A 116974-nucleotide genomic window follows, 5' to 3' on the forward strand; every position below is an offset into this window, starting at 1 on the left:
AACCACATAATTATTTGTTTGAGTTATACCATATAGTCGTTATCCAAAATTATATGATCGTCTGATGTTCCGTTAAAATCATCATAATCATTACAATGACTATTATTATCATTACTATTATCGTCAATCTTATTGATGCTATTATAGTATTCGTAATTTTTAGCTATATTACTATAATTAATACCATTAGTACAACTGTCAGAAGCTTTATTACGAGCATCACTTTCACTACTTGATTCATCCACCCATTACTCGAAAGGTAGATGTCTGTCATTACGAGTCTCGTCACAGAAATTTTGATCATCATTAGCAATACCTTTTTCAACAATAGAATCGATTTTTTCAAGCCAATTTTTGTTATCATTATTAGATGCAGCTTATAATTTTTGCGTATGCATAAGCGATTTTAATAATTCACCCCCAGATACATTAGAACCCCTTGGTGGTGTAGCTAATAAATAACTACACAGTAAGCGAAAAACGACCAAGAAGAATTGGGTCCAGATGGTCGTTACAACCACAAGCAGACCTCATGATTCCAAAGAATTTCTGTAAGAAAAAAAACAGCTTAAAAATATTAAGTTGACAGTGCACTGTCACCAATTTAATATAGTGGAAACCTAAAACATGCAAACCTTCTCAATAAGACAATTTATAGATAAATTGAGAAAAATATAGATAGCCCGAACTGGGAATCGAACCCAGACCATGTCGGTATCGTGCCGAGTGCTCTACCAGTTGAGCTATCCGGCACTATACTATATTCCGTTCAATTTGATCTATAACTTAATGAGCCACACCGTCCATCGTACGGTATTACACCAAGTGACAGCAATATTAATATTAATGATCATAATGTTATAACAATAGTAATTATTACTATGGGAATGGTAGCAATGATTTTTCTTACTGCAAAGATATTTACCAAAAAGAAAAAATAATCATTAAATAAATTTTTAAATCTCACCTCGTGAGCATCTTGATTCAGGGGTGATGTCATAAGGTAATTATAATTACACTTATCATAGAAAAAGTCTGATAACTCTACAGTAGTTCCAAGTGTAACTTTAAATCCAGTTAACGTACTAGTCGTAATAGAAAAATGAAAATTTTCTTCTATTTCATCAAATACATCATCTTCATTACTAATAATGAGTCATTAGACTTCTTTTTATTATTATTTTTTTCCTTTGTTTTTTTTTTTATTTGCTTTTTTCCCAATTACGAAGAAATTTGTCAAAGTGAATTGTGGCCTATCAATTAAATAAATGAATTATTAATTTATTAAAAAAAAACATTTTTATTGATTTATAACAACGAAGAAAAAAAAATGAGTTTTGTTATGTAAATAGTGAATTCCAGATTGCATATTAAAGCATATGACTGGAATAAAAAAGTCCCGATTTAAATAATGATTTAATGCATAAATTTTTGTATGAGTACGTGTATAATATATGAGGCATAAAGTATAATAACATGCATTAGGATCCAGGTTAATGATCGTGACATACATATTTTTTATTGTTACTTACACTTAATTCACTGTAGTTTTGTAATTTTTTTATTACGATTCAGCCTTAGTATTTTGATAACAGTCATTTTTGTATAATGACATTGCTACTCTTAACTGACGCGTGAATAACTACAAATTAAATATTACGTTACATTACTTTAAAATTTTTAAGCTGAAAGTTAATTAATACTATTGATCATGTAAAATATAAATAAAATAATATAAGATAACAATGTCAAATATATCTGTATTACAAGCAACACACTTATTTTTTTAAATCCCTCAGGCTTTAAATGGTGAGGAGATAATTTAAAACCTATCTTGAGATTCATTTTACCATAAGCTTCAAGCTTCAGGAGCGCTTGCCAATGGAGCATTTTGACAATACCATCAGGGGTCTACAAATTTTTTACTTATAGTACGTGGTTATACCGTTTACACATTTTGTTCTTACCCAAAATGAAGGAAATTTATTTATTCCATTTCGCAGGTTTTTCAATAAATGACACGTCTGACGCAAACCACAGCCGTCTCGTAGAATCGTAAGGATGCTCAAAGCTAAATTTCATATCTTCTATTCCAAACAGTTTCCAAGCCCCTCAATTCCATTGTGCTGCATCAGTAATTACACAGTCTACATAAAAACCAGCTTTCTCAAGGTGTCATGTACACTCAATAGTTAACTTGCGCAGTATATCACTCGTAACAGAATTTTTACTCAAGAAACTCCCAACAAATTGAACCCAATCGCCTTGAAATGGCTGAAACATGAATACAAAAGCATGATCGGCTCTTGTATTTATAAGATGTCGTGGATTGAAAGCTCACAAATCGACAAATCCATCCAATTTCATCGTTCAAGAATTTAATTTAACTCCTTGACTTGATGAAGGCTACTTCATCAATAAGAAGTGAATCTGTCGAAAAAATGTAATAAATTAAATATTGCTTATAAGAATTAATGAAAAAGTTATAAAACGTAGAAGCAAGTATAGAAAAATACTCAAAAATGATCAGAATAGCAAAAGGAATATGTGGAAAAGCTGCAACAAAGTTACGAATTAATGACTACGAGTACTTATAAAATGTTAATGTTTAAGCTGAAACTCGGTAAAAAAGTTAGATCATAACACCCCTATTAGAATATATTTCTATACGTAAAGCTTTATAACCGAGGTTGTCAAAAATAGCTTTAGGAAAGCCAAATGCACTGTCAAGTTTTTGTACATGAGAATTCAACGTATCCTTGGAAGGAAGTGGTAAAATTTGTCTTTCTCTGAGACGATCATACACCGCGACACTTTAAATACGCGTTATCAAGCATTCATGTATCCACTTGATATCGTATCATCTCTGCTTTGAATTCTTGACTTTGGCTGAATTAAAGCAAGCTTGAACGGCTTTCTGTTGAATTTCGAGTAGATCAGCTATTGCTTTTTTAATAACTTCAGCCTCAATAGCAGCACATTTAAATTTTTGTACATCAATTAATTGAGAAAGTTCAATGTTCTTCACATAAAATATAAGTCAAAAAACATGAATATCATGAAAATATTTAAACGGGCAATAACTTCATTTATTACCTTTCACGGCAAGCGTGTAGATTTTCTTCTTTGCAAAATTAATTGACGTTTCAAATTATTGTATTCCAACTTCAAGTTTTTCGTACATTTATTTCCACGAGTCTGTAGTTGGCATCTAAGAATTCGAAAATAACGACATCGGATAGTACGGGAAGACGTCCATTGGGCAGATTCCAATTGGAAAAGTAACCGATAGGATATATCCCAATAACCCAGATCCCTAATATCTGAATTACCAATTACTAATAATCCTTACAAAATTTCAACAAAATTACCACTCTTCAATGATTAAATAAGCTTAATAATCTTTTTGAGTTATTTACTGTAAGGTAAAAAATTATTATTATTATTATTATTATTTATTTGTATAAAAATTTATTCGTTTCATAGTTTAATAACTAAATTGTTTGAATAATTTTTCAATCATTTTAGTTAATAATTAAATTAATCAACGAAAAAATTGTTTATTATTTTTTAGAAATAATGCAGTAACTCCAATCACACAGCTTTTAATGACGTTACATTTTTGTGCTACTGGGAATTACCTTATAACTATAGGTGACTTCATCGGAATTACTAAAAGTTGTGCTTACAGAATAATACACAGTCTTCTTCATAGTATTGCTTCTTTGCGTCAGGAATTCATTCATTTTCCATCGACTCCAGATGAGATACTTCAAAATCAAGTTGAGTTTTATCAAACTGCTAGATTTATAAGAGTTTTTGGCTGTATTGATTGTAAACATGTGAAAATTGAATCATTTGGTGGTGGTGATGCAGAAATTTACAGAAATAGAAAAGGAAGTTTCTCCATTAGTGTTCAAGTAATATGTAACGCACGACTAGAAATCATTGATATTGTTGCAAGGTGGCCAGGTTCAACTCATGATTCTACTATTTTTAACAACTCAAGAATCCACTCTTTTTGAAAATAATAGTTTTGGAAGTGCATTACTTCTAGGGGATTCTGGTTATCCTAATCTCTCTTTTCTATTGACACCACTCCAAGATCCGCAAAGTCCAGCTGAACAACTTTATAACGAATCTCAAATTCGAACAAGAAATTTGATTGAACGTACATTTGGGGTTTGGTCAAGACAGTTTGCCCTGCTTCAAGGGACTAGATTTCGGAAAGTCGAGAAAACTTTAACTAGTATTATTGCCACTGCTGTTTTATACAATATTGCACGAAGAGAGAAACCGCCACCAGACACTGTCATTACTGTTGAAGAATACCGTAGAATTCCAGAAGTTGAAAATCCTGTGATTGGAGACGCTAATCTTAGAGCATTATTAGTAAATCAATACTATGAAAAGTAAGTAACTGACTAGATTGATAACAGTATTGTCAAAATTAAATAAACAAATTTTTAATTTTGCAGTTTGATTGTAAGAAATTAACAACAACAAAAAATATGATATATGATAAATAAACAGATGAGAGTAAATATTATTAAAGAAACCGCAACCGATAATATATATTCCACTAACAATTGCTGTTTATTACACACAATTAATTACTCTTAATGATTTATTATACTAAATTATAGTTAATTAGTATTAACAAAAAAAACATCTAAGGTAAAAGATATAGTACCCGATCACTCCATGTATTTGTAGATCTATATTTAATAAAATTTAGTAAATACATATATACAAATACAAATACATGAGTGATTGGATACTGGGTATCTTAACTTAATTATTACAATATATTATTGTTTATATTAATACTGTTAATTAAAAACGTTAATTATAATTTTACATTTTTCTTTTTCATTTTTCCTTTTTTTAACTAATGTCCAGTAATCCAAAAAATGGTCCAATGCGCCCAATCAGGAACATCGCCGAATCTATCATATTGTAATTTAAAATCCATAAATATGTCACACAAATGAATAATTCGATCCGCAACGTCCTCGATAGGTATCAGTGGATTCTTAAAGACAAGTTTACCTGAAATGCGCCTAAAATAAAATTTTTTTTTGTTAATTAAAATGAGATTTATCTTAGTATTATTATTTTGATTATCTTTACAATAATTGATAGTAATCGATGTCAGCAATATCATCCCAATCATCAGTTTTATACAGCTCTTCCGACAGAATAAATCTTTCCCGAAGGATTTTCCAGTCAATCTCTGCAGTAACTGTTCAGAAAAACATAAAAAAATTATTTTATTATAAATATTATTAATATACATAATTTAATAATTAAATTCATGATTTTATACTTACATCGATCCATTTTTTCTCTTTTGATAAATTGAGGAGTTGAACACCAATAAACAAAACACAGTTAAAAATTTATAACTTTTTCATTTATTTTATTTAATCCAATTTTCTTTTTTTTTTTTTCATTAACAAATTACAATCGACTCCTTAATACTTCACCTAATATAAGTCTAATTTAAAAAAAAAAATGGAAGCTTCAGAAATAAAGACACCCAGAATGAGTAATGACCAAAAGATTTTCTTAATTAAATTAATTGACGAAAAAAAAAAAATTATTGAATGTAAAACAACCGATAAAATTACCACAAAAGACAAGCAATCAGCCTGGAACCAAATTGCTAACAAATACAAAGAAACACATCCGTACCAATCTCCAGAAAACATACAAACATTTTGGAAAAACATAAAAACGCAAGCAAAATAATATTCAAGTAATTTTAAAAAAGAAAGTATGGGTACTGGTAAATTGAATTTTTTTCTCTTTTACTATCTTCTATGATAATTCAAAATCATACATTAATTTTTTTTAATCATAAAAGGTGAAGGGAAAATGACAGTTGAAAAAAATGCTGTGTTGGAGGCGGTTCTGGCTGTTATTCATCAGGTCACTGTTCAGGGTCTGCATAATCAGTACGATAATGATGTTAGTTCTACAGTTGGTGAAATTTTGGATTCTGATGACGATGACAATGGATCTGACGACGATTCAATTTTTAAGTATTTGATAAAAAACAACGAGGTTCAAGATTGGAAAAAAAAATAATCCATCAAACTTAAAATCTACGATTAGTGCTCCATTAAAGATGAACAAGGACAGACCTAGTTTTAAATCGATACTGTCAAAAAAAGACTCTCAAGGGCAAAGTAAAATCTCGCCGAAAGATGAACTTGCGGTTATTTTAAAGGAACAAGCTATTGAAAAACACAAGTATGAAATAGAGCTGCTAGAACTGAAAATTCAAAAAGAAACTTTATTAATTAAAAAAATTGAAGAAGAAGACTTTTGCACAGACGATTATAATTAATATTTTGTTTAAGTTCATTTATTTATATTTTGTTAAATAATTTATTTTACAGTGATTATATAATATCTCGTTAAATCTTTTTCTTGTCATTTGAACTAAAATATATATATAAGTTAAAAGACTTAATACCCGATCAGGGAACTAGTTCTCAATCATGAACTTATATATCTATATTCAATTAAATTTAAGAAATATAGATATACAAATATATGAGTGATCAGGTACTATGTCCTTGATCGGGTACCGGGTATCTCAGATAATAAAATAAATTATTAAATATTACTTTGTAAAAAAATAGTAGTTTCTGTAAAAAAAATCTGGGCTTCGGTTGACCCTGCGGGCCAGCCCCAAAACTTCCCGCTCTTTTCGACCTCAAAGAGCTCGAAAACATTAGTGTAGATATATTTTCGAGCTCTTCGAGCTCAAAAATGCTATCACATGCAACTGTTTCTTTTACGATCTTTTCAAGCGCTAACAAGTTACCTGTTATGCTGAAGTTTGAAAATTTAAGAATCGAAAATCATCAATGAAGCGGTTTTTAAAATTTAGTTCCTGATTATGTCCAGTAAAATAAGTGTATTGAGGCAGAAATCAATGTCGGAGATCAAAATCAAGATTTAAGTAAGTTTTGACTCATGTAAGAAACAATAAAATATGAAATATCCGATAAAAATATTAAAAACTACGTTTTATCGATTTTTTTGTTAATAATATGATTTAAACTAAAAACCAAGTTCGATGACATTATTTGATCAAAAGAAACCAAAAAAAAGATGAGATGGTATGATATCAGGCACATTTTAGTACGTTATATTATGATTTATCCGGAAAAAATAACATAAAATGTTATTTTTTTAGCTTTTCAACGCCGATATCTTTTGAACTAATCAATAGATTTTGATAGTTGACGTGGCAATCGGCGCGTTTTATTGAATTCTAGAGCTGATTAGATTTTGAAGTTGATCGTATAAGTCGTTTTTGAGAAATCAATAAAAAACTAAAAAAAAAAATTTTTTTTTTTCGTAATTCGCAAATATTTTCGAGTCTATTCTATCAAATAATCTGAAATTTTCAGGAAAGTTGATGGCCAACGAGTTCTTTCGATTGCTACCTCAACCATCCAAATCGATTCATTAGTTCAAAAGTTACGAAGAGTTTACATACATACACACACACACACAAACACACACATACACACACACACACTCGGACATCATTCTGAAAATAGTCAGAATAGCTTTCTAGGACCTCAAAACGTCGACATCCGATGAAAACTCGATTTTCGAAAATCGGGGTGAAAACAATAACTTCCCGAAATTTATGAAAATCGTCGATTTTCTTAGCGGTAAGTTAAAAATGATTTGTAAACCCTTGAGATTTCATAATGCTTGATGGTAAAATTTTTTATGAACCAAGTATTATTTTGTAGTAAATATTCTGGCGGTGTTAGTATTTTTGATGAATGTGGGCGTAGCATTATTTTTATTGTATTTAAATTAATCCAGCAGTATTCTCTAAAATTTAAATAATTAGTACTGTTACGTTTTGGGAAATTACCCAAAATTAATTAAAAATCAAAATAATTTTTAGTTATTTAATTTTATCCAGGTTTGGCCTCGTTAGAGTGTCTATAGACCCCTGGTGGGCCGTGGTCGTCGATTATTTTATTAATTATTAATTTAATTTGATTTTCGCGATTTTAAAATATGTTCGCGATCTGTTCTCCATATTATTTATGAAGATGCAGGATTTGAGGAATTCTGGACAGCCGGTGGCAGTGTCCAGGACTGGATAAATTATTGGGCAGCCGGTATCAGCGCCCAATATTTAATTGATGATTTTTGGATTATTGGGCTGCCGGTAGCAGCGCCCAAAATAACCATGGAGTCGTAGGGTATTGGGCTGCCTAATGGCAGCCCAAAATAAGGTTGGATTAATTTAGGATTAATTGTAATTTATTAAGGCTAGAGAGCAGAGGTTCGAGCTCCATGAGCTCTCTCGAAGGACTGACTATTTCGTCATTATAAAAATATAATAAAGCCAACAGAGTTGACAAAATGTTGACACTGCATCTCAGGTTCCCTGTGAGAGAATCGTCGTAGCCCGGGTCTCATGTATCGTCATCTGTTTTGCCTACCCGCGAGCCACGGCGACTCTCTTATCATAACCGATTTCCGTTTCATTGTACAAAATTATTTAATTAAAAATAACTAATTTAATTTAATCAATAAAATATTACGGGAACGTAACAGTACTTTTATAATTTGCTAATATTATTAGTTTTAATTCTATATGGATGTGCTACTTGTAGTTATTAAAAAAACGGTAATATGTTTTAATTTAAATAAAAATGTAAAGACAGCAATACTCGAAACTTGTGGAGTTTGGAAATTTTTTATTCCTCTTCTACTCACAAACGGAGTCCAATTGAACTGTTGTGATTTTCTGACAGCGTATTATTAAGATTCTCAACGCAGTAGTAGTAGGATTTCGACCACCAGCCTCACCATCTGGTTTCTCAAATTTTACTTTTTACCTTTGGACAATTTATAGAGAATAAATCTCATTAAGTACTTACTCGAAATTTTAACGACGTGATCACTTGATAAAAATTACTTATTTACTTGATAGTCACCCACTTTTAATTCAATATTTTTACGAGACGATCCCTTATAATTTAATTTTAATCATTTTCATTAATATTAATTTGTTATTAAACATAACGGAATTCGTGTATTTATTCTTAACTATATTGATTCATTATTAAAATCTTTTTCAACTACTTACACTTTTTTTTTTTTAATTAAGGATATTATATTTAAAACACACTTAAACATATATTTTCAAAATTAAATATACACATTCAGAATATATATTTACGGGCTACTTCACTTCATTAGTTACTTATTTTCTTATTTTGGCAGTTCTTTAAACTCGGCTTAAATAAATAACTCGATTTGAAAAACTGGCCCTTAATGTTCAGAGAAACAATCAAACTATTGATTAATAAGAAAATTAGAGGCATATTTTGTAAAATAAATAAACAATTAGCAACCAAAGGGAACAAAAATATTCTTCACTTTTACCAATTTTAAATATTTGAATGAATTATTACTAGCACCAACATTTATTAGTGACTTCACTGAAAAAAAATTTGTTATCTTAACAAAAGTCAAGATTACGCAGTTACTTGTTAAGATAACAAATCCATCTTGATCAACACAACGAAGTAAAATTTGTTATGGTAAGTAAAGTGAAGTTGCCGTTATAAAAAACGGCATGCGTTGAGCTAAATATTGAATTAGGTTTTATAAAGCTTTCTTGACTCGAGAAAATTTTACTTCACCTAAAATACTATCACGTCACGATATATTCTCTTGGGTCAAGAAAATCACTTCTTCAAGGCGCCTGCTTTTAACTATACTTAGACATATTAGTATACTTTTCAGAATAAATAGCGTGTAATATTTTAGCCATAATTTACACACATTTTATGTCCAAAATCCCAAACTCGTGATGAATTCTTGATGATATTGTTCACCTAATTAAAGCACAAAATTCTGTGCGTATTCAAAAAATTTATCCTCAACGCATATCATTTGTTACAACGGCAACTTCACTTTACTTACCACAACAAATGTCTTCGTTGCGTTAACCAAGATAGTTTTGCTATCGTAACAAATAGCTGTGTAATCTTGATTTTTGTTATTATAGCAAATTTTTTTTTCAGTGTTACTTAACTTAAAATTTAAGTAATTTCATTGATGAAAATAAAATAATGTAGACGATAAAATTGTTTAAAAAGTATTTGGAAAAACCCAAAGTGCACACCTCAAACGCTCATGCAACATTTTGAGTAGTAAATTTACTTTTATTAATTACCCGATGAAAAAAGTTTTCGTCTAATTATATATGATTATATATGATCATATATATAATCATATATAATTATATATAGTCATACATGAAACTATACATAATTATGGTTCCATGCGTTTTGAGCACCTGACAAAATATCTCCGGACAAAATATCCCTATGACAAAATATCTCTTGACATAATATATTCAAAACAAAATATCGTCAAGACTAATCATTTCCTGACATTATAACTCTAATATAAATATACTGAAAGAATAAATTTTTGAAATGAAATACAGATTGATGAAATTATTGAATAACACAAAACTTTATTAAACACTAATGACTTCAATTATCAAAAAAATTCAAATAATTACTGATAAACCATTTCAAATGATATTATGAATTTGTTTACTATCTACTTAATGACAATATATCTATATAATAATAGCAATTTGCCATTTTAAACATTATATGTTACATTATATCAAAATAAATAATTACTTTAATTTTATATTATTAAACTACCTATTTAAGTTTCATATTTTGATTTTAAATATTTCACGTATTATTGCATTAAATTATTGAACAATATTACTTTTTGATCTATTTCGTTACTTTGTTTCTTAATTTAAATATATAAAAAAATATATTATTTGGGAAGACGTCTATTGGACAGGTTCCAATTGGAAAAGTAACCGATAGGACATATTCCAATAACTCAGATCCCTATTACCTGAATTACCAATTACTAATAATCCCGATGATCCAAATTTTCAATCACCTAAAATCCCGATCACCAGTAATTTCAATTATCAATACTACCAATTACCCAAATTTCCAATAATCCTAAATTTCGATAGCTTAATTTTTCGTTAACCAGAAACATTGATGACAAGACATTCCGATTGGACAGGTTTCGTAAGCTCAAAATCAATTTCTTTGTTATACAACAAAGGTTAACGAAAAATTAAGCTATCGAAATTTTGGATTATTGGAAATTTGGGTGATTGGTAGTAGTGGTAATTGAAATTACTGGTGATCGGGATTTTAGGTGATTGAAAATTTGGGTCATCGGGATTATTAGTAATTGGTAATTCAGGTAATAGGGATCTGAGTTATTGGAATATGTCCTATCGGTTACTTTTCCAATTGGAACCTGTCCAATAGACGTCTTCCCTATTATTTAAACCAATACTATAAGATTCATAGATTACGAAATATTGTCTTTAATTTCAACTTTTGAATGCAATAATTTTAGCTATATTTTTCAAATAACTTAATTTATCATTTGAATCATAGTTTTGCAATCGTTTATATATTATCGTTTTTACTATATTATGCAATCGTTTGTCATAATCACGATAAGCTTTTCGCTTATTAGAAATATCTAATCCGCTATCAATTTGTGCAATTAATTGTTCAGTTTTGGACTGCTCATCTTTTAAACAATTTACAAATAATCCAATAGAAGCATTACATTTAGCAACACGAGTATTAAATCCATTGTGCCATCCTTCTGTTGGATTATTTGACCTCAAAAGATTATCAAGAACAGCCTGATAACAATTCCACATTCCAATTTCAAATTTGGGTTTATTTCTTTTTCGTCTATTATAACACGGCTGGCCAATCCAAACTGACTCAAAATATTTGATCAACTCTTCGAGAACATCACTGTTACGATCATAAAAATCACTCGAAATGATCATTTCGTAACCAGCGACAACATCCTCTGGTGAAATGAATGCCAATGCCGTAAGTAATTTTATGTTGGCCGCAAAGTTGACATCAGTATTGTACTGTCTTTGAAGTCCATATAATTGAATATGACGCCAAAGGCATTGATTATAATGAAAATTACAACCAGATATATGAATATCAGGGTATGTTATTTTTAAAGCGTCACGAACTGCCTCTTCGAAGTCTATCATAATAAGTTTAGGTGCAAAACTTGGTATGCTTTCCTTCAATACTTTTAAAAATTTGAAATAAGTACTCTTGGATTTATCAGGTGATAACATATAAACCAGTGGCACAGATTTGCTATTTTTAAATCCATGAATAGTATATAATTGATAAAAAATCTTGGGTATAGTCTTGAAGGTCCCATCACTTAACCATTGTTGACAATTTGATAAGAAATTAAAATTTTTGACTGTCGTGAATACTAAGAATCTTTTTTTACCATCGTTACTATCGTGTAAAAGAAATAATTTATTATTGTATGTTGTTCTTAATTCTTTAGACAATTTTAGATCATCTCGAGATTCTACGCGAGGTTCCTGCGGATTTTCTTTAACTCGAATTCGGTTAATAGTTTGAGACAGTGATGTAGACTTTGGTAATACGGCGGCAACGGGTAATAACACACCACGTAAAGAATTAGATATAATAGTAGCAGGTTTTGTGCCAGATTTTTTAGCTTTTTTCACTATTCTTGCTTTCACTATTTTAGATTTTACTAGAACAATATTTCCACGGTGCTCATGGATCGGTATCACCAACTATATTCCCTAAAAAAAAAAAAATAAAAGATTAAAACTAATAAAATAGAAATATACAATTTTTAAATATAAATCGACACAAAATAGCCAGATTAACAATAATTACCCATTAAAAAATAAATTAAATCATTGAATAATAATTTACCTGTTTTTTCATTAGTATCCGTATGGATCAGAACATTACATTTAGAATCAGACGCACAACTCCATGAAATATTACTCTTATTTACTTTTTTTTTTGTGTATAACATCCCTTCATGTAGTAATAAGGGTTTACCTTTTTGGAATAATACAAATGACAGTGGCATGATACCAAATAATTTAATAATGATTGATTTATTAATAATGGTGAAAAAATTCGTACGCACATGTATTACAAATTAAGATTTCAAGTTAATGATAAAATAAAATGGCTGAACGTAATACACATAAAAGTTTACTAGATAACGTAGTTCTCTCTAATAAATATTTCAATAATTAGCCACTAGGCGGCATTTCACGAAAATTTTATCGCCAAAATTCAAATAACTATACAATTATATAAATAAATAAATAATAATAATAATAATAATAATAATAATAATAATAATAATAATAATAATAATAATAATAATAATAATAATAATAATAATAATAAATAAATACTTACAAATATATATTGAGGAAGTAATTCACTAAATTTGAATACAATTCAATCTAGGCGTTACATGTTTGTCACTTGTAACATAAAATCTAAAATTTTTATGGTTAAAAAAGTAATCATCAGTTCATTTTTGTTTAAATTTATCCTTCCGGGATATTTCATTTTATAGTTATAATGTCAGGAAATAATTAGTCTTGATGATATTTTGTCTTGAATATATTATGTCGAGGGATATTTTGTCCGGAGATATTTTGTCGGGGATATTTTGTCAGGTGCTCAAAACGCCTGATACCATAATTATTTATGATTATACATAGAATTATATATAATTATGTATAAGTCTACACGGAAACAAATAATTGACAATAATTGTAGTTCAACTTCTAATTATTTATGTTATCTTCAATAACTAATGTCGTTTCAATCAGTAAAATTATGATTTTAATGTTTAAACTGCTACAATTGACAGTTAATTGTTGAAACATACTGCTTGACTATTAAAAATTAGTACTTGAACCTTAAAAAACTACACGACATTTGTCAAAAAAATGCACTTATTATTAATTTCTTAAGTTCTACTCCATAATATTTACTAGTATTCGGTCTAGGTGTGCTGTTGATGAGAATGTGAGTATTATTTACTAAAATTTTTTTCCGTGTCTACACTGATCATACCTGGCTATTATAACCCCATTATATAATTATTATAATTATATATAAGTCTATGTGATCAGATCTGATTATATATGAGTCTATATATAATTAAATATGATCATACCTGGCTATTACAACTCCATATATAATCATATAAAAGTTTATATATAATTAAATATGATCATACCTGGCTGTTACAACTCCATGTATAATCATATAAAAGTCTATATATAATCAGATCTGATTATATTTGTCTTTATATAATTAGATCTGATCAGGCTTGCATGGTCAGATGTTATCAAAATTTTTTCTTACAAAAAAAAACAAATATATAATGATGTATAACTATACACATGTACATATAATTATTTCTATACAAAGGTTAATTAACCTTTTTTTTTCTATCGAAATGTTACGTCCCAGCCTGTTCATCAGATGTCTCTGACTATTTTTAAATACTAATTATTAAGAGACCGATCTGAGACCTTACTAATTAATTAAGATGTATATTGATAAATTAGCAAGTTGCATAATTAATAAGTTACTCTATATTATAGGATATAATATAATATAATAATATAGCATAACATAATATAAAATGATAGAACATAAAATAATATGATATTATTTATAATATTTGAAACATATTGATAAAGTTATTTTTCTCTTAATATTTGTTATGTATAAATAAACGCTGATGCCTCGAGTAAATCCTCGAGACGTGCAGCTGCACAAACATCTATTTTGTTCTAAGATAACTTTTGTTCATAGATAAGTGACTCATTTGTTAATAACAAAAACGGAGAAAGCGTGAGAACGGAGAATGGATCATTTGAGAATATTGCTTATCACGATCCACCCCTCTATATCGAACGATGCGCGGGCCTGATGCTCAAGCGCCTCGTATTGATAAGAGACTTACTCTAGTTTTTCTCGGTCTAGAGAAGTCAGTCTGAAATATAGAATCATAGAGAGCAGTCAGGCTCAATACTAAACACTCAACTTCTTTCTCACCCTTTCGAAGTTATTGTTAGACGAACTTTAACAATTTATAAATTGATTCAATTGTATATTTTCACATTATTGAAATTATTCTTTTACAATTGAATAAATCGGATTGAGATATAAAATAATAACCAGTTTATTTCAACCACCAAATGGTGGCTGTTCAACCCAAACTTAAATATTATTTATGATTATATGTAAGTTTTCATTACCTCCAATTCAAATCGACCGCTCAACTACGCCAGCGACAAAACATCTACCAGGACGTAACAGAAAGATTAACCCGCTACCCGTTGACCTAAGAGATTGACTTGAAAAGTAAGTAATAATAAGTAAGTAAAAGTAAGTAATTAAACTTCAAGTAACAAAAATCTTACACGTGATAGATTCTTGGTCGACAAAATTTTATATTTAATTTATTAACTATTGCTTATAGTTATATGAAATTATATATAATTATAATTAAGATTTTAAATGTAATCCCATATATCAGGCTGGATCAGACATGAACAGATATGATCAGGCCTGAGCGTATTTAACGCTTCAGACATGAAAAGATATGAACAGACATTAACAGGCATGAACAGGCATGGACACGTATGATCAGGCCTGAGCGTATTCAACGCTTCAGACATGAACAGACATGGACAGGTATGATCAGGCCTGATCATGTCTAATTTTAGGCCTGATCATACAAGAACAGGTATGGTCAGGTCTGATCATTCTTTCCCGGGCAATTTTGAGTACAGAAAGTTTACAGGTTGAGAAATTTAATAACTAATAAATACAATAATATAATTATTTTGTAGTTGTCAAACGATTCTTTAATTTATTAAAACTTCTTAAAATTATCTTGAAACCTTGACGAATCTAATATTACGGTAGGTCTACGGTAGTATTACGGTAGGTTTACCGTAACTTACGGTATCTCTAACGTAACACTACCGTAAGCTACGGTACAAGTACCGTAAGTTACGGTATCTCTACCCTAACACTACCTCACGAGTCTAATATTACGGTAGGTTTACCGTAACTTACGGTATCTATACCCTAACACTACCTCATTTATCATCAATTATCCACATGCATCCTCATATAGGTCCGGACTCAAAAAATAAATTATTCCCAGGACTTTTTATGGCTTTTCCTACTACAGGACATTATAATGAACAAAAAACGTTATTATTATGATGGGTCATTCCCATCAGGAGCAAAGTTACGGGCTACTCTTCATAGAAAAACATGGAAAGTGTCATCCTCACCCATGTTCCCTCATCCTCATACGGCTCTAGATTCGAAAAACAAATTATTCCCAGGGCTTTTTATGGCTTTTCCTACTACAGGACATTACAATGAACAAAAAACATTATTATTGTGATGGGTTATTCCCAACAGGAGTGAAGTTACAGGCTACTCTTGTTAAATAGCCATAGACAGTGTCATCCTCATTTATCTTACTTACTACCGTAAGTCTAACCTCTTATTTTGGGAATTGTGATTTACTTAGGATTTTATTACCCGAATCAAAAATCTATATGGCGCTATCTGTCAAACAAAGACAAAATAAATCGATAGAAATGATGTGGATATAAGGCCCTTATATTCACGCAACGTGGATCTATCAGAACTTCTTAAGTATAAACTAACTTTCCTAAAATTAATCACGTAAAGTATTTACCGTAAATCACCGTAATGCAGTAGTGTACGGTAACTAGTAGGCTGTACTGTAACTCTACTGTAATCAACAGTAAAGATATTACTCATAATGAAGAATCAGAACTTTGTTATCGATGATCGCACAAATAGGTACGGTATTTTTATCACAGTTCTACCGTTAATTTACCGTATCTTGCAGTCACGAAATGGCAGGATTGAGGCAGATTACGGTAGAATTGTGGTAAGATTACATTAGCATTATGGTAATGTTATGGCAGAACTACGGTAAAATACGATAGAACGACCGTAAATTACGGTAGAGCTACGGTAAGACTACGGTAGGATCACGGTGACTACAGGAGGGGTACGGTAAATTACCCTAGTACCGGAATATCTTTACCGTAAATCTACTGTAATATCGGGTCCGCCAGGGAACAAAAAAAATTTTCAATTAATCTGACAGTAATGATGGTTGAATTGTGAATTCTATGCAATAACGCTTACAATATTATATATATTTTAGTAAAACGAACAGTAAAAATAATAAATACGAGAACTTATTGGTATTTATGTTTAATGAATTTAAAAAAATTCAGTTAAAGTATTTTCTTATTTTCCAATAGTGAATATAATTTTTCTTGTAGCTTATGATTTTATCTACATGATATTGTAACATTCATATAAATATATAATACATATAAATTCCACAATATTATATTATTGTACCAAACAAAAAAAAATTTTTTTTTTAAATATTAATATTAATATTGAAATTTCTACCGGAATAATTGACGTAAATTATTTTTATACAAAGTATTTTTGATGAAAGTGCACATATATATCTTATGAAGGGAAAAATTTAACAAATATAGGGGACAAGTAAGGTAAAATTATTTGTGGCGCCTATATTCATACTTACCAATAGTGTTCGGCTTTACATATTAATATCACCACCACATTGTGTGTTACTAAAGTGAACGACGCCATTTTTATTGCTACAGTGACTTCGTATTTAACGTGAAACCAAACTATTTATTAATAAAAATAAATGATTTTACATTATTTTATATTATTTGGATCAAAATAACAAACATGAGATACGCATTGATACGCTGGATTGATGAAAATAAGTCTGATGTAATACCTACATCTAAAATCCCTTCGACAGCATTAAGAGAAGGAGCTCTTACCTCTTTAACTTGGATGGATAAAAAAACTAAACAATCATCCAAGCATTCCGTGCAAATTTAAAATATTGATAGAAAGTAATGTTCGATCTTATTGTTAATAATTTATAAAATCTATTAGTGAATAACCATAATTAAAGGCTATTTTAAAATATATTGGAAGTTGAAGAAAGCTATTCAAGGTACATTAGTACGTATGATTTGCATTCGATTTTTTATTAATTTCATGTAATCTTACACTATTTACAATTTCAGATATTATAGCACATAGATTCCGAATCATTCTACTCAACCATACACTACTGTAAGTCCAGGCTATTTTACTTAGTTACATGTTACTGGAAATCTAAGTTATTATAATCAACCATCCACTGCTGAATAGCTACTAGCCTTCACTACTAGCTACTCCACTACTAGCCTTCATGCCCTGGATGGTGGAGTCACACCCGATCTTCAAGTCTGGTGACGGGAAGTGTAACAGTGCGTTTCTGACTTTCGATTTAAAAATCGAGCACGAAAGTCTAATTGACCCTACGGCCATCTATTGTAACCATTGTATATTAATTAACACTCTTTAGTCACCCGGGACTATGTTAGAGGCCCCCTAGATCGAATTCTATTTGAATAGAGACGATAGTGGGGTAGTTCCACCCCATCTGAATTTTTCTATAAAAGGGCCAGCAAACACTTGCTTGAAGACTTAGGCCCTGGCTATCACCCACAAGTGACCGGTAGGGTAATGAACTGATGACGCTTGGCGAGGTCCCTACTCTACAACTAGAGCTCATTAAAATTTATATGAGCTGGCCTAACGGTAAGTCTAGTCATATTTAGTCATCAATTCCCAGTGAGGAGTTTTATTTAATTTATTGTATATCCTTGCGTTTGGTCGTCCGGCTTTGATATATCTGCAGTGATTAGTTTAAGATATTTAATTGAAGAACGTTGAATTAGCCATACAAATATATTTCAAGTCAAAATTCTACACGCGGTCATTTAGTGTAAAGTTAAAATAAAATTGAATTATACCGATAAAATTTGAGAGTGCTACCGGATCGTTACTGTTCGTTTCCTAGAATTTTCTACCACCAAAGATTGGCCCTACACCGTTGCTGCCACGTTTACTGCCTGCACTTATTAAAGGTCATTTCCCATCTACAACTACAGGGATGAAACACGCAGTAAGGTACACCGTAAGTGGAATTCCGTTTTTCCCACTCTGAAATTATACTTGGTCTCCTCCCGCGTAGAATTCATTTAATAATTAATTGCTATGAACTTCAGTCAAATTGAGGAAACTTTCATATTGTAAAATGGGTACTTGGTTAAATAAATAAAATATTTATCTGTAATAATGAAAACTAAACCTTTTACTAAATAAACCACCAGGTCATTTCTTTTTATAGTTGATAAGCGCAGATTTCAAGGGACGAGGCGAGCCCCCTCCCCCTTCCAGCTCATAAAATAAATTAATTTAAGTTAATTAAAAGTAACCTTACGCCAGGACAAGAGCTAGCCCAGCGACAGGCCGACCGGTTCTATCACTTTCAATAACTGCATATATATACATATATATATTCAGTTATCACTACATTCCTACTAAGTTGAGTTCGGATCTATTCGATTTATCCACGAGCATTCAAACAACTAACTGGCATCAACGTGAGATAAATGTCGTGTCATGCTATTTATAGGCTCTTGGTAGGCTTGATAGTCGGGCTATTAATTGAGTGAACCCTGCTAGCTAGTCGTCACATCAGCTAATTTGGCGTCTGACTACAGTAAATCGGCGCATTTTCTAACCTGTAACGGGGTAAATTCGTATTTACCGCGTTCAAGTAAATTCAAATTAAATCTATTATGCGCACTGTCGGTCATGTGACATTACCACTTCGGGTATTCCGGGTAGGTAGCGACTAGTCGTCCGGAAATGTAAATTTCACTTGCTCGACCGTCGACCCCACCTAGAGTTAAGTAGGAGAGAAAAGGACAACTATAGTCAAGAGTGAGCGAGCAATTAAAAACGGGGACCGGAACGAGAATCGGGCATTAACCATCGGGACGTCCGAATAGAGAGGTGGAGAGACAAAGTGACGAGACAACCGACGCCATAACAGACGCCGTTAATTTAATTAACCAGGTAATTAATTATTAGCTTGAGTTATTGTGGAACCAAGCGATGAAAATCTTGATTATTAATAACAAATACCAGGCAGTTAGCCGGTATTTTATATAAAAACATTACTGATTGCGTCTGATTGAACAGGTTGAAGGAGAGTAAGGAGAGAGAGAGAGAAAGAAAAAAACAGAGAGAGAGACGGAACCAAAAGTAGACCAATTACAAGGACAAAATTAATTAGAAAACCTGGACAGAGACACGACGACGAAAAGAGCTGGAGAGTTTAATTGTTGAGGTATTTATAAAATTTATTCCAGGCGGGAAGCCGGAAAATTTTATTAAATACTAGTATACGTTTAAACTCGTCGCGTCTAAAGTAAATTCTTGCGAATTAAATTAATTTCATAAAGAAAATTAATAAATTAAATTCGGGCATAATTATAAAATTTTAGTAATTAATTAACTCCAGGCAGGTAGCCGGAATTTTTCTAGAAGTTTCCAGGTGGGTCGAGTGACGCGCGCACCGGAACTGTCGAATCTAGTCATAGACGCTAGTCAATTATTAATTACTTATAAGTAAAATTTAATAAAAATAATAAAATGAATAAAATCAATTAAAATTGTCTCGGGAAAATAAGAGAGGTCCGTGGTCGAAGTCGTCGTAAAATTAATCAGGAGAATTTACGTAATTAAAGAAATTATAATTAATTAAGAAAAAGGCGTAAATAAAATAAGAATAATTATCGTGGTGATAGTAGTACCTGAAGAAACGTGTTATTAAATTACTTAGTGAAGGTTGTGATATTAAAATAAGTGATAAGAAATTGAAAGGAAATAATACTCAATAAAATAGGAAAGGAAAATCAATTAATATATTAATTAAAAATTATATAATTCTCTAAATTAATTAAATTATTAATTGCGGAAAATTAATTTAAGAAGTGTAGGTAAAATAAGTCCAGGGGGCCGAGTGAGTGAAATAAAAAAAAAAAAAAAAAAAAGAAGTTAAGGAAAAATATTAGCAATTAAGTATCGCGAAGGTTAAGCGATTTTTAATCATTGTGTGTGTGAGTGTGTGGAAATGCCAAAGGTAGTTGGCTAATTTAGTAATTAAGTGTCGCGGAGGTAAAGCGATTTTTAACCAGAGTGGGAGTGTGTGGAAACGCCAAAGATAGTTGGCTGATTATTAGATAAAATTATTTCGGGTAAATAAATAAAAGGTTATAAGGTAAATTAATGTTATAAAGGTTATAAGGTAAATTAAGGTCATAAGGTTATAAGGTTTAATGATGTTATAAAGGTTATAAGGTTTAATGTCATAAGGTTTATAAGGTTTAATGTAATAAGGTTTATATAAGAAGTTATAAGAGCTATAAAAGGTATAAAATATAAAAGTTTATATAAAAAGTAATAAGTGAAGAAATTATAAAGGTAAAATAGGTCATTGGAAAATAAAGGTTTAACTTGTTAATTGAAATAGTAAATTATTTATAAGTTATCCTTCCTCATCCTCCTCTTACAATTAAATAAAATTACACCAACCCTGATGATCTAAGATCCGGTTCTGGGAGGCCGTTATCACTTCCAGTGGCGCCCTTAAAAAGGTAATTTAAGGACGACCAGAGTAACAGCATAGCCCTGTTATAAACCAATAGCAAAATTCACTTAGACAGCCATGCTGCACACGGCACTTCTACGTGGCTACCGAGAACGAAGACACCACCACTAAATTAAATTGTATTCTTGTGTCAACCTCTACGTCACGAGCTTACTTAATGTTAATCAAAGTCCTAATATATTGTTGCAATTTGAGTGTTCTGAATTCGCTAATTAATCATAATTTTACTCATTTCGTTCGTGCACTCATTCGCTCTCCTAGGTAATTGACAACACCGCCTGAGTTGCAGATAATATTTCTATTTTATTATGCGGGATAAATCCAACCTTAGTACACACTATTCGTTAGAGTAGTTACTATTTATCGTCAAGATGCTTTGCATGTGGTAAATGTTACTTAGCGCATGGGAATTTTACAGCGTACGCAAAATATCTCAACGGCAAACGATAACTGACAGCACAAAATTTCGGGCACTAAGATAGGACTTAACTCACAATAGTCAGAAAAAAAAATATTTACTTCATGAAATCATAGACATCAATCACAATAAATCGAAAATGAAAATAACAATTTTGATACTGGATTCTTAGAAGCACAACTAAGTAATTCCGGAATCAAGTAGTCACGTGCTTGTGCGTACATTTACAAAGCTCAAATGCAAGTATAAAACACCAATACTCTGACTGTCTCACAATAGGCCGGCGCGGTAACTTAATATTCACTCAATGCTCCAATCCTGGTAACGTCACAAAATAACATAGCACAAGTTGTAAAATTAAAATAATAAACAAGCTCATTGCAAATGGTGAATAAATAGGCAAATGACAAAAAAGAACTTTAAGGGCCACATACAATAATTTCCACTTATCTTTATGCTCTTAGCTAAACGCGCTACTACGAGCTCAATAAAATTACTATGATACTTGGCTATCGAGTATACATGATGGGGTTACATGAAGTCAAAATTAAAAAAAAAAAAATTTTTTTTTGTTCTATTTTCGTAATGTACATATATTTAAGCACATACAGAGAAATTTTTTTTTCAATCCAGCGAATATTTTCGAAGTTACACACACATATGTAATGATGGTAGAGCGTTTAGAGGCCAGAGCGTGAACTGTCTATTGTGATCCATTTTATTGTATTCCGATGCATGAAGTAACAGTGTAGTAATGTTGAATCTATATGGGGCATTCCACGCCAAATCGACCACTTTTGACCCCGACCCCTTTCGATTTGGCTGAAAATTTTTTTTGCTTTCCTACCCCATTATAATTATTTTTCAGGAAAATTTAAAAATTTTTTACTCAACCCAAAAAAAGTTATGAGTTTTTCAAAAATAAGGCTTTTATTTTTTGAAATAGCTATAACTTCTTCAAAAATTGACCAATTGGGAAGTTTTGTTTTTTCAAAATTTTTGTCTTTGAATGTACTTTTCAGAAAAAGATACAAGAAAATTTAAAGATGATAAACTCTCTGAAATTTTTGGCTTTTTTGAGAAAAACCGTCATTTTCTTAAAGTTCGCCCTTTTTTATCTTTTTTTTTTAATTTCTCAAAAAAAACTTCAATTAATTCTGAAATTTTCGCCATTTATTGGCTTAAAAAAATAAATTGAAATGAAAAAAAAATCCTTCGTTCAATAACTAGATAATGTTATTTTAAAGATGTGTACACAATTCGAACTAAATCGGTCCATAACTTCTCGAGAAATCGTGTCCATCGACTTCAAACATGGAGTTTTGAGAAAAAAGCGTTTAAAATTTTAAGTTGAAATTACATGCAAAAAAAAATTTTTTTTTTTAACTTATATAGAATCATCGATTCCAACACCATAAAGCAGAGTACCCGTAGCTGCAGCAATGTCTAGCGCATCCTTTTGCTCTTGCCTGGGACGAATTCTTGCTTTACGACTCTCAATGTCAGCTTTCTTTTCGGCAATGAGTATGCGGTTCTCATCTTCTTTTTGACATACTCATGGCTGTTTCGGCCAAGTTTCAAGTCCATACCATGCATAAAAAGCAACAAAGCTGAGGCTCCTTCGTTGAATGTGCCAGCAGCGACAAATGCAGCGATCCCAACTATTGTTAACCCAGCAGGGATTGTTTTAGGAGTAATTTTCCAAACTAACTCGTTGAAACTTTCATTATTATTTTGCGTGAATCCACCAAAGCACCTCTCCAAGAGCTTCTCTTTGCTGAGGTCTTCATAAAAGGGTCTGATAGCTGACGAAACCTCACTTGTTAATAAATCATATTCATGTTTGTATGATGACAGAGTGTCAATAGCCAGCTGCTTCCGTATACCTGCGGTGCGCTACACCGATGTGGCCTGATGGGCGGAACTTCTGAAGGGTCTACCTCTTAGAATTTTACTCGGATCGATTTAAAGTTTTGAGAGAATATTTTAAACATATTGTACTATTTAATAAGACAAAAAAAAATCCATTTTTTGAAATTTTCAAACCCACCTAACCCCTTAATGAAGGTACAGCATCACTATTATATTATATGAATGTCATGTGGGTCCAATGCGCATTCATATGTCGAAAAAGCGGATGCACAGCGCATGAGTTATTAGAAGCTGCCGAAGAAGTAAAAAATCAATTATATGACCCTGAAATAGATGAGTCAATGGTAACAGGGAAAATTTGAATTTTCCGCGTTAAAATTTTATTATTCTCTCTTATAGGTTGGTCGATAAAAACCATAACTACCCCAGGGTTATCCGGGGTAGAGCGCGACTTGTCAGGAGCGGAAATCGTAGGGGCTCGTCCGTTAGTCCCACTTAGTTGTAAGTAGGAGTGACCAAATTTTCCGGAAGTTGCTGAATCCGGACGATTGGGTAAAATACTATAAGTGTCGGTCGGACAGAGACCGAGAGACAGAACCGGACTGATCGAATTAAATTAATTTTCTAGGCCTAGGCCAGAATTTAAATTTCATTACAGTACTTAGTCGTTCGTCGGGGTAATCCGCGTCTAGGCCATTAGTAAATTAATTAGTCGTAAATTTGTTAAATTAAAATTGAGCCAGACGTAGTCTAACCGGATCCAGGCCCATTAGCCGGATCCAGGGCGTCATTCTTAAATCCAGGCCACTGCCAGAATTATTGCGTCGTAGAAATTTCTAGGCCTATTGTGTGAAACACAAGCCAGAAATTTCGTGTTCTAGTCCGTGTCTCACAATTGCAGATCGTGATGGGCGTAGGTACGATATTCGTATAAAATGTAGTGAATGAAAGGGTACTTACATTGATCAAGGACCGATCCTATGACCTGGGCTCACGTGATCAAATGCTCAGTCTATTCTATTTTATATTTAATTCCCGCCCACACAATATTGTTGAAGACAAAATTGATAAAACCCAAAATGATTTCCAATTTATTATGCGACTGATCTAATTTCACAATCAAACGTCGAGCGGTAGACGTAAGATTATGTACCCCTTACTGTGAACTATCGGTCTGAGCGGCTAGACAGGTAAAAAAATAAGGGATAAAGGAAAGTGGGTTGCCGAAAAGCCTCGTGAAGCTTGTATCTCATTGTCAAAGTAAAATTGTCTGATAAATAATGTTTTTCAAATGTTTTATGTTAACGAGTATTTATTTATTAAGGACTCAATATTCTCAAAATGCAAAAGGGTTACAAATGGCAATATTTAGAATAGTAAATATAAAAGTAAATGTTTCATGCATATGGTTGCAAATACTTCAGAGTATATAAAAAATAAAAAATACTAAACAATGGTTACAATGTTAAAACTTACCCTAATCAGGTTTTGGTGAGGTGTCAGGACTGTCAGCAGTTACACAGGACACTTATTCACAACGTGTTCTCGCGGTCAATTAATGTGATTCTAATTTATCGAATTATTTATTTATTTAGTATACTTTGTTGTATCAATATCAATGTTTATGCGTTTTTAAATCTCTGTAGGTTAAGTTAAAATGGAGGTCTTCGCGCTTCTCGCGGTAAAATAATTTCAATGTATTCAAATTCTTCGCGTCTTCGCGGTAATAGAAATTTATAAAATCTTCGCGTATTTTCGCGGTAAAAGTATTTCAAAATATTATTCAAATTCTTCGCATTTCGCGGCAAAATATTATTCAAAATCTTCGCATTTATCGCGGTAAAATAATCTTTGATTTTTCACGTTTTCGTGGTATATTTCAATATAAAAATAATAAAAAATGAATGAAATTAAATGGATTAAAAATAAGATGAAGATAATCAATGCTGTAACGGTGCTAAACGGTTGATATTAGTTCACGACTTACAACGATCGAGGACCAATCGTACGATCTGGGCTCACGTGATCGGATGCTATACGCTAATATCGCGTTGATTATGCTTCTGAAGCTAGTAGAAAATAATATACCAATTATACGAGTGCTTACGACGATCAAGGACCGATCCAATGATCTGGGCTCACGTGACCGAATGCTCAATCGGGATATCAATCCTCCAGCCACGAACACCATTAAGTGTCCGGAGTTCGGTAAGGTTCAGAATTTGATTCCCAAAAGAACTGATGAGCTAAAGTCCATGGTCTTTTTATATGATCCTCACATATGAAGAGTGGTGGTAACCAGTTTCCCATATGAGAGGATTCGGACTCGCCCGAAAGTTCTAGCCCCATGCACACGTGTGATCTCTGGGAAACAGATTTTGACTATTAAGTAGGCTGAAGACCTGGCGCCACTCTGTCGCCGAGCATGCCCGTGTAGGAAACCATAAATTTGGAGATTTTCATTAGCTTTCTCTAATTTCCAAGAATCACATGCAGGTGCGCATGAGTTGGGTGATCTATAATTTTAAGATGAAAAATCAAAGAAGACTACCGCTTCTCTGCTTAGATTAGTTAAATGGGAACGGATACATAAATTTTGAAGGTACGTTAAGTAAAAATGATGAAATTTCCAGAAAGAGAAATATATAATACGCGTGGTCCATTAGTACAATACGACTTAATTGTAAAGCGTTGACAACGCTCAAGTAGGTATATTTGTCCCGTACGACTTCTGGCGTCAGTAAGTCTGCGTCATAAAAAAAAAGGTCTAAGTGCATGAGGTTTTTGGGTTTTCACGTATTGGGTGGACCGTTATGCGATCTACACTACTGATGGTCACTCTATTATGATATATAAAAAAAACTGAAGGTCTATTCGGAACGCATCGTTTTGTGTTGCCGCCTGTGTCTTACTGTTCCTGACTATGTCGTTATAGTTCTTGAGAAAAATAGTTTTCTCATGTACTTTTTCCTCCCAAGAGAAAAAATAATATATAAAAAAAAATTCTTTTATATTTTTACAACTTGTAAGGATACGAGTTAAACGTATCAGCCGTGACACGTGTAAAATTATTAATTAATTAAAATAAATAGATAAATTAATAACAATTAAAATAAAATACATTAATATGATAAATCGAAGATAAATTAATGAACAGTTAATTTAATAATCGGTAAATTGTCCAATGCCAATTTAAATACTTAATAATTAAATTAATAAATAAAATTAATTAATAATTCACTGTAAATAAAATAACGATAAGTAAAATTAAATATCGAAAAGAAAGAAGTTAAATAAATAGAGATAAAAAATGGAGGAACTTTGGGTTGAGTGAGAATCGGGTAATAGTGATGCTGATATTTACGGATAAAACTCGACTTGTTAATTATTGTGATTCCAGATTATTGTTAAAATGAAAATTAAATTAATTGTTATTGAGAAGGAGTCAATTTAAAATTAATTAATTAATAACAATCATTTTTACAAAGTTACGATTAATTATTTTATTATCAAGCGTGGCGGGAACAGCCATTTTAAACTTAGCGTGTGTGTGATATAAAGTCCAGGGGACTCGAGTGAGTGTGCGCGTGAATAGATCAAGTAGATTAGTTTTTAAATAAAATTATTGTGATAATTAATTAAGTTCGTCAGGTAAAGCGATTATAAATAAAAGTAAGATTTAAAATAATTGCCAAAAGTAGTTGGTAAATTAAATTGAATGTGTTTGTCGTCCACTTTTAGGATTTTTATGACCAAATTAAAGGCTTGCTAAAAAATTGTGACCGCTACATGCTCTATGTTTTATTCAGTGCGGATCACGTAGCTGGGGGTGCAAGACGGGAGACTGAAGAGTCTTTTGTAGAAATCCCTTTGGGACGCTTCCAGCTTGTCGATGTTCTTTTGAGTCAGACACCAGATATGAGGAAGGTAGAGTAGCATACTCCTAGACATACTATTGTACACTCTGGTTTTACCCTTCCATGAGTTTGCTTTGAGCTTAATGAGGATGTTTAGAACTGCACCAGAGGCTAATTTGCTTTTCTTGACGGCAGCAGACGCAGCTGTATCTCCCTGTAGTGAGTTAGTGAAGTATACGCTGAGGTATTCATATGACTTGACCACTTCAACTCCCTTATGAGAAGATGTCGATCCTGCCAGACCTCCCACTTGAGCTTAATGTGAGAATTTTCGTCTTTAACGTGTTGACAGTTAGGTCATTGTGATCACAGTAGAGTTCAAGCAGCTTAAGAAGTCTTCTGAGTTTGACTTGAGTGCGGGCAAATATAGAGAGATCATCAGCATATTTTAAGCAGAGTAGTGAGAACCAAGGTTGAGACCCTCAGCATCGTGATCAGAGAGAAAGGAAATCAGATAAGAGATGTCCAACACGAATAATAGTGGGCTGAGCGTTTCACCTTGTAGAACGCCAGTGGTGATATCAATCGGCTTAGACAGGTCCCTACCGATCCTGACTTGCATGCAGGTGATGTCTTAGAGAGCTTTGATGACGTTTAAGAGCTTGGGGCCGAGGCCAAGGTAAGCAAGCTTCGACCAGAGCTTATCATGTGAGACTGAGTCAAATACGCGTTTCAAGTCCACAAATAAGGTGAATGCAGCAGAGCCATGGAGCCTGACGGCAATTTGAAGTATAGCTAGTAAGTTGAAGACGTTATCTCCACAGCCTCGACCCGGACGGAAGCCTGCTTGCTCTTCAAGGATAATATTTAGGCTTTCTGCCCATTTCTGAATTCGGTCGCATAAGATTTGAGTGAAATATCTTAACTATGCAGTTCACCAGGGCGATACCTCGGTAATTGCTGGGGTTGGTAGTGTCACCTTCTTCGTGCAACATGCACATTACTATTTTAGACAAGTTGTCAGGTATGTTCCCAGTTGACAGTATTTTGTTGTGAAGCGCTAAAAGATATAAACGCCAATTCTGTGGAATCTCTTTTAAAAACTCGTAGTATATGCCGCCTGATCCGGTGGCTTTACCAGGCTTGCATTTCTTGAGGCTGATTGCAAGGTCCTCCTAGAAGATCTCGTAAATAAAAGGTATAAGTTAAAGGGTTTATAAAATAAATAAAAGTTAAAATTGTTATATTAAATAAATCTAATTTATTTATAAAATTATCCTTTCTCTTCTTTCTCTTACAATTAATATTTACACCGACCATGAACATTAAGAACCGGTTCTGGAAGACCGTTTAATACTTCCAGTGGCGCCCTTAAATAAGGACGACCAAGTTAACAGTACCTCTATTATACAATGTAAATTGGAAAAAAATCTTTTTTACTGTAAATAAACTGCTTTTGAAACTTTAATCACGTTTTTTCAAAACTATGTTTTTAATATCGGTGAGTAAGATTTCTCAGAAATGGCTGATCTGATCACTCTTAAATTTGAACGCAAGCTTTTAAGCTCTTTTTTTAGTAATTAATGAAAGGTTTTTTCTCACCGATGAATATATTTCAATTTATAAACAATTTGAGGTCTAATTTTTGGTAAAAAATCGTTTTATTTTATTATTTTTTTTTTTTTTTTTGAGAAGCCGCCATTTTGTCAAAAATTATTATTTTGGTTATTTCTTCAATTAATAACAAGATAATACATTATATGAACGAAATATTTTTGGTTGCTCCATTTTAGATGATCCAGACCAGAAATATCGTGTTCATCGCAAGACGCCTTTTTTAAAGATGAAATAATTATTTTTACAAAAAAAAAGTATTTAAATACAGTTAAGATTTACCGCAATACGTATAAAAACTTTCTTTTTAATAAATTAAAAGGTCTTCTCAAAAAAAATCCTGAAAAATCGATTTTTTAAGACTCCTGACGCATGTAACCCCTCTTAACGAACTCGATTATTCAACGAAACATAAAAACAATTTCAATAATACAAGTTAACAAGATAGGTTATTCGTTAAGTATGCAAAAAAAAAATTAACAATAAAGTACCAAAAATATAGCCTAAAACTGCAGAGCTAAAACACTCGCGACTCGCTAGCACAACATCTAAACAGAAAAGACAATCGAGTTAGCCTTATGCTCTTCTCTGTATTTAAATTAAAAATAAACAATTACTCCGGGTCCTCAGATCAACTGTAACGCAAGAAATGCTCCTCTGAACCACGCGGATAGTTTCAATAATAAATAATACGATAATGACAAACGTCTTGTCAGAACAATGGTATTCAATAAGTGAAATTTTGTATAACTTACAACTTAACAACAGAGTAGAAAACATGACAGGGAAAAAAAACTTATTTGTTGCGTAATTGAAACTATATTTAAATTCAAATATAGTTTCACTTCTGGCAGATAGAGGCAGCACCTATTGGGGCCTAGACCATTAATTTAAACTTGGACATGCGCAGTGCGGCGCATGCGCATCTACTCTTTCCTGCCTTGTGTCGAGAATTCGGCCGCCATTATCTTTCGCATATATACATCCTAGTGATAACACGTGTTTTATATAATCGTATCATTTTGCGCTTATCTCGAGTAAATAATTAAAAATAAACGGTTAATGAATTTAACCAATCATCGAGCTCCATAATTATATAATTATTTACATAATTCAGTCAAAAGAACTCAAGAAATTAATTCTTTGATACTCACGGAATTCAAGTGATCAACCACCACGTTTCTGAAGAGGTTAATTAGACGGAAACCACTACAGGTGCATTATTATTTCTTAATTAATTAATCCAAGTGCTCATAAAAATAAGACTCTATATAATAAATAATTAATTATCAACATGCTCAATATTTTAATAAAACTAAAAGTAAATTCTCGCTCGGTAGCCTCTGCAATCATGCTACCACGTGTTCAGAAAAAACGTTCAATTCAGTGCAATTTATTATAAACTCATTCAAATCAATTAAATTAAGTGATCATAAATAATATATACTCACTAACCTCATTTCTGCATGCATTGGTGCTATTAAAAAAGTAATTCAAGTGTTCAGTAATTAACTTCGCTCGGTAACCTCTGAATTCATGTTACTTATTATCATGACATTTTTGCAATTAATTCAGTGTTCAAATATATTCAAATTAATTATTTCAATTATTTACTTGAGCTCAATTTTATAATTTGCATTCCATTAATTACATATTCATGAGCTCAGACAATTGACAGTATTAATAAATTAAATCAACGATTTAATTGTGTAACCCAGTGATATTATGTGCTGTGACACATAAAAATATTGTTATATTTTTTAATATGCGTATTTTTCCAATATCCCAACCACCAATCACTCCTGACATGTATTTATTTAATTATTATTACAACATTATTAAACTCATATTCATACTCTGTTACGAAAATGATGTACAGCTTAATTTTCTTTATTAGTCTTACTATAAACATAATCACACTTTATAATATAAAACTTTTAAATGAAAGTATTACTATTTTTAATTAATCTCCAAATTTTTTATGATTTAAAATAAAGACCCCATTTTTCGAAATTTGAATCAGTGACATGTTTAGATGTCATCAGCGAAAGTGAAGGTGGCAAATTTCCATAGTTTTCTGAGTTGGTAGTAGTATTCCACACTGGATAGTTGACTTGTGAGTAATCAGTGACAAAAGGATTTTCAAAATATTCATTGATAATACCATATAAATTAGATTTTTTGGGAATAAAGTCTACGCTTTTTGATTGTTTCCTCCATGCGACTGAAAAATTTATAATTATCAAAAAAATATATATGACTTAGTGTCTTTTTACAATTCCATACAATGATAGACAAAAAGTCAATCATAAAAATACTTGAAATTTTTTATACTTTAATATAAATTATGTTACATCTCTTAAAAGTAATAAATATAACATATTTTAAAACATCTGGGCGTCGGTTGGCCCTGCGGGCCAGCCCCAAAACTTCGCGCTGTTTTCAAGCTCAAGGAGCTTGAAAATATTACTGTGAATATATTTTCGAGCTCGAAAATGCTATTACATGCGATTATTTTTTTATGATCTTTACAAGCTCTAACAAGTTATGTTTTATGCTAGAATTTGAAAAGTTAAGAACCGAAAAAATCATTAATGAAGAAGTGGCTTTTAAATTTTTATTCCCGATTATGTTCTATGAAATAAATGTATTGCGGCAGAAATCAATGTCAGCGATCAAAATCATGATTTAAATAAGTTTTGATTTAGGTCAGAGCAATGATATATTAAATAATAATCCGAGAAAAATATTAAAAACCGAGTATTTTCAATTTCTTGCTGACAATATGATTAAATCTAAAAAACAAGTTAGATGACATTATTTGATGATCGAAAGTGACTCTAAAGAGAAAGAGTTGGTATGATGTCAGACACGTTTTATTTGGCACATTGTATTTTGATCTATCCGGAAAAAATAACATTTTATGTTATTTTCTTAAGTTTCAAGCTCTGATATCTTTTGAACTAAATAACCGATTTTAAAGTTTGAGGTGGCAATCGACGCACCTCATTAAGTTCTAGAGCTGATTAAAATTTGAAATCGATTGGTCTAGCCGTTTCAAAGATATTTGGAAAAACCCGTTTTTCATCATTTCTTTCTCCCAAAATATCTCTCGAACGCATTAATCGATTGAGATGGTTGAGGTGGCAATCGACGCGTTTGATTAAGTTTTAGAGCTGACTAGATTTTGAAATTGATCGGATGATTCATTTTAAAGATAATCGAAAAAAAACAGTTTTACCATTTTTCTTTCCAATGATATCTCTCTAACGAATTAACCGATTGACATTGTTGAGGTCGAATTCGACGCGGGTTATAAAGTTCTAGAGCTAGTTAGATTTTGATGTCGATCGTTCAACTCGTTTCTAAGAGATCAATAAAAAACTAAAAAAAAAATTTCTTTTTTTCGTAATTCGCCAATATTTTCGAGTCTACTCAATCAAATGTTCTGAAATTTTCAGGAAAGTTGATGGCCAAAAAGCTCTTTCGGTTGCCACCATCCAAATCGGTTAATCAGTTAAAAAGTTATAGACCATTCACACACACACATACACACTCAAACACACACACAGACACTCGGACATCATTCTAAAAATAGTCAGAATAGCTTCCTAGGGCCTCAAAACGTCGACATCTGATGAAAATTCGATTTTTGAAAACCGGAATGAAAACAATAACTTCCCGAAATTTTTGAAAATCATCAATTTTCTTAGCGGGAAGTTGAAAAGTCGTAAAATATTTCTATTCAAATAGCTCTTGACTATATATATGCAATTATTTCTTGCCAAATTCTGAGCCAGCGAATAAAGAAAAGCTCACCTTAAACGTGGCAGCATTAAGCGTGCTTGACCTTGACTGTCGTATAAACGTAATCAACTATTTCAATCAAGTTGAATTGTTTCTACGGTTATTGTGATAACTCACATAGTATGAAGTGCACAGTAGTAAATAAAGTTACTTATCCACTCATAAGCGACGCTATTATGTATATTGCCGATAAAAATTTCCGGACCAAATTTTTGTACAGTACTAAACTAAAATTTTTCATTCGAATGAGTATTTCGACCCATAAGAAATAATTGTGTTTCAGTTCAAAAAAGGTTAATGTTTGTGTCCTTGACTTTACTTTGACACCTCTCCCCCACTTTTCTCAAATAGTTCTATGAAATCTCTGAGGCTAATATTAAATCCTGTTCTTTTGAAGACCTCTGAGGAGCCTTTCAAGCATCTTGGAAATGCATATCAAACACTATGTTGGATAAACTAATGAAGAGAATGAATTTTTCAGTTAATAACACTTTGTTTGCTAAAGGTATTTATTTTGAGGAGAAGAAAGTGTACTGACGTGAAATACGATAAACAAGGAGTTTTGATTATTTTATTCTTAGAAATTCATCTCTAACTATTGCTAGATATAATTAATGAATTCGCCTTAACAATGGGCTTGGAAGAATTCTATTAGCGATTTTTCATATTGTCTGAAAGCTTTCTGTCATCACTGTACATTATACTGAGCAAAATAAAATCGATATATTTTACTTCCCGCTATGAAAATTGAAAATTTTCCAAAAAAAGGAAGTTATTGGTTTCGGTCCGATTTTCGAAAATCGAATTTCTAACAGATCTTGACGTTTTAAGATTCTAGAAAGCTATCCTGACTAATTTCAAGATGATATCTAAGTGTATGTATGTTTATATGTACGTACGTATGTAAACATACGTACATGCATATATACATACATATAATATATAAATATCCTGTAACTTTTGAACTGCTTAACCGATATAGCTTTTTGAGGTAGCGTTTGAAGCAGCTCATTAATTCCAACAAATTTTGAGAAATTGAGCATAATCAGTACGATACGTTCAGTGATATTTCAGAAATATGATTTTTTCAATAGTATTTTTTTATGGATAACTTGTAATGAACTCGATGGATTGATTCCAAAATCTAATCAGCTGTGAAACTTGATAAGCCGCATCGAATGCAATCTTAACCATCCATATCGGTTCATTTGTTCAAGCAAAATTGTTGTCGAAAGCATTTCGAAAAAGTGTTTTTTTCTTTATTATTTTTTGTGTTTTTTTTCTGGTTATTTTTTTTTTTCATTTATCATTTTTCTATTGGACACCAAATGTGCTCTTTGGAAAACTAAAATTCCACGGATAAATCAAATCCTCGATTCCAGCGTAAGGTATTTGTACATACCCGAATGCAACAAACTTTTTTTAATGAAGACATTAGAAAAATTATATTAATAGTTACTCAATAACAATACACAACATAAAAGTTTGATAAATTCCCTGATTCCCTGGAGGGTCTAATATTACAGTAAGTTTATAGTAGTATTACGGTAGATCTATTATAACTTACGGTAAATGCACCGTAACTTGCAGTAATGTTACGGTAGCTCTGTCGTAAAATAACGGTAGTTCTATTCAGCCGTTTTTAGTTTTTTTACACTATTACTTTAGGGATTGATATTTATTGATATTTATTGCTATTTATTCATTAATATTCACTTGGAATTTTAACACTCGAATACGAAGTTTACATGATTTCATTTGCCAAAGAAAGATCAAGTGAACGTATACAACATTCACGATAAAATTATAGAAGTGACTTGCGTGATCACGACTTTTTTACGTACGAATAGACATGTCCTACAATTAATCACGTAAATTATTTACCGTAAATTACCGCAGCACGGTAGCGTTCGGTAAATGATAGGTTTACTGTAACTCTACTGTAATTAACAGTGAAGATATTACTTTTAATCAAGAACCAGAATTTTGTTATTGATGACCGCACAAATAGTTATCGCATTTTCATCGTAGTCCTACCATGAATTTACCGTATTCGTACAGTCGTAATACGGTAGGATAACATTAGTGCTACGATTGTACTGCGGTAGGACGATGGTAAGATTACGGTCAGACGGTATATTACTCGTGCCGGAATATAGGTAATTTACCGTAATCCCGCCGTAATATTGGGTCGGCCAGGGTTAGTAAATACTGTTACAAATGGAAGTGGAGTTTACATTTTTCACGGGCACATAAGACTTGCCTGATATACCCACCACACCGTTTTGGTGGGGTCTTCCAACCGGCACATTCGATTATATCTACAACTTGGCCGTGGAGATGGTTCCGACAATTGGGAGTGGAGTTTATATTTTTTACGGGCACATAAGACTTGCCTGATAAAGCTACCACACCGTTAAGGTGGGGTTTTCCTATGGGCACATTCAAAAATATCTACAACTCGGCCGCGAAGGTATTTCCGACAAATTGGAGTAGGGTCAATGCTTCCAATGGGTCAAATACATCTTTTACTGTAGTTTTAATTCATATTTTACTAAAATCTGAGGTTTAGAATAGTTACACTTCAAAATCTATTTTCGTTCAATGAACGTTCGAAACTTCAGTTACATTACTAGTATACATTCAAATATTTTCATACTAACGTACTCAAACACTTTATATCTATAGAAATATAAATAATCCTATTAAGTTTAAGTTTTATCTCTACTTTAAATTAAAGTATTTCAGAAAAGTCAACAGACCCAAATTAACTGTCGAATCATATTCATATGTAATGTTATGCCTTAAGAATTTTTGGTATCTTCTTGAATAATAACGTCATTTAAATTTTAATTTTAATAAAGTTTCACTTATTTATTGAGAAATAACACAGAAAACTTCACTTTAAATGTATTAGAAATATAATGATAGTAAATTGATTTGAATGTCTTACAACTATGATAATAATATTTCTAATAATAAAACTAAGGAATAATACTTCTATTCTATTTAAATCATAGTTATTCTCAATCAATAATTCTGTAATTAATCTTAATTCTTTCGGTCCTTCGTTTTGACTAACAACCGTCAGTCAGCGATTGCAGGTGATGCTACAACTGATATTATTACGCTCTGAGAAAGGTTAGACAATAAGTAGTCATGCGGCTGAAAGCGAGCGTAAGAACATCACTGTTAGCACTTTTAGAAGTGACCGTGAAAGTAATGTACGGAGACATAACAGTAAACACAAAATCTTAATGAAACTATTTCACGTCTATTTATTACATTGTATTGGTTCTTGTCAAGACATTGCAAGATTTTCTTTAGTCTTGGTCTCGATATTGCAATCTATAGTAGGGTGGGCTTTAGCAGGGATGTTTTTGAATTCCTTTGTTCCCAGGGGCTCGAATGCTTCCAAATGGATAAAAAAAAATGCCCTCAAAATTTAAGCTCTTAATATTAACTCTAAGATAGTCCGCATTCCAACCAAAGTTTCTCATGGAAATAACATGGGAAAAATTTCTTTCGTTCTTTAGAATTTTCTAACTCAGAGACAACTAATTCTAAAATGATGAGACATACATATTTTTATAGGACTTGGGTAGAGGGAGTGTCTGAGAGCGGATGTGTGAAAGGCTGTGCGACAAATAAAAGTGAAATTTTTAATAAAAGCGATAATGTTATTAGGACCAATTGGGTTCATTTTACGTAGGAAAACGCGAAGGCCTAATGTGATATGAAAAAATTGAGTCTAATAAGATTGGGATAAGTTTTTGCACAGTGAAAGAAAATATTTCTGGGAGGAGGTTAGGTTATTGGGGTCCAGTAATAGCTGAGGTACGCATAACAGGTAAAGTAGTTAGCTACCATGGGTAAAGTAGAAGAAACGAAAGTTACCGGACGACCGTCGGCAAGTGCGAGGGTAACAGACGCGGGAAATAATCAAAAGACAAAAATAGATAAATACGCCATCAACACGAGAAGTAACATAAAAGGTAACAAGGAGGACCCTGTAAGCACAAAAAAAGCACTCAGTATGATTATGGCGGAATTAAAAGGAATAAATGAAAAAATGGAGGAAAATAAGGAAGGAATTAAATATGAATTAAAGAAAGAGATCGATGTACTGAAGGAAAGCATTGCAGAGAGGGACTTAAAGTAGGAAAAAGAGAAAAATTTATTGTGGGAACGAATTGACCTAATGGAGGATAAAATTCAGAAAATGGAGGAAGGAGAACTACGTCATACAAATGGAAATTATAAGGAAAATGACAAGTGGAAAAAGAAAAAAGAAAAGATACTACAGCAGCAAGCAAAAATTCAGGTCGAGATAGAAAAAATGGAGCAAATGAAAATGAAACAGCTGAAACTCGAAAGAAAAAATAATGTAGTGATTAAGGGGCTTAATGAAAAAGATGGAGATCTTCAGCAAGCAGCAGAAAAGGTTATAAAGGAAAAATTCAGTGTAGAAATACAACCAAAAGACACACGGATACAGGGAAAAAACAAAAAGGTGGTTGTAGTTAAGCTAAGCAGTTGGGAAACAAAAGAAGAGATTATGAAAAAGAAAAATGTGCTAGTAGGCACTGACATATACATCGAAAATGATCTAACAAGAGAAGAAAGGGAAGTGCAATGAAAGATCAGTCAAGAAGCGAGGATCGCGAGACAAAATAATCACAGGGTAAAAGTGGGATATAGAAAAATGTGTGTAGATGGAAAATGGCACACGTGGGATGAAATAAAAAAAAGAACAGAACAGCAGGATTTTTAGTAAACAGAGCCGTAGAAGTTGCAGGTGAGAAGTTTAGCGCGGTATTTTAGAATGTTGCAGGAATAGGAAAAAAAAACGCTGACTTCTGGGAATTTTCAAGAAAATATGACGTAATCGGGCTAACCGAAACATGGGTAGAAAGTAAGGGGTGGGAAAAGTTAGAGGAAAGATTGCCAAGAGAATATAAACGGAAATGCAAAACCGCAAAGCGAGAGAAAAAGAGAGGAAGAGCAAGTGGGGGAATAATAAATGGAGTTAGGAAAGACATTGTAGCAGAGGAGAACGAAACGGAAATAAGAAGTGCGGTGAAGAACACAGTTAACATAGGTAAGGAGAAGTGGGTAATATGGACAATATACAATCAAAGTAAAGTGAAGCAGACATTAAAAAATATAAGCGAAGAAACAGGGGAAGAAAAAATCATGATCGGGGGTGACTTTAATGCAAGAACAGGAAGCAGAGGAAGCTGGTACTCTGGAATAGAAGAAGAAAACAGTATAAGAAAATCGAAAGACAAGAAATGTGATACTGAAGGCATTGCGTTGATTGAAATTGTGGAAGAAGAGGGATGGTGTATGTTCAATGGAAATACAGAAGGAGTTAAAGAAGGCAGCTTTACCTTTGTAGCAGAGACAGGGCAATCTGTTATTGACTATATTATAGTAAGTACAGAATGCATGGAACAAGTGAAGGAATTTAAAGTGATAGACAGAATGGAGTCGGATCATATGCCGGTGATGTGTAAACTAAAAAATAAAATAACAAGTAAAAACAGTAAAGAAATTATAGAAGTGGGGGAAAAAATTATTTGGGATGAAGAGAGTAAAACGAAATTTCAGCTCAAAACAATGGGAAGGATATTCAGAACAGAAACAGATATTAACAGTAATTGGAAAGAAGTAAAAGAGGCGATATGTAGTAATATGTGCAAAAAAAGTGGAAAAGGGTTATAGGAATAATTCTGCGCAAAAAGTGGTGGGACAAGGAGTGCAAAACTAGGAAAAGATTAGTTAAAAGAGAATTAGCAAAATAGAGACATGGACAAGTGGAAAAAGAAAGTTATCTAAAAGAGAGGAGAGCATTCAAAATTTTATGCAAGGAAAAAGAAAAAAAGATGAACGAGAAGGAAATGGAAGAAATAAAAAAAGCAAACACCGAAAGGAAAGTATGGGAGTACATCAATAAATATAGAAAGCAAAGATCGGAGATAAGCAAGGACATGGAGATAGAGAAATGAAGAGAACACTTCAGGAAGCTACTGAAAGGAGAACAAACAAAAACAACTGGAGACTGGAACAGAGAGAAAGAGAGAGAAAAAAATGAAGAGAAAGAGCCAGACATAACGGATGAAGAGATTAGAAAACAGATCAGAAAACTAAATAAAGGATAAGCTGCGGGAGAAGATGGTATACCCGATGAAGCATGGATATTCGTACAAGGCAACACAGAACAAGAGATATGTAATTTATTAAAAAGGGTGTGGAAAGGTGAGGGGATACCAGAGGAATGGAAAACAGGATTAATTGCACCCCTGTATAAAAACAAAGGGGATAAGGATAACGTGGAAAATTATAGGGGTATTGCTCCATTAAATACAGCGTATAAAATATACGCGATGGTGTTGAACGAGAGATTGAAAAGTGACATAGAGGAAAAAAGCATACTCCCAGAGACACAATCTGGCTTTAGGAAAGGACGAGGAACGATAGACAATATCTATATTTTGAAGCATGCACCTGAAAGAGAACTTGCAAATGAGAAAGGGAAACCCTTCACCTTCTTCATGAATTTAAAAGCAGTATTTGATAGCGTGGATAGGAAGGTATTGTGGGAAGCTATGGAAAAAAGCGGAGTAAGGCAAGGACTGACCGAGAGAGTCAAAGAACTGTACAAAGAGACTAAGAGCAAAGTAAAAGTGGGAATCATTTTATCAGAAGAAATCTGGATAAAAGAAGGAGTGAGACAGGGTTGTCCCTTGAGTGCTACACTTTTTACGGTTCTAATGGCGGATCTGGGAAAGGCGCTAAGCAAAGGACAATCAGGAGGAGTTGTGCTAGGAAAGGAAAAAATTTGGAGTCTAGAGTATGCTGATGACGTGGTACTGCTTGCAACAAGCGATGGGGAGCTGAAAGAAATGATTAAGAGGCTCGAGAAATACTTGGACAAGAAGAGATTGGTTTTAAATGAAAATAAGTCTAAGGTGATGGTGTTTAGAAATGGAGGTGGTAAGAAAAAGAAATCAAGCTGGCTCTGGAAAGGTAGAACGATAGAGGAAGTAAATGAATTTGCGTACTTAGGGTACGTTTTCAGGTGCAACGGGAAAAACAAGGCACACGTTCAAGAAAGAGTAAAAAAATCAGTAATACTGATGAAACACACTTGGAGTATAGCAGAAAGGATTTTCAAAAAAGACTACAAGAGAAGAATAAAGATGTTCGACAGTTTGGTGATAAGTATAATGGCATACGGGGCAGAGCTGTGGGGGTGGGAAGAGATGGAAAAAATGGAAAGAGCATAGAAAAAATATCTAAAATGGACGCTTGGGTTGGAAAGATGCACACCAAACTTCATCTTACTAGAAGAAACTAAACACGAAAAACTGAGAATAAGATTTGCAAAGCTAGCAGCAGATTATGAGGAAAGGAGGAATTGTGAAAGAATGTCTGATGGAAAGAACCAAAGGAAAAGGTTGTAAAAAGAATTTAGAATGTAGGAGGAAATTTCTTAACGAGTGTGGGCTGAGCCAAGAAAGAGTAGATGAAATAAAAAATGCAAGAGGGCATGTTAGTGCTGAGATAAAAGCACGAGGAATGGATGTGCAAAGACAGCTACAATGGAATAGAATAGAAAAACTAAAGTACAACCAAAGATATAAAGAAATACATACAGGAGAACTACCAGAATACCTGGAGAGAGCATATGAAGAAAACTACGTTATAATAGCAAAAGCAAGGTGTGGGACGTTAGAAGAAGCTAACAAGATGTGGAAAAGTGATAAAGAAAGGGCATGCTGGCTTTTTGGCAAGGGACAAGACCGATTAGAACACTGGTGAATAGAATGTGGTGAAGTAAAAAGAACAGCGCTATCAATTGAAGAAATATTGAGTAATGAAGGTCTGAAAGAGGCAGCTATTTGGTTAAAAGAAATAGAAAAAAAGAAACGTGATATACAGAGGAAGAACAAGGAAACGGGAAAGAAATCTGAAGATTGATAAAAGGAAGAAGCAGCAAAGCATTGTCTTCCATTGCTTTGATATTTATGTGTGTGATAAATTAAAGATAGTTAGGACAGATACCAAAAATAGGAAGTTAAAATTTAGAGAAGATCTTAAAAAGAATTTAAAATAACATTAAAAGACTATTGACTATTGATAGAAATTATGAAGTGAAAATGCATATAACAGAAAATATATAGAAAATAAATAATATAATAATATATAATATATAATAATTTAGAGAAAAAGTACGCATTGTATAAAAGTAAAGTAAAATTAATTTAAGATAATATAATGTAATAGGAAGTAAAAGAAACAAATACATGTAAGATTATATGTACCCAGTCCTATTTCTAGGCTCTAAAGCTGAAATAAATAAATATAATAATAACATATTTTTATAGCGCATTTGATGCTCTACAAAAAAGGTATCTTATGGTTTCTCGCTAAGTTCATTAGTTCAAAAGTTATTCGAGCTCAAAATTTAATTTTTATATAAATGACAATATTATTAAGTTTTTTTATGAGATATCTACTTGTGCTGTAAAATTTATGACATTTTTTTTTAAGTTATTTTATTTATGATCAATTCATGTTAATATAATTTTTAATTTCCCACTAAGAAAATTGTAAATTTTCAAAAATATCGGAAAGTTATTGTTTTCACCCTGATTTTCAAAAATCGATTTTTTATCGGATGATGACGTTTTGAGGCCCTAGGAAGCTATTCTGACTATTTTCAGAATGATGTCCGAGTGTGTGTATGTGTGCGTGCGTGTGTGTGTGTAAACTCTTTGTAACTTTTTAATTAATGAATCGATTTAGATGGTTAAGGCGGCAATCGAAAGAACTTATCAGTCGTCAACTTTTCTGAAAATTTCAGATCATTTGATCACGTTGACTCGAAAATATTGGCGAATTACGGAAAAAACAATTTTTTTTTTAGTTTCTCAGTGATTTCTCAGAAACGACTTAAATGATAGACTTCAAAATCTAATCAGCTCTAGAATTTGAAAAAACGCGTCGATTGCCATCCTAGCCATCTCAATCGCTTAATTCGTTTAGAGATACTGCGGGGGCAAGAAACGGTAAAAAACAGTTATTTGCGAATATCTTTGAGAAAACTCAACCAAACAATTCCAAAATCTAACTAGCTCTAGAACTTAGAGGAACGCATCAATTGCCGCTTCAACCATCTCAATCAGTTCATGTATTCGAGAGATATACATCGTTGGAGAAAGAAATGGTAAAAAAACGGGTTTTTCCAAATATCTTCGAAACGACTGACCTGATCGATTTCAAATTTCAATCGGCTCTAGAACTCAATGAAATGTGCCAATTGCTACCTCAAATGTTAAAAACGGTTACTTAGTTCAAAAGATATCAGCGTTGAAACGTGAAAAAAATAACATTTTATGTTATTTTTTCCGCATAAATCAAAATATAATGTACTAACAAGTGTCTGAAATCATACCAACTTTTCCTCGTTGTGGTTTCTTTCGATCATAATATAATGTCATTTTTTTTCTTTAGTTTAAATCATATTGTCAACAAAAAAATTAAAAAATTACAGTTTTTAATATTTCTCTCGGATATTGTATATATATTTTTGCTCTGACATGAGTCAAATTCTATCTAAATCTTGATTTTGATCACTGACATTGATTTCTGCCTCAATATACTTATTTTATTGAACATGGTCGGGAATTGAATTTCAATAACCGCTTCTTCATTCATGATTTTCGGTTCTTAAATTTACAAACATTAGCACAAAACGTAACTTGTTAGAGCTTGTAAAGATCATAAAAAAACAACTGCATGTAATAGCATTTTCGAGCTCAAAGAGCTCAAAAATATATTCACACTAATGTTTTCGAGCTCCTTGAGTCTACATTTTTTTTTAACTGTTATCAATACGCATGTTTTGTCGATTAAAAAATTGAAAGTTTCTCAATATTTAAAAATACTAAATTAAGGTACAGATGGAATTTGATACTATTCGAATCCTTAACATTAATTAATTTTCATATTTTCAACGATTAAATTTTTTTGAGTTTCAACATAATATTGCTTATACTCTGTAAACAACAATAAATTGCTGCTGCTCTGGATTCTTACTCAGTATACAATTGTAATCTTCAATTAGTTTAACTGCACGCTTAGCTATGTCATTAACAGCTTTCAGACTTCTTACCAATAGTAAACCCTTCTTGAAATCTCCAGTTCTACACCATTTAGACTGATTTAGGCTTAAAACACCCGTACTCATTCCAAATCGTTCCGAAACTGCACGGAAAAAAAATTCCCGGATTTTTTATGATTTAACTATTGTAATTTTCATTATATAGTATTGTAACGTTGGACTATAAAATTTAAATCATATTTTTTATAATAGACTATCGTAAATTTTGTTTTATAATTAATACTACTACAAGAAAGAAAACATCAGATACTATAGAGTAAATTATACAAGTTGTGTTAATATAAATTACAATACAACTATCGTAAAATGAATGAGTCGGTAATGTAGAATTTTTTTAAATACAAAAGTACAATTAGAAGTCAACCGAGTAAAATTTATTTTCTTAAAAAAGTAGAACTTATAATAAAAGAAAAAGAAAATTTATCATTTTGTATTTTTTTTTTTTTTAATAATTACATTGAGAAGGTGAATACAATGTCGAAATAAAAATAAAAGATGTTGAAGTAATAATAATAAAACATATATTTAATACTTTTTTAAATATATTTTTTTGGTATATAAAATTTATTAATTATTATCAATTATTCATTAATTTAACATATAAGTTATAATATCACATCAAGTTTAAAAAGTATTATGCTTGTTTCTTTTTGAATAAAAATAACTTATTTTTTTATATCCAAAATATGCACATATAGGAATTAAAAAAAATCATAGGTGCAAACTTTCGAAAATTTTTTTTTTTCATAATTTAGCATTTTTAAAAAAATCCAAAAATTATTAGGCGTCGGCTAACTTCATAAAAAAACATTAAATGTCCATAATTTGAGGTTATTGAAATGTTTTCATCGCCAAGTCGGATAAAATTATTCATTGTCGACAAATGAATAATACTCTGTAACAAAATCGGGAGAATTGAATTTATTAAAAAAAAAAAAATTCGTTTATTTATAATCATTCATCCTATGACAATAATACTACTTATTTATAAAAATAAACTTCATGTCCAGATAAATAATTTTAAAACGAACGATATACCCACAGAATATTTAGTTTAATAAAAATTGAATAGTAGACTTATACTTTCACCACCAAATTATTATATTTCTTAATTTATGTAGGTTAGTAATGAAGAAAGCACAGTTTTTTTTTTTAATTTTTTATTTATCATTGTCCGAAAAACGTCATGAAAAATAACCTCTATTTCTGCACTACAGTGTAGATAAAGATGCACTGATTCATATATATGTATAGTTGAACCACAAATAATACGAACAAAATAGATGTCATGATTTGTATATACATATATACTGTCACACAAGCTTCACATCATGGTATTGTGACAACATTTGTCTTTCATACGTAAACGCTTCAGGTGGCATATACTATACCATTTCAGAAAATTTACAATCCAACTATCGTAATCAGTGATGCCAGAACGTGTGATATTTTTACCCCCTCCTGTCATTACACTCAATGCTATTTCATCTCAGGAGGGGGTAAAAATATCGCACGTTCTGGCAGCACTGATTGTAATTTTTGTGGCTTGTATTGTAAAAACATAGAGGCAGTACTGTAAATTAAGAGGAAGACTAAAAGAATAAATATTATAATTAAATCATATTTTTTATTCATTTATTATTTACGATAGTAAGATTGTAATATTTCTTATTGAATTTTATACAACAATCTCTTAATGAAATTACGATAGTGAATAGTAAAAAACTTTTAATAACTGTAAATTTTCGTATCATTTATTTCAAAGTTACAGATAATAAAAGTATAGTCCAGGATTACGATAGTAATATTGGAATTTTTCGTCGAATTTTTTTTCCGTGTGGAATGACCTTAACGATAGGAATAAGACTATGTTCAAATTATATATAAGCCACTGATATTTTTTATTTTTTTTTTAAATAGTGATTACGTTGAAAAGTTCAAAGAAAGGTTTAGAAAATTGGGAAGCTTAAAAATTAAAAATATAAGTGTATTTCGTAACACATAGGTTTATTTTATAAATATGCTTGATAGAATTAACATTTATATATAAATTCAATTTTGAGCTCGAATAACTTTTGAACCAATGAACTTAGCGAGAAACCATAAGATACCTTTTTTGTAGAGCATCAAATGCGCTATAAAAATAGGTATGTCTCATCATTTTAGAATTAGTTGTCTCTGAGTTAGAAAATTCTAAAGAACGAAAGAAATTTTTCCCATGTTATTTCCATGAGAAACTTTGGTTGGAATGCGGACTATCTTAGAGTTAATATTAAGAGCTCAAATTTTGAGGGAATTTGTTTTTATCCATTTGGAAGCATTTGAGGCCCTGGGAGCAAAGAAATTCGAAAACATCCCTGCTAAGGACCACCCTAATCTATAGTATCGTCTTGGTCTCGTCTTAATAAGTCGAGACGAGATCAAGACAAGATCAAAATAATCTCGATCTTGAGTGCAGCCCTAACTACAATCCAGCGATAACCAGAGTTAAGCAGCACCAACGTGGAACATTAATTGGACAGGTAACCGCTTAGTAAAATAATAGGTTAACCGATCGTAATTTATTTATTTATTATTATTATTTTTTTTTTTTTCAATTTAAATTTCACCGAAATTGATTGAAAAGAATAAATCCGAATTAAATTATTTAATTAATAATTTACAAATATCCAAGGTGATAATATTTGGCTGAAAAAAGGCCGAAACAGCTTAATTTGCCTGAAATCACGCCGAAACTATAAAATTTTATTGAAAGAAGCCGACATTTGGCCAAAAAATGGCCGAAAAATTTTTATTCTTCTTAAAGAGGCCGAAATTCGGCAGATATTTGGACGACAAATGAATCGGTCGTTTTTCGGCCAGTTTTCGCCCAAATTATCCCTGGCAGTTTTGAATCACGGTGGAAACACGGTAGGTTTGTGCCATTTTACTACCGAGATTACAAGGTGTTGCCACCGTGGTTCCACTGTGTACCCAGAAAATTGAACTGGATTTCTTTTCAGGAAGGCAGGGGAAGAAACCACGTCCCCTCTTGACTAACTGTGGTATGTCGACCAATACATGAAATTGGTGCTATGGAGGGCCCATTCCAAGCCCCACTTCGACCAGAGTCTCTTTACTTTCTGAGATGGGAGGAGTGCATGGGCCCAAGTGAGGTTGGGCTCGTAGTGGATGTGGTTAGATACCACACGTAATGAGGAATTTTGATTATACCTCCGGTTAATGTCCAACTTAGTTTTGACTAAGTGTGTCGTCTGGGTAGAAAAGATGTGCAATTTTACCACCGTGTATACGAAAATATATTCACAACGGTGTTCTCGAACTCAACGAGCTTGAAAACAGCGGGACCTTTTGGGGCTGGCCGATAGACCGATTTTTTTATAAATTTTTTTCACGGAGGATATTTAGACATTTATATTGACGACGGAATAATTACGAGTTCCCTTTATATATATTCATAAAAAATAACTGTTTAAAATTATAATCTGTTAATAATTAAGAGAGGGGGGGGGGGCTGAAAATCGAATTTTTATTTCTTTCATTTTCTTATAACTACACATTTTAAGAATATTGTCTCCAAATTTGAAGTCGATCAGAGCAAAACTCTCAAAGTTATAAACTAATTGGTCTTCTTAGAAATTAGAGGCTGGAAAAATCGAAGCTGCTGCAGGAACTCTACTTTATGGAAATGGAATCGATGATTCAGTATAAGTTAAAAAAAAAAATTCTTTTTTTTTTTTTACTTTTTTAGCATCTAAAACTTTACACGCATTTTCCTCGAAACTACTTTTTCAAAGTCCGTGAGCACTGCTATTTTAAAACTACATTACCGATTCATTTCAAACTTGGTACACACTTTCTACGTATAAAAAACCTCCCCCCAACGTTGAGTTTTAGAATTTTTTTTTACATCAAGGGGGTTTCCCACCCCCAAAATGACGCAAATTTCCAGAAAAAAAGGTAGTTTTTATTTAAAATGACCACAAAAAATTGAAAAATTAAAAAAAAATAATCAGGGAACGTTGGGGGGAGGTTTTAATAATGCTTTGATTAAATTTCAATGGTTTTTTTTTCCAGATAATTTGCTGCTGAGATACACTTTTCACCGCAAATCATCTTTTTTTAAAGACGTTCTGGGAAAAGCTCCATCACCGGCTTGTTTGCAAATACTATTACCTAAAAAAGTTACTTAATGTTGTTGAATATAAACTTAATAATGTTCAAAAGGTTTTAATAATGTTGCTCAATCCATACGCCTATAAAAAATTCATGAAAAAAGCGTTTTTTTTTTTCACGATTTAGCCCATACCCCACCCCCTTAATAATGAAAAATTTTGCTCATATAAAGTTAAAGAAATCGATATTTCATTTTTGCTCGTTTATATATTTTCACTCAACCACGAAGTGTCATATAACTTACATCAATGATACAGCAAACGAAAATTTTATATTGTACCAAAATGTAAACTATTCCTATAAAAATTATGTCACTCTAACTATTTAATAATCAAATGTTTTTACTATGTCTTGTATAAAATTATAACTTAGTGAGTTACTTTAACATTTTATAGATTGAAAACATAATTTTTCTCAAAATTTTGAATTACATTTTTGGGTACCACAACTTATGTTCTATTTTGAGTTGCATGAAAATTTTTTTAAGTACCATAATTTTATTTAATAAAAAATACTATAGCCGAAAACAAGACGATTCGACTGTCGGCCACATATCGGCCATGTTTCGGCCGGTTTTCGGCCAAAGATTATTATTTGCGATAATTTTATTGAAAAAAAATATACCCTGGCAGATTAGAATCACGGTGTGGCTTGTTAATATCTTGAAGCCGTGAAAAATTGAGCTTGATCGAGGTCCATCGACACCCTAACGACGTCAACCTGGTCAATTTAAAAATATTCTGTCTAACATATAGAGAATTCAGAATGTAACGACTATATTCGTTCATGCATGATTATATATGATCAGATCGGGCCAATTTTCAGGTATGATTATATACGGAGTCATATATAATCCTACCAAAAACAGATTCTCTGTATAAAGTCGCGCCAAGTACACGTTTAAAATTTTTTAAAAGTAAAAAAAAATTATTTTTTACAAAAAAAAAAAGTCAAATCGAAAAAATACCAAGTACCTAGTATGATGCAAAATCATAACAAACATTTTCATAAAATTTAAAAATAAATTGTATAACAAAATTTCAATGTACTTGGTGTGCTTACAAAAGAGTAAAAAAAAAAAACATATTTGATTTTATTAGAAATTAATTTTGCTTGAGTACATGTAGTAACGCACACCAAGTACATTGAAATTTTGTTATACAATTTATTTTTAAATTTTATGAAAATGTTTGTTATGATTTTGCATCATACTAGGTACTTGGTATTTTTTCGATTTGCCTTTTTTTTTTTTGTAAAAAATAATTTTTTTTTTACTTTTAAAAAATTTTAAACGTGTACTTGGCGCGACTTTATGCAGAGAATCTGTTTTTGGTAGGATTTATTTTTTTTTTTTTAGTGTTATTATATTTTTCAATTTTTAGTATTATTTGACGCATAATTCATTGTTTGTCAATAATAAAGTATTAATTAGAGATCTATACATATTTTCAACGCAATTACTAAATAAAAATGATAATTTAATTAATCTGTAGATGGCACTAAATTATATATATATACACTGTAGATCCCTTATTAAAGAGTTAGTTTTTAAATATAGACATTGCGGGTAGCTAGATAGAACATAAGAAAGTTAATCACGGATTATATTTTGAAAATTTTTAAAATTATCTGATGCATTATTAATTGTTAGTCAATAATAATTACTTAATTAGAGATAATTATACGTATTTTTGAAGCAATTACTACGTAAACATACTTCAACTGATCTACATTTATATCTATACATACACATATATATAGCACTAAGTTGCCCGATTTTGGTACTGTTTAGCGGATATAACTTTATATACAACAGAACGAAATTCAAAATTTTGACGTTATTATTGACTACAAGTTGTTACCAACATTCCTAGAAAGTTGACGATAATCGACTGCCGCAACCTGACGCCAACTTTCTGAGAAAATTGAAGTTAACTTTCTGTCAACCCTGTCAACTAAGGGAATGCCAGCTGCTGGCACACATTTTCTCAGAAAATAGGCGACTAATTGCCGTCAACTTATGGAAATGCCAACAATCTTTGCGGCCAACTTGATAACAAGTTGCTGCAGTTGGTTGCCACTAGCTCGCTCCCAACTTGATTATCAGAAATCGCTTATGGCTGAAGTTGTATATCTCAGCTCCACTTACTTAACTCCTCATTATAAACCAACTCAATGTAAACCGATCTGATTTATTCTGATTGCAATCGTTTTTTGGTCGTTTGTCGATCAATGTCGGTCTATCAAAGTTGTTTGTGAGTTAATTGCTTAATTATGAAAAAGAAAATAAAAATTAGCCTTTAATTTTTTCCATTTGACCCCTCTACTTCGATATTTTATTAATTTTTCCATTTAAATCACTAGGAAATCATTTGTCGATAATTGCCGGTTAAAACAAAGAAAACAGTAATTTATTTGTAATAAAAATGTAATTAAGAAACTAGATTTGCCATTAGTAGTCTTCAATAAAAATAATATTTTTTTTTGTATAACGATAATAAATCTTCCGATTAAAAATAATTATATGTTTCCATTCGTTAAAAACCCGATTTTCAAATTTTGCTAATAAGATATTGACAGGTAGCGCCACAATGTTAGATGTACGAAATAACCCTAAAAGCAACCTTAGCTTGAAATTGATAGTAATTTGATAATTAAAATTATCGAAGTTTGCTGTCCGAATTGGCCGACAATTTAATATCAAAACTTGGAAAAAAAATTAACGGTTGATTTTTCCTTAATTTAGAGGTCACTTTTTGATTACTAGAAAAAAACACTAATAAAAGTTCCCATGAAATTTTCGTCAAATGTCTGATAACTTCGGGCTTTTCCGTTTTTGACGGTATTTTGTATACGACTTTTAAAATAAATTTGGATTCGAATTCGGATAGTAAGTTTACGTCAAATTGTTTCGCAAGTTTTATGCAAATTCTCGTCAAAAACGGAAGAGCCCGAAGTTGACGGACATTTGACGAAAATTTCGAGGAAACTTTCGCAACTTAAATTTTGCTAAGTAAACTGTACGATTAGGGAATATCCTTACAATTAGCATTGATTTTTTATAATATTACTCGATTAATATTATTGTACGAATAATTATTATTGTACGGCTAAGTAAGTAGAGCTCATTTTGGTACGTCCTAGCGAATATAACTGCAATATCAAGAAGTTTAAATATTTTAAATAGACACCCTAATACCACAGTTTGTTAAGCAAAAGTTTCCTGGGAAATTTCATCAAATGTCCGTCAACTTCGGACAATTCTGTTTTCGAGGACAATTTATATACAACTTGCTATACAACTTGACGTAAATTTACTACCCGAACTAAAACGCAAATTCATTTCGAAAGCTTACTAGAAAAATTTTTCGTCAATTTCCAGGTAAATTTTTACTCCAATTTATTGTTAATTTCACTTGAAAAATTGTAAACTATTTTTTTATATTCGAGTTGAAGACATTTTCAAGTATAAATTTGATTACCTTCTTAAATGGTAAGAATGACCATTACCGACTTTTATGTGTAGCAAAAAGTGTTACCTCGAAATTGAGCAAAAATTAACCGTAAATTTTTCTTTTTAACTTTTGTTGTTAAATTGGCGGCAAATTCGTGCAGCAAATTTTCAGTAATTTCAATGTCAAATTACTGTCAATTTCAATCTAAAATAGCTATACGGAGTTCTTCAATTTAATTTTATTTAAGCTAATTGGTAAAAAATTGACATTAGTTTGATTGAAATAGTTGTCAAGTTTTTTCTTCTACTTATGACAATTCGCATGCAACTCACAACAATTTCAAGTAAAACTAAAGTAAGATGTATGGTTTTTCTGTAGTATTTATGCAAAATCGGGGAAAATTGATTGAAATTATAATAATGAACACTGACTTCAAATAAAGAAAATTCATCTTAAATATCAAAACGGATTTATTTATGATTATGAAACGTATTTATTTATGCTCATAAAAAATTTCCGTATGAAACTATAGTAAAAAATACAGACCGAAGCACCGCTGGTGGCGCAATAATGAATCATTGCAAAAAAAAAATTTCAATGTTTTACTGCATCATGGCATTTCTTATGACTTTTTATTCTCTGGCAGTGCCCTTTTTGCATGAAAAAATTTTGAAAACGTCTAAATTGGGGGTGCTATAGTACATGCTGGCCTAATTTCAATATTTAAATTAGTTCTCATAACTAAAATGAATAAAGTTTCATAATTTTAAGACGAACAATCAATTATCTTTCGAATATAGAAAGAATTTTTTGAAAATTTACTATTTTAAAAAAGTTTATAAAAATGAGTGCTAGAATGAGCCAAAAACCACTCTGTCTACGGTATATAGTAGTACGGTAGCTCGCGCCATGACACTTCACACATATACAACTGTTTAAACGTGTACTTGGCGCGAGACCCTACCGTGTCTCCTGATTGTAGATAACTATACAAAATTACTTTTCATCGAGACTTGAGACTATTTATAGTACTATCAGCGATTAAATATGTTTGGAAATAAATAACCAAATTTCATCTAAATCATAACGATTTCGCCATAAAAGTAGTAGAAGTCTCAAATTTAGAATGAGTTTAACTTTAACCTTGAATAATTTTTGAAGAAGTGAATATATCAACAAATTATAGAACTTTTTTGCAGAGCACTCAATTTCCTACACGAATATGTAGAATCCATTTTTGTATCTTACTTTATTCAAGAGAAAAAAAAAATTTTTTAAGTGGCAAAGTTCTATGTTAGTTGGATGGAAAATGCATCGTCTTTAGAGTAAGGATTAGTATGATTATTAAGAACTTTTTTTAGTCTGATATTTTACAACTTCCCGCTAAGAAAATCGATGATTTTCAAAAAATTCAGGAAGTTATTGGTTTCACCCTGATTTTCGAAATCGGGTTTTCATCATAAGTCGTCGTTTGAAGGTGCGAAGATGCCATTCAAACATTTTCAGAGCGGTGTGTGTGTGTGTGTGTGTGTAAACCTCTCATATTTTTGTAATGAATGAACTAATTTAGATGGTTCTAAATTTCTCAAAATTTTTGCCAATAATGCAGCCTGGAAGAAATTTACAGAATTGAATGAACTTTTTACAGAAATGTAACCTCGACAGTTAGCAAGTATAGATTTCCTAACTAAAAATATCTACATGGAAAAATCTTTTGTGTGTATGAGTATAAATGTGACAATAAATTCCAGCAAATGTACCCTTAACCGTGTAATAATTTGAATAAATAAAAAAAAATGATAAACAAATGGAATTAAAAATATACAAATATTATTTTTGAGTAGTCCAATAACTACTCTATAAAATTGTCTTCAATCATAAAAGTCGTAACTTCAATAGTTTAAAAGATATAATTATTTAAAAATTCAAGTAATGCATTTTTTTATAAACAAATGCTTATAAAAATTGAACCATAATAGATATCGAGCATGTTAAAAGTTTATTATATAAATCAATAAATTGTCTAAATGATCGTCTTGAATGTCTAAGACCGTATCATCAGTAGTTTAAAAGTTATAACAATTTATAAGTTGATAAAATAGTTGACTGCTTCAACTTTGATGGGGTAAAGTATTTTAAAATTCAATAAAAAATAGAGAAAAATTTTTATTACAACTTTAATGCACATGGCTGTATTTGAAATTTTTGAAAGCGACGGAAAAAAAATATAATGAAAATGAAAATTTGTTTATAACAAATTGTTTATAAAGTAAACGATGAAAATTTCAATAGACAAAAAATTTTTTACGTAATTATATTGAGAATTGTAAATAATGATTTAAAACAAAAAAATTATTTTTTAATAAATAATTTAAATGGTGGATGAATGAAAAAAAACAATTAAAAAATTTTTTTAAGAAAAATTTTTTTTTAAAAACCATTATCCTACTAAGACAACAGAATGATAAAAAAAAAATTTTTTTAATATACAATTTGTCTATTAACATTAGCCGGATATTTCAATTTTTGATAACTTTGAAAAATCATTGTAAACAAATGAAAAAACTTTTATAAACTATTACAACGGAATCTTCTTGTTCATTATTTATATAACAAGAGCTCCCAAAAAAAGAAAAATTTATAGACACATTTTTTAAACATTTTTAAGAGATTTTATAAAAACTCAAGTCTCCGAAAAATTTGTTAATTAATAATTAAATAACTTAAACAAGCTAAAAATTTTTTTTATGTGGGGATATATTCTTTCAAGTGTCTAGATGGCACTATAATTTATTCAGATTTTTAAATTAATATTTTATGCTATAAAAAAATTATTTTGTGTTGATTCACAAGAAGAAACTCGGATTTTTGTCGAATTTTTGTTCTCTAGCGAACTTTATGTCATAGTATGGCATGACAGTAGCTGGCTCAAATGTTTTTTTATTGAAATTTCTTTAGGTAGTCAACTTAACAAAATTATATTTATACAGTATGTGTATTTTTTTAGCAACCTCATACTGTCGAACCTCGTTATAAGACTAGTTCAAGGCTGTAAGGAAAAAAATTCTTAGAATTAAGGTTCCCCCACTATTGTGCTCAACAACGTTTGCGCCCAAGCCTCACTATAAGACTCGTGCCGTTTTGCTTTTTATTTATGTATTCGGTTCAACTCTACTCTATTATACAGTCAATATATTTTATATATAGTTATAATTATATACAAACTGAATTTTTACGTTATTTTCTCTTCATCAATTATCAAAAACCATATACCTGAACATTGGAACATTTTTCGCGCAACGAAAAAAAAATTTTATAATAAAAAAATGCCATCTAGCAGCCAGAATGGAAAGTAGGTTTATCAAAAATTTTCAGCACTGCCCTGATTTTTTGATAGCTCACTCTTTGTTTAAGGTAGTTCACTCGCAAAACAACTCTTCTTAGGAATTCGAATAAATTTAAACATGAGATTAACAAAAATGTCTAATATTTAATGAAAAAAAAACGAAATTTTTTCACCGATTGTAAGACGAAATATTAACAATCAAAAAGTGTATAATTAACATGCTGGAGATCTACCAAGTATAATAAAAACATGTAGTTTCCTGAATATCTTGGAAACGGTTTTTACCATTTTTTTAACAAACTTATCCACTGTTAAATGAAAAAGTTAGAAATTTAAAAAAAAACTGAATTTTTTGACCGATTTATTTACAAAATATTGATTTTTAAAATATAAATAATTTTAAAATACTTGACGTGTGGTGGAGTACAGCAATTAAAACTCGGCAACGTTGCAGTCGTCATACTTAACCCGCGGAAATTCAAGTGTCACTTAGTTAGGTTAAGTTTTCAGTATGAAAGTATTGGAGGTCAAAAAATTTTTGGAAAATTTTTGGAAATAATTTTTATGAATGTTAAGCATTTATCCAATGATTTTAAACAAACAGAAAAATTATTTTTTGATATTAACTTATATTAATGATAGCTCGGCTGCCCACTTCCAAAACACAATAAGTGTCAAATTTTTCAAAATCGATTTTTTAATATTTTTAGTTTCAATGGAGTTTTGCGAACATGATTCTCTACATATTTCAAAAATTTTATTGTTGTCAGTTACTGTGTTTTGAAATTGGTCAGCCGAGCTTTTCTAATAGTTTTAGAATTTTTACAAATTATGATATTGAAAGTAGCACACATCGAACAATATTTTTTCTTTTTAATTGCAATTTCCTTGCAAGTTTAAAAATAAATTATGAAAATATGCACAAAAATTAATTTTATCCAAAATTTGTGATTGTCAATAATAACAAACTACATGTATATTAAACTCACACTATATAAAGATTGCTACCTATACGTTTAATCTATTGACTATTCTATATAAATGTTTGCAGCGTTACCACATTTATTATACTCGTCAGTGTGATTATATTAGTGTGTATCTATATATTTAAAACTAAAATGTATTGGATACAGTCTCTCACAAAAATAAAATATTCTCGCATTGAGTATCTCCAACTTTTTGCAGTTACGATTACGTTATACTTTTGGCTATCAATCCGAAATTCTTAATCCGCAATTTTAATATTGTTAGTATACTCATATATTTATATATACATGTACGAGCAATACTAATTTAAATACGTATTACTAAAATCTTGGATTGACAAACAGGCTTTGAGTAAGCGTGGTTATATCTACCCTGCTTAAAAAATCCGATAGATTCTCATAAAAAAATTTTTATGAGAATGAATCGGTAAAGTGTCCCATCAAAAAATGATAGTCCATATTAAAACCTATGAGAATATTCAAACCCGAGCATAATCCGATAGAAACTTACCAAATCCTTCAACTTATGTCTCATTCATTCTTATATAAAATTTGTTCTACATGTTCACATTTTTATCAGAATGATTAGGAATGCGTCGTACTTATACATTTCGTAAAAGAATCAATTGGAAATATAGACGTCTTGTTTCTTCTTGTTGTAAAAGAATGAATGAGAAAATAGTTTTATTTTTTCACGTGAATTCGTAAGTGGCATTCTTATGGGAATCTATGAGATAATAATTTGCAATGCGTCAATTTCTTATAAGATTCTATGGGTACAAGTTTATACCAGTCTTACCGCTATATAAGAATGAATGAGAAAATAGTTTTATTATTTTTACGTTAATTCGTAGGCGACATACTTATGGGTTTCTATGAGATAATAATAAAAAAAATGAGAGAAATATCGTATATTTCTGTTTCCTAAGATAATTAAAAATTATTTGGAGTAATTTAAATTTTGAAATTATTTTCAGTTGAATTGAATAAGAAAACAAAATCATTTATTTCTTTGTTTAAAAAAATAATTTAATTACTAGTTGACAACTCATTTTAACCCACTGAGAGTTATACAGTAGACTCTGGTTATAAGTTACATCGGACGCTCTACTCACTCTCACGTCAATTTCATTTTTTCCTGTAAGTAAGAGTATAGACAGAAATATAACTTATAACCAGAGTCTACTGTACATTATTTTTTAACTTCGGTAAAAAAAAATCTTTAATTATTTTCCAACATGTGATGGGACTCGAACTGACGACCCTTCGATTAAAGCTCTGAAAACAGTTCAAGTCAAGTGCTTTAGCCCGCTCGGCCACTACATGCATTTGGAAATCAAAATTTATTCTTTTACTTGAAGCTATCCAGTACTATATATGTCCAAGACTAAGCTTGAAAAAAATTATTTTCATTTATTATTGAAATTTTGATAATGTGATGTTCTCTTTATTTTTTCTAATAGTTTTAAATTCATTGAATGCATTTTTTTAAAGAAAGTTACTCAATTGTTTCTTTTCTTTTTTCATAATCTTGAAAAATGTCAGTTTTAACCTTTATTAAATTGATTAAATTACAAGAAAAAACAGATAAAATTCGACTCAAATATTCCTAAAATGTTTTCTGATAAAAACAAAACACATGGTTGTTTTTAGTATTTTAAAAAAAAAATGTAGCGTAAAAATTCATTTGTTTACAACAAATTGTTTGTTTAATAAACAAATGGAAAATTATTTTTTTATAAAACAAGAGAACATGATAAATTATGATTTAAAAAAAAAATAGTTAATTAATATTAATACTAAGCAACAAAAAAAAATTGTTAATTAGCAAATGCGCTTTTTAGCAATAAAAAAATTTTTTTAAGGGACGATTTTTTTCTTGAAAATCATTATTTTCATCAAGCATCTTATTCCCAAAAAAAATTTTTTTTAATTTTATTAACAATTCATTTGTTTATAATAATTATTTGAACGATTTAAGTAATAATTTTTTAAAAATTATTGTTAAGTAGCTTTTAGCAATAAAAAAACAAAATAATCAAAAAAATAAAATTCCTTGATTGCTTTATTTACATTTTTAATTTTTCAATTCCTTAGATCGTAAATAAAAAAGTGAAATATCGAAATTTTTTAATTTTTCCAACGGCGATTTTTTCTAAACCCTTTCAAGAACAGCTCTACGAAGTCAAAAAATCCTGGATTCTTAGTTTAGAAATAATCAGAGTTTTTATATAAACTTTGAACGAGTAAAAATGAACTAAATAACAAAAGCATAGTTAATTGAAAAATTGAGGTAAATTTTTTTTTTTTTTTGGTGGATTATTATTAATCCATGTGTTTAGAAAGAACCAAATTTTTTTTATTTCTTAATATTTTGAGACAATGTGAATTGTCTTCGTCGTCCTCAGCCTTGCGGTTTCCATTTTTCCCCGTCTTGTTGCCGTCTGAAACTATACAAGTCATAGTGCCGTGGTCACATGACTAATTTTCACGTCGACGCATGACCGTAAGGGTGAAGTGGGGACAGAGTTCAGAGGCAAGTCCCAGACCCTCAATCATGAGTCAATGACTTCGATCCTGGATCAATTAGCGTACAGACGTTTTTATATTAATTATTCAGTATTAATTCCGGCAATTTACTTGCAAAACCTAATTGTAATTCAGGCAATTAACTTGCGATATTCTGTACATTATTGGCAATTATCTTGCAATTATATTTTATTGTTTAATTATTAATTTCTAAAAGTAAAGTTAGCTTAAGTAACTATCACTGTACGTACTGGCGAGATCCTCGTAATATAAATTTATACTGTGCTACACATCTCTCTACATTACACCCAGCGCTTGCATTTTCTTGTAAGTAATTTTTATTATTATAATTAGCAATAAACTTGCACATATTGTTAATCATTCATTTTACCTACTATTTGTTCATCTTATTCATATCCTATTTTACTGGTAAGATCCTTCAATAGTTTAATAAAAGTATCATTAATTAAGTAAGAATTGATAAGTTCGTCAACAATAAGAAATTTATTGATAAGTCATAAGCCGTGAGGCAAGTTAGTGAATTTTACATACGCGTATGTAGGAACTTACAAGCTCTGACAACGGGGCTAAGCACGGACCAGGACTGGGCAACCTAGCTCTGGCTTCCCAATGTCGGCCCTAGCTTAGGTCCAGTCGTGGGCAACCTAGCGCTGGCTTTCCATCCTTGGCCCGAGATTAAACCAGAACTAGTAAGCCCAGCTCTGGCTTCCTAGTGTCGGCCCTAGCTAAGGCCCAGTCGTGAGCAACCTAGCGCTGGCTTTCCGCTGTTGGCCTCAAACGAGACCCAGTCAAGGGTAACCCTGCTCTAGCTCTTCAATATTGGCCCAAGCTTGAACCAGAACTAGTTCACCGAGCTCTGGGTTTCCACGGTAGACCCTAGCTAGGACCCAGCTATGAATAACTTCTACCCATACAGGAAGCCCCCGAGTTGAATGACGGGGCCATGCCTGGGACATTATTGGGAATCCCGTCTTGGCAAACCTATACTGTCCCATGCCTGGGCCATAACTGGGTAATTAGTATTGGCCATTCCAATGATTACCCAGGCTTGGGCCAAGACTGAATACCTTAGCTTTGGCCAACCCTAGAGTCACCCTAACATGGGCCAAGATTGAATAACCTAGCCTCGGCCGTTGGATGGTTACCCTAACATCGGCCAACACTAGATAACCTAGCCTTGGCCAAGCCGAGAGTCACCCTAACTTGGGAATTATGGTGGTAGAGTAAGATAATTAAGCTGGGTTCTTGATAAATAATCAATTAAATTTAATAAATTTTATTTTAAAAAATTATGTAATTATAATATAAATAATACGAAATTGTTTTCTTCTTTCTTAATCGAAAATATAAATTAAATTGCTCTTTATATTTCATAAAACCGAGTGGTTGTAGTAAAATGAACAAGTAGAACATATAAAAGTTTCAATTGAACGTTAGTAGGTTCGTCCAGTAGCCAGCGTTCAAACCCAGCAATCAGAAGGACGGCAGTTCGCGCCCAGAGCCCAGCAGAATTTTCACCGAGTTTTTTTTCACGTTATTTACTTTACTTAAATAGTTTAAACGTTAATGATCACAAACTCTAGTACTTTAATAATAATAAATTTTTTTTTTAATTGAATTTATGTGTTTTTTCGATGCATGGGTCAAGTCTGGCAACCAAGCATGGGTCAGGTCTGACAACCAAGGTTGGGCCAGGTCTGGCAAGCAAGCATGGGTCAGGTCTGACAACCAAGGTTGGGCCAGGTCTGGCAAGCAAGCATGGGTCAGGGCTGGCAACCAGGCTTGGCACCCAGTTATCATTCCAGACTTCTACCAAGGCTGGAACAAGGCTGGCTTACAAGCTTGGCCCAGAGTTCAACATAGTTGAACCAAGCCTGAGCCAAGCCTGGGCCCGTCGTACTTTCCTGTCTGGGGCGTTGCCATGTTTGAATAAGTGCGGGTCTTTGCTTTGCAAGAACCCCAGCCCACTGCTCTGTCCAAGTAAAATAAAAATTTGTTAGAAGCCAGCCTAAGCCAGGGTTCAACCCGCGAATTCTGGTGGCTGCTGGTAAAAATCGCGAAAGCGAAAAGCGATTTGTCTCAATATTTAATCGGTTAAAATAATTTTTTTCGATTATGCTATTGATTCTATTAACGCGCGTGCATGCGCTGCTACTCGTTTTTAGTCCCATTTTCACCGCTAAATTAAAATTATAAATATTGTTGGTACAGTTTGGGGAGACAGGACTTTTTTTGGAAATTTCCTGCTCTTTGAGGATCTTTTTACAGATTTTGGATATCTCAAATAGTTGTTGAACTATTTGTAAAAAACCAAACCATTTTTTTTTTCTCACTAAATTGGTAATAACTTACAATTTTTGCCAGGCCCAAATTTCCACTTTAATTTTTTTTTTTATAGATGCCATTTCGAATCAAATCAGACCTTAATCATAATTTTCGGTGGTCTTGGACAGATTTTCGTCAAAAAGGCACTTGTTGACTAGACTAATATGTTTATATGCGTAAATACCGTAACTTACATGAGACAACAAGTCATTGAACATACAAACGGGAATATGATGAATTTTATTATTTTCTCATAAAATTCAATTATTAATGACAGGATCATTTTCTCATGCATTCTCATTAAAACAAAAATTTTGCTAATTTTATTAATTTCTCATAGATTCCAGTTGTAAGTGACAAGATCATTTCCTAATACATTCTCATCCAAATAGAAATTTTGTCAATTTTATTATTTTCTCATAGAGTCCCATCATTACTGACGGAATGATTTCCTCATATGTTCTCATTGAAACAAACATTTTGCTAGTTTTATTATCTTCTCATAGATTCCAGTTGTTAGTGACTAAATCATTTCCTCATACATTCGCAACTGAATAGAAATTTTGTAAATTTTATTATTTTCTTATAGATCCCTATAAATCCCGTGAATGTTTTATCCCATCCAACCTTATTTAGCTCATCTTCGAACTTAAGCGTGATAATCACACATAGAATAAGTGTGGAAAATTTCATTGGGATCCGATAAGAATTGTAAGCACAATCATGTCTTTAGAAGTCGGTTCTATTACATATATATATTGTGACGTTATTTTTCGTATGGGGGTGAAATCAAAGTGAGCGTCACAAACACCAACTGATTTTACAGTATTTACGAGAATGGTAATTCAAGACTTAGAATTTAGCGTACAGGTATTAACGATTTTGATACAGATTTTTGATTTAAGTTAAAGTTAAGAATTAAATATGGAGTAACGTTTAGCTACAGTTATGGGTTTTGTTAAGAAAAATTATAGTAAAGATTTAGAATCAGAATTATGGAAATTGAATATAGAATATGGTTTGAGATTTAAAGTTTGAGATAATGATAAAGTTTGAATTTTAGTTTACAGTTTTGGAATTTTGAGTATGGGTTGAATTAGTCACTCGGGATCATCTGATGATAGAACCTAGTTCTATCCCTATGAGACTTCTTCGTAGATTGCAGAGATCTAGCTGAAATGCTAGCGCTCCAGTATATAAGGAATCTGATGGATGCAGATTGGGATCAGTTTTTGAGTTTTGGTTTGGCAGGCCTCAACAGTAATATTGTGACCGTTGCTGTTGTGGAAGCTGATTGGTCATTTTTAATTGTTTTTGTCTGACAGGCCTCAGAGGACAAGCCATGACCACTTGTACCGCTGAGGAAGTCATAGGTCACTTAGTTTAAGTTTAACGATCCCAGCTGAAGTCTGTTCCAGGAGAGCAACTACCAAGGATATCCATACTCAAAGTCAGGTTTAGTGAGTACGTTTGGTGAGGTATAAGCCTCCAGTTACCGACATAGTAGAGTTTGGAAATAGATTTATGGATTTAGAATATAGAGGTCAGTTATTGATATTGATAAGATTTAGTTTGAGGTTTTGGATTGTGGTGATTGAGAAAAGAGAAGTCGAAGGGAGACCTTCGAAGAGGACGGACGTGAGCATTCAGCTCTGGTCGCTCGAAGCGAGCAGACGTGTCCAGAAATGGCGTTACAGTTCATGGCATTGCGGAAAACTACAGATTAAGATTATTGTTACAGAAATATTATTTAAAACAGTGTGAGACGTTACTTGATATATTATTCAGCAGTAATCAGGTATGAAATAATTATTATAATTATCAATAATTAATTGAGTTCGAGTCAGAGTCTTGAGATATTATGCTGTTTTGATTAAAGAATATATGTAAGAACTGAGAGAATTATGAGAATATTGTTACAGTTAGAGTCGTGTTCCCGATTTATTGTGAATATTATTTTATAAAATAATTATAAGAAATATGTTTAATTATTAAACCAATTGTCGTCTAATTGACGTCAATATCAGACCCATGTACATTAGTTTTACTAGTTTTGTTAAAGAGAATGTTCGAGAATATCGGTTTTTATAATTTATTGTTCTAGGTTGCTGAATATTAGCTGATTGATAATTAGCTCTAGTAATTAATTAATTTATTTTTAATGTATCGATACATATACTTTAGATGTCAATTTACCTTTTTGTTAAGATTAATTTCATTATTATTAGATTTAGTATTTTGTTATAAAGAAGAATTATTTGTACAAAGCTACAGTATTTTGTTAATTGTTAAATAGAGATTTGAGATTATTTGTTGTTTAATAAAAGTTGCAAATTCACTGATAATCTACATGAATTTGGAATGATGTAACCCGGACCACTCCCTCTCTCCACAAACCCACACACTGAGCGACACCATGGCATGCCGTAACTCTGTTTTTAGTTTTCCAGTCTCTGTTTTTATTTTTGCTTATAAGTTCTGAGCACTTTGTTAAGTTTTAGTTATAGTTTTTTAACTTCCCGCTAAGAAAATCGACGATTTTCAAAAATTTCGGGAAGTTATTGTTTTCACCCCGATTTTCGAAAATCGAGTTTTCATCAGATGTCGACGTTTTAAGGTCCTAGGAAGCTATTCTGACTATTTTCAGAATGATGTCCAAGTGTGTATGTGTGTGTGTGTGTGTGTGTGTGTGTGTGTGTGTGTGTGTGTGTGTGTGTGTGTGTGTGTGTGTGTGTGTGTGTGTGTGTGTGTGTGTGTGTGTGTGTGTGTGTGTGTGTGTGTGCGTGCGTGTGTGTGTGTGCGTGTGTGCGTGTGTGTGTGTGTGTGTGTGTGTGTGTGTGTGTGTGTGTGTGTGTGTGTGTGTGTGTGTAAACTCTTTGTAACTTTTGAACTAATGAATCGATTTGGATGGTTGAGGTGGCAATCGAAAGAGCTTGTTGGACATCAACTTTCCTAAAAATTTCAGATTATTTGATAGAATAGACTCGAAAATATTTGCGAATTACGAAAAAAAAAAAAAAATTTTTTTTTTAGTTTTTTATTGATTTCTCAAAAACGACTTATACGATCGTTTTCAAAATCTAATTAGCTCTAGTACTCAGTAAAACGCGTCGATTGCCACCTCAAACATCAAAATCAAATAATTCGTTCGAGAGTTATCGCGGGAGAAAGAAATGATGAAAAACGGTTTTTTCTAAATATTTTCGAAACGACTGACGCGATCGATTTCAAATTTTGATCAGCTTCAGAATTCAATAAAACGCGTCGATTGCCTTGTCAACTATCAAAATCAATTGATTAGTTCAAAAGATATCGGTGTTGAAAAGTTCAAAAAATAACATTTTATGTTATTTTTTCCGGATAAATCATAATATAATGTACTAAAATGTGCCTAATATCATACCAACTCATCTTTTTTATGGTTTCTTTTGATCATATAATGTCATCGAACTTGGTTTTTAGTTTAAATCATATTATCAACAAAAAACGTAGTTTTTAATATTTTTATCGGATATTTCATATTTTATTGTTTCTTACATGAGTCAGAACTTATTTAAATCTTGATTTTGATTCCTGACATTGATTTCTGCCTCAATACACTTATTTTACTGAACATAATCAGGAACTAAATTTTAAAAACCGCTTCATTGATGATTTTCGATTCTTAAATATTCAAACTTCAGCATAACAGGTAACTTGTTAGAGCTTGAAAAGATCGAAAAAAAAAATTGCATGTGATAGCATTTTCGAGCTCGAAAATATATCTACACTAATGTTTTCGAGCTCTTTGAGGTCGAAAACAGCGGGAAGTTTTGGGGCTGGCCCGCAGGGTCAACCGACGCCCATATTTTTTTTATTTAGTTGCGTGGTTTTGGTGATAATTCCACAGATCAAAAATTATCCAGTTTTTATTTATGCGTGGTTTTGAGATAGTTCCACAGATCAAAAATTTATCTAATGATTAAGATTTACTGGTTTGGTGATTCCAGTGATAAAAATTACCTGGCGTCCTATTCGTATTGAAACTGGAGGCTAAGGTCAGAGAACGAAGTTGTAGCGCAAAATTTAGCGTATTAACGTATGCTTAGATTTTGTGTTATAATATATATATATACATACATAAATTTTTCAACGAATGGTATTTTTGAACTCTACTCAACCAAATATGATATCTTATGACAAAATTCCTTAAAAATCGACCATGAAGACAAATACAATACCTAAATTTTCAAAAAAATCTACTCAATAACTAGATTTCAGAAATTTTCTTATATAGATGCTGGTATGCTAGCCAAAAATCTTAGGCCGGCCCCAACCTCCGGAACTACCCCTTAAGCAGTTAAATTACATCATTTTTTCTATTTTCGGTACGCGAAAAACGTTCCGATCTTCAGGTATATGTGAAACCACGAAATTATAATTAGACTTTATGAAATTAAAGTAACCGTAAAATACCGTAAATTTACAGTAAATTAGGTCCGTGAGAATACGCTAACATTTATTGAAAATTACAATGAACCTACTGTAAATTTACGGTAAATCAACGGTAAACTTCATAGTAAAATACGGTAAATTGGGTCCGTTAGGGACACTTTAATGCGATAAAAGAAAAGTACGCAAATGTATGCTCGAAAAAAATATTAATAAAAGTTTTTAGTTGATGAACTTACCAATTTTTTCGAGCTCTTGGATCATTAGAGGTGAATAATGGGAAAACTTACAATTGTTCCCAAACGCACATTCACCACTAGTAAAAAGTTTTTTGCATGTTATTTTCCACGATTCATCTTCAAGAATATCTTGCGGATCTAAAAATACATACAGAACTTTACGTAATGAAACTATTGATTTAATTTATGGGTATAGGTGGACTGTATCCTTTTTTGGCTTGAACAATTATCTCTTTGGGATATATTTAAAATTTATTCTATTTAATTACTTCTATGCGTCAGTTCAAAAACTGTTATACCAGTTCAAAAAATGTTATACCAATAATTAGTTTATGTTTACATGTAACACTCAACATGATAGCCAAAGACGATAGATTGATTTTCCAATTTTTTAAATTTCGATAAACCTTTAAATTCTGTATCTTACGCGATTATGATTTTTCTTTAATATTTTTGTTTAGGTAATGGTTTAGAAGTAGGGTCAACAGGTATTTCTGAAAGCGAAAATCCAATATTAGGCAAATTGCTATGAAACCGATTTCAACAGCAAGTATTTGTCTCTGGATTAAAGATACATTTGCTTCATTTGGTGTTATATAAACATCAATAATCTGTAAGTGTATATCAATGATATAAAATATGCTTATTTTTAAGATTATTTTTGAGATTTTTGAGTCCCGTGATACAATGCACTAGTTGACATGATTTTCTTACTTTTCTGTGCATTGACTCTTAATTCAACCACCAAAACTTAAGTTATATATCTATGTCCCATAGTAAGTAGTAGTTTTGTTCTGAGTACGTTAACGTTCTCATCAGCAAGGGCATTTTAACGTACTCTTGCCTTGGACTACGCCATATACTAATACGCATCGAGCTAAAACTGTGTTGCGGTCTTCAACCCAACATTATACTAGTAGAGGAAGGCGGATAACATTCAAACTACTTGCATCTCAATGTTAGGTGAGCTGTTGTACACCATAAAAGTGAGGAAATAACAACTAATTTTCGAGAATGAACTCCACCGTCCATCTTATGGTATTATATAAAAATTTCAATTATATATTTGAAAATTTATTTTTGAAAATTAGCAAGATTTAATGTCACTTTCATCAAATGTACACACTTAAAGTGAGAGTCCTAGATAGGTATCTACCCTGTTTAGAAAATCTTATAGAATCTAATAGTTTCTTATAAATTCCCAAAGACATTTTATAAAAATGAATAAGTTCTATGAGAAGTGCTATAGTTAAGTATAGGGCCTTATACCTTGGCTATGAGAATTTATCGGATTTTTTAAGCAGGGTAGTGTTAAAGACAAAATACATACACAAAATTTAATCTGCCGTGTAGCTGAGCACGGGGAAAAAATTTAATTATGGAGATTTAAGGTGTAAGCACTTGGAACTTCGAAAAATGTGGTTGACCCAGATTATGCACAATTATTTTTGTTTATTATCATAGAAAATTTTTCACAAGCAAAACTAGGACAAGCTCCACTAATGCACGATTATTAACTATGACAAAAAACTGTGTAAATCACCTTTAAACTGCTGATAATACTCAGATCGTTTATTCACGTGCTGTAAGCTGGATATATGTTTTTTTCGAGCCTCTGGATCATCTTTAAAAGATCTGTCACAGTAATCGCAATAATATCTCTTACCCATTTATTTTTATAGTTATCAAGTTCAAGTAACTTTTTCAATGAAACACTAACTAAAAAGTGTAGCTATAAATCTGAAAAAATTTAAATCATTGACAAATACAATTTAAAATGATTAATCTTCATCATGAAAATTTCTATCGAAACGTTAAAAACTTACAAGACGTCACCCCTAATGGGCCCTTAGATTTCGAAACGACAATTTAATTTATGTTGCCAGCACATCGGGAACATCGAAAATACTAACTAAGCATTACAATTCCCACCTATGCCTATAGATGTTTACTGATGGCTTTAAGGAATTTTTTTTTCTTCCTGAAAATAAAAAAATTCAAGTTTAAGCACAGATAAATCTCAACATAACCAATAATAGATGTAAAGATTGTGCGTAATAACAACAGTGTCACTTATCGGAAAAAATTTTTCATGTTTGAAAGCCACTAATTAGATTCTGGAGCCCTATTCATGAAATGATGACCCTAAATTTTGAGATAAAGTTTCTATGCTGAGGTCAAGGATAATTGTTACAAGAATAGCCCCACTAAAAATATCTTATAAAATATGAAATATTCTTATCAGTTCTCATAAAAGATTTCATAAGAATGAAAATGCGTTCATAACAAGTGTCATAATATACCGTAGATATATATTAAACTTATTCATAAAAATGGGCTATTTTTTTTTTTTTTTTTTTTTTTTTCTCAAAGATTATATGGAAAATATTGTTTGAGATGACAAAAAACAATATTGTTAAAATTTGAGCTGTTAATAATAATATTAATAACTGCCTTATTGCAATTTTCAATTCCCCATTTAAATAACATACATGGGAAAAATTCTTTTTACGTTTGGAATTTTATCACTCACCATAAAATCGGTGTATCGGAAATAACAATAAGTATTTTTTTTTAAATTAAATGCTCTACAAATAAGGTCTCCAATCATTTTTCGATAAATTTCATTTTTAAAAGTTAGTCGAGGTCAAAGTTGGATTCACCTATGCAAGAGCTGCCAGAGTTGAACGACGGGCCCCTATTTGGCCCAGCACTGGGAAACCTAGCTTTGGCACAGGGCCGATTTTTGTAGATCATTCCACTTCCTACAACTTATTTTCTACAAAATTTTCTAAATGCCTAAAAGCCCCTTAGTTATTTGCGTTTGAATGTTAATTCGTTCCAAGAAATTCTTTTCTGGTCAATTTTATTTACTTACTTTAAACGCAAATAACTTAAGAACTTTCAAAATTTTCGGAAATTTTGTTATAGATAATTTGTAGAAAATTAAATGATCTACAAAAAAAGGTCCCATAACATTTTAAGATAAGTCTAATAGTTTCGCCGAAAAAGTCAAATAATATTAAAATTTACTATCAATCCAACTTTGACCTTGAATAACTTTTAAAAAATACATTTATTGGAAAACGATAAGAGACCTTATTTGTAGAGCGTTCAATTTTTAACAAAAATACTTATTGATTTTTCCAATACACTGATTCCCTGATGAGTGAGAAAATTCCAAACCTTAAAAAAAAATTTTCTCATGTATGTTATTCAAATGGGGAATCGAAAATTTCGATGAGGTGGTTATTAATATTAATATTAAGAGCTCAAACTTTAACAGTATATTTTTTCGTAAATTATCTCGAACAGTATTTTCCGTAGAATTTTTTAAGAAAAAAAAAAATGGACATTTTTTTTAATCAATCTAATGTATATATAGTAGGGTGTTTTAAAAAAAAATTTTATGGTCTCCAAAAATTGAAAGTATACCTAAAAATAAAAATTTTGGTATTAATCCGAGCTTTTAATAATAATATTAAGATTTGCCTCAATCTATTTTTCTATTTTCCATTTAAATAACACGGGAAAAAAAATTTTTTTTTTTTCTAGAATTTTCTAGTTCACAAACCAATCAACGGATTTTTATGCATGATAAATATTTTTGTAGGAACTTGAACGCTCTACCAAAAAAATATTTTATCATTTTTTGATAAATCCAACTGTTCAAAAGTTATTTGAGCTCAAAGTCAAATTTATAGTAAGCTTTGAGATCTTTTTACTTTTCCGGCGAAACTGTCAGTCTGATCACAAGATGTCTTGGAACCTTTTTTATAGATAATTTTTTTCCTTACAAATTATAACAAATAAAATTTTTCGAAATTTCGCATTGTTTTCTAGTTATTTTCATTTCAATGTCAAACTTTTAAAATCAATCGGAAAACTATTTTTTTCGTGCGTCATGCATAAAAATCAGTTGATTGGTTTGTGAGCTACACCCCTGATTAAGAAGTCTAATTCCCTACGGAATTCCATACGGAAAAAAAATAGTAGTGGCTACTCTCTGGGATAGTACTGAGTACTTTCTGTAAAAAAAAAAAAAATTTCAGACAGTACTGTATGCTATCTAGACTATATCCACTACTCTCTGGATAGGACTGAGTTTTTTTTTACAGAAAGTACTCAGTACTATCCCAGAGAGTAGCCACTTCTATTTTTTTGTCCGTGTAAAAGATTCTAAAAAAAAAAAAAAAGTTTTTTTTCCCGTGTTATTTAAATGGAAAATACAAAAATGGATTGAGGCAAACTTTCATATCATTATTAAGAGCTCGAATTGGTACCAAAATTCTTATTTTCAGTTACACTTTTGATTTTTGGATGCCACAAGAAAAAAAATTGTTTTTTTTTTTAACACCCTAATACATAGCTATAAGAACCTATCGTTTATTGTAAGCGCGAAGGGGCTCGTAAGCTCCATTCTTGGAATGTTTTGAACACAGATCTTTACATATGTTGACATATAAAAAACTAGGGTTATCGCTTCAAAAATAACGACCCAGTTTCCAGTTGCTATAAAAATTATTTCAAAAAAATATTCAAAGGCATGAATCTTACGTATTTATAAGTAAGTAAAAATATATGCTAACGTCGATCTCCCTGATTAAATCACTGAATTCGATCGAATTGAATAGAATTGATATTTAATTCTATATAATTCAAATAAATTCTGTTAATTCGGTACCTAACTTAAAAATGAATTCTGTCTAACTCGGCAGGAAAAGCAGAATTTATCCAAATTGAAACGAATTCAAATAATTCTATTCGGTTTAATTCTGTTTTATTCAAAAATAATTCTCAAATTTCTGGTTCTGACTCCAAATTAAAGATGGGCGGCGGAGTCGGATGTGAGATTTGCGAGAAGAAAACGCATGGTAAACACATGGTAAAAGCGTGGTAAAAGCATAAGAAGGATAATATATCCATGATATTTATCCTCATCCATTTTCACAAATTCCTCATTCATTGTTCAAAATATTAAACAAAATCAAATTAACCTCCAAATTGAACTGAATAAAAACAGATTCAAAATATTCAAATCGGTTTTATTCTGTTTTATTACGAAATAATTGTTGTTTTTCTGATTATCATTTTAAATTAAACCGTGTTAGCATTTTTTAAATTGATTTGCTTGTGTTTATTTCGGAAATAATCCGCGAATTTCTGATTCAGATTTTGAACGTTACTGAATTTAAGTGAAGAAGAAAAAGTTTTACTTGAAGAAATGAAATCCTTGATAGAAGATGTTATTCTGCTTAAAATTTCTTAATTTAAAACAGCAAAATTTTTGAATTAAAACTTGAAATTCTAGAATCAAGGAAAGTTTCTTAGGACAAGAAATTTTTATTTCAGCTGAAGAATAGGTATTAAGACCTCAGTCTTAACTCAAGAAATACCTTATTTGACTGCAGATTGTTGGTTTTATTGGAATAAGAAAACCTTTCTTAAGATAAGAAATGTTAAGCCTTAGATATATTGAAAAAAAAATCAATTAGTCAGAGATGGGACTCAAGCCTAAGACCCTTCGAGAGGAAATCTCACGCTTTATGCCTAAAACCGAGGTGAACGATTGAAACGGAATAACATTTTTAAATACAAGTAGCCCAAATGGGATTTTTCCCTCTTCACTTTTAGCTTACTTATGACTCCCGTATCCCTACTGCACGTTAAGATTCGGTTTTTGGTGATGGGACTTTCAGCCAAGAAATTTTCTTGGTGCACGAAAGCAAATTCTTGCCATTAGAATTTATCATTCTTGGTATATGAACGTAAAATTTTTGGTTGAAATATGAACATATTTGAATTAAGTAAATAATAGTCTAGAATGGAGAGAACTATTTATCTAGATCATGAAATAAAATTTCGACAGAATTAAAATTTTAATTCTTTTAACTTCCTTTTTACCGAACTTAACAGAATTAAAATTTTTGATTCGGTCGAATTCAGTTATTTAATCAGGGCTGACAATGTTGACATAAACCTAACCAAATTAACTTACAAATTTTAGATTTTATTCCAAATATTTCGATGAAGCAGCTCTCTTTCTAATCTTCTAAATTAACGTTTTGTTTTTTCTCCGTTGCACTTATGTACTTGTCACACGGTCGAAACCATTTGTATTATACATTCCAAGCCCTGCCATTTAATGTTGTTACATCAAATTCGATTAATCGAACAATCGATGTTTTTGTTTCGATTGTCGATATTTTCTAATCGATTGTTAAGGATTCGATTAATCGAAAAAAGTCGATTTTAATTTTTAAAAACGATTTTTTAAAATCGGTGTTTTCAAAAATAGCTTTTATTCAAGTTTATTATGGAAATAAAAATCTTTTACTTCAAATTCAAAAATATTATTCTTCGTTCGAGAAAAAATACCGTAGACTTTTTTCGTCATTTATAACCTTCAAGTTCCAGCTTCCAAATCCTTTGAATATTTTGTTTATTTACTTGTTTTTTCTTTAAAATATTCGATTGTTACAATCGATTTTTGGCGAGTCGATTGTACAACTTGAACGTTGCTCTCAAATAATCGGTTCTTCTGTAAATTTTTTTTTTTTTTTTAAATCATTTATTATATTACGACAGTCCATCTTAAAATTGATTTAGCCTTGTTTACTTATTGCTTTAATAGTATTATAATTAAATCATTGGTCATAAAATAAAATTTTTGTAATAAAACATTACTAGTTATATTTTTCTTTTTATTTATTAAATTCGTCCCATTTTAATTCGAGTTAGAAGCAATTTTATTTTTAACTTCCCGCTAAGAAAATCGATGATTTTCAAAAATTTCGGGAAGTTATTGTTTTCACCCCGATTTTTGAAAATCGAGTTTTCATCAGATGTCGACGTTTTGAGGTCCTAGGAAGCTATTCTGACTATTTTCAGAATAATGTCCGAGTGTGTGTGTGTGTGTGTGTGTGTGTGTGTGTGTGTGTGTGTGTGTGTGTGTGTGTGTGTGTGTGTGTGTGTGTGTGTGTGTGTGTGTGTGTGTGTGTGTGTGTGTGTGTGTGTGTGTGTGTGTGTGTGTGTGTGTGTGTGTGTGTGTGTGTGTGTGTGTGTGTGTGTGTATGTATGTAAACTCTTTGTAACTTTTGAACTAATGAATCGATTTGGATGGTTGAGGTGGCAATCGAAAGAGCTTGTTGGCCGTCAACTTTCCTGACAATTTCAGATCATTTGATCGAATAGACTCGAAAATATTTGCGAATTACGAAAAAAGAAAAAATTTTTTTTTTAGTTTTTTATTGATTTCTCAGAAACGACTCATACGATCGACTTCAAAATCTAATCAGCTCTAGTACTCAATAAAACGCGTCGATTGCCACCTCAAACATCAAAATCGGATAATTCGTTTGAGAGTTATCGCGGGAGAAAGAAATGGTTAAAAATGGTTTTATTTTCAAATATTTTTGAAACGACTGACGCGATCGATTTCAAATTTTAATCAGCTCTAGAAGTCAATAAAACGCGCCGATTGCCGCCTTAGACATCTCAATCGGTTAATTTGTTCGAGAGATATCGCGGGAGAAAGAAATTATGGATAATGGTTTTTTCCAAATATTTTTGAAATGACTGACCCGATTAATTCCAAATTTTTTTTTTTTTAGTATTTTGAAAGTATTTCAAAAACGACTTGATGAATCAATTCAAAAATCTGATCAGTTATAGAACTCAATAAAACATGTCGATTGTCGCCTTGAACGTCTTAATCGGTTTATTCGTTCAAGAAATATCGTTTGAGAAAAAATCGTAAAAAACGTTTTCTTTCGAAAACAAAGGCATACGAAAGTATTTTCGAGCTCGAAGAGAAAATGTGTCTACAACAATTTTCTGAGCTCAAGGAGCTCGAAATAGGCGGGAAGTTTTGGGGCTGGCCCGCAGGGTCAACCGACATACCGATTTTTTTTTAATTTTGGCGCCGTTATTATTATTTTTTAGCTTTTTATTAATAAACCTTTTTTTCATAGCAATATTGAGCTTCAAATTCAAATTTTAAAATCGACTTTCTCAATCCATTGTTGAATTATCGATTGTACAACTATCCAGTTAATTAAGAAAAAAACTGCTTTTTTTTGCTGAAATTAATTGATTTTTCGATTAATCGATTGTTCATGGACGATTAATTGATGACATCAATTGTCTAGTTTTGATTGTATTCGATTATGAATAATTGAATACTAGCACCCAATTTTAAAGTTATTCAGAATTTTTAAGTTACATAAAGAAACTTTAGAGTTTCTCTGATTCTTCACTCTCCAACTTCTTCCACTATTCTTACCCTCGCGGTTTTGGAAATACTGAAATAATACCGGAATTATACGGTATAAGTACTGCATAAATATGGTATTACTCGAGTTATTTTAGCCAGTGTTTTTGCCGCATTATTACCAAAAATTTACAAAATAAATTCCTAATATTTACGGTTATAAAACAGAAAAAATACGGTATTTTCACAGAATTAAAACAGTAATTATACAGCATATTTATAGTATATTTTCGGCATTTTTGCAGCATGAAACCGTTCTACCCGTAAAAAAATGTATATATAATTATATAAAATTTTATTCAGTTATATATAATTTTATATAATTATATAGAACCTTATAAAGTTATATATTAAACAACTGTCATGAAAAAAAAAAAAAAATAATAAATAAAAACACCCGTTAACTCGTGGACTCGATCCCGAGACCTATTTATTCAAAGTCTGATCTGGTAGCCATTATGCCAAATCACTTACTTGAAATATGTTACTAATTGTATTCAGATGGATACAAACAAACTTAAGAAAATTGAAAACATCAATTTTCACAGATAGTTATTTTGACTTACATGTTTTTGTTTGAGTAAAAATTGTGTGAACCAATAAAATAAAATAAAAAATATTACATTTTGCACATTTTCAATGATTGTAAATGCAGAAGCGAACAAAAAATAAAACCATATTTTTTTACAATTTTCTTTTTTATCAGTGTAAATCTGGCGAAATTGCAGGATACTGACGGTATTATTATCACAAAAACAACGATTTTATTATTACTACATTATCGTATTATAGTTTTTACACAGCATTTTATTGGTAAAAGTTCGGCATTTTTACAGTTTTTTTAGAGCATTTTTTTGGTAAAAGTTCGGTATTGTTATAGTTTTTTTACAGCATTTTTTCGGTAAAAGTTAGGCATTTTTATAGTAATATTACTGTAGTAATCTGGTAACTTTACAGCATAAGTGCAGTAAGTATATGGCATAACTGCAGGAAAAAAAGGGTGCCATCTTTTTGTCCTAACAACCAGTTCTTTCGAGTCGAAAAGTATTTCGATTGAATATTATTTCCGGTATAGTTAAGAGTCAAATGATCTTAATAATGACTGTATTTATTTCTAGTGGATGTTTGAGACAGATTTGTATTTAGTCAGTTGCATTTAATGTTGTTTCCTTTAAATACAGATGGCTGATAGTAACAGTACGAGATGGTGACTTAGTAATGTAGAAAGATGTCAAATTATGAACAGTTGTACATCTAACTGATGTTATGTATTTGCATACAGTGATTAAGTCGGACATAAAATGTTACATGTGTATTTGTTGCTATCATGAAAAATAGTCACTAATCTATTAAAAAAACGATAATTTAATGCATTAGTATTTTATACTTTTTTTAAAATGAGTCAAATAAATTGCGAGCAGTTTGCTGATAATGCCAGTTGAATTTTTGTCTAGCCTTATTTAAGTTTACAATAATTTCGAGTCAGCGATTGTATGTTGCCAACATACTTGGTAGCATCGAAAGTTGTAGCAAGTGGAGGTTTATGCTCGTGCAATTTAGTGGTAGCAGTATATTATACCAAATTAACTTTATACTAGAGTATACAGCGGTACCAACTTTTTTAATTTTTAAATCTCTGAAGGTAAGGTAGATCTCGAAAGGTAACTCTAACATTATACGCGGGTAGGGATCGGAATAAGAAAATTTAAATTCATATAAAATTTCTATTAAAACATTTATTAACAAAAATAAAGACATTAAAATTTACGACTATCATTAAAGATTGTTATTTTGATAACTGTATTTTATATTTTCTTAAAAATAGATAATTTAATTAACATATTTTTTAATAATTTAAAATATTTTATTGTCATAATATAATTTTTACTTTATTTGAAAAATTTAATTATTTACACATAAGTTACATAACAAAAAATCTGGGCGTCGGTTGACCCTGCGGGCCGGCCCCAAAACTTCCCGCTGTTTTCGACCTCAAAGAGCTCGAAAACATTAGTGTAGATATATTTTCGAGCTCTGCGAGCTCGAAAATGCTATCACATGCAATTGTTTTTTTATGATCTTTTCAAGCTCTAACAAGTTACCTGTTATGCTGAAGTTTGAAAATTTAAGAATCGAAAATCATCAATGAAGCGGTTTTTAAAATTTAGTTCCTGATTATGTTCAGTAAAATAAGTGTATTGAGGCAGAAATCAATGTCAGGGATCAAAATCAAGATTTAAATAAGTTTTGACTCATGTAAGAAACAATAAAATATGAAATATCCGATAAAAATATTAAAAACTACGTTTTATCGATTTTTTTGTTGATAATATGATTTAAACTAAAAACCAAGTTCGATGACATTATATGATCAAAAGAAACTATAAAAAAGATGAGTTGGTATGATATCAGGTACATTTTAGTATGTTATATTGTGATTTATCCGGAACAAATAACATAAAATATTATTTTTTTAACATTTCAACGCCGATATCTTTCGAAGTAATCAATTGATTTTGATAGTTGACAAGGCAATCGACGCGTTTTATTGAGTTCTAGAGCTGATTAGATTTTGAAGTCGATCGTATAAGTTGTTTTTGAGAAATCAATAAAAAACTAAAAAAAAAATTTTTTTTTTTTTCGTAATTCGCCAATATTTTCGAGTCTATTCGATCAAATAATTTGAAATTTTCTGAAAAGTTGAAGGCCAACAAGCTCTTTCAATTGCCACCGCAACCGTCCAAATCGATTTATTAGTTCAAAAGTTACAAAGAGTTTACATACACACACACACACACACACACACACACACACACACACACACACACACACACACACACACACACGCGCGCGCGCGCGCGCGCGGACATCATTCTAAAAATAGTCAGAATAGCTTCATAGGACGTCAAAACGTCGACATCTGATGAAAACTCGATTTTCGAAAATCGGGGTGAAAACAATAACTTCCCGAAATTTTTGAAAATCGTCGATTTTCTTAGCGGGAAGTTAAAAAATAATAGTTAATTGAAAAAAAGAAAATTATAAATTATAAAATAATTAATTTACTAATTATATCAATATTATTCAAATAAAATATTAGTCTTCACTTTCTATCCATAAATAATAAATAAATTATTTAAAGAAAAAAAAAAATTCGGCAACAAAATGCCCAACATTATCAAAAAAATTTACTTAAATCATTCCTTTAACGATACAAAAACATAAAATAAATTTCACCAAGTGTAACATTTTAATTTCTTAAATTATTCAATTTGGCGTGAAATACGCTAGAATTGAACACTCTCCAAAAAAAGTCTCTTATCGCTTTTTGATACATCCATTCTTTTAAAAGTTATTTAAGCTTGATGTCTAATTTATATTAAATTTTCAGATGTTTTAACTTTTCCGGCGAAACTATCAGACTTATTACAAAATATAATGAAACCTTCTTTGTAGACAATTTTATTCTCTAAGAACTATTTCTAATGAAGTTTTTCGGATTCCGCATTGTTTTCTACTTCTTTATATTTTAATGTCAAGCACGTAAAAAAATAGTCTTCTGTTCGATTTTAAAAGCTTGGCATAAAAACGAAAATAACTAGGAAACAATGCGGAATTCGAAAAAACTTTATTGGAATTAATTTGTAAGGCATAGAATTGTCTAAAAAAAATGTGCCGTGATATTTTGTGATAAATCTGATACTTTCGCCAAAAAAATGACAAAATTCTGAAAATTTAATTTAAATTCGACTTCACGCTCAAATGCTTCACCGGTTAACTCAAATTTCCATGGCTTATTAGCTAAGAGTTATTTTAGAAAATCTATTGGAAATACATCAACCGGTGAAGCATTTGGCTGCTTAGCCAAGCTAATGAAGTTAATCTGTTAAATTAGCTAAGCTGACGAGCAAGCCAGCTAATTAGCCTACTTAACTTTTTTAATCGGTTATGCTGATTTAGATGTGCAGTCCTACTAGCTAACAATTCGCCGTAGGAAAAATCTGCAGACATAATTTTGTTGAGAATTGAATGCTCTACAAGAAACGTAATCTATCATTTTTTTTTTATAAATCCAATTATTCGAAAGTTATTTGAGCGTGAAGTCGAATTTAAATTAAATTTTCAGAATTTTGTCATTTTTTTGGCGAAAGTATCAGATTTATCACAAAATATCACGGGACATTTTTTTTAGACAATTCTATGCCTTACAAATTATTTCCAATAAAGTTTTTTCGAATTCCGCATTGTTTCCTAGTTATTTTCGTTTTTATGCCAAGCTTTTAAAATCGAACAGAAGACTATTTTTTTACGTGCTTGACATTAAAATAAAAAGAAGTAGAAAACAATGCGGAATCCGAAGAACTTCATTAGAAATAGTTCTTAGAGAATAAAATTGTCTACAAAGAAGGTTTCATTATATTTTGTAATAAGTCTGATAGTTTCGCCGGAAAAGTTAAAACATCTAAAAATTTAATATAAATTAGACATCAAGCTTAAATAACTTTTAAAAGAATGGATGTATCAAAAAGCGATAAGAAACTTTTTTTGGAGAGTGTTCAATTCTAGCGTATTTCACGCCAAATTGAATAATTTAAGAAATTAAAATGTTACACTTTGTGAAATTTATTTTATGTTTTTGTATCGTTAAAGGAATGATTTAAGTAAATTTTTTTGATAATGTTGGGCATTTTGTTGCCGAATTTTTTTTTTTCTTTAAATAATTTATTTATTATTTATGGATAGAAAGTGAAGACTAATATTTTATTTGAATAATATTGATATAATTAGTAAATTAATTATTTTATAATTTATAATTTTCTTTTTTTCAATTAACTATTATTTTTTTGTTATGTAACTTATGTGTAAATAATTAAATTTTTCAAATAAAGTAAAAATTATATTATGACAATAAAATATTTTAAATTATTAAAAAATATGTTAATTAAATTATCTATTTTTAAGAAAATATAAAATACAGTTATCAAAATAACAATCTTTAATGATAGTCGTAAATTTTAATGTCTTTATTTTTGTTAATAAATGTTTTAATAGAAATTTTATATGAATTTAAATTTTCTTATTCCGATCCCTACCCGCGTATAATGTTAGAGTTACCTTTCGAGATCTACCTTACCTTCAGAGATTTAAAAATTAAAAAAGTTGGTACCGCTGTATACTCTAGTATAAAGTTAATTTGGTATAATATACTGCTACCACTAAATTGCACGAGCATAAACCTCCACTTGCTACAACTTTCGATGCTACCAAGTATGTTGGCAACATACAATCGCTGACTCGAAATTATTGTAAACTTAAATAAGGCTAGACAAAAATTCAACTGGCATTATCAGCAAACTGCTCGCAATTTATTTGACTCATTTTAAAAAAAGTATAAAATACTAATGCATTAAATTATCGTTTTTTTAATAGATTAGTGACTATTTTTCATGATAGCAACAAATACACATGTAACATTTTATGTCCGACTTAATCACTGTATGCAAATACATAACATCAGTTAGATGTACAACTGTTCATAATTTGACATCTTTCTACATTACTAAGTCACCATCTCGTACTGTTACTATCAGCCATCTGTATTTAAAGGAAACAACATTAAATGCAACTGACTAAATACAAATCTGTCTCAAACATCCACTATAAATAAATACAGTCATTATTAAGATCATTTGACTCTTAACTATACCGGAAATAATATTCAATCGAAATACTTTTCGACTCGAAAGAACTGGTTGTTAGGACAAAAAGATGACACCCGAAAAAAACTGGCCAAAATAACCATTTTAATACCAAATTATTACGGTAAATTTACAGCATGTACATAAATCCCGAAAATTTACGGCATTTTTACGGCATTCGCAAAACTGCGAGGGTATGCTCACCACATACTTATACAATATATGTACTTGTATATCTACCCAGTAAAATTTAAAACAGTGTCTATAACAATAATATTTTATACATGTTCTTATGAACATTAATGTTAATGATCTTTTAATTATTTTAGGAGTATCTAATGTAAATGATGCATTAAAATTAGTTTTAAATAATGCTGCTCATGGCTCTTTAAAAAGTGTCGACCACCTGTGTGAAATGCTTAAAGAAGTAGGTAAAGGAAGCCAGCTTACCAAATTAAGATTACTTCGAACAAAATGTTCAAAAATTATTCTGAATGCCATTGCGCCTGGTATGTTAAGAGAGCTACTCGAAGATTTTGGTGAGGAAAGTTATTCTTTGTTGCTGGAGGAATCCACAGACATGTCAACAATGAAATATATGACCTATTGTATCAGACACTTTAGTAAAAAACAAAAGAAAATGTTAACAGAAACCAAATATGCACCACCAGAATATATGCTTAAATTATTTAATAGTAAAATGTATGAGAGCTCTATCAAAACCATAGACATAGCTAATCGAGTTGAAACTGATGACGGCCTACTGGAGTCTATTACTTTGATTGCGAGTATAGATGATGATGATGAGAATAATGAGTATTGTACCGAAGAACTTATCTAAGTCGATTACAAAGTGCTATATATTAATTATAAGTATGTTTTAGCATCGAAAATTTGTGATACTAAGCGTAATAACTTGTAATAGATTAATCAAACGTATTTTTTATATTCAAAAAATGTAATGACTGAAGTGAGAATTCTGCTTTGCTGATAGAATATTTACAATTGATTAATCATAAGTATTTTTTACTTTTAAGAATTTTATAATAACGATAATTACTTGGCCTAGTCAATTAGATTTTTGCTGTGAATTGGCCATAATTATATTTACGACTTTGTGATAGTAATAATAATTGTTTTATTATATTACTCAAATGAATATAAAATACTAAGGATTTAACTTCTCAAAAAATTTATCAAGTTATAATGGTACTAATATAAGAAATTCTAAATTATTAATAAAAAACTATAATTTGAGAAACCTTTATCAAATATAAAAAGATAAAAGTACAAATGCCATATGTAAATCTTATGGACTATTGAATAAAAGAAAAATTATTATTTTTTAAGATATGAAATTATTATTCTTTTACGAAAAATGAAAACCTCTAATTTAATCATTTGTTTATTAATTATACAATTATTTTATACTTATATTCAATACTTCACAAAATTGACACACAATGAATTTGAATATTGGCGCTTATTTTAAGTTTCAACTTCAGCGCCACACTGTGTTTTTTTTAGTAACTCGATGAGCTCTGTGGCTCGGTTACTTCGAAAAAAAAATTTTCTGACAACCCTGTATCTACGTTTTTTACCAAATATATATACTTATGCAATTCTACTTTCTGCTATAATACAGTAAGCTTACACGTCTACGTTCTTTACTTATCCCTCGCGGACTTGGAATCACTGGGAAATCACAGTGAATTCACTCTCACCGTAATTTGACGGTGTATTTACGGTGATTTCATAGTGAATTCACATTGATTTTGTGCCATTTTGTCATGGTGATTTAGTAGTGATTTCACTATGATTTTACTGCGAGTTTACAGTAAATTTATGGTGATTTCACCATGATTTCACAGTAAAGTAATGGTGATTTCACAGTAAATCAATAGTGTTTTCACCATGATTTCGCAGTGAATTAATGACGATTTTACCATGATTTCGCAGTAAATTGATGGTAATTTCCCCATGATTCTACAGTAAATTAATGGTGATTTCACCATGATTTCACAGTAAATTAATAGTGATTTCACCATGATTCCACAGAAAATTTATGATGATTTGCCTATAGTTTTATGGTGATTTTAGAATAGCAAAAAAAAAGTTGTTCAAACATTCTTCAACTTTTTTATGTACTTTTTTTAAATAAACTGAATATTTGTGTCATGATGGTCATTTTTAATTTTTGTGTGTATTCTTTTTTTTTTATTTTAAAGTCCTCTGAACACTTAAAAATTTTCAAGATGTGTTTTGAGAAATAAGCTTAATGGAAAAAAATAAAAAAAGCTTCAAAGTTTGATATTATAGAATGACAGAAAAAATAAAAAATGGTAGTCATTGAAAATTTTTGTTTTTTTTTTTATTTGAAAAAAAATGATGGTAGGTTTTAATAATTTTTTTGTATTTTTTTTCCACAGTGAATTTCCAGTAAACTTACAGTAAATTCACGGTGAATTTACTGTAAGTTCATTGGAAATTCACTGTGAATTCACTATATATTCACTGTAAATTTACTGTGAATTCACTATATATTCACTGTAAATTTACTGTATATTCACTGTGAATTTACTGTAAGTTTACTGGAAATTCAGTGTGGATTCACTGTGAATTTACTGTAAGTTTACTGGAAACTCACTGTGGATTTACTGTGAATTGGCTGTGGTACCACACTAAAATCACTGCAATACCACTGTGAGGTAACTATGAATCGACTGTGATAACATGATAAGATCACTCTAAAACCACTATCAAATCACTGTGAGACACCCTGATAACACGAGTTGATCGAGAAAAAGTTGGTCATTCATTAGTTTCCGACCAACTTGACGACAAGTTATCGACAACTTCAGCTTTTGCAACTTTTGGCTACAAGTTACCGCCAACTTTCTCAGAAAGTGATCGTCAACTTTTTGGATTTACAACTTTTGCCACCAACTTTCTCAGAAAATGTCCATCAACTATTGGAGGTACCAACTGTTGGCGATCAACTTGGTTCCAGTTGCGACTGCAAGTTTCTCGTCAGTTTCTCGCCAACTTGGCTATCAGGGTAACCATAAAACTGCAGTGACCGAATGGCACAAATCACGGTGATTTCACTGTAATTTCATCATGGTCTCACAATGTTTTTACTATAATCTCACTGTGATTTTACAGTGATTCCAGGTCCGCGAGGGTATCTATTCTATTACGAATTTACTTGATACTTATGTTATTTATATTCTATTTTCCTGTACTTGGGTCCAATCTTCCGGTTAAATATTCAAGTCTATCAGATATGTATTTCTCTATAATTATTTTATATTTAATCGATAAATACAACTGACGTTATTACTCATCATGAAACAACGTTATAATTATTCTAATGCTATATTTCTATTATTTTGTTAATTTATATAAGTCACACTTTATGTCATATATATACATTAGACTGTTTCAAATTAGGGGACTACTTTTATTCTTTTGATGAACATTGAAAAATCGAAGGAGTATCTTAAAATATGGTGACAGTTAAAATTTGAGCTCTTAATGTTGATATTTAGAGGTGGCTATTGATAATTTTCGATTTTTCATTTAGTAACATGGTAAAAAATACATAACTTCCGAAAAAATGAAGACACAAAAAACCTCTTCTGAAACATTTTGTAGCAAATTTACTGATCTACAAAAAAGGTCTTTTATGATTTTTGCATAAATTCAACCATTCACAAGATATCCGACGTCAAAGTATAATAAAATTCAAAGAACTTATTTTTGCTCGTTCTGAATTTTATACCATATCAACTAATGAGAATTCAAAAATTTTCGATATAGTTTTTTTATAGGAAATTAAATGCTTTACAAAAAAAGTCTCTTATCATTTTTTGATAAATCCATCTGTTCAAAAGTTATTAAAGCTCGAAGTAAAGTTGGAGACCTTTTTACTTTTCCAGTGAAACTATCGGACTAATCATAAATTGTCATAGAATCTTTTTTGTAGGCAATTTTATTTCTTACAAATTACCTCTGATAATTTTTTTTTAAATTCTGCATTCTCTTCTAGTTATTTCCATTTTAATGTCAAGCTCCTAAAAAAAGTGTTCTGATCGATTTTAAGAGCTCGACATTAAAATCGAAATAACTAGAAGAGAATGCCGAATTAAAAAAAATTTATCAGAGATAATTTGTAGGAAATAAAATTGCCTACAAAAAAGATTCAATGATATTTTATGATTAGTCCGATAGTTTCACCGGAAGAGTAAAAGGATCTCGAAATTTACTCTAACTTGACTTCAAGCTCCAATAACTTTTGAACAGATGGATTTATCAAAAAATGATAAGAGACTTTTTTTGTAGAGCATTCAATTTCCTATAAAAAAAAACAATATTGAGAATTTCTGAATTCTCATTAGTTGACGTGATATAAAATTCAGAACGAGCAAAAACAAGTTCTTTGAATTCTATCAAACTTTGACGTCGGATATCTTGTGAATGGTTGAATTTATGCAAAAATCATAAAAGACCTTTTTTGTAGATCAGTAAATTTGCTACAAAATGTTTCAGAAGAGGCTTTTTGTATCTTTATTTTTTCGGAAGTTATGTATTTTTTACCATGTTACTAAATGAAAAATCGAAAATTATCAATGGCCACCTCTAAATATCAATATTAAGAGCTCAAATTTTAACTGCCACCATATTTTAAGAGACCCTTTCGATTTTGTAATGTTCATCAAAAAAATAAAAATATACCCCTAATTTAAAACAGTCTAATATACATATATATATTAGGGTGCTTCGTTTCCGGCAAAAGTATTTTTTTTGTTGCTCATCAAGCAAAATAATGTTTTTTTATGCTAAAACGAAAATTCCTGCCTAGTTTGAGCTCTCAATTCCAATCCTAAGTACTTTCCATTTGATTTCCAAGATTTTCCATTTAAAATACACGTAAATTAAATTACTTTTTTTTTCACTCTCTAATACTCAGCTTCGTTTTATGATATCAACGCAGTTTTGGTCGCAAATTGTAGGGCATTTGGTGTTCTTCAAAAGTGCCTATAATTACTTAGCTGTAATTCCAGCTGTTTCACTGATGTCCGCTGAGGAAGTTATTTTTCGTAACAAATTGATCTTTATTGGCTTGCAGAACGTAAATCAATGAACGCACTCTGAAAATGCTAATAAAAATTTTATAGGAAATATTATTCCTTTCAAAAAAAGTCCTACGAGTCAAGTCGCTAAAGTCCATAGTTTGCGAGTCATAATCATTTTAATAATTTGAAAAATAAAATATCAATTATAATTTTTTTTTTTTATGTTATATTTTTCAAATTATTAAAATGACTATTACTCGGAAACTATATACGTTAGCGACTTGACTCATAGAACTTTTTTTAAAATAAAGTAATTTAATTTACGTGTATTTTAAATGGGAAATCTCGGAAATCAAATGGAAAGTACTTAGAATTGGAATTAAGAGCTCAAACTTGGCAGGAATTTTTGTTTTAGCATAAAAAACAATATTTCGCTTGCTGAGCAACAAAAAAAATACGTTCGCCGGAAACGAAGCATCCCAATATATATATTAGGGTGACCCAAAGAAACCGACTATTTTTTTTTTCGAGTTTCTTATGAAAGTTTGTCGGTTTATGATGTTTTAAGAAGCCTCTCTAAAAATCATCTGGATAAAAAATTTTCAAGAGATCGCTCACAAATTTTGAAAATATCAAAAATGATCGAAATTTGACTTTTTTATTTCAAATTTTTTTCTTTTTCGTGGAATTATAACTACGCTGAGAATTTACGCCCAAAATTTAAATATTTAAACCTCGCTCAAGAATTTTAAATCTTTCAGAGTACTGTCTTTTGGAGGTTTTCGAGCAACCCTTGAATATTAATAATAAAGCTTCTTGATTTTTTCACCATTAATTTGCATCACAATTAATGAAGATATATTTCAAGAAATAGAAATAATAAGATATTTACAAACTTTTTTATTTTTTAATTCAATTAGTAGGTTTTCTTGCATATTCAAAACTTACCAAACTTTATTGTTGAAGACTGTCCTGTATATTTTTGGTTATGCAAAAGTTATATTCTACTGAAATGACAATATTTGAGTTATAAAAAAATACAAAAATTTATTCAAACTATTAGTTACATATTATCAGTTCATTTTTAAAATTCTGGAGCGCCGTTTAAATATTCAAATTTTGGGCTGAAATTTTCAGCATAGTCATAATTTTACAAATATGAACTATCGCTACCACGAGAAAGAAAAAATTTAGAAATAAAAAATCCAAATTTCAATCATCCATGATATTTTCAAAATTCGTGAGTGACCTCTTGAAAATTTTTATCGAGCCGATTTTTGGAGAGGCTTCTTAAAACATCGTAAACCAACAAATTTTCATAAGAGACTCGAAAAAAAAAAATAGTTGGTTTTTTTGGACACCCTAATCTATATATATTAACAATAATAGTTATTCCTGTGATATGATTTTCAGTTAAGAAGCATTTATTTGTTATATGTTCCTTATCCTTATTTTTTTATATAAAATACGCATTTATTTCTAACCATATTTACCGTTCACTAGAACAAGGATCTACTCATGATTCTTATGCGCGTGTTTTGTTTAGGTTTTAGGAATTGGGTGATAGGTAACGTTTCAAGACCACCCAAACTGTATATATATTTGTCTGAGTACAATATAATGATTTACTTATCTATTTATTTCAACTTTCTTATAATCTAAATATATGATTTGATAAGTATGTGCTATAACGATTTAGTATTTAAATTATTGGTTAATTACTAATAACCCTAATAGCATAGTTTGCTTTAGCAAAAGTTTACTTACAAAAGTTTCCTTCAAGTTTTCGTCAAATATCCGTCAACTTTAGACTTTTCTGTTCTTGACCACGAAGTATAGGGTGCCATCTTTTTGTCCTAACAACAAGTTCTTTCGAGTCGAAAAGTATTTCGATTGAATATTATTCCCGGTATAGTTAAGAGTCAAATGATGTTAATAACGACTGTATTTATTTCTAGTTGGTGTTTGAGACAGATTTGTATTTAGTCAGTTGCATTTAATGTTGTTTCCTTTAAATACAGATGGCTGATAGTAGCAGTACAAGATGGTGACTTAGTAATGTAGAAAGATGTCAAATTATGAACAGTTGTACATCGAACTGATGTTATGTATTTGCATACAGTGATTAAGTCGGACATAAAATGTTACATGTGTATTTGTTGCTATCATGAAAAATAGTCTCTAACTTATTAAAAAAACGATAATTTAATGCATTAGTATTTTATACTTTTTTTAAAATGAGTCAAATAAATTGAGAGCAGTTTGTTTATAATGCCAGTTGAATTTTTGTCTAGCCTTATTTAAGTTTACAATAATTTCGAGTCAGCGATTGTATGTTGCCAACATACTTGATAGCATCGAAAGTTGTAGCAAGTATGTTATGTCCTCAACAGCCTCAGGTGCCTCCACCTGTTAATTAATTAGTAAACTTGAGATATATAAGAAGCGCGCATTTGAATTCCATTTGAAATTATATATTAATTTCTTACAACACTTATTGCGTCTTAACAATATTGAGTCAATAATTTAAATGATAAATCGTCGTGGCACATACTCATTAAATTATATATTTTTATTATAAGAAAGTTTAAATAAATAGATAGATAAACCTTTATTTTGTATTCAGAGAAATATAAATACAGGTTGAGTGGTCTTGGAACGTTTCCTGTCATCCGATACTTAAAACCTAAACAAAACATACGCATAAAAATCATGAATAGGTCCTTGTTCTAAAGTTAACCGTCAACATGGTTATAAACAAATACATATTCTATCAACAAGTAAGAAAAGAAAATATATAATTAATAAATGTTACTTACTAATGAAAACCATGTCTCACCAGAATTTAACTATTACTGTTAATATTAAATAAAGAGTGACGCGTATAATAAATAAATTAAAGAAAATATAGAAATATAGCATTATATTAATTATAATAATGTTTCACAATAAATAGTAATGTCAATCGTACTAAATAATTAAATATAGAATAATTATGGAGGAATACACCTCTGATAGCCTAGAATATTTAACTGGAAGATTGTATCTAAGTACATATAAATAGAATAAGTAATAAGAAGTTGTAGAATGGATAAAGTGAAGAACGTATATGTGTAAGCTTATATCCCAAATTTGAATTAGTAGAAAGTATAAATGTATAAGTATAATATTTAGTAAAGAACATAGATATATAAGAATATATACATATAAGCATGAGTGTGAACATAAGAGTAGTGGGGAGAAGTTGGAGAGTGAAGGTCCGAGATCTCTCTGCCGTCTGATGTAACTTCACTTCTCTCCGAGAACTCTTTACGAATACAACTGTTATTACTGATCAAGTTTTATCCATACTTTATAATAAAATTCAGTCTTCAGATAAAAGTTATTTTATCAATTACATCTATCCTTAATCATAGTTTAATTATTTCATTAAATAACAATCATAATTATCATCATCTTAGTAAACAATAAATTTATCCACTGTTTTCAAATTCAAAATTTGGTCCCGCGTGACAACGAACTGCCCACTGTCCAGGAGGTGGCGTCAGCTCCGATCCTAGTAACCTCCCAGGACATAACAAGTAGAAGTTAGTCTTGGGCCTAATCGGTCACCACTGAGAGCGCTCAATTTAGTTCATAATCCAATGGCGAACTAGTTCGTTCTTTTAGTTCATTAGTTCTTTTGTTTAAATAATTTAATAAAAACAATAAATAGAAAAAAAAATATATTTATGATTAATGCTGGTTCTGTTTATTTATGGAACATAAAATTTTTTATTTAAATAAGAATGAAAAAATAAAAGAATTTATATTAATAATTAGTCAACAGCTAGTCTCGTTTCTAGTATAATGCGTAATTATATTACAATACTTAAAAAATGCTAATTATTACAATTAAAGTTGACATTTTTTTATAGCACATCAAATCTTTTACTTAAGTAAAAATGAAAAAATTCAATAATTTATATTAATCATTAGTCAACAGCTAGTCTCGTTGAGTAATGATCTAATATATAAAAATAGTCTCTCGCAATATCAAGGCGCGCACAGAAAAAGTAAATAACTCGGTTGGTCACATAGCGCCAGTGTCTAGTTAAACCGACGCTAAAAAAAATATAAAAAGAACTATATAAGAGCGAGATCATCGACGAACTAGTTCGCATAGTTCACCTAAAGGAGCGCTCTTCCGACCTAGGTCGTTCGCGAACTACCCAAGACTAGTAGAAGTTTGTGCTCGTGCGATTTAGTGGTAGCAGTATATTATACCAAATTAACTTTATGCTAGAGTATACAGTACCGTAAACTAGTTGACGCCAAATATTTTTTTTTTTCAAAAACCCAAATGTCAAAAAATTGCTCATCAATTGCTCTTTCGAAATTATTAATTGCTCTACTGCTATAATTAACCGTTAATTAATTAATCGTAATTAAAAAATCAAAAATTCAAGTTCCCATTATCTCTAATTGTAAGGGCTTATTTTTATCGTAATTAGTCCCGAAAAATTGCTCACTCTGTTTTTAATGAGGAATGATGGTTGCTCTGTGCAAAAAGTTGTTTTTAATTAATTAATAATAATTATTAATTTTTTTACACCTTTCAACCGCCAAACATTAATTGTGACGTCATCGACGCGACAATTCGCTTATCGCTTTTATGAGAATAGACCATGGTGACTCATTTGGTTACATACGTATAAGTCAATGTAAACAAATAAAATGTTTTTCATTTTATTCAAAATATCGACCATGTTGACTTACAGCCTATTACGTACAGCTTACTTCAATAAATAAACAGAAAAAATAATAAGTTACTTATTCTAATGAAAATATAAAGAAAAAATTGACAAATGTTTAAAGGGGAAGGACTGATAAAAACGAAATAAAGAGTTTATTTGATGATTATTGATAATGATAATTGAGAGTATGGGTGAGATGAAAGGAATGTTACACATGAAGATGAAAATTTTCGTATTTGCATTTTTGTATTGTAATTCATAATCGATGAGTCTGTAGAATATGTAAAGATTCATTTTCTGCAGTTGATTGATGTTTTATTTCAAATAGTTTATGATACAATTTATAAAAAAAGTGATCAAGAATAAAATATTTAATCATGAAAGATTTGATAATCATTGATTAAACCTTAATCATTTACGCAAATATATTTTTTAACGTTTTTTTAATTTACATTACACCGGTTTATGAACAAAATTCTCGTTTTTGACTTTATTTTAAAAATCTTATTCGTATTATTTTCAAAACTGACAAACAATGAATTAGTATTGGTGGTCATTGAATAAAAATAATAATTGTAGTGACTAGATAAACGATAGAGTAATAGTTTTAGTTACTTTTACTAAGGCTAAATATTATATTATAATAATTAATTGATATATAATTTATTAATTGCGTACTGCACATTTGTTGTTAAAAGTATATTGGATCTTTGTTTAGGATGAAAAAAGAAATATAACTTCAGTTCTAACTCAATTTTTATTATTAATTTCAATTTTTATTACATAAAAAAAACTTATTGTAAATATTTTTCATATATTGCTAATAAGACTTTGTATTAAAAAAAGCTAATTAGATCTAAAATGGTTAATATTTTATCTTTATTGCATTCCACTATAATCAAGTTAACAAAATATAGTTTTTATCAAACTAAGACATAAAATAACAGTGAAATATTAATGTCAATTGTTTTTGAGTTACAATTAACTTAAACTACATTAATAACGACAATATTCGATACCCAATTAAGCATTTATTATAAATACGCTATTCAATTGTTTTAAAAATGGTACATCGAGATGCGCAGAGCACAAAAAATTTGGCGGCAAACCAAAGTAATTTAAATAAATATAAACAATTAAATTTTTACAGTTCAATTAATTTGAATAAATAAATTATTATTATAATTCATAAAAAATTTATGAGCATAATTATAAAAGTCATTAACGTCATAATCAAGAATACGAATGTTACGACGACCAAGTCGATATAACAAGTAAACTGACAACGTTAAACCTTTTAATAAGTCATGGGCTACAACTTCGGTACCTTTATCTCGGTTTACATATTTATTCTCACTTTGTTATTTAACGCTTTATTTATAGCGTTCGTTAAAAAAAATTGGATTTTTACTAAATACAAAAAATACCTCAATAAATGAACTTACTACAGTTAATAAAGTTGTAAAAATACACCGGGAACATTCATTAATATACCACCAATCATTCGCCTATTTATAACATTTCTGAATAGATAGCTGAAGATTAATGAACCCAGTGTTATTCCTTGAATTTTATCATCCCAGTTTAATTTTCCTGGAGTCTGTAAAAATAAATCCTATTAACTTTTATGTCTAACATTAAAAAATTAAAATTTTTTACAGAAATACTAATGATTAATTTTTAAATAACTATAAAATGACTAGTAAAATAAAAAAATTTACTTTCGAAAAAATAAAAAATAATCAAACATTTACTAAAACCATTAATAAAATGATTTTATTTGACCGAATTTGATGAAAAAAAAAAAAAAAAAGAAATACTTACAGTAGCAAATGTAACATTGAAAGAAGTAATTTTTAAGCTCATATTAGTGGCATTATTATCAGAGTAAGCCATCTGATAAACCAATGACATAATGTATCCAACATCAGATTCACTCGCGTAACATAGACCAGCGCAAATTCTTCTAAATATCGTATGTATCTTGCTTTCAATAAGAAGTTTGTATCTTCCAGTAGTTTACCTCATTGTCGCTATCAAAAAATAAACAAAAATTAGTCATATTAAGTTTAATTGACTGTAGACAATAAAAATGAGTCAGAATATGAGAAAATATCTTTTCATTTAAATACTGAGAACAGTATACCGTACATCAGAAAATGATTACTATGTACTATTATATCACAACAATAATTTAATCATTATAATTTATGAGATAAAATAAAAAAATATACCGGTACGTTAATATGTTGACAATAGATATTAAAACATGCTGAGTAAGTTCATAGTCACAACATAATATCATGTTTATCAACATACGTACATTTCTCAAAGCAATTTAATTTCAGGTTTCTCTAGATCTAAAATAGCGCAATACACAAATATTTATAAATTGTTCTTCTGCGATCTGGTCTCTTATTATACAATTGTCTTATTATCAATTACTAATTGTCTTTATAATTACCGATTGGTGCAGAGTTATTCTGATTTTTTTCTTCTTCCAATTTTTGATTAGCGTCAACTGGATCCAAGTCAAGAAACTCAACAAAACCATGTCTGATTGTTAGAGACATCTGAGATGTCGATGTAAATGTAGAAAGTAATTCTGAGTCTGCTCCAGGCTCATTTGCTTGAATCTTGAATTATTCCAATAGATACATAAGCGTGTTTGGGTACCCACGAGTTTAAAAGTTAAAAGTCATATACATTGCGATGTTGATCATGTGGTCTGGCTTTTCTGTTCTTAGATTTACACCTGATGAAAGCTTAAATAAACCTGTTAAAATTTTATTCGACCACGCTCATGGATTCTCAGACAGTAGAATGTACTGTTTTCCAAGCTATCTTTACTTAGCAAGTAGTCGTAAGTTTCTGAATTATGACGACCTTCGTCAAGAATGTAGAGAATCACGTGTAGAAATTCTGAAATAGAATATAGTTGAGTCATTATATGATATCCAGGTTCAGGATTTACCAGAGTAAAATCACCGTCTTGTAATTCTATACGATAACCAATGAAATCTTCAACATTAGGCTCGTATTGTGCGATTAATTTATTGAAAATCTTTAAATAGGTATCAGCAACTAGCCACTTTTCCTTGGGATCTTTGTACGACCGGATATTAAATCTAAGAAATACTGTTTTAATAATAAAATAGAGATAAAGATCAAAGCCTGGGTTTCGTTGACCAACACCCAGTAGTCATAGAATCAGAGTCTACCAGAGCATCAAAAAGTTCAAACATTGATCGAGTTAATGGATATTCTTCATTACGCGATTCAGTTTCTTCTAACTCTGTCTGGATACCTCGGGATTAGTAACTGCTGGTTGTTGGAATAGTACACAAAATTTGTGCCACTTTTAAACTTTGCCAGATAGTACTTGAGCTCTCGGATGATTTGGGTAGAGCAGCTGTTGTACGAACTAGAACTCTTTTGAGCCGTATAGGCATTACACAGCGTGCAAGACCTATCAGAGCTGGTATGACTTTCCAACCTGGATGCTCACAAATGGCAATGCGAGACATCTCATCGTATTTAGCGACAACTTGTACTACATCCAGTACTGCTTCCGGACCATTAACTTCATGCGGCGTGATTCCTTTTAGATGACAGTGCTGATGATTAACTGTATCGTAACTTGGCGGCAATTCTTGACGTAAGTTGTAATAATATCTGTCAAGAGAGTTGAAAAAATGATCCCATGGTATTGTTGATCCACTGGAGCCATTAGGTTTCAAGAAATTGAAAGCATGTCTTGCTGCTTGTGGTGATGATGCCAATGACGCTATCATTTTTAAGTATGGCACAAATAGTCCTGCAGGTAATATTTCACTAGCTAGTCGTACGAATTTAAACAACGTCCCTTGACGAACTGATAATCTTGCCACGTGGGCATTCGATGATACGTGCGTAACGTTATCGTTTCGACACTAGTACTCTAAAACAAAATTTAATTTTAGTGGATCTTTTTTGTACAATTCTGATACTGCAAACAGTAAATACTCAAAATAATCATCAGGGTTGACAAGTGGTTTTACTCCTTCTTGCTGATCCGCTGTCATGAATATCATAAATTCATCAGCTTTGCTTAACTTTCATCGGCATCGGTTTTATAAAATCTGATATCAACATATAGAAGTATCAAATATAAAATTCTTCGTAATGAATGTCTTCGTGCCCTTTAAGTAATATAACGCATGATTATGCTTGACACTCTATAATCCGTAGAACCACCTTTACTTTTATAAATATAATATTGAACACAGATTTAATGCCACTAATTTAGATAATTGGTTTGACTATCACTACTATTTTCATCGATAGCATCTAAATTACCATTCCACTTGAAAACAAGATCTCGGAGCTTCCTACTCTTTTTTATTATTAATCAGCCTTTAACAATAAGCAAAGCTGAATTTCCAAAAAGAAATCTGTAACATATCGAAATAAATGTGTCATTTCAGCGATTTATAACACAAAAATAAACATTGAATAAAAAAATTTTTTTTTATTCATAAAAGATAATACCAGAAAAGAGAACTTACTAGTTAATTTCAGGAGTACATAAGCACTTTCCTAGTGATAAATAAAATTATTGTTATTAATACTATTATTATTATTATTATAATTATTATTAAATTAACAAGCTATAAAAATAACAATTTTTCATATCAAAGTAACCACGGAGGCTAGATGGTCATCTAGCCTCCGTGAAAGAAACGGAACAAAATTTGTTTACATATTACGCATGACTTATACGTATGTAACCAAATGAGTCACCATGGTCTATTCTCATAAAAGCGATAAGCGAATTGTCGCGTCGATGACGTCACAGTTAATGTTTGGCGGTTGAAAGGTGTAAAAAAATTAATAATTATTATTAATTAATTAAAAACAACTTTTTGCACAGAGCAACCATCATTCCTCATTAAAAACAGAGTGAGCAATTTTTCGGGACTAATTACGATAAAAATAAGCCCTTACAATTGGAGACAATGGGAACTTGAATTTTTGATTTTTTAATTACGATTAATTAATTAACGGTTAATTATAGCAGTAGAGCAATTAATAATTTCGAAAGAGCAATTGATGAGCAATTTTTTGATATTTGGGTTTTTGAAAAAAAAAAAATATTTGGCGTCAACTATAGTTTACGGTGTATACAGCGATACCAACTTTTTTAATCTTATATCTCTGAAGGTAAAGTAGATCTCGAAAGGTAACTCGAACATTATACGCGGAGGGTAGGGATAGTTTCGCCGAAAAACTAGAGTGGTAAAACAGAGCGCCTAAAGCAGCAAAAAGAAATGTTGATAACGAAGAATGATGAAAACATAGTTTGTGTAAATTCCGATAGAGAGCCAGTAAAGTACTTGTTGAGACATAAAATCAAATACGACGACGAAATCACTGAACACCAGAAAAAAAGGCTCGTTCATGAAAAATGGGCAAAGGATGATTTTGTTGTTCATACTGCTATAGTTTGCCCGTTTGAAAAGACGGACAAATTAATTTTTTTTATTATAATGAAGAATTTTTTTTATTTATTTAATAACTGATGAACTTGGTTTACTTTCAGAAAAGTAAATATTATAATGTGATTAGAATATTTCGCGGTTAGTTGAAAGACAGCATTGAAAATATACTGTAAGTCATCCATTTGAAAAATCAGCTGTTTGAATAATATTACTTCATTGATAAAATTTTTTTTTTCATTAAATTAGTAATGCAACCACTTTAAAATTAAAAGGGCGCTGACACTACAATGCCTATAAGAACAGTACTACTTTGCAATGTGCAGCTGACGGGAAACTGTCGGTCGACCCGTTCAAGAAAACGGGTAGATTGAATTTTAAGTTTTAATTAATAATTTATAATTTTTTTTTTTTTTTTTATTTAACGGCGTAGTGACGTCCAGTCGTACATAGCTGTAAGAGAAAAATGACACATCCACGTACTGTCTTGCAGTATGCCAGCGTATAGAGAAATCATCAGCCCGCCCGTTTGAACAAACGGGTAGATTAATTTTTATGTTTTAATTAATAAATAATTTAATTTTTTTTTAATTAGTACCGTAATGACTTTAAGTCTTACTTACTATGAGAGAATCATGACCGTAACTTAAGTACATCCTAGCAGTATGCCAGCGTATATAGAAACCACCAGCCCACCCGTTAGAAGAAACGGGTAGATTAATTTTTATGGTTTAATTAGTAACTAATTAAATTTTTTCTTAATTAGTACCGTAATGACTTTAAGTCTTACTAACTATGAGAGAATCATGACCGTAACTTAAGTACATCCTAGCAGTATGCCAGCGTATATAGAAACCACCAGCCCGCCCGTTTGAAGAAACGGGTAGCTTAATTTTTGTGTTTTAGTAATAACTAATTAAATTTTTTTTTATTAGTACCGTAATACCTTTAAGTCTTACTTACTATGAGAGAATCATGACCGTAACTTAAGTACATCCTAGCAGTATGCCAGCGTATATAGAAACCACCAGCCCACCCGTTTGAAGAAACGGGTAGATTAATTTTTATGGTTTAATTAGTAACTAATTAAATTTTTTCTTAATTAGTACCGTAATGACTTTAAGTCTTACTAACTATGAGAGAATCATGACCATAACTCAAGTACATCCTAGCAGTATGCCAGCGTATATAGAAACCACCAGCCCGCCCGTTTGAAGAAACGGGTAGATTAATTTTTATGGTTTAATTAGTAACTAATTAAATTTTTTCTTAATTAGTACCGTAATGACTTTAAGTCTTACTAACTATGAGAGAATCATGACCATAACTCAAGTACATCCTAGCAGTATGCCAGCGTATATAGAAACCACCAGCCCGCCCGTTTGAAGAAACGGGTAGCTTAATTTTTGTGTTTTAATTAATAACTAATTAAATTTTTTTTTGATTAGTACCGTAATGACTTTAAGTCTTACTTACTATGAGAGAATCATGACCGTAACTTAAGTACATCCCAGCAGTATGCCAGCGTATATAGAAACCACCAGCCCGCCCGTTTGAAGAAACGGGTAGATTAATTTTTATGGTTTAATTAGTAACTAATTAAATTTTTTCTTAATTAGTACCGTAATGACTTTATGTCTTACTAACTATGAGAGAATCATGACCATAACTCAAGTACATCCTAGCAGTATGTCAGCGTATATAGAAACCACCAGCCCGCCCGTTTGAAGAAACGGGTAGATTAATTTTTATGGTTTAATTAGTAACTAATTAAATTTTTTCTTAATTAGTACCGTAATGACTTTATGTCTTACTAACTATGAGAGAATCATGACCATAACTCAAGTACATCCTAGCAGTATGCCAGCGTATATAGAAACCACCAGCCCGCCCGTTTGAAGAAACGGGTAGCTTAATTTTTGTGTTTTAATTAATAACTAATTAAATTTTTTTTTGATTAGCACCGTAATGACTTTAAGTCTTACTTACTATGAGAGAATCATGACCGTAACTTAAGTACATCCTAGCAGTATGCCAGCGTATATAGAAACCACCAGCCCACCCGTTTGAAGAAACGGGTAGATTAATTTTTATGGTTTAATTAGTAGCTAATTAAATTTTTTCTTAATTAGTACCGTAATGACTTTAAGTCTTACTAACTATGAGAGAATCATGACCGTAACTTAAGTACATCCTAGCAGTATGCCAGCGTATATAGAAACCACCAGCCCGCCCGTTTGAAGAAACGGGTAGCTGAATTTTTGTGTTTTAATTAATAACTAATTAAATTTTTTCTTAATTAGTACCGTAATGACTTTATGTCTTACTAACTATGAGAGAATCATGACCATAACTCAAGTACATCCTAGCAGTATGCCAGCGTATATAGAAACCACCAGCCCACCCGTTTGAAGAAACGGGTAGATTAATTTTTATGGTTTAATTAGTAACTAATTAAATTTTTTCTTAATTAGTACCGTAATGACTTTATGTCTTACTAACTATGAGAGAATCATGACCATAACTCAAGTACATCCTAGCAGTATGCCAGCGTATATAGAAACCACCAGCCCACCCGTTTGAAGAAACGGGTAGATTAATTTTTATGGTTTAATTAGTAACTAATTAAATTTTTTTTCAATTAGTAACGTAATGACTGTAAGTCTTACTAACTGTAAGAGAATCATGTGCTTAACTTAAGTATATCCTGGCAGTATTCCAGCGTATAGAGAAACCACTAGCCTGCCCGTTTACGGAAACGGGCAGATTAATTTTTCTGTTTTAATTAGTAAACAATTTTTTTTCTTTTGTAATTAGTACCGTAGTGACTTCCAGTCCTAATTAGCTGTAAGAGAAGAAAGACACATTCAATATTCGTCTTGCATTGTGCCAGCAATAGAGAAACCTTCAGCCTGCCCGTTTAGCGTAACGGACAGATCAATTTTTGTGTTTCAATTAATAAATAATTTTCTTTTATTTTTATTAGTAGCATCTCGACTTCGACTTTAAAAAAGTCGTAATCGGAAAATGTTTATCATTTGAGTTTTGTTTCGCAGTATTACAGCAATACGGAATCTGTCAGTCTATTCCTTTGGGGAAAGCAGTCAGATTTACTATTAAGTTTAAATTAATACATAATTTTTTTTTATTTTTTTTCGTAATGTAGTTACTTCAAGAGTTAAAGAGCTGTAGCAGAATAATGCTACCCGTTTCTTCAAACGGGCGGGCTGGTGGTTTCTATATACGCTGGCATACTGCTAGGATGTACTTGAGTTATGGTCATGATTCTCTCATAGTTAGTAAGACTTAAAGTCATTACGGTACTAATTAAGAAAAAACTTAATTAGTTACTAATTAAACCATAAAAATTAATCTACCCGTTTCTTCAAACGGGTGGGCTGGTGGTTTCTATATACGCTGGCATACTGCTAGGATGTACTTAAGTTACGGTCATGATTCTCTTATAGTAAGTAAGACTTAAAGTCATTACGGTATTAATCAAAAAAAAATTTAATTAGTTATTAATTAAAACACAAAAATTAAGCTACCCGTTTCTTCAAACGGGCATGCTGGTGGTTTCTATATACGCTGGCATACTGCTAGGATGTACTTGAGTTATGGTCATGATTCTCTCATAGTTAGTAAGACTTAAAGTCATTACGGTACTAATTAAGAAAAAATTTAATTAGTTACTAATTAAACCATAAAAATTAATCTACCCGTTTCTTCAAACGGGCGGGCTGGTGGTTTCTATATACGCTGGCATACTGCTGGGATGTACTTAAGTTACGGTCATGATTCTCTCATAGTAAGTAAGACTTAAAGTCATTACGGTACTAATCAAAAAAAAATTTAATTAGTTATTAATTAAAACACAAAAATTAAGCTACCCGTTTCTTCAAACGGGTGGGCTGGTGGTTTCTATATACGCTGGCATACTGCTAGGATGTACTTTAGTTACGGTCATGATTCTCTCATAGTAAGTAAGACTTAAAGTCATTACGGTAGTAATTAAAAAAAATTCAATTAGTTATTAATTAAAACACAAAAATTAAGCTACCCGTTTCTTCAAACGGGCATGCTGGTGGTTTCTATATACGCTGGCATACTGCTAGGATGTACTTGAGTTATGGTCATGATTCTCTCATAGTTAGTAAGACTTAAAGTCATGACGGTACTAATTAAGAAAAAATTTAATTAGTTACTAATTAAACCATAAAAATTAATCTACCCGTTTCTTCAAACGGGTGGGCTGGTGGTTTCTATATACGCTGGCATACTGCTAGGATGTACTTAAGTTACGGTCATGATTCTCTTATAGTAAGTAAGACTTAAAGTCATTACGGTATTAATCAAAAAAAAATTTAATTAGTTATTAATTAAAACACAAAAATTAAGCTACCCGTTTCTTCAAACGGGCGGGCTGGTGGTTTCTATATACGCTGGCATACTGCTAGGATGTACTTAAGTTACGGTCATGATTCTCTCATAGTAAGTAAGACTTAAAGTCATTACGGTGCTAATCAAAAAAAAATTTAATTAGTTATTAATTAAAACACAAAAATTCAGCTACCCGTTTCTTCAAACGGGCGGGCTGGTGGTTTCTATATACGCTGGCATACTGCTAGGATGTACTTGAGTTATGGTCATGATTCTCTCATAGTTAGTAAGACTTAAAGTCATTACGGTACTAATTAAGAAAAAATTTAATTAGTTATTAATTAAAACACAAAAATTAAGCTACCCGTTTCTTCAAACGGGCGGGCTGGTGGTTTCTATATACGCTGGCATACTGCTAGGATGTACTTAAGTTACGGTCATGATTCTCTCATAGTAAGTAAGACTTAAAGTCATTACGGTGCTAATCAAAAAAAAATTTAATTAGTTATTAATTAAAACACAAAAATTCAGCTACCCGTTTCTTCAAACGGGCGGGCTGGTGGTTTCTATATACGCTGGCATACTGCTAGGATGTACTTGAGTTATGGTCATGATTCTCTCATAGTTAGTAAGACTTAAAGTCATTACGGTACTAATTAAGAAAAAATTTAATTAGTTACTAATTAAACCATAAAAATTAATCTACCCGTTTCTTCAAACGGGCGGGCTGGTGGTTTCTATATACGCTGGCATACTGCTAGGATGTACTTAAGTTACGGTCATGATTCTCTCATAGTTAGTAAGACTTAAAGTCATTACGGTACTAATCAAAAAAAAATTTAATTAGTTATTAATTAAAACACAAAAATTCAGCTACCCGTTTCTTCAAACGGGCGGGCTGGTGGTTTCTATATACGCTGGCATACTGCTAGGATGTACTTGAGTTATGGTCATGATTCTCTCATAGTTAGTAAGACTTAAAGTCATTACGGTACTAATTAAGAAAAAATTTAATTAGTTACTAATTAAACCATAAAAATTAATCTACCCGTTTCTTCAAACGGGCGGGCTGGTGGTTTCTATATACGCTGGCATACTGCTAGGATGTACTTAAGTTACGGTCATGATTCTCTCATAGTTAGTAAGACTTAAAGTCATTACGGTACTAATCAAAAAAAAATTTAATTAGTTATTAATTAAAACACAAAAATTAATCTACCCGTTTCTTCAAACGGGTGGGCTGGTGGTTTCTATATACGCTGGCATACTGCTAGGATGTACTTAAGTTACGGTCATGATTCTCTCATAGTAAGTAAGACTTAAAGTCATTACGGTACTAATTAAAAAAAAATTAAATTATTTATTAATTAAAACATAAAAATTAATCTACCCGTTTGTTCAAACGGGCGGGCTGATGATTTCTCTATACGCTGGCATACTGCAAGACAGTACGTGGATGTATCATTTTTCTCTTACAGCTATGTACGACTGGACGTCACTACGCCGTTAAATAAAAAAAAAAAAAAAAATTATAAATTATTAATTAAAACTTAAAATTCAATCTACCCGTTTTCTTGAACGGGTCGACCGACAGTTTCCCGTCAGCTGCACATTGCAAAGTAGTACTGTTCTTATAGGCATTGTAGTGTCAGCGCCCTTTTAATTTTAAAGTGGTTGCATTACTAATTTAATGAAAAAAAAAATTTTATCAATGAAGTAATATTATTCAAACAGCTGATTTTTCAAATGGATGACTTACAGTATATTTTCAATGCTGTCTTTCAACTAACCGCGAAATATTCTAATCACATTATAATATTTACTTTTCTGAAAGTAAACCAAGTTCATCAGTTATTAAATAAATAAAGAAAATTCTTCATTATAATAAAAAAAATTAATTTGTCCGTCTTTTCAAACGGGCAAACTATAGCAGTATGAACAACAAAATCATCCTTTGCCCATTTTTCATGAACGAGCCTTTTTTTCTGGTGTTCAGTGATTTCGTCGTCGTATTTGATTTTATGTCTCAACAAGTACTTTACTGGCTCTCTATCGGAATTTACACAAACTATGTTTTCATCATTCTTCGTTATCAACATTTCTTTTTGCTGCTTTAGGCGCTCTGTTTTACCACTCTAGTTTTTCGGCGAAACTATCCCTACCCTACGCGGATAGGGATCGGAATAAGAAAATTTAAATTCATATAAAATTTCTATTAAAACATTTATTAATAAAAATAAAGACATTAAAATTTACGACTATCATTAAAGATTGTTATTTTGACAACTGTATTTTATATTTTCTTAAAAATAGATAATTTAATTAACATATTTTTTAATAATTTAAAATATTTTATTGTCATAATATAATTTTTACTTTATTTGACAAATTTAATTATTTACACATAAGTTACATAACAAAAAAATAATAGTTAATTGAAAAAAAGAAAATTATAAATTATAAAATAATTAATTTACTAATTATATCAATATTATTCAAATAAAATATTAGTCTTCACTTTTTATCCATAAATAATTAATAAAGTATTTTAAGAAAAAAAAAAAAAAAAAAAAAAAAAAAAAAAAATTCGGCAACAAAATGCCCAACATTATCAAAAAAATTTACTTAAATCATTCCTTTAACGATACAAAAACATAAAATAAATTTCACAAAGTCTAACATTTTAATTTCTTAAATTATTCGATTTGGCGTGAAATACGCTAGAATTGAACACTCTCCAAAAAAGTCTCTTATCACTTTTTGATACATCCATTCTTTTAAAGTTATTTAAGCTTGAAGTCTAATTTATATTAAATTTTCAGATGTTTTAACTTTTCCGGCGAAACTATCAGACTTATTACAAAATATAATGAAACCTTCTTTGTAGACAATTTTATTCTCTAAGAACTATTTCTAATGAAGTTTTTCGGATTCCGCATTGTTTTCTACTTCTTTATATTTTAATGTCAAGCACGTAAAAAAATAGTCTTCTGTTCGATTTTAAAAGCTTGGCATAAAAACGAAAATAACTAGGAAACAATGCGGAATTCGAAAAAACTTTATTGGAATTAATTTGTAAGGCATAGAATTGTCTAAAAAAAATGTGCCGTGATATTTTGTGATAAATCTGATACTTTCGCCAAAAAAATGACAAAATTCTGAAAATTTAATTTAAATTCGACTTCACGCTCAAATAACTTTCGAATAATTGGATTTATAAAAAAAAAATGATAGATTACGTTTCTTGTAGAGCATTCAATTCTCAACAAAATTATGTCTGCAGATTTTTCCTACGGCGAATTGTTAGCTAGTAGGACTGCACATCTAAATCAGCATAACCGATTAAAAAAGTTAAGTAGGCTAATTAGCTGGCTCGCTCGTCAGCTTAGCTAATTTAACAGATTAACTTCATTAGCTTGGTTAAGCAGCCAAAGGCTTCACCGGTTAACTCAAATTCCCATGGCTTATTAGCTAAGAGTTATCTTAGAAAATCTATTGGAAATACATTAACCGGTGAAGCATTTGGCTGCTTAGCCAAGCTAATTAAGTTGACCGGTTAAATTAGCTAAGCTGACGAGCTAGCCAGCTAAGTAAGCTACTTAACTTTTTAACCGGTCATGCTGGTTTAGATGTACAGCCCTATTATCAAGTTATGAAAATCAGAAGATGGGAATAGTATATTACACACTTAGGGAAGTAAAGTAAGAAATGTCTCAGATCACATGTTTCTTGACCTCGGCTTCGCCTCGGCCAACAATTACATGTGATCTGAGGCTTTCTTATTTACTTCCCTAGGTGTGTAATATACTATTTCCCATATTATTCATACGGAAAATAGAAAAGTGCAATGCGGAACCTCCTCTTAATGTTAATAGTAAGAGCTCGAATTTTGACAGGCGTATTATTATACCCAAATGAAACTTTTGAACCTGTTTCCGAGAAGAAAAAAATTATATATTGGTCATTCCATGTCAAATCAACAAATGGTTGTTGGAATTGACCCCCTCTGATTTGAATAAATTTTGGTGGAGAGTTTTGTCTCATCATAAAACGAAGTTCTGCCAGAGGAAATGATTTGAAAAAATTTTTCTTAAGAGTTTTGCAAAATTGAACATTGCACTGTTTTTCTGGTTTTTTGAGTTTATTTATTTAATATTTCATAACCAACTGTATATATTAAAAAAAAACCGCCGATGCGTTGGAAGAGGACACTTGGAGGTATGAGAAAAAAATTTTAAAGAAAAAAAATTATGAAAATGACCACAATCGGAAAATTTTGAATTTTTCAAAATCGTAAAAAGTTAAGTTCGCAGTGAAATTTTGGCCTCAAAATTTTTTATATTATACCTCTAACATATCTTAAGAAATTCTGAAATTTTCAGGAGGGTGTTTATTTTTTTTTTTAAATATGAATTTTTTAATTTTGGCCAAATAATTCTTTCAACTTTTTTATTGAATATAATTATTGTACCACATTATTATTGAACTCTTAAAAAAATTTTTTTTAATTATTTCCCCTAGCAGAACTTCGTTTTATTATGAGACAAAACTCTCCATCAAAATTTATCCGAATCCGAGGGGGTCGATTCCAATCATTTGTCGATTTGACACAGAATGAACCATATATATATATATATATATATATATCATCTTCGAGATGGATTCGCTCCCTTTTGACAATAAAAATAATATAATTTTATCTCTTACAATTTGACAATAACATAATATCGAATATCCTAGAAAACTGTTCTTGAGTTTTAATACTCAGTTATTGTTCGTTGCAATTATAGTCAACTCCATGTCATTTTTGCTAATCGATCTGAAAGTAAAATTAAAAACAAATTATTGTTATTATAATTCCTTAATGTTAAAATTTTTAATATTTTGTAATAAGAAAATTATATTATTAATTTATGTAACAAGAAAACAGCAGAAAATACTTTTACTTATCTACAGTAAGTATAAGACTCATGTTATCCTGACTGGTTAAAAGTAGAACAGCTGAAAATTATTACTCGTTGTATTAATATTAAATAAAAAATATTTTTTAAATAATGAATGAAGTATATCTCAATCTATTTATTTCACACTTTAGTCGTACTTCTGAATAACAATGACTGTATTCGATTTATGTTATCATTGCAGAAATAGTGATCAATAATTAGAGCCATAACTAATAATTCAACATGTAAGGTAATTTTTAATTGATCTAAAATAAAAAACCTTAATTATTTATTTATACAGCGTTAAACTATTGGCATTCAGACGTTACCTTCATTTTTATGACATCAGTTCTGTTTCTAATTACTTCTTTCCTCTGGCTTTCTTTGGCTTATGCACTCATCTTGATTCTGTTGTGACTACTAATCACGTCTTAAGACTGCTGAGTGTCAATTACATTACTTTTTGGAATGTAGTCTGCTGTATAGTATCAACTAAATACTTCTTTGAAAGAATCTATTTTTTGTTTAACAGTGTACCGGTTGGCTCTTTCTTCTAATAAGCAAAAATTTCTGAGATTTTTTTCAAAGTACCGTGCACAAATAAAAAAATTTTATGAATTTATAAAATTAATTATTATTTATAATAAATACGAAAATAAATATATATATAGCTTCAAATACGAAATTATTTTTAAAAATGTACGTTATATATCTATATTTTCTTAGGGATCTTTGATTTTATTATTATTTTATTTTGTTCCAAATCACATAATTATTTAAAAACGGAACAGAGGTTTAAAATTAAATATAATTATATTCTTTTAACGGCAGCTTATTGGTTGTCAATTCTAATCAACGACACTATAAAAAAGAAATACTTACAATTACACAAAGATAAATAAATAATTAATTTCATAAATCGATGCTCCTGATATGTTATTAGAAACTTCTATTTTTATTAATTATTCATAACGAAAATATTTTTTTTTTTTACTGCAATTTTTCATGGATACATTTTCAGTACTTGTGACTTACTGATTGTTTATTCAACTCAAAATAAATGTGATATAAACAAAAAATACCATGAATGCATTAAGGTTAAATATAATTGATTGACTATATGTATTTTTTTTTCTTTTTGGTTATCGTCCCTATTGGGCCACGTACAACTTACTGCTGTGATTGTATTTATTTCCTTTATTTTAGCTGCTTAGCTTCTCATGTAGTGTTGACTATATGGGCGTGTTCAGAAACACACTCTGAAGGAGAAATATTCAACTCCTGCGTTCAGAAATATCCTCTAGTCGAATCAGAGGTGCGATTTCAATTCTTCTAACAGGTTTTTTTTATATTCATATTTATGAATTATCTACTGATGTAGTTTCGATAAAGAAAATTGAAATACTAAAAAATATTTTTCTTACGAGGAATTACTTACACTCTTTTATTAATCATTTTTTCAATATTACTTTTCTATCTAAGTAGAAGATTTTTAATGAATATTTATATTTGAATCTAACGGCTGATAATTTTACAAGGCCGATGACATGCATTGAGAGTACGGTAACATTTTGGATCAAAGTAAAAAATTATTAGTACAAAGAAAATATTTTTTATATTTTTAATTTATTATTGTATAGAATATTGTAAAATACAAATACGTTAATTTTATACATCGATGTGATTAATACCACTTTTTTTTTGTTTATAGATCAAAAGACAAAAATAAAGTGGTATTAATTTTAAAAATTACTTATAAAACATTTTTTATTATAAGTTTTACCCAACTTCAAAGATCATGAACATCAATTTCTAAAAAAATCAACAACCTTTCATAATTATCATTGTTATCTGCATTATCTGAAATTAAAAATGATCACTATTTCTTTCTCTCTACATGGAAAAAAAAACTATAGAAACGGTTCCCATAATTCTGTGACATTTTTTCCTATACCATTATAGGAACTACGACCATATGTTATGGGGGCAGTTGCTATGATTATAGAAATTTATCACATAATTATCGGAGTAGTTCGTATACTTATGGGAATGCTACCTATAACATTATAGGAATGGTTTCTATAAAATTATCGAAATGATTCCTATTATATATGGGAATAAACCCTATATATTCTAGGAATCATTCCCATAATATTTTAGGAATGATTCTCATAATGCTATTGAAATAGTTCCCATACTTTGATAGAAACTATTCGTATAATATTATGGGAATGGTTCCTATATTATCATAAAAATATAAAATTAGACAAAAATGTGGGAGTCACTTCAATAACCCACAGAAATATTAATAAATAAAAAAAAAATTCAAACATTGAAAAAAATTCGTATTTGACAAAAACATTAAAACTTTCAACAACAATTTTTTATCAGTTACAACATTAAAAAAAATACAAATTTTCGGAAAAAAAATTTTAATTTTAAAAAATCTCAAATTTTCAAAAAATCTCAAATATTGAATACTGTTTATTCATTCGTGCATGAAAGTTATCCCTGTATAAAAAGGGTTCCCTGCTTAAAAAATCCGATAGATTGTTATAGCTGTATGTATAAGGCCCTATACTTAACTATAGCACTTCTAATAGAACTCATTCATTCTTATAAAGTCTCTATGGGAATTTATGAGAATCTTTTGGATCATCAAAAAAAATTAACTTGATTCGAGTGAAATATTCTTGAACCAAGAATACGAGTTTGAAAAATTTCATTTTTTTTATTCAAGAATTTATTTCTTGGCTCAAGAAGCTTCAAGATTCTTAAATCAAGATTTGTATATGCTTGGTTCAAAAGTACATTTTTTTCACACAATAAATCTAATTCTCAAACCAAGTAACCCTGACGGTTTTGAATCAGCCTGGAAACACCCTGGGAGTGGAAACATGGTGGAATCATGGTGGATCCAGAGTGATTACAGGGTGGGTTTGTGCCATTTTATCACCGTGTATACACGGTGGTTACACAGTGTTTCCACGATGGTTACACGGTGTACTCACCGTGATTCCACGGTGTATTCACCGAGATTCCACGGTGTATCCACGGTGATTACGAAGTGTACGTGGAATCACGGTGGGTACACCGTGTAACCACCGTGGAATCATGGTGATAACATGATAAAAAAACCCACCGTGATCCCACCGTGTTTCCAGAGTGTTTCCAGGGTGATTCAAAACCGCGAGGGAACAGATTTAATTGGGTGAAGTTAAAATTTTGACGCCACATGGCGCCTCTATGAGTATATCGTATTTGCTTGTTGTCCTCAATTCTCAGTTTTAGTCGTAGTTAGTTTAGAATTGTAAGTTCACAACTATGTATGAATATCAAAACATAAATCTCGCCGTTGATAATAATTCTTGTTAAATAGATATAAATATGAACAAAATTTGAAATCATAATACCTAAGGTATTAAATAATTACTGTGTTCAAACTTTAAAGATTTTCACAGTAAATGTATATAATTGTCAATGTTTATTTAGTGGGTAACCTCAAATTTTCTATTATTGAAAATGTGGTCATTGAACGAAAATATTATTTTAATTTTTAGCATAAATAAATTTTTTTTTAAATAAAAATATGCATTAAACTTCCAAATTAAAAATTAGTATAAGTAACTATTAAAGTAATAAACTGATCAATAATTTTAAAAAATATATTTGTATATTTTTGAATCGAGTAAAATAACATCCTGATTCAAAAAATGCGCCATACTCAAACTAACCCTGATTAAAAGAAACGATTCGAAACAATTTGTAATGTTAAACTTCGATAAAAATGGCGATTCAAAAGTATTTAACGTATTCAAAAGCATTCAAAACTATTTAAAATTTTTTTTTCAAATCGTTTCAAATCGTTTCTTTTAATAAGGGCAGTCGGTATCGTCCTGAGTCAATATTTTCGGCCTCAAACCAAGAGAAAAAAATTCTTAGGAGAAATAAATATGCATCTTGTTTGAACACAAAAAACGCTTCTTTCAAGAATAAAATTTTTGGAAGAAAAGTTTTTATTCTCCATTGAAGAGTTATAATTTGTTTATTCAAGATTGAATTTTTTTTTGAATTGAGAAGTTTAGATGTTTTGAAACAAGAATGATATTTTAAAGAAAATAATTTACTTGAACCAAGTTAATTTTTAACTTCCCGCTGAGAAAATCGACGATTTTCGAAAAATTCGGGAAGTTATTGTTTTCACCCCAATTTGCGAAAATCGAAATTTCATCAGATGTCGACGTTTTGAGGTCCTAGGAAGCTATTGTGACTATTTTCAGAATGATGTCCGAGTGTCTGCATGTATGTATATGGGTGTGTGTGTATGTATGTAAGCTCTTTATAACTTTTCAACCAATGAACCGATTTAGATGATTAAGGCGGCAACCGAAAGAGCTTGCTGGCCACCAACTTTTCTGAAAATTTCAGATCATTTGTTCAAGTAGACTCGAAAATATTGGTGAATTACGAAAAAAAATTTTTTTTTTTTAGTTTTTTATTGATTTCTCAGAAATGACTTGTACGATCGACTTCAAAATCTAATCATCTCTAGAACTTGATAAAACGCGCCGATGGCCGCCTTAGCCATCTCGATCGGATAATTCGTTCGAGAGTTATCGCGGGAAATAGAAATGGTAAAAAACGGTTTTTTGCGAATATCTTTGAAACAACTAAACTTTACAATTCAAAAATCTGATCAGCTTTAGAACTCACTAAAATACGTCGATTGCCACCTCAACCATCAAAATCGGTTAATTCGTTCGTGAGATATCGTAAGAAAAAGAAATGCTAAAAAACGATTTTTTTCAAAAACAATGGCATACAAAAGTATTTTCAAGCTTGAAGAGCTCGAAAATGTATTCACAACAACGTTCTCGAGCTCACTCGGGAAAAAATGAATTTGCCTAACCATATATATTTATATATGATTATATATTAAATATATATAATTATATATGAATATATATAAATTTTTATATAAAATATATATAATCATATATGGACTAATGTATTGAATGTATGTTTCATGTAAGTCTATATATGATTAGATCTGATTAGATCTGACTTATATAGGTCTATATATGATTATATATAAGTCTATATATAATTAGATCTGATTAGACCTGAGTTATCTAGGGCTACATATGATTATATATAAATCTATATATACTTAGATCTGATTAGACCTGAATTATCTAGAGCTATATATGATTATATATAAATCTATGTATAATCAAATTTAATCAGACCAGAGTTATCTAGGTCCATACATGATTATATATAAATCTATATATGATTATATATAATCAGATCTAATTTATATAGGACCATATATATAATCAAACGTAAAGCTATGTACATAATTATATCTAATCAAATGTAAATTATAATTTTATTAATAATTGTTGATTTTATGTTCTTTAGTGATTTTAACATAAATATAAGTATCTGAATTTTTTTATTAATTATTACAGATGAAGAGCCAAATTATATTTATTTTATTTTGCCATTATTATTATTTATAAATCAATACTAAATTAATAATACATTTTGCTTACATTTATCGAAGTAATACATTTATTATAAATTATGTGTAATATTTCCTAAATTTTACATGATATATTTATTAGTATTTTAATAAAGTATACTTTGTTAATGTCATTTTTACCACACAGTTTTCAAAGTATTTGGTTTTTTGCATACACAATTTTCGACTCTTATAAGCTGTGTCATTTTTTTAACATCAGAATACTTGATCAGCACTGTATCATTATTTTCTTTTATAGGAATAACGTGTTCAATAATACTTTAGGTTTTTATGTGATAGAAGACTTTGGTATGTTCAACAGTGAACCGATTTACGATGAAATATAAATTCTCTTGAAATTTAAAAATGTACCTAATTGATCCATTGATAGCAGATTCACCAAGATCTATCTGTACAGTGTGACTATTTGTTTTCGTCATTTTATAAATCTCTGATGTATAGATACCTTATTAGATTAAAAAAATAAAATAATATATACTTGTTTGTACTTAAAGTTTGATAATATTCAAATGAAAAATTCTTTGGTGACTAAATTCAATTGCAATAATTATTATGTAAGTTTGCGTACGATTATTTAAAAAATTTAAAAATAAGTAACACTAAAATTAACAAATTTTATAGATAGACATGAAATATATTAATAGATATGATGGATATCTCGATAATTTATTTAAAAAATAAATAATTTATGTTTATAAGTACTTACAATTTGATAATATTCTAATGACAAATTCATCGTTTGGTGATAAGTTGATTTGTAATCATCATTATATAAATTTACGTGTAATTTTTTAATAAGTCTATGAATATTTTGTGTTGCTCTATTAAAATAAGATTGTCATTTTTCTTAAAAATTTGATGAATATTGAATAAAAATAAGACATAGTGGAAAAATTATTGATTCTAATTTGTATTAGATTATAAGTCAACTGTAATTCAGCAATAACTTTCAAAATGTATGATTTCATCAAAATTTGACTCCAAATATTTGATTCAATTATACATGAAAACATATGATTATATTTAACTGATTAAATAAGGCCAATGATTAGGTCTCATTAAATAATCATTGGCCATATATAATTATATAAACCTTATATATAATCATATATAATTTTATATGATTATATATGATTAGACCTGGCCAATTTTCAGGTCTAATTATATATAAGTGGTTATATATCAATATATATGATTAGGCAAATACTTTATATAATTATATATGATTAGATCTGGCCAATTTTCAGATCTAATTATACATAAGTGTTTATATATGATTAGGCAAATTCATTTTTTCCCGGGCAGGGAGTTCGTAAACAGCGGAAAATTTTGGGGCTGCCCCGCAAGGTCAACCGATAGACAGATTTTTTTTTCTGTGTATAGGCGTTTGCGGGGGCGTAAGAAATGAAAATTTATCACGCTTTTCCGCCAAAACACCTACAAACTTAGTATCCTAAATGAAAATTACCTCGGATACGAGAAAATTAAAGGTGTGAATTTTTTTTTTCTAAATTGACGCTAGTGAAGCTGTGAAGAGGAGTAATTCATGAAAATTTTAACGTTTTTGATCAAAAGACCGACAGTTTTGGAATTTGAATTAAATGTTAGTTAAAATACGAGAAAATTAACAACGATACAATTACAAATTTTTCATTAAAAATTTACTCCCGAGTCATTAGTAATCTTTTTTCTATAATTCGGCTGTTATAGGGCTAGCCAGAGTATTTTAAATTGTCTTTATCCTATGGTGTCATCACTTAGAACTTTTTTTACATATAAAAGTACAAGAGAATAAGCATATTTACGAATGTTCGAACGGTAAATGTTAAGTTATTGATATCAATAATACAAAAAAAAAATAAATAGTCATCTAATCTAACAATACGAAATGCCCAGCGAAGCGGGTGGGTAACAGCTAGTGTACATATATCTCAACTGTCAGCTTAAAATCCGCCATTTTTTTTTTTTTGACTACTGTGGGATTCAGACCTACTCCTTGCGAATATTTCAGTTCGAGTGCAAGCATGCTAACCACTCGGCTACAAATACCATCCAAATATCTCGAAGTATATGGCAAATATAAAAAAAATGCAATGAATCCGATATAATATCTCACGTATTAAAAGTTACAATGTGAAATCATAATTTTTACCTGCTATGTGGCAATTTACATTATCGATGTTTTAAAAACTACAATACCTCAAGAAAATTTCATTTGATATTATGAATTTTAGAATACTCTAGTTCTTTTTACAATGTTTTCAGTAATAGTTCTAAAATGTTATGGAGTAAAATTAATAATCTTACAAATTGTACTAATCAGGATAGCAATGAATAATTTTTGCCGAAATCATATAAACATAACGGCCGCCCAATTTCATAACACAGTAACCGACAAATTTTTCAAAATCAATTTTTTAGTATTTTTAGTTCCAATGGAGTCTCGTGAACTTGATTCAATGCATATTTCAAAAATTTTTTTTTGTCAATTACTGTGTTTTGAAATTGGGCAGCCGATAACTTAGAAGTCATGTGTAACTTTTCTGTCGTTTCCAAATAAAAATCACTACCTACTCTATACTTTTATTTTTTATTTTATCTACTGAATTTTGCAGAATAGATAAAAATAAATATGTTTTATAGAAATTTATTGTTAATAAATTGTAATATTCAACTTCTATTACAAATATTTTTAACTCACACGGAGAGAAATGTAAAGTAAATATGCCTATGCAGCACAGTAATAATTACATTACTCTATAGTTTGTATGTAAGAGCGGCAGGACACAGACTATAAAGTAATGTAAATATTACTGTGCTACATAGGCATATTTACTCGACATTTTTCTCCGTGCAGAATCGTAATATTATCAAAGAGATTTTTGAATATTGTTATTTCCAGAATGATCGTTATAAAATAATTATGGATTATTACCATTCTTTTTTCAATTTTTACTAATCTGCATTGTAATTTTTACAAATCGTAAAATTTACAGTACTGATTGTAAGAATCGACAAAAAAATGGAAGTTTTCATTAATAATAATAATTTTTGGTTTGGATTATGAATTTCTCTTCGGAAAGTAATTTTTATTTGATGACTATAAATATTAGCTAATTTTGAGCTGTGTTTTTTTCCGTGGAGATTCTTAGATCAATAATGTCAAAAAAAGAAAAATCTTCACAGCTGACAGCCATAAGCAGTGTAAAAAAAAATAGTTTTCTGATGTAATTTAAATGGAAAAACTTTGAGATTGATGATTGACCTCTTAAAATTGGAATTGAGGGCTGAAATTGTGACTGAATTTTTTTTTAGGGCTGACCAACAAATTTTCAATGTGAAAGTCAAAAAAAAAAAAAAAAATAACCAATTTTTTAACTTCCCGCTAAGAAAATCGACGATTTTCAAAAATTTCGGGAAGTTATTGTTTTCACCCCGATTTTTGAAAATCGAGTTTTCATCAGATGTCGACGTTTTGAGGTCCTAGGAAGCTATTCTGACTATTTTCAGAATGATGTCCGAGAGTGTGTATGTGTGTGTGTGTGTGTGTGTGTGTGTGTGTGTGTGTGTGTGTGTGTGTGTGTGTGTGTGTGTGTGTGTGTGTGTGTGTGTGTGTGTGTGTGTGTGTGTGTATGTATGTAAACTCTTTGTAACTTTTTAACTAATGAATCGATTTGGATGGTTGAGGTGGCAATCGAAAGAGCTTGTTGGCCGTCAACTTTCCTGAAAATTTCAGATCATTTGATCGAATAGACTCAAAAATATTTGCGAATTACGAAAAAAAAAAAATTTTTTTTTTTAGTTTTTTATTGATTTCTCAAAAACGACTTATACGATCGACTTCAAAATCTAATCAGCTCTAGTACTCAATAAAACGCGTCGATTGCCACCTCAAACATCAAAATCGGATAATTCGTTCGAGAGTAATCGTGGGAGAAAGAAATGGTGAAAAATGGTTTTTTCTAAATATTTTTGAAACGACCGACGCGATCGATTTAAAATTTTAATCAGCTCTAGAATTTAATAAAACGCGCCAATTGCCGCCTTAGACATCTCAATCGGTTAATTTGTTCGAGAGATATCGCGGGAGAAAGAAATGGTGGATAATGGTTTTTTCCAAATATTTTCGAAATGACTGACCCGATTAATTCCAAATTTTTTTTTTTTAGTATTTTGAAAGTATTTCAAAAACGACTTGATGAATCAATTCAAAAATCTGATCAGTTATAGAACTCAATAAAACATGTCGATTGTCGCCTTGAACGTCTTAATCGGTTTATTCGTTCGAGAGATATCGTTTGAAAAAAAAATCGTAAAAAACGTTTTCTTTCGAAAACAAAGGCATACAAAAGTATTTTCGAGCTCGAAGAGAAAATGTATCTACAACAATTTTTTGAGCTCAAGGAGCTCGAAATAGGCGGGAAGTTTTGGGGCTGGCCCGCAGGGTCAACCGACAGACCGATTTTTTTTGGAACACCCTAATCTACAGGTATCATCAGACTCGATGATTTTTCCCGGGATTCTCATTTATACTTGACAGTTCTCACCCCATACAATGTCGCCGTTAATGGAAAAAATGCCGTAGATCAGCCGATGTTTGACTGCCGTCACTCGGCCAAGCATTGGCAATAAGTAATGGCCCAAGCATGGTTAATTACCAGCAGCCATTTAATATTTTCAACGACGATGCAGATGGCTGGCCAATGAATGGCTACTTATGACTGGCCGATTATCGGTTCGCAACGTTGGGATATTGTTAGTAAATCTGTAACGGGGTAAAATTTAATTTATCATCAAGGAAAATCGTGGTTTCCCACGGCTGGTCAGTTACCCGAGCCGAAACCCCAAATAAGTACCCGTTAGAGTTTTTCGACTTGTCGCCGGGTGCGCTAATTAAAGAAGCTCGGACTTCTGTCCCAAAATTAATTAAGTGGGGAGGCCATTTTCCGGAAGTTTCCGAAAATGGCCGAGCTGAAAATATATAACAACAGGACAGCCGCAAAATCGAGAGAGAGTCGGTCGAGCCGACAAGCCTAACGGACGTCCATCTGCCGTGAGCCTTCTCCAGAAGACCGGAAACCAAGGAAAGACCAAGGGAAGCTAGAGAGACGCCAACAGTATCATCCGGTGAATAAGTGTTAAGTTTAATGTTAATATCGAAGGGCTGTGCATATATTAATTCTCGGCAGGTAAGCCAGAATTATTAAATTAATTTACATTGAGAGTAAAATTATTAGAAGTATTAACAACTTTGTGTCTTGAATAGAGCAAATTCTCGGCAGAGAGGCCAGAATTTTGAATTATTTTTATTATTTAAAATACTTATTATTATTTAATAATTAAAAACGACGGGATAAATTAATTAATTACAATTAACTAATAACAGCCCAAAATTAATAATTTTATAATTAATTTATAATTACTAATAATTAAGATTGGAAAAATTTCTCGGCGTGGAGCCAGAAATTAAATTGGTTATAAGCCAAAATTTATTATAGTTTAATTAATAATAATTAATAAGAAAATATATACATAAGAATTAGTGAGACTAAGAAAATTCAATAATCAAGTGCTGTGAAAAGTAGTGAGAAAATATTGAGAATTTAAATAAACAAAAGTTGAAGAGAATAAATTGATGTCAGTAAAATCAGTAAAATTTTGTAATGAAAAATCTAAAGTTTAACGCAAAGAAAAGACGCGAAATAGAGAGAGGTAGCGTCAGTTACTCGAGTTAGAAAATTTACGGGAAATTATTAAAAATTAATTAAATGATTATATATAAGAGAAAAATAAAAAGTAATTAAATTAAGTAACCTAAAATGTTAGTGAGAAAAGAAATAAATTAAATTCTGTGTGTGTGAGAATTAAGTCCAGTGGACAGAAACAAGAGAAAGATAAGCTCAACGTGTGTGTGTGCGTGAAATGAAATAATTCCAGGGGAATTTTTAATTAAATATTTTGGGAAATAATTAGATCCAGGGGATCTGGCAAGTTGCCTAGTTGTTTAATATAAAGTCCAGGGGACAAGATTTAATTAAGATCCAGGGGATCAGGCCGGTGGCCAAAGTTAGTATAATAAGTCCAGGGGACTAAATTTAATTAGATCCAGGGGATCAGGCCAGGGGCCAATTTTTATATAAAGTCCAGGGGACTAAAGTTTAATTAGATCCAGGGGATCAGGCCAGGGGCCAATTTTTATATAAAGTCCAGGGGACTAAAGTTTAATTAGATCCAGGGGATCAGGCCAGGGGCCAATTTTATATAAAGTCCAGGGGACTAAAGTTAATTAGATCCAGGGGATCAGGCCAGGGGCCAATTTTATAATTTAATTTATAAAGTCCAGGGGACTAAGTATTGTAATAAAGTAAATATAAGTGAAATAAAACCCGGTGGGTAAAATTGTTTTGAGATAAATAAAATTTGTAAATTATATTAACAAAATATTGTGCAATAATTTTAATTCCTCATCCTATCTTATTCTCATAAAATTCAACGACCCTGAAATTAATTTAATATAACATCTCCGGTTCTGGAAGGCCGAGTCTTATCTTCCAGTGGCGCCCTTATTAACAACAATTAATAAAGGGGCCAAACTTGGCAAGGTTGAAAATTACCCTGTTACAAATCAGTGGTCCATGACTTTGTCAAATAAAAAAATCTATTAATCAATTATTAATTATACAAATAACTTATTATTATAGTTTTTTTTTTATTAATAATTATTTTTTTTTGGATTTAAACTAATTTTTAATCAATGATATATTTTAATTTTCCGATTAAAGTTATTTACAACTAACGATTAAAATATTTTTTAGTTCGTTATTATTTGTTACCAACAACCGTAATTTTATAACTTTAATTATAAATATTAATTTAATAAAAAAATAATACATACATTTTTATAATAAATGTCATTTTTAATAATGGTGGTAGAGCAAGATATTTCAACTGGGTTCTTGATAAATAATCAATTTAATTTAATAAGTTTTATTTTTAAAAATTATGTACTTATAATAAAATAGTACGGAATTCTTATTTTTTTTTTCTAAATAATCGAAAATATTAATTAAATTGCTCTTTATATTTCATAAAATCGAGTGGTTGTAGTAGAATGAATATCTAGATCATTCAAAAGTATCAGTTCAACATTAGCAATTTTGTCCAGTAGCCATCGTTCGGACCCAGTAATCAGAAGGACGGCAGTTCGCGCCCAGAACCCAGCAGAATTTTCACCGAGTTTTTTCACATTATTTACCCTACTTATATAGTTTAAACGTTAATGATCATGAATTCTACGAGGTTAATACAAAAAAAATTATTTTTTTAATTAAATTCATTTACATGCTTGGCTGATTGCCGGCTGCCATTAATCGGCAGATAGTCGAGCGCCATTAATGGGCTGGGGTTATCATTTATATATTTAGCCGTTCATGGGCCATTAAAAATTGTCAATGACCGACCGTTAATCATCATACTTCGCCCGGCGATGGGCCATCCAAGGGCCGGTTTCCAAACTTTGTATGGGTACTGAGGACTTTTGAGTGTTAATATGAGATTACTTTCCGTGCGTTAAATAAAAGGGCAAAAGAATATTGAGATTCCTGAAACTGAAATCGAAGTTAAATTTTTGTTTTGGGTAAATTTCTTCTACATCACATAAAAAAAAAGAGAAACATTTTATTTACTTATATATTTTTGATGAAAAGTATCTGTTTCAAATTTCTGAATATTTTTAAATGTCTAACATTAAGTTTATTTGAGCGTCAACTTTTAATTAAATAAAAATTATCGTTTGAAAGTGATTAATAAAATTTTATTATAATCTAAAACAATGTTGCATAGATTAGTATAGAGCTGATATATAAAAATCGTGGGTAGCTTCGTTCATAATTTAATACTTAGGAAACCAAAATTTCAAAAGTTAAAACGAATTTTAATATGCTTATAAAATTTATTTATTTTATAGAAAA

General features: G+C 30.6%; 3 protein-coding genes, 2 long non-coding RNA genes and 1 pseudogene across 10 annotated transcripts; 1 reads left to right on the forward strand and 5 right to left on the reverse strand.

The window, feature by feature from the left end:
* Positions 1-3596: 3596 nt before the first annotated feature.
* On the forward strand, positions 3597-4586 carry LOC103569413 (putative nuclease HARBI1). The gene is given in 3 exon segments (XM_008546696.2): positions 3597-4015; positions 4017-4412; positions 4479-4586. Coding segments are annotated over 3 exon segments (822 nt in total). The 5' UTR covers positions 3597-3608; the 3' UTR covers positions 4498-4586.
* A 6861-nt stretch (positions 4587-11447) lies between these two features.
* LOC103569414 (uncharacterized) lies at positions 11448-13093 on the reverse strand. Its single transcript, XM_008546697.2, has 2 exons — positions 12867-13093; positions 11448-12730 (listed from the first exon to the last, which is right to left on the reverse strand). The coding sequence occupies exon 2, from the start codon at positions 12236-12238 to the stop codon at positions 11450-11452; it is 789 nt and encodes a 262-aa protein (XP_008544919.1). The 5' UTR covers positions 12239-12730; positions 12867-13093; the 3' UTR covers positions 11448-11449.
* Positions 13094-23408: 10315 nt separating this feature from the next.
* LOC128667324 (uncharacterized) lies at positions 23409-30824 on the reverse strand (annotated as a pseudogene).
* A 414-nt stretch (positions 30825-31238) lies between these two features.
* LOC103569416 (zinc finger matrin-type protein 5) lies at positions 31239-85792 on the reverse strand. 4 transcript variants are annotated; one of them, XM_053743133.1, is made up of 5 exons: positions 85688-85792; positions 66698-66852; positions 66415-66611; positions 64872-65009; positions 31239-31588 (listed from the first exon to the last, which is right to left on the reverse strand). In XM_053743133.1, exons 3-5 carry the CDS (start codon positions 66539-66541, stop codon positions 31344-31346), a joined length of 510 nt encoding a protein of 169 aa, XP_053599108.1. In that variant the 5' UTR covers positions 66542-66611; positions 66698-66852; positions 85688-85792; the 3' UTR covers positions 31239-31343. The 4 variants fall into 4 exon arrangements, with proteins under 4 accessions (XP_053599108.1, XP_053599107.1, XP_053599109.1 ...); XM_053743132.1 differs by lacking the exon at positions 85688-85792 and adding an exon at positions 85414-85621; XM_053743134.1 differs by lacking the exon at positions 85688-85792 and adding an exon at positions 73710-73731.
* Positions 85793-89510: 3718 nt separating this feature from the next.
* On the reverse strand, positions 89511-93385 carry LOC103569417 (uncharacterized). Of its 2 annotated transcripts, XR_001345257.2 has the most exons (5): positions 93204-93385; positions 92662-93089; positions 91121-92596; positions 90481-90689; positions 89511-90256 (listed from the first exon to the last, which is right to left on the reverse strand). It is a non-coding gene; the product is annotated as an uncharacterized LOC103569417 (long non-coding RNA). The 2 variants fall into 2 exon arrangements; XR_001345256.2 differs by having other exon boundaries at positions 91121-93089.
* Positions 93386-101110: 7725 nt separating this feature from the next.
* LOC103572274 (uncharacterized) lies at positions 101111-104674 on the reverse strand. Of its 2 annotated transcripts, XR_008403352.1 has the most exons (4): positions 104339-104674; positions 103786-104009; positions 103454-103722; positions 101111-103332 (listed from the first exon to the last, which is right to left on the reverse strand). It is a non-coding gene; the product is annotated as an uncharacterized LOC103572274 (long non-coding RNA). The 2 variants fall into 2 exon arrangements; XR_001345255.2 differs by having other exon boundaries at positions 101111-103722.
* Between the last annotated feature and the right edge of the window lie 12300 nt (positions 104675-116974).

This window comes from Microplitis demolitor, chromosome 2 (genome assembly GCF_026212275.2).
Source record: "Microplitis demolitor isolate Queensland-Clemson2020A chromosome 2, iyMicDemo2.1a, whole genome shotgun sequence".
NCBI classification, from domain to species: Eukaryota; Metazoa; Arthropoda; class Insecta; order Hymenoptera; family Braconidae; genus Microplitis; species Microplitis demolitor.

Coding starts and splice junctions, on each gene's coding strand:
- LOC103569414 (XM_008546697.2), bottom strand. CDS start 12,238: ATGTTATCACCTGATAAATCCAAGAGTACTTATTTCAAATTTTTAAAA.
- LOC103569416 (XM_053743133.1), bottom strand. CDS start 66,541: ATGGGTAAGAGATATTATTGCGATTACTGTGACAGATCTTTTAAAGAT. Junction 65,010..66,414: donor GTATTATCAGCAGTTTAAAG/GTGATTTACACA, acceptor ATGTATTTTTAG/ATCCGCAAGATATTCTTGAA. Junction 31,589..64,871: donor CCAAGAGCTCGAAAAAATTG/GTAAGTTCATCA, acceptor TAAATTTTTCAG/TCGCATGGAGGAAACAATCA.